The sequence below is a fragment of the Doryrhamphus excisus genome, chromosome 9 (genome assembly GCF_030265055.1).
Source record: "Doryrhamphus excisus isolate RoL2022-K1 chromosome 9, RoL_Dexc_1.0, whole genome shotgun sequence".
In the NCBI taxonomy this organism is placed as follows: domain Eukaryota; kingdom Metazoa; phylum Chordata; class Actinopteri; order Syngnathiformes; family Syngnathidae; genus Doryrhamphus; species Doryrhamphus excisus.
This window is the reverse complement of record NC_080474.1, coordinates 7,837,677-7,981,855: the sequence shown is the minus strand read 5'-3', so window position 1 is coordinate 7,981,855 and position 144,179 is coordinate 7,837,677. Positions and strand designations below refer to the sequence as shown.

General features: G+C 39.7%; 5 protein-coding genes across 7 annotated transcripts; 1 reads left to right on the top strand and 4 right to left on the bottom strand.

The window, feature by feature from the left end:
* Positions 1–46,741: 46,741 nt before the first annotated feature.
* Positions 46,742–58,414, bottom strand: gmppaa (GDP-mannose pyrophosphorylase Aa). 2 transcript variants are annotated; one of them, XM_058082852.1, is made up of 13 exons: positions 58,248–58,414; positions 57,285–57,382; positions 57,093–57,196; positions 55,841–56,033; positions 55,630–55,689; positions 55,415–55,545; positions 55,258–55,272; positions 52,119–52,253; positions 51,939–52,036; positions 51,813–51,859; positions 51,607–51,699; positions 49,267–49,435; positions 46,742–49,189 (listed from the first exon to the last, which is right to left on the bottom strand). In XM_058082852.1, the coding sequence occupies exons 1-13, from the start codon at positions 58,372–58,374 to the stop codon at positions 49,089–49,091; spliced, it is 1,371 nt and encodes a 456-aa protein (XP_057938835.1). In that variant the 5' UTR covers positions 58,375–58,414; the 3' UTR covers positions 46,742–49,088. The 2 variants fall into 2 exon arrangements, with proteins under 2 accessions (XP_057938835.1, XP_057938836.1); XM_058082853.1 differs by lacking the exon at positions 55,258–55,272 and having other exon boundaries at positions 46,745–49,189.
* Positions 58,415–59,990: 1,576 nt separating this feature from the next.
* On the bottom strand, positions 59,991–68,579 carry pnkd (PNKD metallo-beta-lactamase domain containing). Of its 2 annotated transcripts, none has more exons than XM_058082865.1 (9): positions 68,389–68,579; positions 67,889–68,004; positions 67,473–67,585; positions 66,159–66,217; positions 64,583–64,675; positions 64,233–64,396; positions 63,357–63,443; positions 62,252–62,367; positions 59,991–60,945 (listed from the first exon to the last, which is right to left on the bottom strand). In XM_058082865.1, the coding sequence occupies exons 1-9, from the start codon at positions 68,541–68,543 to the stop codon at positions 60,772–60,774; spliced, it is 1,077 nt and encodes a 358-aa protein (XP_057938848.1). In that variant the 5' UTR covers positions 68,544–68,579; the 3' UTR covers positions 59,991–60,771. The 2 variants fall into 2 exon arrangements, with proteins under 2 accessions (XP_057938848.1, XP_057938849.1); XM_058082866.1 differs by lacking the exon at positions 59,991–60,945 and adding an exon at positions 60,987–61,715.
* Positions 68,580–70,489: 1,910 nt separating this feature from the next.
* LOC131135942 (protein lifeguard 3-like) lies at positions 70,490–74,402 on the top strand. Its single transcript, XM_058082368.1, has 11 exons — positions 70,490–70,736; positions 70,807–70,874; positions 70,947–71,011; positions 71,098–71,151; positions 71,227–71,277; positions 71,357–71,396; positions 72,655–72,692; positions 72,771–72,858; positions 73,191–73,286; positions 73,382–73,435; positions 73,570–74,402. Exons 1-11 carry the CDS (start codon positions 70,490–70,492, stop codon positions 73,717–73,719), a joined length of 951 nt encoding a protein of 316 aa, XP_057938351.1. The 3' UTR covers positions 73,720–74,402.
* A 1,553-nt stretch (positions 74,403–75,955) lies between these two features.
* dars1 (aspartyl-tRNA synthetase 1) lies at positions 75,956–108,457 on the bottom strand. The gene is made up of 18 exons (XM_058082403.1): positions 108,312–108,457; positions 104,807–104,909; positions 102,570–102,599; positions 102,267–102,324; positions 100,916–101,008; positions 97,183–97,285; positions 90,495–90,597; positions 89,988–90,068; positions 87,198–87,257; positions 82,193–82,304; positions 80,494–80,628; positions 79,310–79,457; positions 78,797–78,943; positions 78,623–78,665; positions 77,114–77,194; positions 76,790–76,901; positions 76,583–76,654; positions 75,956–76,491 (listed from the first exon to the last, which is right to left on the bottom strand). The coding sequence occupies exons 1-18, from the start codon at positions 108,332–108,334 to the stop codon at positions 76,400–76,402; spliced, it is 1,596 nt and encodes a 531-aa protein (XP_057938386.1). The 5' UTR covers positions 108,335–108,457; the 3' UTR covers positions 75,956–76,399.
* A 4,681-nt stretch (positions 108,458–113,138) lies between these two features.
* LOC131135809 (C-X-C chemokine receptor type 4-like) lies at positions 113,139–114,978 on the bottom strand. Its single transcript, XM_058082105.1, has 2 exons — positions 114,921–114,978; positions 113,139–114,695 (listed from the first exon to the last, which is right to left on the bottom strand). The coding sequence occupies exon 2, from the start codon at positions 114,687–114,689 to the stop codon at positions 113,568–113,570; it is 1,122 nt and encodes a 373-aa protein (XP_057938088.1). The 5' UTR covers positions 114,690–114,695; positions 114,921–114,978; the 3' UTR covers positions 113,139–113,567.
* Positions 114,979–144,179: the final 29,201 nt, after the last annotated feature.

Below are 144,179 nucleotides of genomic sequence, written 5' to 3'. Positions count from 1 at the left end.
GTAGACATGACAAAACACGACTATAGTCACATTTATACTTTTTTTTATTTACAACATATTGCGCAACTGCAGGGTCTTGAGACACATGCTAACTCGCAAACTAGAGAGCTAGCGACATAAACGGTAGCCTTCAAGTTATTTCCTTAAAACTTAAATAGCCAAAAACTTACCACTTCCACACGGATAGGGAGGATAACTATTAACAGTTATTTAAACTTTAACATGAACATTAATCAAACGTAATCATTTTTTCTGGGTACATGATACCATACAGCATCCATATCAAACTTGCGCGGGCCGCACTAACATTAAACTTTCATATCAAGGCGGGGGCCTCAAACTAGTGTCCTGCGGGCCACATTTGGCCCGTGGGCGTATTAAAAACGGAAAAATGAATAAACTTTGCTTTGTTTCCGATTTTCTACAAGAAAAACTCTGATAAAACATTCCACTATTCTCAAATATCTTAATTTTTATTTTTCTACACAAAATAAGATAAAGAATAAAGAAAATCAATCAATCAGTAATAAATAAATATAATAATAATAAAACAGCAAAATATTAAAACTTAAGAAACCACATATAGTTGGTGGGTAGACAAATTATTTTTTTTTCAGATTAAAATTAACAAAGCATTATTAGAGCCCTGTAGACATGACAAAACACGGCTATAGTCACATTTATACTTTTTTTATTTACAACATATTGCGCAACTGCAGGGTCTTGAGACACATGCTAACTCGCAAACTAGAGAGCTAGCGACATAAACGGTAGCCTTCAAGTTATTTCCTTAAAACTTAAATAGCCAAAAACTTACCACTTCCACACGGATAGGGAGGATAACTATTAACAGTTACTTAACCTTTAACATGAACATTAATCAAACGTAATACAGCATCCATATCAAACTTGCGTGGGCCACACTAACATTAAACTTTCATATCAAGGCGGGGGCCTCAAACTAGTATCCTGCGGGCCACATTTGGCCCGCGGGCTGTGTGTTTGAGACCACTGGTTTAGGATCATTGTCCTTCTGCAGAACCCAAGTTGGTTTCACCTTGAGGTCACAAATAGACATCCTCCTTAGGATCTTTTTGGTAAACAGCAGAATTCATGGTTCCATTTATCACTGCAAGTCTTCCAATTCCTGAAGCAGCAAAACAGCCCGAGACCATCACACTACCACCACCATATTTTACTGTTGGTATGTTTTTTTTTTTTCTGAAATGCAGCGTTACTTTTACACCAGATGTGGAACACACACCTTTCAAAAAGTTAAACTTTTGTCTTATGGTGGAGTCATGGACATTGACCTTAACTGCAGCCTGTAGTTATTTGGATGTCTTTGTGGGGACTTTGGTGACCTCTTGGATACTGCGGTCACAGGGTCAATTTGGTCACCTCACCATCCCTGGGAAGGTTCACCACTGTTCCATATTCTCACCATTTTTGGTTAACTGGACTCCCAAAGCTTTAGAAATGGCTTCATACCCTTTTCCAAGTGTAAGTGCAAAAAATAAATAGAGTACTATGAAAAACTCCTCTAAATCTAAAACTACTGAAACATGTTTTGTGTTAATATTTTTGGTTCTCTGGCACCGATTAATTGGTTTTACATTATGTGTTATAGCCAAAATTGATTCAGTTAAAGTCCCTTTTGGTTACAGTCAGAACTTCTGGAACAAATTGACGCTTACCAAGGTTCCACTTGTATTTGTATTCATGCTTCACCAATAATCTTTTTTCAATAATCGTTGAGACGTTGCATTTTGTTTGGTGCTCCTTGAATGTACCATAGTTGCAGATTGAATGTACCATAGTTGCAGAGCAAAAGTGATACTAACTTTCTCTGAAACTGCCACCGCTTAACAAATCCACCTGTTCATCAATCATTTCACATTATTTATCATTCATTACTTGTGAGTGCCTATGCATTTTATCATTTCAAATGTGTTTAATAATTGTGGAATTACACATTATGAATGTGTCACAAGTGAATAACGGCATGGGGCTTTGTTGGTCGACAAAGTCGCCAACCTTGTATGTTAGTTTATGTGGGCAATGTTTAGTTATGATCACATGGTATACGGGACTTGTCTTTCAGCTGGTTCTGTGATATACTTAAAATGTAAAGACTATTTTAATATTGATATTAAATAGTGGCTGTGTATTAACTAATTAATGTCTGATGTATGCATACATATATACAATAATCCAAATGCAGTAAACAGAGGTATGCTAAAGTAGTTTATGGTCAGGCCTCTTGTCATCACATGTATCAGGAATGTTTGTGTGATTGCATTTTTTGGACAATATTTGTAATTTAGGACCTCTATTACAGGCCTCCATCTCATCCTTTTAGCAGGTCAGCAGATGTGGACAGGTGGGTATTTGCAGGCACACAAGAGGCTGAATTGCTTTTTTTCCCGATGGCAGCAGAATCACAGTTTATGCTTGGCTCAGAGTGACCCCACTCATGTACTGTAGCTGTGACCGCACAGAGTGTGCTTTATTAAGCATGCGGTCCCTGCCATGTGGGCCCTGAGCTGTGTATGGGATCACTGGGTGCACTGTTTCTACATTACAGCCTGCTGGGGAAGCTTTGATCACCACTTTTTGACTCCTGCTTACCACCACTGCTTCCATCATCACCTTATGTTGCTTTTACGTTGCGATGATAGCCACTCTACCCATCCAGTGCATATGCAATAATTAGAGAATTGTTATATTTCTATCTTTTTCAAGCCGTGCTGAATAAGTCAGACGAGTCGATGTATCTCAATGCAACCCTGCCCGCCGCCCTCCTGTCGCCATAGCAGCAGTAATGATGCCGACAGTTATAGCGCTCGCCATCCATAAAGATAAGCGTAGCAAATCACAAGCCAATGTCTTTCTGCGTAAATTAGTGTCCATCTTTTTGAATTGCACATCCTAACGTGTGGCTTATCTGCAATTATCAAACCACCGTGACCATGGCCTCTTACAAACAACAGCGTGTAATCAACCTGTCATGTGATAGGAGCGGAATCCAATACCAGATTACCATCCACTCAAGGGCTCCTTCGCCACTCCTGGAACAGGAACGGTCGTGTTGTCATGACCACAAAGTCAATTCATCCCCTGTAGTGACACGTTTACAGCAGTAATTAGACCACATTTTGAGTACTACTAAGATCTCATTTTGTTTCATTGAGGAAGTCAATTCAATTATAGACTACCGTAAATTCCGGACTAAAAGCCGCTACTTTTTTCCCCAAACTTTCAACCCTGCGGCCAATTTATGTAATTTTTCTAACGGCCGCCAGGGGCTCTTGAGTAGAAAAGGTAAGATTAAAAAAGATTAAAAAAAGATTAAAGACGCACCTTTTTAATCAGGCTTTTAACTAATATTTTTAAGCTTTTCTTATGTTTTTATCTTTTTAGTCCTATTTTATGCTCTTAGTCTTCAGCTTTTAACTCCAGTGTTTGTTTTTATCTTCTTAGTCCTATTTTATGCTCTTGGTCTTCAGCTTTTAACTCCAGTGTTTTGTTTTTATCTTTTTAGTCATATTTTTTGCTCTTAGTCTTCAGCTTTTAACTCCAGTGTTTTGTTTTTATCTTTTTAGTCATATTTTTTGCTCTTGGTCTTCAGCTTTTAACTCCAGTGTTATGTTTTTATCTTTTTAGTCCTATTTTATGCTCTTAGTCTTCAGCTTTTAACTCCAGTGTTTGTTTTATCTTGTTAGTCATATTTTATGCTCTTAGTCTTTAGCTTTTAACTCCAGTGTTTTGTTTTTATCTTTTTAGTCATATTTTACGCTCTTCGTCTTCAGCTTTTAACTCCAGTGTTTTGTTTTTATCTTTTTAGTCATATTTTTTGCTCTTGGTCTTCAGCTTTTAACTCCAGTGTTATGTTTTTATCTTTTTAGTCCCATTTTATGCTCTTGGTCTTCAGCTTTTAACTCCAGTGTTATGTTTTTATCTTTTTAGTCCTATTTTATGCTCTTAGTCTTCAGCTTTTAACTCCAGTGTTTGTTTTATCTTGTTAGTCATATTTTATGCTCTTAGTCTTCAGCTTTTAACTCCAGTGTTTTGTTTTTATCTTTTTAGTCATATTTTATTCTCTTCGTCTTCAGCTTTTAACTCCAGTGTTTTGTTTTTATCTTTTTAGTCATATTTTTTGCTCTTGGTCTTCAGCTTTTAACTCCAGTGTTATGTTTTTATCTTTTTAGTCCCATTTTATGCTCTTGGTCTTCAGCTTTTAACTCCAGTGTTATGTTTTTATCTTTTTAGTCCTATTTTATGCTCTTAGTCTTCAGCGTTTAACTCCAGTGTTATGTTTTTATCTTTTTAGTCCTATTTTATGGGGGGTCTTCCACACTGGGGGCTATTCGGGTCTGCTGAAGGGGTGCCATCCTTGGGTCCCTTCGACACGGGGGTTCCTCCCTTTAATGTGGGGGTCCGCCCGTCTATCGGAGTTGGGGGGCCCGGGTGCTGGTCCTCCGATGGCACGGCCTGCAGCTACTCCCAGTGTGGACAGCCCCAAAGGTGGCGCTTCCTTGTTCCTCAGTGCCATGTCATGTCTCCCTACTGTGGGTGATTGTGTGCTTGCGTGTGCGTGTGCGTGTGTGGGTTTAGTATGGAGGGTGGGAAGGAGGGGCTTTCTTTTGTTTCATTGTTTTTTCCTTTTAATTGTGGAAATTGTTTTAATTCTGTAAAGCACTTTGTGTTGCATTTCTTTGCAGGAAAAGTGCTATACAAATAAAGTTGATTTTGATTTGATTAAGACCGGTGGAATATATGCGTCGGGGAAGACTGCAACTTCTTGTCTTGTGCATGAATTAAATTAGCGTCAACATACCCTCATCATCTCAAAACCCACCTCTTTAAATCTGTTTTTAATGTCTAACTTATTATATCTGACTGCTGTGCCCCGCCCCTCCCCGCTTTTACTCATGTTTTAACTGTGTATAAACCAATGAATGCTGTATTTTGGTGTGTCTTCTATTCTGTTTACTTGCTTTATTCAACTTCATTTTTCTGTAAAGTGTCTTTGAGTATCTTGAAAGGTGCTATACAAATAAAATGTATTATTATTATCATTATTATTATTATCATGGAAAATGCAAAAAGAAAGGCATATGACGCAGCTTTCAAGCTAAAAGCAATCGAGCTGTCCGATAAAGAAGGAAACAGAGCTGCTGCACGTAAACTTGGCATAAACGAATCGATGGTGAGACAAAATCAGGAGTGGCTTTGTCTCAGGATGAGAGTGCCAGCGACAGTGACAGCGAGAGAGAGGCTGAGGGCGTGTGTGACGACGTCTATATGACACTGTTTCATTCCGACACTGAGGACGATGACTTTGATGGCTTCAGTTCAAAGGAGGAAGATGAAGACGGCTGTTGTTACCATGTTGCTACCGTTTTACTGCCGCGTCACAGGCACCGTTTGTGAAGAAAGTTATATTATTATTATTGTTAAGTTATATTATTAAAACTTTGAAAACTCTCTCTGTGTACCGTCTTTCTTTGTAAATATGTTTACATGTTTTAATGAGGGCACATGCGGCTTATATACAAGTGCGGCTTGTGTATGTATAAAATCGGTTTTCCTCTAAAAATGTAGTGGGTGAGGCTTATAATCAGGTGCGCTCTATAGTCCGGAAATTACGGTATATAAATAAAGGAGATCCCCAATTTTTGCGAGGGTGTTACCTTCATGGATTACCAACGAATAGCAAAAATCTGTGAGGAATTGAGACAGCTATAAAAATTTTATTTTAACGGCCCGCTCCCCCGACCTGTCCAAAACGCTTGTTAGGTCTTTGTTCGACGATATTACACAAACTAGTCGGTTAGCCGCTTTATTACATACTACAGTATTAATTGGCCCTGTACCCTAGAAACCGCCCATGAATGATACGGGAAAAGGCCGAAATGATACTGTGTCAAAGCCCAGGGCAGTGATACTGATAAAATATAGACTTTAACCATGTCCAGTATCAGCCCCCGTAGCTGTCCACTCAGAGCGGGCTGCTCTGGTATCGTGCCCGTGAAACAACCAATCAGAGAACAGCACACGAGTGCTTAGTGCCTAGTGCTTCTCCAGTCACCAAAAAACCCAAACTTGATTAATGGAACTTTAATTGTCAGACATTGATAAGATAAGACTGTTGATAAAATATTATTGTTGAAATATTTTTGCAATTGTTATGTTTACACTGTTTAGATATAATACATGTAATAAACTGAACATTTTCTGGAAACAAAATGGTCTTTTGATTAAATAGTACGTGATAATAAGCTCATGATTAAATAGTATGTGATAATAAGATCATCACATGGTTTGTCTGGTATCAGGCCCGGTGATACCAGGTGATACCAGGTCTTCGGTCTCGGGCTGATACTGACACTTGGGGGCATGATACCGGGCCTGATACCAGACAAACCATGTGATAACCTATAAGTATCACACAGAGGACTAGATCGCCCAAACCAAGAATCCCACATATTGGTGTCTCAATCTCACCGTGTTCATGATCACCCACTGGTCGGATGTGCCCTGAACACTTCCCGAGTGAGGTGTCCGGGAGGCACTGTCCGGCTCCAAATCCTTCCCTCCCAACTCATTTCAGACTAGTTTCCAGTCAGCTTTGGACTCTGCCAATGACAGAATTTCTAGGGATAGCCAAGACATCGAAGGGATCCATTTTGGCAGCTGCAGGATTGAGGGTCTGATTGTTGCGGTAATCTTAAACTGTGACCTTGGGCTCTTGCTGGGTTGGTTTGCTGCCGGGATAAGAATCATCACCTCCGAGTCCGATTCCACAGTTCATGTCCAGAGAAGGGTGCAGGGCCATCTCCGGGTCAGGGGAGTTCAAGTACCTTTTGGTGTTGTTCACTCATCCCCAATGTCATTTCACCATGCACTTCTGTGAGGTCATCCCCACTCTTTCATATGCACTGGTACCGACTAATTTTCCTTGTCTGGAAAATATAAGAACATCTTAAAAATAGTTTATATTCTGTCACAGTTTCACCTTCAGGGCACGCCTGCACAGAGATGAGCAGGACACAAAAGATTTAGTTTTGCTCGTAGGAGAGACCTATTTAATAATATAAATGTAGAGGTTGCTTTATAATAATTAGAGACATGACGGTTCAGTAGGTTTAATAATATTTTCCAAATCAATTCATGATGGTTATAAATGAAGCTGGCAGCGAGACAGACAATAAGTCATGCAAACCTCATTAGTCTTTCCCTTTGCCAGTGTGTGTCTGCAGTAGTTATTGCATTTAACTACAATACAGATTGTGCGATAATAGCTAATTAAATTCAAAGTTCACCGTGGTTGTTGAAATTGATTTCAAGCACGGAGGATACCTTTCTCTAACATTTAAGTATGCCAGACGCAAGCCTTAATTGCATGACAAACAGAATTTGCTTGAGAGATAAGTCAAAGGGAAGCAACAGCATTGTGGTGATTATATTTCAGTGCCTGATGAGTCTGGTCGATGAAGTGAGGTCTGTAGAGATGGTCTTTCCTGCAAGTGAGAAATGGATTTGAATTCATTGTCGCTATTTCTTTATCAGAAAGAAAATGAGGGTGGACACAAAATGATACCTGAGGCCTAACACGGTTGTGAATCATGGTTGTGGGCATGCAGTAAAATGTCACAGGTCCGTTATGTTTCATGTTTGCACTTCCTGCCTTCTTCTCCGTCTTCAGAGGTTCTTGCTCAGGCTGGAGGCAGAACACCTGGGCGCCCCTGTGAGGGTACTGGTTCTTCCTTTGGGCATGGAAGAAAGGACCGGCATCTCCTAGCTAACCCAGCAAACAATTGCTCACTTGGACTTTGTCTCGCTTTTGGATTTAATAGTTGTTGCATCTTCTAGAGGATCTCAACTGGTTTGGCTGTGGAACCAACCATCACCCGATTTCAATTGCTGTAAATGTAGTTATATGGCTGCCTAGAGGGCGCTAAATTTTCAATGCTTTGCAAGCATTATGTCCCGCCCTCATCGTTCCCTGAGCACGTAAGCTGCGCCCGGGTAACACATATACATGCACAGGAGTCGTTGCTAAGCACTTACCATTCGCAAACAGTGAATTTAATGAAAAAATATTATATTATTATAATAATATTAACATATACATTATCTAAGATATAATTTTGTTTGTACATTTTATTTTATTTATTTATTTATTTTTTTTTTATCTGCTTGCTTCTAATTTGTAATTTGGAAAATTCTGCTAGGAGTAATTTATATTTTTATAATATAAAAATATAAAGTACAGTTTGAATTTGCGGTCATGAAAAACATGTTTTCTGCCAGCACAAAACAAGTTTTATGATCATCCACAAATGTATACATTTTTGGAGAAAATCTTTTCACACTAAATTATCTGTACCCATATTTGTACTTAGACTGGACAGGGCATAAACCAGAAATTGGCAGGGTTTAACTGGAAATGGGTGGGGCTTACTTGTCTACATTATTTGAAGTCTGAAATTGACATGAATTGATCAGAAGTTGGTATATTTATTTGTTTTTATTCAGCTCTATATGTACTGTGTATGTGTGTAAGTGAGCCGTAAAAAGAAGTTGGTGGTCCATGCAAACATCCAATGATGGCAAACAGGGAAAGCTGTCAGTCTTGCTCACTGTATTTTTCTCAAAAGTACTACGCTAAGTACTCCTAGCAGAATTTTCCAAATTATTTTATATTATCAGCCAAATTAGAAGCAAGCAGATAAAAAAATAAAAAATAAAATGTACAAACTATATTTAAAAAAAATACTGACAGTTTGTAATATTAGATATGTGATCTATGTAAATTGCTGGTTTAATGCAAACTACTGTACATTTTGCAAATGAATATTACTTATAATGAGGCTTGTAACAGTTTTGAATGCAACCGCATCAAATTTTATATTGAAATCAACAACACTACTACTGTGTGCATTCATGTTAATTCAGAATAAATTAAAATGTATTATTTGTAAAAAAAAAAAAAAAAAGAAGCGAGCAGATGAAAACAAAACAAAAAAGAACACAGGCAGTGACACAATGAGCAACGTGTATACTGCAACGTATTGAGGGGTCTAATATTTTACCATGCGTCTGTATATAATGATATGATGATGTGATGGCCATATGGGCAGAATGTTTGATGTACCTACTACCATGCAGGTGTACCTAATGTACTCTGCATTTGGGGTCCAGACTCGGACAGCACGTAACAGACACCTTTATTCAAATGTAACCAAGCCCGTCTGCTTTAGAATGTTTTACCCTGTTGATGAAGGAAAGATCAAAATTGTATGTCGTTTTTACCGTTTAGTACTGGGAATACTCTTGGACAATGATTGGCTCTTTTATTATTATTTTTATTATTTTACGAAGCTAGCGCTAGTGTGGAGGAGAACGACACATTCCACATCATGTGTCAAACGTGGTGGAGGTGTAAGGTTGTAAATGGAACAGTCCACTGGTGGTTATTGATGCTGCGACTGCTGACATCTTCACAGTGTCGAATATCATCTCTTACCCTGACATAAGGAGACATGTGAGATGTGCAGTTGTGGCACTGACCTATACATTTAATACAATTTATACTGCTGCTGAGACAGAACATGCAATTATACTACACGTTGTCTTTTTGCCTGAGAAGGTACGTAGGTCAAAAAAAATGTTGCATGACTGTACATTGTAAATTTCTATCTAATGTGTTGTTGCAGTTTTAAAAGAAATGTAGATGCTTTGGACCTGGATTGTGTAAGGATGTAAAGAAACGCATTGCATCACTGAAGAGCCAAGACCAACGTTAGAATGACAACAGGTTGAGAAACATTGCAGTCTGACTACTAAACACCGCCCTCCATTTGATATGTCTGACCGTCTCTCTGATGAGAGGTTTACACAAGCACACCAACGTAAAGCTGTGCATACACAAACGCACACGACATCGACACGTATGCACGCAGCCTGAGGTTCCAGATGGGTCATGTCACATGGCCTTGCCCTACAAACAAGCTCAGGAGGCAAACATGATGGCAAAAACAGCTCATTAAACACTATTAGCCTGTCATTTCCTCTAAGTGAGCATTTTGTCGATGCCTCTGGTTAGTAAAAAGCTTTAGGGTCAGCCCCAAAGACGGGCCCCTCACCAATCTAATGACACCTATGGGCATGACACAGTGATAATGTGTGGTCCATGATCAGAAAACTGACTTTGAAATATCAGCAATTCCCACAGGTCAGCTGTGTAGTTGTGTAAATGTACCACTGATTTGCATAATTGGACCTAAGAAATGTGCAATGTTATCTTGTGTTTTTAAACCATTTTTAACAACAGAACAGTATTGCCTTACTGAGGTTGCTTTTGCGGTGTGTTTACTGACACTTTTATTTGGAAGGCATCATTTTGCAGAAAAAAAATGCATCTTTAATGCATTCATTCATTCATTCATTTTCTACCGCTTTTCCTCACGAGGGTCGCGAGGGGTGCTGGAGCCTATCCCAGCTGTCTTTGGGTGAGAGGCGGGGTACACCCTGGACTGGTCGCCAGCCAATCACAGGGCACATATAGACAAACAACCATTCACACTCACATTCATACCTATGGACAATTTGGAGTCGCCAATTAACCTAGCATGTTTTTGGAATGAGGGAGGAAACCGGAGTACCCGGAGAAAACCCACACATGCACGGGGAGAACATGCAAAGTCCACACAGAGATGGCTGAGGGGGGAATTGAACAGGGGTCTCCATGGGCACGCTAACCACTTGTCCGCCGTGCAGCCATCAGCATGTTTTTGGAATGGGGGAGGAAATCCACGCATGCACGGGGAGAACATGCAAACTCCACACAGAGATGCCTGAGCCGGGGAATCAAACCCAGGTCTCCAAGCTGTGTGACCTGCACGCTAAGACATGTTGTGATGATATTCAATATTCTACACTGGTCACTAGATGTCAGTAATGTTACGTTGATGAGACAATAGCCACAACAGAAATAGAAGTAAAAAAAGAACAACAATGAACTCTCCCAGTGCCAACAAGTCTGAGTCTATATTATAAATGTTTAATATGTCTTACTTACGATATTATGTCTACATTATTAGGTAATAGGAGTGTATAGGGGTGCTATTTCAGGTCTAGAGAGCTCTAAAATTGTCGCAAACAGGCTCTGAACTAGTGCTGCAGATTATTTGAACCTGATTATTTGAAAGTCATGTACCTCAATTACTAGAAATATATATTTTTTCCTGCTTCAAGAAATCACTTATGTCACCGACCAGCGTATGTCACCCACGCAAAGGACAAATGAGGGAGCGGAGGTTTGAATATGTGGGAAGATTGAAGAGTTCCAGAGAAAACGACAAGGCAATGAAAGAGAAGTAAAGCAAAATGTCAAAAGTCTGAGTCAGCAAATTGAGCAAAAGGTTTGCTTATTCAAGCAGCCATACGCTGAACTACAAAAACGTTTCCTTTATAAATAGGAATCCTACTTTGCGGAATTTGACTTAGCAAGGTCACGTCTTCAATCGATTAACCTCATTACTGTACCATCACAAAACAGCAATCCTGTTTTACTGATTGTTACATTTCATTATAGCCAAATAAATATATCTGCAGGCCAAATGCAGCGATTAATTTTTACTTTCAACATTAAAGTAAGCAAATGTATTTTTATAGGACCTTAGAAAGATAGATCGTTTGAATCCAGATTGCCTTTGATACATTTTGATTAAAAAAAACTATTTTCTGCTCAGGACGGCACGGCGGTCAACTGGTTAGCGCGCAGACCTCACAGCTAGGAGACCAGGGTTCAATTCCACCCTCGGCCATCTCTGTGTGGAGTTTGCATGTTCTTCCCGTGCATGCGTGGGTTTTCTCCGGGTACTCCGGTTTCCTCCTACATTCCAAAAACATGCTAGGTTAATTGGCCACTCCAAATTGTCCATAGGTATGAATGTGAGTGTGAATGGTTGTTTGTCTATATGTGCCCTGTGATTGGCTGGCAACCAGTCCGGGGTGTACCCCGCCTCTTGCCCGAAGACAGCTGGGATAGGCTCCAGCACCCCCGCGACCCTCGTGAGGAAAAAAGCGGTAGAAAATGAATAAATGAATGAATTTTCTGCTCACTTTTTTCACAATTATCATTATCTTGAATCCTGTTGAATCCTATGGAGTGTTTTGGGTATTTTACAAATATCACACTGATAAAATGATGAAATGTCTAGAGAAATAACCACTGTTCGAAGTCTGCGGTTTGATGCTGGTGTCACCTTGACCTACAGGATAAAATGGCAGCAATCAGCATTTCTTGTCTCGTCGCTGGTCGGCTCGCTTGATAAATCAATGGGACTCCACAGCGCCATGGCTACAAAGCAAACAGACTAAACAGATGATTATTATGGCCTAAGGTTGGGATAAAGGGCAACTTGGTCAAAGTATGGAAGGATTGGACGCAATTACTACTGCAACTCAGCCCTGAGTTGTCATGGTTACGTGCTGAGCAGGAGATTAATGTTAACGTCTTAAATGTATGCAATACATGGATCTCCATGCAGCAGTCGAGAAAAAAATAATTCCAAGCGTTTACACATTTAATTCTAATCACAGGACACAGAGTACGATTCCTTGCTTCTCGTTAATTTGTTCCAAAAGGTCAGCCGAAAACTGAAACTCAGTACACTACTGTACTGCCCATGACTGTACATACAGTACTATACAATTTAGCACATTTATGCGTCCATTCTATGCCTGCATGTACAGTTCAGGATGATAGCAATGCCAACTCTGGGCAACATAGACTGGTTGGTGGACATTTCCAGGGTGATTGTAAACAGGACACTGAGTGGCAGCTAAACCAGTGCCAGTTGCATTCAGGTCAGGGATTTGAACCATGCATGACAATACTAATGGACACCCAGAATTCAGCAGTGAAGTAAAAACAGGCCAGAGGTCACTGATTGAACAAAAAAATGTCAGTGAAAATTTAGTGGAAGGTTTTTGGTTGGTCAGGTTTCCACACAAAATTCATCCAAGTAGGTCTAATTCTGCCATATTGCTAATTTGTATGAGTTGAAGAGGACAAAGTAGGTTCAGTGTTATTGAAGTTATTGACAAGTGGCCACCGTTGCATGATGACTAAAATTAATTAAGCTGTATGTGCTATAATTTGCCACAATGTGTGTTAACATCCATAATTCAACTTCTATTTATAAAGTCAGGTACAAAAAAAGGTTTTATGCCAATTGAATGGACTCAAAATGACTCTAGTACGCATTCTGCAAAGTGAGATACCATAAGTCAGTCAGAATTTACAATCTCTCTTCCCCTCAGTTAGGTTCAGACATATCTGGGAGATGAAAGAGTTGGTTGATGTAGACATCACCACATTCTGAGTTTCCTCCCTGTGGATGCTTTACCAGGACTTTGCTTGCTGCCAGTCTGTGGATCTTCCTGTTATCACTTTTGGCCTGAGATAAGGCCACTGAAACACCGTGGTGCTAAATGTCCAGATATTGTTGAGTCCATGAAAAGGGAGGTAAGGAACACAAAATTTAGCAAGTAAGTAAATGCCATATTTTAAAAATGTCTTCGGGCAAGAGGCAGGGTACATCCTGGACTGGTGGCCAGCGAATCACAGGGCACATATAGACAAACAACCATTCACACTCACATTCATACCTATGGACAATTTGGAGTGGCCAATTAACCTAGCATGTTTTTGGAATGTGGGAGGAAACCGGAGTACCCGGAGAAAACCCACGCATACATGGGGGGAACATGCAAACTCCACACAGAGATGGCCGAGGGTGGAATCGAACCCTGGTCCTCCTAGCTGTGAGGTCTGCGTGCTAACCACTCGACCGCCATGCCACCTCAAAATATTCAATATATATTATTATTAAATATAATATATATTTAAAGATATTAAATATCTTTCAGATATTTAAATCTGAAAGTCTATACGTCACAACATATCTTCATGACTACCTCAGTTTTTGTTGTTCAATTGTTCCAAATAACAAAATGTATGAAAATCTATGCAATTGTTTACATTGGAAATCATGTCAATCCAGTTAATCCCAAAATATAGACAAAATATATTGACCAAAAATACATTTTAAAGAGAATAATTATAATAATGACACTTGTGATTATGGGCAAAAGGCAGGGTACACCGTGGACTGGTGGCCAGCCAATCACAGGGCACATTTTGACAAACAACCATTCCCATCCATCCATTCATTTTCCTTCGCTTATCCGAGTCGAAGGGGCAGCAGTCTCAGTAGGGAAGCCCACACTTCCCGGTCCCAACCAACAACCATTCCCACCCACATTCATACCTATGGACAATTTGGAGTGGTCAATTAACCTAGCATGTTTTTGGAATGGGGGTGGGGTACCCTAAGTACAATGCAAACTCCAGACAGAGAATATAAACAAAAAATATCATAGTGCACATACTTGTCAATTAAGGCCACATCAGTGTTTTTGGAAGTACGCCATTGATTGCAAGCAATATTGTCAAAATATGACTGCAGTGACTCCTAAATGGAGACAAATGTGACGGCACTTTTTGAAGACAAGTACACAGACATTCACTTGAATGGGCTTTTAATTAAACACCAAAACGTCAGCCCTATTGATAAAGCCTTCCTACTTAACGACTGTGACCATGCAGGGAAGAGGTTGGGGGAGTTATTTACACCACACAAGCCCAGTAAGTCTACTTTGATGCTGCTTGATCACTAACCAAATGAAAGGTTAGAATAATCCAGAATAATCCACTTGACCCAGGTGATAAGTAGTCTGATGACTTTTGTAGCTTATGCGAGGAAAAGAAAACATATATTATGATTAAATGTGTATTTGCAAGAATGCATGCTCAGTCTGGACCTATATGCCTATCTAACATAAAATATGACAAAAATAACATGTAGTATATACAGTAAACCTCGGATATATCGGACCCGGATATATCGGAAATTCGCTCACAACGGACAGATAAAAAAGAACCGTAATGCTGTAATGCATTTCCAATAAAAATTAATTGCATATATCGTATTTTTTATAACGGATTTCGCCTATGTCGGACAAAATCTCCAGTCCTGTTCCAATGCATTTCCATTAAATTTCCCTCGCATATATCGGATGGCCGCATCGTGGCGCTCCGATTCGCCGAATCGTGACAGACCGCTATACAACGTCATTTGCAGCATTTACAGCATTGCCTGCGCGTCCAGGTACATTGGAAACATAGTCAAGGAAGTGCCTTTTTATAACGGATAAAATCCGATTTACGCATATACCGGATATAAATCCGATATATGCGTAAAACGGACATTTTCCGGTATACGCATATAACAGATTTTGCTTATATCGGACAAAACCAGTGGGAACAATTGAATCCGATATATCCGAGGTTTACTGTACTGCATTTCCTAGAGTATACGGCAAGTCACACTTTTTTCATAGTTTAAATGTTCTTGAGACATGTATATCAAAATATAGAAAGTACATAATATAATTTTAGTCGAGGACCGCCTTGTGTCTTGACGGACAGCCAATTGGATCCTCAGGCTCAGTGCAGGTGTCATTTTTTGGGGTCTAACGCTTGACTTTTTTGTTCCGTGCTGCCGATCTTTCAAAATATTTAAAATGACTGTCTTACAGCGTCCAACATCAGCAGCAATGGCACGCCACATAATGTTGGGGGGAAAAAATTATCTGTTGACTTAGCATTGATAGTACTTCTTTGTTGGTGTTTCTTTCCTTCCTTGACACCGTCACTATTTTACGTACACACCGCATCGCAATAAATTCCAATCTTTCTGAAACTGATTTAGTTATTGTCCAAGTTTCATATGCATATAATAAAGTAGAGGTTATATTGCATTGTATTCTAAATCGATATCGATATTGGTCGATACTTGATGGTCGATAAAAACCATGTCCGCCATATTTGGACTTCCTGTCATTGTGAGAGTGATATAAGTTTTGCACCCTGCAAAATGTGCCTTAAAAAAAGTCTCACCGGGTTGGCCCTTTGAAAAGCATTAGATTGGTGCAGCATTTGGGACCGAACACTTAGCAGGGTCTGGCGAGTTTGAGGTGATCATCCGTCAGGCAGCGGCTAAAGCGCCGGGTTTGAACCCGCTGTACTTGCAAGTGTGGGCAAAATTTGGACATGAGTACCGTAAATTCCGGACTATAAGCCGCTACTTTTTTCCCAAACTTTCAACCCTGCGGCTTATTCAGTGATGCGGCCAATTTATGCAATTTTTCTAACGGCCGCCAGGGGCTCTCGAGTAGAAAAGGTAAGATTAAGACCAGTGGAATATATGCGTCGAGGAAGACTGCAACTTTTTGTCTTGTGCATAAATTAAATTAGCGTGAACATACCCTCATCATGGAAAATGCAAAAAGAAAGGCATATGACGCAGCTTTCAAGCTAAAAGCAATCGAGCTGTCCGATAAAGAAGGAAACAGAGCTGCTGCACGTAAACTTGGCATAAACGAATCGATGGTGAGACGCTGGAAACGGCAGCGGGAAGAACTGGAGCAATGTAAAAAGACGAAAAAAGCTTTCAGAGGTAATAAAAGCAGGTGGCCCGTTTGTGAAGAAAGTTATATTATTATTATTGTTAAGTTATATTATTAAAACTTTGAAAACTCTCTCTGTGTACCGTCTTTCTTTGTAAATATGTTTACATGTTTTAATGTGGGCACATGCGGCTTATATACAGGTGCGGCTTGTGTATCTACAAAATTGGTTTTCCTCTAAAAATGTAGTGGGTGAGGCTTATAATCAGGTGCGCTCTATAGTCCGGAAATTACTGTATTTGGGAGCATGCAGACACTATGTAGCACTTTGAGTGCAGCAGGAACTTTGGTTGTGTGCGGGGCTGCTTTGGGCTACAAATGGTATATAGAAACACCTTTTTGCTATACATCCTATATCTACAATTAATGTATTTCTCATATTATCTCCCAAATACAATAATCCCATGTTTATTGTGGTCAATTGTTTCCAGATCGACCACAATAAGTGAACTTCTGCAAAGTAGGATTTCTTTTTTTATAAATGGAATATTTCCGAAGAAGCATAGAAAACCTGTTTACGACCTTCTTTCTAACATTGTTAGAGCCACCCAGACTTAAAATAATACCCATATAATGGCCTACGTTCCTATTATCCAATACCTGCATAGTCCATCTAATCAGAGAAAATAAGGCATAAAGAAATTGTTGCAATAAATGTCTTCCGGTCATCTGGACAGGAAGTTATGTCAGGGGTTCAGAGTTGAGTTTTAGCTGGATTAAAGCACATTCATACCTATGGACAATTAACATAACATGTTTTTGGAATGTGAAACCGGAGTACCAGGAGAAAACCCATGAACGGGGGGAACATACAAACTCCATACAGAGATTTTTAAATATGTTTTCAGAATAAAAAAGTATTTAAAAGAGATGGGAACAGAGCACATGCTTCTTGCACATCTCTTTGAGATCCTTCAGCAAAAACTAAATTGTTGCGTTTATATGTTTGATGCGTGTGTGATCTGCTCCAGGAATACTTAACGCTTTGAACAGTTCTGTTGTTGTCCAGTAGTTTCTTTTTCCTTTCCATTTTTCATTCCCTTGACTAAATATTCAAGTTGTTCCTTTAAGAATTTTAAGTTTTCCTCATTTTCTTTTTCCATGCTCGGTGGTAATCCACTTTGATCGTCGTACAGCTCCTGGATGTACTCCATCCATCTTTCAACAATATCTTCATCTTCAAAGAGTGTTTTCCAATTTCTAGCGTCTGTACGCTTGCGACCGCATTTCTTTTTTATTTTACCCATCATAGCTTTGACTTTCTGGTGCAGCTCTTTGCTGCGATGTTCTACCTCTAGTTTCTTAGCAATTCTCATTTTTTTAGTTGATGGTATTTTTCCGGTTGTACATTCTTTGCTTTATGTCTCTTTTTTCATTTTACTTTGAATCTCTGCTATTATTCTTTCTTTCTCGGCTCGTGTTTCTTTTTTTGAAAGGCTTACAGCTGCTTCAGTCATTGACTATGTTTTATTCCATTCATATACAATTTCCTCTTCTTCAGTTTGTATGGGCTTTCCAACAGTCAATGAGTTATAGATAGTATCGACTTTAAATTCATATCTTTGTTTCAAGTCTTTATTCGTGACCACATCAGCTAGTGCAACTCATCTTTATTCAGGTAATTTTACTAATTACTGGTTGTGGACTAATCCACTGCCTGCCGATGCCGATATCATCATGTATTCTTCATAATATTTCTAAAGTGTTCATTCACCATAATGTGTCTGATTCCCCATGTATAGATTTGTCATTTTAGGTGTTGAAACCAAGTACTAGAGATGATTATGTTTCGAAAACTCCATAATCCTTTCACCTCTTTTGTTGGTTTTCCCAATGCTAAACTTGTCCTGCTGCTGCTCCAGTCCTGACTAGAACCAGGAAATATGACCAAGGTATTAGTCTGTTGCTCAGAGAATAGACTTCAAAACAGTTTTGCTTGTGTGTCTTTTCGTGGTTTTGCGTCAAAATACATATCTGACATATTAGAGCCACATGAATCATCTCCGGTTCTGAGAAGCTCAGATAGTAGTCTCCTTTGGGTTCCCAGATTGAGCACTAATCATGGGGAGGCAGGCAAAATCTGGAGCAGTCTTCCAGAAGACGTGCGACAATCCTCAACTTTGGCAATGTTCAAATCCAGGCTGAAAACATTTCTAGTCAACTGTGCATATGGAGTTGACATGGAAACATGGAAGGTTTGCTTTCACTCCGATCATTCTTTCTCATAGGGACCAAATTTGGAGAATTTGGATTTGGATTTGGAGAATTGTGTTTTTATCATATTTCTACCGATACGTGTTGATCACCTTCTGAGTAGTACAGTGTACTACAGTATACACTCATCAAGTTGGATTGTACCACTGTATTTCCATCTTCATTTATTTAATCCCATGATGTCAATGTTGTCATTACCTTGAATAGATTTTCCCAGTATTTCTTCCTATTAACCTAAAAGGCCCCTTCTTCCCTAACGCTATTTACAGAGGGTCTGCTGTGGGGGTCCCAGTATGGCCCTTTCTCATGTCTCCCTGTCCTTTTTATCCATATCTAAAACTTGTTCCGTTCACCTTTCCTGGTTGTACTCATGACTAGCTGCAGGAAATTGTTTAGTTGGGTCTCGGTCCTTTCTGAGGTGGCCAACCATTTGTCTTTTTCCGACAATGTGTGCTGCTCACTCTGGGCCATTGACTACGCTTGTTTCTCTGTCCAGTCTACTAGATCCAGTCTTCGTGCACTTGGCATCCTTCAATTCATCTCCATCGGAGGTAAATATCTTCACTTCGTTCAGCATGCTATTCAGGGGAAGGTCCTGTCGTATGGCCAAAGCATGGGTCTCAAACTCGGACCGCTGGAGGTAAAGTCTGAACTGACTGACTAACACCTCCGGAAGCTGTCACAAGCCCAAGCTATGATGGGCCATGGGTGACAGAAAATATAATACTGTAGCCCTTTTGTGTTGCCTGGAGGCACTTCAGCTTGCTTAATGCTCCCATTAAGCTTCCTCCCAGCATGCTTTGCCACACTTATTTAGTAAAAAGTTGGTAAACTTAAACATTAAGGTATGTAAACCACTTGGTTCAGCCGTGAGCTCAAAACCAAGGCCCTACGGAATGACAGTCGAGAGCGCTAGACATATCAAATCAAATCAACTTTATTTGTATAGCACTTTTCCTGCAAACACAAACACAACACAAAGTGCTTTACAGAATTAAAAGCAATTACCACAATTAAAAGGAAAACAAATACTAAGAAAGACCCTCCCTCCCACCCTCCATACTAGATACACACACACACACACACAGTAGGGAGACATGGCATGGCACTAAGGATCAAGGAAACGCCACCTTTGGGGCCGTCCACACTGGGAGGAGCCGCAGGTCGTGCCATCGGGGGGACCAGCACCCGGGCCCCCCGACCCTGACAGATGGGCGGACCCCCACATCAAAGGGAGGAACCCCCAGCCGGCCGGGTCAAAGGGACCCAAGGATGGCACCCCCTCAGCAGACCCGACACCGCCCCCAGTGTGGAGGACCCCCCTTGAGGAAATACTGTTTAAGTTTAAGTTTAAAAATATTAGTTAAAAGCCTGATTAAAAAGGTGTTTCTTTAATCATTTTTAAGACATTGCGCTAAAAGGTTGCCCTGTCAACTCAAAATCCATTGCAGCGCTTAAGATTCAGGGAGTGAGGTTTTTTAAATGAACAACACCGCAGCCACAGCGATCGGCCGCCATGACACATAGTTGTTTACATTGTGTTACATGTTGTGCTGGCATCTTTATGATATTAGTCAGTGTTCTGTCTCGGGCCCCCCTATTATTTCACTGTGTGACAAGCCCACTGTGAGTTCAGTGACAGCTATCGCTGCTGAATTAAAGAGTCTCTTCCTTTTGTAGAAATCCTCCCCCTGAGGACTCTAAGTGGGTTTCGAATAGAGGATAAGGCAATCTTAAAGAACCAAATCACAGAATGAGAACCAGATTATTTATTCCTGACAACAATACTTAATACAGACATCCGGGCTTATCTGCAGTGCCTGTATGCCTACAAGTAAGCAGGTCTTATTACAGCGCAGCTGCAAAAAGCACCCTTCCTTTCCCTGCCCGGTCTTTTATACATTCGAGGCTGGAGTCCTGATGCTGGAGTCCTGGACCAATCAGCTTTCGCCACTGCCCTAGCTTGAACCGCTTTCATGGTGTTTCTCCTCTTTTTTTGTATGTGGGTGCGTGTATCCTTTATATCCAAAGTATCCCTTGTATTTGTGAGACTATGTGTTTTGCTTTTATCTATAGCTAACAAAATTGAGCAAATACCTTCACTTTAAGGAAAAAAAAATCAAGGTACAGAGGCTGCACTTACACTAAAATTTGATGTCAAGTAGGGGGCCGCAAAATGTGGTCACGAGTTTGAGACTCCTGGCCAACAGTGCACACTACCTTACAGTCAGGGTCATTAAGGGATGCATTAGATTCCCTCATCAGAGATAAGCGAATGCATCTAATGGGAGGTAGTCCTGCTGAAAAACAGTCCTCATACCTCAGGTATTAATGAGTTTTCTAATATTTTAACTCACTAAAGTAACGGAATATAAGAAAGTGTAGTTTTACACTACTGCAACCACAATAATAAACTTTAATTCCATTGTTCATGTAATTCCTATGACAGGGTCTATCAATCACTGAACACTGTAATCTATTTAAGGTAGATTTTGTTTTTAAATCCACTCCGTTGAGGGCTCGTAGTCTTGTCGCTGTTTGAGACCACCAGCCAAAGTTAATTTAAGCAGATGGGGAAAATCTACAGTATGGTTTTGGGATCAAAAAGAGCTTCTCACTTTGATGTCCTGCTCCTGTCATGATCGATATAATAGTTCCAAGTGATGTTCTTTCAAAATGGTGTACACACATCTTTTATAGTGGGAGATACCCATCCGTATGGAAGTCTATTGTCAATCTTCTACGAATACCAATCACGCTCCAGAGTCAGGTGAAACAAAATTGGGGAGTCAGCCTTTGATTCTACAATATGCTGTTTTTATGCATATTTCTTGCTTTATTCATACATCCAATATAACCGTCAGAGCCTGAAGGCCAAAGCTGCTACTGAAAGGATTAAGTTCAAAGGCAAGTGAGAAAATGACTCACAGACTCAAAAGTCTTTAGCCGTGCAGTAGTGCTTCTCAAAGCAACGAAACTTCACCATGCCTCACGGGTGGCGAGTTGAACGCTTGACCAGCCTGTTCCACCTCCAACTGGCCGCGACATTAAAGTTGTCTTTCGGTGCATTGAGGTATTTCAAAGTTTCTCTATACATACAGTACATAGACATTTGTAGAGTCCAGTGTATGTGCCAGATCTGCATCTCCATCACAAGTAGGGTGCACAGACGTTTACGGAATGGAATGGTAGAAGGACTCATATCTATGGTTCAATTCCAAAGAAAAAAAGGCAAAGAAAATTGAAAAATCTTGCGTTTCCCACCAGGGGTCGCCACAGCAAGTCAATAAATGGCATTGTTTGGGGGCAGCCAGTGTGACTCTGCAGTAGTACGTGCGTAAACCTCACTCCCTGATGCCTAGAAGGGACCTATTATGCTCATTTTTCGGCCCTTTGTATAGAGTTGTGGACTCCTGTAGAGCACCTCCACACAATAACCCGTACAGAAAATGTTCTTGATCTTCCAGAATCTACACCTATTCCAGCTGTATTTCCAAAACGGTCTGTTTTAATTTCAGCTCGCTTCTGGGCACACCCACTCTGCTATGATTGGTACTTCCGAAATGCTGATGCACCACTTTCCAATTTTGTGTGTATAGGAGTGAAATGAAAAAAAAAAAACAGGGGAGAGCTAATCGAAAAGTGGTTAGGAGCTATTGGGAGCTAATGAGCTACTGGCTGGAGGTCCCTGGAGGTACCGTGTATGAACCCAAAGAGTGGTAACTTAAGTCCATCTGGACATTAAGTTGGTAGTCCGGGCTTTTAGCTGGATGGCTAGCGTTCGACTCTCATTCTGTGGAGCCTGGTTTGAGCCCAAGCAGAATGTGGGGCTGGCTGGACCATGTGGGTTAGATTGGAGAGTGAGGTTAATGGGTAAACTTCACTCCCTGTTGCCTTAAAGGGAAATGCACTTCGTTTGGAATTTTTCCCACCATTCACAATCCTAAAATGAAACAAACACATATTTCTTTCCCTTTTCTGTGCATTCTAGCGAAAGAAAATTTGTTTATATGAGCTAGCTAACAATGGCCGTCATGGGAAATACCTATTAGGACTGCTAAAGCCCTCACAAATAAACGGCAACAGTGTTCTATTTACATAACTGACTTGGTTATTAACCAAGTTACAGCGATATTATTATTGTAGCAGCTGAGATGAAAACATGAAAACACAATGCGTCGCTAATTGCTAGTCTTCGTGTCATTGACAGACAGAAGAGTGGATACCTAGCTCTCAATTTTCAAAAGACGCTCATTTAAGGACTGGATCACACGTCTTGTGCTGGAACACACAGCCAACCCAAGGAGAGCGGACATCATAAGTGTTGTCGCTGCTGTGTTGTTGACAGGAGCTAGCAATGGTTTGTGTATCAAATAAGTTTCAGTAGTGTTTTATATGATCAGAATACGGCAAGATACTGCAACTATTAAATATTATCATCACTGTACATGTTAATGCATGATCAGGCGAGAGGCGGGGTACACCCTGGACTGGTGGCCAGCCAATCACAGGGCACATATAGACAACCATTCACACTCACATTCATACCTATGGACAATTTGGAGTGGACATGGGGGAGGAAACCGGAGTACCCGGAGAAAACCCACGCATGCACGGGGAGAACATGCAAACTCCACACAGAGATGGCCGAGGGTGGGATTGAACTGGGGTGTCCGCGGGCACGTTAACCACTCATCCGCCGCCTAACCCTAATTACCGTATTTTCTGGACTATAAGTCACTCCGCAGTATAAGTTGCACAAGGCCAAAAATGCATAATTAGGTAGAAAAAAACATACATAAGTCGCACTGGAGTATAAGTCGCATTTTTTATTATTTATTTTCCAAACTACTTGACCAAAACAGACATTACGTCCTCTTGGGAGGCAATCTCTAACAATAAAAGAATAGAGAACAGGCTGAATAGGTGTAAGATATGCTAACACAATGGTTATTCAGCTACACAAACAGAAAAGGTGTCCAGTGTTTATGTAACATGAACAGGTTTTTTTTATTTATAAGTCGCTCATGAGTATAAGTCGCAGGTACAGCCAACCTATGAAAAAAAAGTGTGACTAAAGTCCGGAAAATACGGTACACACAATAAAGAACATATTGAAGCAAATTTGAAAAATCATGTCAGTGACCGTTTCAGAGTCAAGCTGGATGAGTTGACAGCTCACGTTTTTAGCTCAATAGTGAGCGCTCTCAAATCTCAATTGATGGATGCACACTTTGATATAATATTCCACAATCCCCTAGACACACTGTGAAGTGTCCAAGTATGTAGTTTACAAGTCCATGTTTTGACTTGATTGGCCGATCAAAGATGCGAATCACCGTCCATGTTTATCATGAAAACATCACGAGTTATTGACATGTAAGAAACTGTCTTGAATTACAGTGGGAGCAGAAATGGTAGATGTTATCTGAAGCTCTTGATTACAAAAACAAAACAGAAGTGGTAAGCTTTTAGAGGCAAGGTTGGACAAAAGGATGCTCAACAATAATCAAAATGCTCTTTCCTCAATCCATCACCCACAAACAAGAAGTCCATTAAAAATGCAAGGTTTATGCAAAGAAAGTTGAAGTAAGCTGCGATAAAATGTTTTCAGTCGTGTGAGAGGAATTTCTAATGAATCCCGCAGGTCTTGGAAACACGATAAAGGGTTTACTGATTGACAATTACAATACATTTCCGTGTCAGAGTAGTAATAAACCTGAGAGGATTCAGAATGTAGTTTTAACTTGAAAGCACATTGGCAAGACACATTTTGAAACACATTACAAAAAAAACTGCCACTACAAAAGCGACAATGCCAAATTGTGCTTTATGTACTGTACAAATATATACAGTATGTTTAATGTGGGGCTGCACGGCGGACGAGTGGTGAGCGCGCAGACCTCACAGCTAGGTGGTTCAATTCCCCCCTCGGCCATCTCTGTGTGGAGTTTGCATGTTCTCCCCGTGCATGCGTGGGTTTTCTCCGGGTACTCCGGTTTCCTCCCACATTCCAAAAACATGCTAGGTTAATTGGCCACAGGTATAGATATGTGGGTGGGAATGGTTGTTTGTCTATATGTGTCCTGTGATTGGCTGGCGACCAGTTCAGGGTGTACCCCGTCTCTTGCCCGACGACAGCTGGGATAGGCTCCAGCACCCCCGCGACCCTCGTGAGGATAAGCGGTAGAAAATGAATGAATGAATGTTTAATGTGTCTGCATGTTCATGCATGTTCAGGGTAGGATCTCATTCCCAATCCACCCTTTTCCAACGGAGAACCATGGCCTTGGATTTGGATGTGCCGCGTCTCATCCCAGAAGCTTTACACTCAGATTTAAACCTCCCCAGTATGAGGCCATCAGGACCACATCATCCATGGAAATTATGAACAGATGAACAGAATCGGTGACAAAGGCCAGCCTTAGCAGAGGCCAATGTTAAAAAAACAAAATACAACATAACATTTTTGATGGCGGGGAAAAGAAACCCAGGACGTTCAGAAAGGGATGCTTGGTCACCCTACTTTCATTTTTCGTTACTCTGATAATATGTGCTAACATCTTGCACCGCAACCAAGACCATCATCATCAATTACTGTAGGTGCTCACTCATATTCCCATAAATGACAGCAACGACACATCAATTATGCTGAATTTACACATTGTCATGTTCCTACAAACATCTAGCCGTCACAGCATCACTGATGTCACCAGATCATCACTCACTTTCACATGATTACTTTGTCTCGTCCCTCACATGAAAACCTATCCTGTGATGTTTTTCATCACGTATTTCAATCTGGATCTGACTCCTATGTCTAATTGACATGGACGGTAATTCAATCAGATGAGTAAATGAACAGAGACAAGCTGACAGAACGTCGGGGAGGTAAAATGAGGTGATGGTGTGTCACTTTCTCCGCCGCTTCCATTAGGTACGTCATCAGCCCAGTTGGTGTGTGGCTGCTGTGCAAGAAGTTATTTGGTGTCAATCTGTAGTTTTTATAAATACAATAAAGACTGGATAAATAGCAATGCCATCTTCCTGGTGCCATTCCTATCCAGTTGGCATGTACTGTATTACAAAAAAATGAGGCAAAACTTTGTCAATGAAAACCGAATCACACGAAATGCATCCAAAGAAAGTTGCAAATCCCAGTGTTTTGATAAAGAAAGTAAGAAATACTATTGAATTCAATAAATAACTTGTGGCAAAACAAGAAGGTGGCATCAATCAAGGATTAAAGCGAATTCAAGAAACAATACAAGCAGTTGATGTTTGCTAAATACAAGGATGAAGAGTCTTGAACCAGTCATGATGTGCTATATATATCACTATATTGACACTTACTATGGTACCCATTATGTCATTGGATGGTCATATCACCTCGTACTTCGGTACGAGGTACATTATTAAAAAAAAACAAAAAAACAAACCTTAAACTGTATTATGGAAAGCAGGAAGTGAACAAATGTAACAGTTACTGATTGTAAAAGTACCAGATGGAGGGGTAGGATTTAATAAGCTTTGCTTCTTCCTACTCCTTTTGGACATGTGGAACTGGGAACTGATTATGGGATGCATTCAATTGTAATCTGATGCATGTTCAAGTTAAATAAAACCATTACCAGAGTGACCATAAATGGTTCTTTATTACAGTCATTTATATACATGTAAGACTAACTAGCAAAGAACTATCGAGTCAACCGCTAATGACATCATAAATGGGCGACAGAGCTGACTTACGGCTAATGTTTCCACGTATGAGCAAAATACTAACTGTGTTACCCAAGGCTCCACTGTACTTGATATTTATTTCTTGCCAATCTGAATCTCTACATTCATCGTCTGTAGACTAACTTGGCTGTGGACTAAATGTAGGCCAGGTTACATTCAGTCCACAGCAATTTGATAAAAACACTTATATGTCCAGTAGATTTCCCTGTCAGAGAAAAAAAGGCTAACACCCTCTCCGACCGCATCTGGCAATTTTGGAAGTCATTATATGAATTTAACGTTGGGGTTTCAACGTGTTAATTTTGTCTTTAGAACTGCTTTGAAGGGTGAGGCGGCAGGAGAGGCTGAGGAGGATAATGATCACCGGGCGAGTTAAGTCAGAGAGCGCATGGGGAGCCAGAGTCAGAGGAGGTGGAGCAAAACGATTTAGAGAGAAGAGAAGACAGCAAGCAGGCAGCGAAAGTAGTAGAACGGGTTGAATTATGAGAGAGTATGTGTTTTTATACCGCTTATGCTTTGGACTCTGCTGCATGGATTTCAGCATCCTTCTGGTTGGGGATGGTCATTAGATTGAAAACAGTGGCCCTTGTCTGAAGATTTTTTTTTTTTTTGGGGGGGGGGGTGACCTCTGAGCAGGCCATGTGGTTAGTTAGCATGTTGGCCTCACAGACAGGAGCTTCAGAGTCCAAACTTCCCACATCACTCAACATCCACGCCTCATATACGTGATTCCCATACAATGTGATTGATTTTGAAGTTAGTTAGTCCATGCTACCCCGTCCTTCTGCTCGATTGCCGGTTGGATGGTGCCAGATCAGCCCTTTACCTCTGTAGCTTTAAACGCTAAGCTTTAAACCCTATAGAATTACTGAATTGACAACTTCATGTTTGTTAGAATTAATATTTATCCATCCGTCCATTTTCATCCTTAACTGGGGTCATGGGGAATTAATATTAATCCAACATATAATAATCATGATTAGAAAATACATTTGTGCGTAATTGTTACGGGTCCCAAGCAAGATAATTTACCTGAATTGGAATACAGGCAGGACAGTAGAGTGAGGACGATGCGTGGCATTCCCTTGCAAAATGCGTCTCTTTATTTGGCTTTATTTACACACACACAAACTTGTATACAAAATACACATCTTCAAATCACTCCAGTTATTAACATTCTCATTCTCAATTACTTATCATTTCACATTTCCAGGTAATTTAATTTCCTTGTGATTAATCACATGTGTTTTGGCACATGTCGCCATTAATTACATTTGTTTATTATAACAACCCTTTTAATGTATTTTACAATATGCTTACGTAGTGACATATGCGTCATCAAAATGTTCACATTTGTGCTAAAATATCTTTAAATCCCAAAGATTACTGGAGCAACTGTCAAAAATATGATAATGTATCCTAGTAGCCTACTGTAACCAACTTCTATACAAAATTAGACCATTTAATGGCCATTTAAATACCCTGCAATTCCACTAGGTGGCGATCTAACCACAGTTCAGTCGGAGCCGGAGTAGCGGTTATGTCTTTGATGTTTTTCAACGAACTTTCTCTATAACGTTTACTTGTTTTACTGAATCAAATCAGCGGTCAATTTCACATTATAGCTCCTAAACATGAATACAACTACTTATATGACCTTATCCTGTTGTTGAAGGACCATTTACCGACCTGAATTGGACTGATTGCATTCCCTTGCAAATTGCGTCTGACGCAACCCAGGAAGTGTCTCCGTATAAGCAGTCCGGCTGCAACTGGAGCGATAGAAAGGGTTCCACCTCGCACCGAACCACACAAACTGCAAATTCACGAATGTCAGTAATGAATAGTACAATAACATCTCAGAACTATTAATAATCTCCATACTTTCAAATAGTATATTATCTCAAACACAAAATTAAACCAATGTGGACAGTATATTTTCGAGTGTGCCACATAATGGTATTTATGATAAATTACAAGTGTCAAGTCAATCATGCCGTACCATTGCACACATTCTCATATCAGGTTGTGTTTTTGTGGAAAATGGCCTTTATTGACGATGCATCTTTTAGAAAGCCAAGCAGTCACATGTTTGGGAATCTATTCAGCGTTTAGATCTTGCTAAAAATGAAGCTGGCTGCCTTGGAGGAAGTGTCACTGCCCAGCATTTCTTAAAAAATGACTATCACATCACGTACATGCAAGTACTAATATGTTAGCCTTTTGTTTTGGTTATCAAACACAAGAAAGGAAACTGTGTATTGGGGGAAGATAGCAGCTCCTTTTTCACATTCCATTGTACGTTTAATCATGTCAGGCCATCGGTGGCCATGAGTCGCCGCTAGCACACATGGTCTGTTGGACAATGCCAATGCAGCAGCCGACTATAATCATCTGTAATCTGCTTATTATGTTTATTACAGCCGCATTGTGCAAATATTAACATTGCATCCCAACAATGGATGTTCATTTTACAGCGATAATGATTTTTCTTTTTTTAATCTCACTCATTTTGAGGGTATATAATAATAAACTCCAAAGTCACCGAGCCTGTAGAGCTGAAGGACTTATCATTCTAAATAAACAAGAACATGACAAATAATTATTCTATTTCTATACAATGGCTTTCTGAAAACTAAGACCCAGCTAATTAATATGTCCATGTCTGTAAACAGTAACAAAATGACAGATTAAATGAAGTTTATTGCCTTCCACTTCCTACTTCCTACAGACTTCAACTTGTAGCAGTTTTAGAAGTAATTTTAGCAGTTTCTTCAACTTGCGTTCATCGAAAGGACCAGTTGTGGCGCATCTGTAGCACAGGAGAACTGAACTGAACTTTTAATGGTTTACAACAGCCACACTTTAACAACAGTAGCCGAGACTTCATTCTTCCAGCGACCGGAAAAATCAGCGGAATTCTTCTTCTTCACCGTCCCCCTGCTGAAGTGACGCATGTGGCGGGGCAGAAGAGGGCAAAGGGGGTAAAAAGATAAACACTAACCGTTTAACTCAAACCGGCCATTCCAAATCTCCTTCTCACCATCTCCAGGTCACTCAACAAGAAGATGGATGATCCACAACTGCGGCTTATCATTCACCATCTGGATTACTATGTGATGGTAATAACAGAGACTTGGTTGGACTCTGCCATTTAACTAGCAAGCCATGCAAAAGCATCAGAGGGGACAAAACCACCTCGTCTGGTAAGAAATGTGAACAAAATCTGGTGCATTAACACCACAGCTAAGGACATTCGAGTATTTGATGCTGCAATATAGCTCGTTCAATCATCATAACTTGGGTCTATGCCACCGTAAGATAACACTAAGGTTGCCAGGGAAACACTCCTGGATTGCAAACAAATGTTGCACGCTGGGCCATGCGACAAAAAGGCTACGCAGGACGACAAACAGCATATAAAGGAACACTTGAACTGTGGAGACACCAGGGACGTGGCAGAGGAGCAAAGAACTCACTGGCTATGGGAAAGCAGCATCTCATCGGAGTTCCCAGGGAGCACCTTACCCGACACCCTGATTCAATTATTCGCCCGTTTTAACCAGCCAAGTACCAGGAACAGTATGAGCCACCCTACCGGAGTCAACATAATCTGGTTATGGTCTAGAAGACGCGATAAGAATGGTACTTAGGGCATGTGCAGACCAGGTAGCAGAGGTTTTCAACACCATCTTCAACCTCTCGCTCCCGCAGTCAGCCGCCGCTGCCCAAGAAGAACACAGTGAGTGCCTGCATGAGTACAGGCAAGAAGGTGGAACACCAGTAACCATCAATGTGAGGATTCTCTTTGTGGATTTCGGTTCTGGATTTATTTCTGGTTTGGTTTCAAAGCTGAGCAACCTGGGCATCAACAGCTCACTGGGCACCTGGATACTGGACTTCCTCAGAAACAGACCCAGAACATGTCCACTCTCATCCAGAACATGGGCGCACCTCAGGGATGTCTTCTCAGCCCCATTCTCTAATCCCTCTTCACATATCCCAGCACTACCGTTGTCAAAATTATTAAATCTGTTTTGTTTTTGCCCAAATTTAGTTTTCCGTTAGACTTCCATGTCTACCTTTTACACTTATTTTACCAGCATAGATGATGTGCTTTTGTTGTTAGTGAATAAAATGTCAATCAATTAAATGCAAAATTCTTTCTCTTTCGGCTTTTTCCCTTCAGGGCTAGCCACAGCAAACCAATCTCCTCCATCCAACCCCGTCTTCTGTATCCGTCTCTCTCACACCAACTACCCTCATGTCCTTTTTCCACTACATCCATAAACTTCCTCTTTGGTCTTCCTCTATGCCTCCTACCTGGCAGCATCCTTCTACCAATATATTCACTATCTCTCCTCAGGACATGTCCCAACCATCTCAGTCTGGCCTTTCTGACTTTATCTGCAAGACCTCTAACATGTAATATCCCTCTGATGTACTCCTTCCTGATCCTATCCATCCTGGTCACTCCCAACGAGAACCTCAGCATCCTCATCTCTGCTACCTCCAGTTCTGCTTCCTGTCTTTAATTCAGTGGCACTGTCTTAAACAACATCAAATAACATTGCTGGTCTCAACACAGTTTTGTGTACATTTCTTTCATTTTACTTAGTAGTGCAATTGAATGCAAAAATCCTTACAGGCAATACATCATTAGCCAAGTTTGCCCAATAATTGAGAAATGGCTGAAGCCTAGCTAACTTTTCTTCTGCACATACTGCTCCAAAATATTCAACAACTCTAATGCCTGTTCTTGTGATTAAGGAAGATGTAGTCCATTTGCATTATTAATGTAAGGTCTTTTTATGACACCCTTATTTTGTTGACACAATTAGACAAGTTGTGGCAAACGCTACTCTTATTATGAAAGCAAGAAGTGTGTGGTCTGTGTTGAGAATGTGTCGCACTCACAGCAGCACTAGCATGCTCTGCTAAACAAGGGGGCGAGTTACTGTTTGCAATGAGATTCTGCCATGATTGAGGAAATACTTCCTCACACGAGCGTTTCACACTACCTAAGATTCCGCGTTTCACAGTAAATTTGGTTTTTATTGGCCAATTCCACACTTGCGTTAACACGGAAATCAGAGGCCTCTACTAAACACAACCAAGACAGCTGCTGATAACCTGCCAAACATCCACCATGGAGAACCTCCTGAGTTACTCTTACTGTTCCTGCATAGGTTGGTTCGGCAGTTGACTGCAGCGGACAGGAGAGACCTGCAGCGGGTGGGTGATTGGATCCACACAAAAAGATACAAAGATGAATTCCACCTTGACAATGTAAATAATATAAAGCACAGGAGAAAATGGAAGTCCTTTTTTTTAGTTGTATAATTCCTAAAGATCCTATATTCCTAAGATGACTCTCTCCTGACTCAGTTGTGATCATTTGTAATTGATTATATTAAAGTTAAAAAAGTGATTTTGAAAGTGAATTTCCATTTTTAACAGTATCTTTGGGAATTAATTTCAAAGCTATCTACAGAGACTGTAAATATAATTCATCAGCATTTCCCCAACCAATAGCAGGCCCACTGACTAAGAATGTTAAAGCTAAAGAAACGTTGCAGGTATCGTATGCATTTTATATCATTTCCAGCTAAGCCTTGGGATAGCTTGTCTTCCGTATTTTTTTACAGTATTGTTCATTTTGATTCCTTATTAATAGCATCTTGCCAAGATTCATGCTGAACAAAGAATTACATAACCTCACAGGACATTGGAAAACTCTCACAGGTTATTAATATGCTCACGATTGAAGTCCCACTATTCAATATTCAACAGTGATATCTTTCAGCAGTCCCAACTGTTTCTTTTGCTGCTGGTTGGAAAACAATGTTTGATGAGGTTGTCCACTGGGCTTGTGCACAAAAAGGGTTGTTCTGCAGAAGCATGAACAAAGACGATCAAAAAAGGACTGATAAACTTAAAGTCAGACATACCGTCTTTGTGCATAACTAAGTTCTTTAAACAATCTGGGTAGTCAAATGTTCTCATCCAGTAGAAAGTAATGGCGACATATCCCTTGTTAGCCAGCATCACTCATGTAAGGAGATGCTGGAAGTCTGGAAAGTATGAATCTTATTATTATTATTGCATTGACCCCCCATTGTTTTTGTTTTTTTTCATCAAGCTGAGATGGTTTTTGCTGAATGTACCGAGCAAATTAGTGTTACTAAGGCTGTGCAAAGACTGTGCAAATGTAGCAAGGTTTAATTTGAGAATGGCCAGAGCGAATGTTGGGAGCAGTGAAGGACGTGGAGTCCAAGGTGGACCATCCACAGGATGTTTTGTTCTGCAGAACTGCCAAACTGGCAGCATGTAATCCTGCACCAGGCGAACAGATGCAAGTTCGGGCAGGAGGAAAAGCAAAGCAGACGGTTAAAACCGGGCACATAATCAAAAGAAAGTAGGGCACAAACAAAACATTTTGGAAATGCAATTGAGGTGGTCTGATGCAGTCAGGAGGCCGCTGGACGGCAAACAAGAGTGAAGGCAGAGGACGGTGGCCATGACAAGATAAGCAGATCAAACTTTACTGCGGTGGTCACCAACCTTTTTGAGCCCAAGATCTCTGGTCTTAGACGTGAACCTGTGGAAGATATTGAACTTTCTTCTCACATAATCTTTGTGTAGTTTCTTTATATTATATTATATTATAACACGTTACGCTCATATTTTGGCTTTATTCCCATAGTGATGACATAGTTTCCCCAACATCATTTAAAATGTTATTTTCCTTTGTTTCCCATAATATTATGACTTTTAGAAAACAAAATATTTTGATTGAATATTTTAACTTCACGCTAGTAAAATGAAAGGTACATTGTTTTTTTACTTTATTCCCATATATTTTTACTTTTTAACTTTTTCCATCACCTAACTTTATTGTTTTGTTTCTAATAATTTAATTACTTAAAAATATTTGTATTTAATATGTATGCTTAAGTTAACTTTTACTAGTTTACTTAAGTTAAGTAAAGTTGTTTTTTTCTCATATTACATTACCCTCATAAAATTACTAAATTTTTCTCCAAATATTTTGACTTTATTTCTGTAAAATTTGTGCTGATTTTGCCATTTCTGCTATTGTTTTTAGTTTTCTTGTTAAATTGTGTGTTTAGAATGCACTGCAAGCCAATAATATAAAAAAAAAAAAAAAAAAAACAGCCGTGGGCCACAAATGCCCCACATGCCACACTTTGGACACCCCTGCTTTAAATCATGACCTGTTCCTTATTTTCTGCATATCGTGGAACCTCTGCGTTCTTCATTCTGTTCCAAGCAGAAACAAATTTTAAATTAATGTAAATCCAATTAATCCATCCCAAACACCCAAAAACATATTTTATAGACATGAATCATAGTTTTACATGATTTGTGTTTTTCACTCTTTATCAAAGTTCCGGTACTTACAACTTTCAGAACAATGATGAATGATGAACAATGCATGGATGCTCTGTCTGGGCACTCGGTTCTGTGGCAAACAAACTAGTTTGTTGAGCACAATGTTCGCCTGTGTGATGGCAGAGACGATACTAAAACCGAGATTGAATGTTGGCAGTAGCTTTCATCAAAAACCGAGGCACCACCCATCATTCGAATATGAATTTTCTTTGGGTTCACCCGTCCAAGAGAACTTTACTCCAGGATATTGGAAGCTTTTTTAGATGTTTTATGGCTGGATTTTGTGTCTTTGTGACAAGTAGTCTATACCGAAACCCACCCACCAATGCTCAATAAAACAGATTTTCACTACCGTCCCATCCTACTCCTATGATTAAGTAAATATTTAATGAAATTAACATCCTGTGTTGTGTTTTTACCAATTAAAGTGAAAAGCATCGGATCACAACATGTCTACTGAAAATAAACTCAAAAATGACATTTTGTTTATTCCCAAGTAATGTTCATATCCACAAAAAGTTTAATTTTTATGAGAATCTATTGCTGGGTTAAATTAGATTAAATCCCTTCTAATGAAGTATTCAGTGGTATAATGTTGTACATTGAATCTATTTCCTGCATCAGTGAAGCCAGCAATGGCTCCCACAGCATTGTGGTTTGCCACACTTTCACCTCAACTACTTATGCAGCACTGCCCCCATAATAGTGCTAAACACACACACACACACACAGTCACAGATCAATGTTTCAAAGGCTTTCTGCATTTGGCAAAGTACTTAACACAACTCAACAAAGTTAAAGTCTTTTCAAAGAGCAAGGGTTTTTCATCAGTGCTTCGTATTAAAGCTTCTTTTTAAAAATGTGATGATGCAGGGAGGCCCAACCACATAAATGCTTTAAATTTGGGTTTGAAGAGATGCAACAATTAATTAGGGCCTGCAACAATTATTATTTTATTAACTCGAGGACCTCGATTACAAAAAAAAATTATGATTTTTTTTCTGCTTTGAGGACTCGCTTACGTCACTAACACACATTTTTTTTTACTGGCTGTTTAAATGCTATGTTGTTGTAGGTCGTTCCACTTCCCACTTTTCCAAAGCATTTGTAATATAGCATTGCATTTAAACTTTGTTTGCTTGCTTCATTCACACCAGAACCATTTCTTCCGCATGCAGTCAAATTCCATATAGTATATGTCGCCCTAAAAATAACAGCAGCTGTGGATGTAGTGTCACATGGGGGTCAAATGATCGTTAAATACAGTGGAAAGCAATGGAATCAGGGGTGGTTTTAAGCATGCAGGCCTCACAGCTAGGAGACCTGAGTTCGATTCTACCTTCGGCCATCTGCATGTTGCATGTTCTCCCCGTGGGTTTTCGCCGGGTACTGCGGCTTCCTCCCCCATTCCAAAAACATGCTAGGTTAATTGGCAGCTCCAAATTGCCCATAGGTATGAATGTGGGTGGGAATGGTTGTTTGTCTATATGTGCCCTGTGATTGGCTGGCCACCAGTCCAGGGTGTACCCCGCCTCTCGCCTGAAGACAGCTGGGATAGGCTCCAGTATGCCCGCGACCCTAATGAGGATAAGCGGTACAAAAAATGGATGGATGGATCACAACATATTTTTGTGTGCATCTTTTAAATGTCTTATATTTGTATTTTAGTTAATTAATAAATTATTTATTTTTTTAAGTTTGAAAATTTGGCCAAAAAATATGTAAAATTGCATTAAAGATGCATTTTTTTCTGCAAAATTATGCCTTCCAAATAAAGTAAAAGCAATCTCAGTAAGGCAATACTGTTCTGTTGTTAAATAAGGTTTAAAAACACAAGATAACATCACACATTTCTTGGGACACAAACCAAAACGCTTTGTTGAGGCCAATTATGCATATCAGTGGTACATTTACACAACTACACAGCTGACTTGTGGGAATTGCTGATATTTCAAAGTCAGCCCGAAAACAGCTGGGATAGGCTCCAGCCCCCCCGAATGAGATGGAATGACAGCATTGTACAGATGGAAGCTCCAGTATGTTTGTGTATAAGACAGGGAAATGCCCACAAACATAAACAAATACTAGTCTGACAGTGGACACAGACAAATAAACAAACAGTGAAAGAGCCGACCGTTAAGACAGAAAACAAAAGGTTGTACAACAGGTAGGCGCATCACGGGAAAGATGAGAGACACTGCAGGCAGGCAGGTAAGCCTGTGTGGATTGTCTGCCACTAATGAGTCATGAAGCAGGGGACCTAAGGCAGACAGCCTGGAGGCAAAGCTTAAAGGGGGACCGCACCAGTGCAAAAGAAAGAACAAGAGCTTACAATGAGTATGGAGATGGCCACAGGGCTGCAACAACACCTGACACCCCGACAAAATCTGCGACTGCATCTGGTAAACAAAGCTGGGTGTGTGATCCAAATGTCTGAATAAAAGAGCAAAGCTGGCAGTCGTCCTTCCACGTCTTTAATCAAACTACAAGACTCAGCGTACTAAGGGTGAATATAAAAGTTAATGTTGTTAACAATGTTAATAATCCAGGAGGTTCTTGAGCCACTACGTTGTTGCCTTCTCTGTATGTTTTGGTGATTGCCATGCTGGAAAAACCAACCACAACCTACCGTTAGTGTTTCTGCCGAGACCAGCTGGCTCTCATCCAACATTCTGGGGTTTAAAAAAAAACAAAAAAAAACGCATTTATTAAAAACAGAAAAATATACAAACTTTTTCAGTGCTTTGGTTCCGATTTTCTACAATAAAAGCTCAGATAAAACATTCCACTGTTTTCAAATATCTTAATTTTTATTGTTCTGCACAAAATAAGATGAAAAATAAATAAACAAATCAAGAATAAAGAAAATCAATCAGTAATAAATAAATATAATAATAATAATAATAAAACGGCAAATAATAAAAACTTAAGAAACCACATAGTTTGTTTTTTTTACAAATTATTTTTTTCAGATTAAAATGAACAAAGCATTATTAGAGCCCTGTAGACATGACAAAACATGACTATAGTCACATTTATACTCTTTTTATTTACAACATATTGCGCAACTGCAGGGTCTTGAGACACATGCTAACTCACAAACTAGAGAGCTAGCGACCTAAACGGTAGCCTTCAAGTTATTTCCTTTAAACTTAAATAGCCAAAAACTTACCACTTCCACACGGATAGGGAGGATAACTATTAACAGTTATTTAACCTTTAACATGAACATTAATCAAACGTAATAATTTTTTTCTGGGGACATGATACCATACAGCATCCATATCAAATTTGTGCGGGCCACACTAACATTAAACTTTCATAGCAATGCGGGGCCTCAAACTAGTGTCCTGCGGGCCACATTTGGCCCGCGGGCCACGTGTTTGAGACCCCTGCTGTATATTCATATTCAGATTGCAGATAGAATACCTTTTGAATGTGCGTCTTGTTCATTAACAAGACACACTCAAAGACGTCATGATATGTAGTATTCCACACTGGTCACTAGGTGTCAGTAATGTTACTAGAATTTTTGCTGAGACACACAAGCACCAGACTACATCACCGGAAAAACAGGCTTTTATTGCAGGTTTGAATGATCTCACAACAGGCACAGTTACACGACAGCTAGCATCGCGGCTGTAAACACAACTCTAAAACCCCGGCACCATCTCCTGCCCAACACACATTATGTATACTATATTGGGTAATACGACTGTAAATGTGCCTGTAGGGGTGTTATTTCATGTCTGCAGGGCTCTAATGTCATAGAGCAAATATAGACCTCCACCTAATATAGATTCAGATCTGTGGTTCCAAGGCTTTTTAATAAATGCTGTTTGTTTGTTTCATGAAAATGCTTTTTCACTGGTGAAAAAAGTGGAACGCAACATAGATGGTTATCATCAGACAGTGTCAATATGCTTCAGAGGGCACCAGAGAAGGCAGCAGCAGCTGCAGCAGTGTCAAGTCAGGAAGAAAATAGTCAGAATCGCAATAATGCAAGAAAAAGAAAGCATTTTAAAGCAATGCAGGTACTGCGGGTGATAAGGTTGTGCCAACACACATTCATATCATTGCGCAGGTGTCTTAAATATAAAGACTTCTGCACACTTTTATGGATTCATCTTTGGTTCTATTACTCACTTTGACTTTTGTGTACCTTCTCCAATGAAAACAAAATTCAACACACACATCTACAATTACTGATGCATGGTGAAACACAGTGGGACCCCAATCTTCTCAGCGGCAGCCTCAAAAGTTGTCCCAATCCAAAATAAATGTGGCATGCCCTCATAGTCAAAGGATAAAAGTCTAATATTATGCAGCAGATTATTTACAGAGTGCCGTAAAGTCAACCAGATGCAGCAACGCCGTGCTTAAACACCACCATCCAACAGGGTCACACACAGACAGGCCTCAAAGAGAACCACAGTGCCCTCTATTGGACACAAACAACTCACTTGGAAAACTCAACTTAAAAAAGGTATAAGATTACCGTATATCAATAAAAATCCAATTACATTTTACCTGCACTTGCACTTCACTGCGACCGCGCTTGAATATTTGATTGAATTATTAGTAACCTCTAGCGACGTCATACATCAAATGCCCTTCTTTTCCTTCCATAAACTTATTTTCTTCCCTTCTCTTATGATGAAACTGCATTCCTACTGCGTCGCCGCCAATTTGTGGAGTCAAGTAAAATATAACTAGGTTATGACAGGAATAATGTGCATTAAAGGCATACTCTTGCAAGGGAGCCTGCAAACACTTTAATAGCACACAAGCAGCTCGTGTAATGCTCGTGCTTACATATACTTTGACAAGATATCAATATAGATAAGTCTATGGTTTCTCCAACACAGCAGAAGCAAAATTCCACCAGGGAGGATGCTCTTCTATTCATGAACACTAATCTCAACATACCAAATGCAACCACAGCACATCATCACAAGATGCTTCGTTACTGTGTGCTGTCAACGGCCGTGCAAGTTGCTCTGTTGACTGACCGCTATTGATTTATATAAAATATCACATAAAATGATTATTGCACAAGGTTACTTTTGGACCGATAACACCTCCCACACACACACCCTAGAGCAGGGGTCTCAAACACGCGGCCCGCAGGCCAAATGTGGCCCGCAGGACACTAGTTTGAGGCCCCCGCCTTGATATGAAAGTTTAATGTTAGTGCGGCCCGCGCAAGTTTGATATGGATGCTGTATGGTATCATGTACCCAGAAAAAATTATTACGTTTTATTAATGTTCATGTTAAAGGTTAAATAACTGTTAATAGTTATCCTCCCTATCCGTGTGGAAGTGGTAAGTTTTGGGCTTTTTTAAGTTTAAAGGAAATAGCTTGAAGTCGCTAGCTCTCTAGTTTGCGAGTTAGCATGTGTCTCAAGACCCTGCAGTTGCACAATATGTTGTAAATAAAAAAAGTATAAATGTGACTATAGTCGTGTTTTGTCATGTCTACAGGGCTCTAATAATGCTTTGTTGAAAAAAAATAATTTGTCTACCCACCAACTATATGTGGTTTCTTAAGTTTTTATTATTTGCTGTTTTATTATTATTATATTTATTTATTACTGATTGATTGATTTTCTTTATTCTTGATTTGTTAATTTATTTTTCATCTTATTTTGTGCAGAAAAATAAAAAGTAAGATATTTGAATGAATATTTGAACAGTGGAATGTTTTATCAGCGCTTTTATTGTAGAAAACCGGAACCAAAGCACTGAAAAAGTTTGTATATTTTTTCATAGTTTTTAATAAATGCGTTTTTTTTGGAAAACCTGATGTGGCCCAGTCTCACCCAGACCCAAGCTCCAGTGGCCCCAAAGTAAATTGAGTTTGAGACCCCTGCCCTGGAGGAAAAAAACGAGCTTCACTGGTTTCAAACTGTTTTCGTCATTTCTATACATGAAAACAAATAGGGATTTTCTTTAACACGACTTTGCCATTACCAAAATATTATAACAAGCAAATTATATTAACAATCCATCCATCCATTTCTATACCGCTTGTCCTCATTAGGGTTGCGGGTATGCTGGAGCCTATCCCAGCTGTCTTCGGGCGAGAGGCAGGGTACATCCTGGACTGGTGGCCAGCCAATCACAGGGCACATATAGACAAACAACCATTCACACTCACATTCATACCTATGGACAATTTGGAGTGGCCAATTAACCTAGCATGTTTTTGGAATGTGGGAGGAAACCGGAGTACCCGGAGAAAACCCACGCATGCACGGGGAGAACATGCAAACTCCACACAGAGATGGCCGAGGGTGGAATCGAACCCTGGTCTCCTAGCTGTGAGGTCTGCGCGCTAACCACTAACCACGTGCCGCCCCCCCAAATGATATATCACATCAAATTATGCTGAATATGTATTTAACCAATTACTATTTGAACCATTTACATTTCCAGTATAAGGAGAAAGTGTTACTGCTTCAAAAATATATAATATCTATAACAACTAGTATGATAAACGCAGAGGCCGACAACCTTCAAAAGAGCCATTTGGGCCAGTTTCCACCAAATTAGAACCCACTTAGAGACACAAAACGTATTGGACACCAAATGGAAGGGAACACTAGTTCTGGTTCCTCCTGGCAGAGTGATGAGCCACACCTGTTGATCATCTGGCAATTAGTCATGCTTCTTATCAGTAAACAGTAAATAAACAGATAAATATTGATATCACAAATGTATCATGTGGAATATTGCCAACACACCAATACCATATGCAGTGTTGCCTTTTTTATTGCAGGATGGGTTCCCAAAATACGTCAAATCAGCGAAATAGCCAACTAATTATATACATTTTATATACGCACAACCGCTCACCATACACTTTATACACGTTCCTCAGACCAGACAGGCATGACATGCCCTCACATTTCTTGTTTAAGCCTCTCAAAAAAGTTCAAAACTTGTTCAAAACTGAATTTTAATCATCAACCTACAGCTTGGCAACAAGAAATGATTGAGTTACTCACGTGATCCTGTAACCATGCCGTTTGTCCTGGCGCTGTACCGCTGTATTGTAGTGTTTTTATATCCTTGTTACTGCAGTCCTCCTACAAACCCAAGATGCTTTCACAGTATTCCATAATGGAGCTGTATAGCCGTACCTTCTTCATTCATTCAGCTCTTCCAGAAGTCCAAACTCTTGTGATATGGTTAGCATCGTCCTCCTTTTCCTGCCTTTTGGGTGCACTTTTGTCAACAATGTGGATTTGTCTAAGAGAAAATTGCAAATATACAAAGACTGCAGACAGCAGTCTGCACGCCTGCTAGATTAATAATTGTCTACAGCCAATCAGGAAGCAGACAGACAGCCATTGAAGCGAGAGAGACTCAACTTCGCACAAAGCAACTCTTCTTCAAGGGAGACGGTCTGCCTCTACCAGCGTTCATACCTGTAAATGAAAAAAGCACTAAAAAAATTCCACAGTGCAGCATATTTACAGCAATGCACATCAGTATTACTCTTATTATGTCTACTGTATTGAGTAATAGAAGTGTAAAGGTGACTATAGGGGTGTTATTTAATGTCTAGAGGGCTCTAATAATGTTAACAACTACTATATTTAGAAGGTCCTAAACAGGTTTTCAATGCTCCAACCACAAATGTATTCCATTTTGAAATAAGGAATCTTACTTCACAGAAATTCAGTTATTATAAATGGAATATTTCCATAGTTAGAGCATAGAAATCCTGTTTAGGACTTTCTAAATACAGTTTTAACATTATTAGAGCCCTCAAGACATGAAATAACACCCCTATTGCCACCTTAACACGCGTATCACCCAATATAGTAGACATAAGAGAAAATAAGTCTTACAATGGTATGAATACGTGTTTAGCTTCCTTCTTGATTTTTATTTTGCATGTTTGTCACACTTAAATGTTTCAGATCGTCAAACAAAATTAAATATTAGAATAGCCCTATCGTGCAGGTTTGATTAAAAATTTACAGTAGAAGCGATGTCGCCTCCCATGTGTGATGCCCATAAAAGAGACACCGGGTAGAAAAAGTCCTGCATGGCAGAGTTCCAAGATGAAAACCACTACATAACAAAACAAACATTAAGGCGTGTCTCAATTTTGCCAGAAAAAATCTAGATGGTCCCCAAGACCTTTTGGAAAATGTTTGTTTGGAATGTGTGTGTCCCATTACATCTGGCATAAAAGTAACGTTGCATATAAGAAAAAGAACATTATACCAACAGTAAAATATGGTGGCGGTAGTGTGAAGTTTTGCTGCTTCAGGATCTGGAAGACTTGCGGATGTCTGCCACTGCACACATTGCTACTAAGTCTCCAACAAACTGTAATGCCTGTGCTTGTGATGAAGGAAGATGTAGTCACCCATGCAATTCCAACTGCATGTGGAAGATATTTTTCATGACATAGGGCAAACAGTGCTCTTATTTTGAAGGATGGTCACAGAAGTATGTTCCGTGAGTGGAGAATGTGTTTTTATCCCTAAAACGCGCAACGTGCTTCTTGTATTTTTTCCACTTAGAAACTGCACGTTGTTACCGGGCACAACAAATGGGAATTTCTTAAAAGGACTTAATGGCGAGACTTTTCCTAAATAATAGACAATTGCATTGGTCCACTTGCAAGGAGTTCTCTTGTTTCCATCCAATTCTTGCTTTAAATCCTGTGTTAAAAGGCACCGACCAAGGAAAAGCCAGGGATAGAGCCGCTAAAAAGTGTGATGGAAATTCAGTCTGCTGAGAAGTGGAACTAAGACGGTTTTCACTCTGAGGCTTCCGACTTGGCTTACACCCTCTGTCTTTTAAACAGTGCAAGAGACGCGGTGCAATGCATCATACATATTTCATCAAACTGCAAGGTACTAATGCAATCAAAGTTGCATGACAGCAATCACAATCAGACAACACAAAGCTGTCATTCAGCTCTGATTTTTATTGCTTTGCTATTCGTGTACAAAAGGCATTAAGCTGCCACAAATAAACAAATGCATGGAAACCACGATGCAACAAAGGGGTGTCCAAACCTTTTTCACCGGGGCCCACACTGAACAATGAAAAAATGCAAGGCCACTTTACGTAATTTTTTTTTTAGAGTAAAGAAAAAAAATGTTGCTACTATATCAAACTATGTTATTATTCTTGCAAAATTACTAATTCGCCTTGTTTGGTTACAATTTTTTTTCTTAATATTAAGACTTAACTTTTTATAAAATTATTGCAGATATTAACATTTTTGCAGCATTTTTCTAATACACAGTACACATGTGACAATAGGGATGTTATTTCATGTCTACACGACCCTAATAATGTGAAAAACTGTATTTAGAAGGTCCAAAACAGGTTTTCAATGCTCTAACCATAAATATATTCAATTTTTAAAAACAAAAACATTATAATTTATAAATAAGTTACACTACTTTGCACGGCCAGGTCCAATTAACTGTGATAAACGAGGGATTACTGTATTGTTGACTAATATGTTTGTTGATAAAAATATTTTATTTGCTTAAATCCTATGCAGGGCCCGCACGGCAGAGATTGGTTTGCGCACAGGCCACACAGCTAGGAGACCCGAGTTCGATTCCACACTCGGCCATCTCTGTGTGAAGTTTGCATGTTCTCCCCGTGCATGTGTGGGTTTTCTCCGGGTACTCCGGTTTCCTCCCACATTCCAAAAACATGCTAGGTTAATTGGCCACTCCAAATTGTCCATAGGTATGAATGTGGGTGGGAATGGTTGTTTGTCTATATGTGCCCTGTGATTGGCTGGCCACCAGCCCAGGGTGCCCAAAGACAGCTGGGATAAGCTCCAGCACCCCTGCCACCCTTATGTGGACAAGCGGTAGAAAATAGATGGATGAATGAATGAATTGCCCGGCGATGATGAATGGATGAAAAGATGAGTGAGATAAGTAATAGACTAAGATAAAAAGGAGGTTAAAAAAACATGTTTTGGAAGTGGACAAAATGAGGTGCACGGCTTGGATTCAGCGGCCCTGTTACTGCAGCTGGTCTGCTGGTGTGGTCTAAAAATAAAAACATGGCATTTGCTGTCATCTAAAAGAAATTGTTCAATTCAATGAATTGGCACATTTTCAAGAGGTTTTGTTAAATGTTCTAGTATGTAATTTAATTACCCTTTGTATCAGTTTTACATACTTCAATATACGATATATGCATAGTGATAAAACCTTTGCAGCAGTTTGTGTTTAACAGTGTTCTGCAATATTTAGCACATAAATGCAAATTAGACTCATTTATCTTTAGCGCTTTAATCCTTGGGGGGGCTTCACACATTGAATCTCCCTAAATCAGATACTCCATGGCGTAACATTTGGGAAACACGCCACATCCGCAGCGTGATGAACAAAACCACCTGCCTCGCACCTGTTGGGGGAATGAGGCAACTGGCGCGCTTGAGCGTTTTCAGTGCAGTTTAGCAAAACATTAGCATTCACCGGCAATGCCTCACAGCCAAATGCTATTTTTCCTCACCATGTGTGAGTTTGAGATGTCAGTTCCTGTTTGACAGCTCATTTGTCAGCCCTTTAGGCTTCTGTGAGGCATCTTCTTCTCACTTCACACGCATGCGGACCCTCCACCTGTCCTCTCAGGTGGAAACATCCCTGGACCTTCGCCCATAGTCCGACAAGCCTCCACCCCCAAACCGACACGTGCTTGCTCGCATACGCATGCAAACAAACTCAGCTGCTCGGAAACAACATCCACCGAGGCTTATTGTATTTTCTTTATTCCTTTCATTAGGATTTTCCACCGGGAATGCAGCCAATTATTCTTATCACTTAACAAGATGTGCTTGTTGCGTATCGCGTGTGATTACGCTATAATAAGGATAAGCAATATGCGATAAGAAGCAATAATCCACTATTCATTTTCTGCCTTTGTTAATATTAATGTTAGATGTTTCACGATGGTTTGGCACATTTGCTTCATGATGGAATTAAATTAGAGAGAGGAATGTGGGCAAAGTACAGTAAAAAAAATAAAAATAAATACGTAAACATGCTGATCTCCTTCCCATGTGACTTGTTCTGAAAACTTTCAATCTCCTTTAGAGAATGCCCGAGGCGGAGCAGCAGAGTCAGAAGAGTTCTTTATGCATTGCAAAAGTGGACTTTTGAAGCGCATTTAGCAGGTATTTATTCTTATCAGTCATGTGCGCTGCTTGATATGCAAACATATGCACACACAGCAGAGATGTGAGATATAGCAACTACTTTTAAGTCTACGCCTGTGGTAGGCACCTCAAAGAATGGAGACTCAAACTTATGCATTTAACATTTTTTTTTAGCGGATACATTATGGTAGTCAGTGCCTGACTTTGCCTTAATGTTACCATGACTTTGACTTATTTGTAAGAGGAATCAATTGAAAGGATGCAAGGGTCACTTGCAAGGGATATTTTGTAAAGCAACATATGTAGATATGCAAGAACTTTATTTATATAAAAGTTTATATACCGAATTTTCTGGACTATAAGTCGCTCCGGAGTACAAGTCGCACAAGGCCAAAAATGCATAATTAGGTAGAAAAAAAACTGGAGTATAAGTCGCATTTTTTTGCGGGTAATTTCTTTTCCAAACTACTTGACCAAAACAGACATTACGTCCTCTTAAAATAAAAGAATAGAGTACAGGCTGAATAGGTGTAAGATATGCTAACACAATGGTTATTCAGCTACTCAAAAAATAAACATGAACAGAAAAGGTGTCCAATGTTTATGTAACATAAATAGTTTTTTCATTTATAAGTCGCTCTGGAGTATAAGTCACAGGAACAGCCAACCTATGAAAAAAAATGTGACTTAAAATATGATATATATCACCTATGTACTATACAGCACGTAGGTGAAAAACTCATTAATTACTATCAACTTCACTCCCCCCACATTTTTCCTAAAAAAAAAAAACATTCAAAGTATTTAAATTTTCTTCTTCTTGATAAATTTTTATTATTTATTTTTTTTACTTATCCTCCCCAACTCATTTTCCCCCAAAATTACAACTTTATTTTGTTGGTTATTTCTCATACTATCAGGCGGATCTCTGGTCTTTCAATATGACCAGCGCCAAAAAACAAAAACAAAAACAGAATCTGCCGGACTCAGACAAACACAAACTCATTGTAGCCATGCGGTAGGGCTGTGAATGCAGCTATTGCCAAACTCCACCCCCCCAAAACGCTACTGTCCAATCCCATGATTATGCTGTGTTCAAGACAACTCGGGGAAAATTGTATGTTTTTGTGTGCTGTGCTCCAAGAAGCTAGTGTATGCTGTAGGGGTGGAGCCGAACCCGAATACGGTATTCGGCACGAATAAGGATTTTTTATGAATAATTAATTTGAGCAAATACTTTTTAAATGTTAAAATGTATTCGGGAACAATTAAAACTTATCAGAAGCTGTGTTTCTTGTAGAGACCGCAGTGCATGCCCGGATCAGCCAATGAGTGACTGGTGTTCAGCAGTCGGGGGTGGAGACAGAGCGGTCTGCCTGCGCCTCACAAGTCGCTGTGGCGGCGGAGGAGGAGGCTGAAGTTAGTTGCATCCGTATTTTTTTTTTTTATTACTTTAAGCCCTGTACTATGCCTTTTTTTTAAATAACTTTATTCTTGAATAACTCGATGCTACAATGCTTCAAATCAATGCTCCAAAAATGACATTAATGTTCCCCATAATATTACGAGTTTGTTCTCATAAAAATGTGACTTTTCTCGTTGAAGTATTTTGACTTTATTCTTGTGAAATTAACGCTGTTTATCCCATTTCTGCTGTTCTTTAAATTATTTAATTATTATTATAATTATTTCAATTTTCTTCTAAATGTACATATAACTTTTTCTGCAACCTAATTTTCCAAAAATTACAACTTTGTTTTTATGATTTTATTCTAATGTTTGATATTTATAGTACTAAAAAAATGTCTAAATTACAAAAATGTCCTAATATTCCAACTTTATTCTTGTAAAATTATTTTCTCTTGTGTATTTATCATTGCTCTTGAACCTAGCAAAGATGTTTTTTTCCAATTACCCGATTAATCAAAAAAATTGCTCATTAGAATACTTGATTACTAAAATAATCAACAGCTGCTGCCCCATTTCTCATACAACTTAAAAAAAATATTTCTTTGTTAATACTTCAGCATTTTGCTATAAAAACATGTCGCCTCATATTATTATTCTAGATTACAAGATTATATTAGGTTACGACTTTCTCTTAATATTTTGACTTTATTCTTGTAAAATATTGCTGATTAATATTTTGGTGTTAAATTATATTTTTTAAATGTGTCCCGGGGTTGTACTATGGACACCCCTGGCCTACACAGACTAAATCAACATGAACCAAACACTACATATCAAAAGAGGCTAAAATGTTGATTTTCCAACGTGAAACCTGAATGTGAATGTGTGTGTCAATAGCCTGTTTTGCCGGAAACACAAAAGATAATGGGTCTGTTTTAATGGACGACTCAGGAAATTTAAAATAAAAAAAATCACATTTGAGAGGCTGAAATCAAAGGATATTTAAATTCTTAAATGATTAATCAAAACACCAAAATAGTTGTTGATTAATTGGATAATCGATGAAATTGTTGTAGCTTTACAGGGAAATTCTTTAAGACTTTATGCAGCTGGAAGTCAACAGCACAACAATAACAAATAACAATTCCACAATAACAAACAAAGATTATGCCATATTAAACAATATTACAAAACAGATGTAAGTGATTATGACTAATAAGTCGATTTCCATGCAGAAATGACTTAACAATTGTGCGATTCAGTCATATTCATCTTCAATGCTATTGATTTACTTGTTTCTATTTACAATATTAACATTTTTATAACTTTATTTCATTACTTCTACTATTTTTTTTCTTTTACACTACAAAAAGTAACACCTTCCTTTTTCCTCCCCACACAGGAAGTGAACAAAATGTAACTTGTCAAGTATGTCTGAAACAAATACCATGCTGCAATTCCACATAAGGGAGCTGAGCCTTGGTGATTCCCCTCGGAGACATTTTTTTTTACCTGCAAGGTTCTGAAGTGCAAAGCTCCTGAACCATTTTACTGACATGATTGTGTTTGACAGCTTGTCCTTCCCTGAAATTACAGCTAGTGTTTCCATTGTCGAGTAAAAACAGCATTAACACCCTATATCCTTGAGGAAATTGCAGCACGGTACAGTACATTAACTCAAAGTGACTAACAAAAACAGTATTAAAACTACAATACACACAACGTGGAAACACTTGGTTTGTTTGTTTTTCCAAATAAATTAATCCTATTTGATGCAGTAAAGCAAGTGAATTTGCTTGTAGGAATGACGACAACTCCGGAATCCCAATTTCCATTTCTCCCTAATGTAGCAATAATTGAAACTAAAGTGCAGAAGTGAGTGCTGAGGTGCTTGTTAAGTAAATGCTAATGTGGCGTATCCGTCAATGGGCAGACCTTCTCCAGTAATTGCAAATGCTTAACTTAAACCACGTGCTGTTGATTTTATCAACACTGTCACTTATGCTCCCCTGCTAAGCACGTATACAAAGAAAACACAATGCTATTGATTGCAATGTAAATATCAAGTTGCTGATTTATTGTACCGGTAGGCAGTTTTTAGTGACACTTAGTGCTACAAATAGCAGCACAGTTTGTATTTGCGTACAATTACTGCTCTGCAGTGTCCTTGAGAAATATAGAATGGTCATCTACGTATATATATACACTAGTATATATTTTTTCACCATCATATTACTCTCCAACAAACATATTACTCTTGCACTGGCTGTAATTTAACACTTTGGTGAAGTTAACTTTTCAAGGTGAATCAACATGTATGATTGGTCTTTCTTGAATACTGCTGACACCCAATGATGCATAAAGCCCCGAGGGACAAATACATAAAAATCTATCTTTCAAAACGCTTTAATGAATGTCCCATATCTTCACACCTGACATCTTATATACAGTAACTCAAGCGGGCGTGCGCTTGTCTGCACGTGGCTGGCCATATCCCTCACCAATGACAGTGAGGAAATAATAAAGTGTGAAGAAGATTAACTAGAGAATAATTTGGTTTTTGAAGCTGCGGTTGAGGTCTTTGTGTGGGAGGACGATAGAGTTGAGTATTATTACCTCTCGGGGAATCGTCACATTACAACCTGGGGGTGAGAAAAAAACATGGATTGTCACCAAAAAGTCAAAAGAACTCTAAGAAAGTTCATGAACAAAACGTTACCGAGAATAGTAATCGATGGTGTGAGTTTTCCTTCTCTGAAGAGGGTCTCACTGTCAATCTTTGCGTATGGATCATTGGGGTTTGGGTCACTTGGGGTTCCTTCTACTCTTGCCCATTTACCAATAGTGCTATCCCAACCTACGATGCTGTTCAAAACACAGCAATGGTCCTACAGGGGAAAAAGAAATCATTCTAAATAATGAACCATCACGAGACTTGTAAGAAATTACATCAGCCTAAAAACAGTTTAAAAATATTTAAATCTACAATTGCAATATGTACAGCAATCCCTGGTATATCGTTGTTATTTGGTTCCATTAGAGCACTCTAGACATGAAATAACACCTCTATTGTCATCTTTACAATCTATATGGTTTACAATATAGTAAAAACAATAACAGAAAATAATAATAAGAAGAAGAATTTCTGAAGTGGTCCATAGTATCATCTCTGGAAGTCTTATGCAGCAATTGTGTTTTCATCTGACAAATCTTAGGTAGGTTTGATCACCTGTAGAAATACATCATTGTCTCATCAATGTTACTGACACCTAGTGAGCAGTGTAGAATACTACAGTATTATGCCTTTAAATGGGTCTTCTCAATGCACAACATTTGTATTTTTGTTCATTTAGACATTTTTGGGCTTGAAAGTGGGTAATTTATGCCAATAATATGTACAATTTTATGAAATATGCATATGTGTGTGAAGCCGCAAAATTCGATGTGCAAAGTGGCGAGTGACTACAGGTGGTCATCGGTTTACAGCGTTCCGAGTTTATGCATGCTCTCCAGAACGAGTTTGGGCGGAAAAATACCCTGATGCAACAGTCAACCGAAAACAATTCCCTGCAACTTCCTTCCTTTCGCTCTTTAATTCCAAGAATTGTCATTGAGAGTCAGGACTTGATTGACTTACTTTTTAATTTATCAGTTGACAATTCATATTTGTACCGAGGCTATTGCTTTTCATCATGTATGCTCCTTATTGTCAGTCTCTGTCTGCCTTGCACGTGGCCTCACCTGCCAATTTCTGTTGTGTCTTGGCCTGTGTTCTACCAGCTGTGTCTCATCTGTGACTGGATTTGTACGACACGGTTCAAGTGACACAATTCCATTTTTGTTTTGTTTTTTTTTGCTTCCTAGTCGTAGCGTGAAGAGGAAAACACATGAAATTCAATAATCCCAGATCGGAATCAGGCTTCTTCAGATATGTATCTGATGTCTGCCAATGTAACTGTGACTGTAAGAGATAGGATAGACCCTGCCAGTGCGATGGTGATGTATGCACACCACCGTGCCCAAACGACACAAATTAAAACACATCTGTACATATCTGTGTTCAGTGAATATAAACACAGTAATAATGCATATGTGTTACTTGTATTATCAGATTTGGGAACTCAGACCTGCAGTGCAAATGGAGCCTCTGTGATTTGTCTGGGTCTCTATCGCTTAATCCACTTATTTACAATTTCAAAACATTCCAACACCATTACCCACAGTGAAATGTGCCGCATTATTATGCACCGATATCTATATCAATGATCTGGACGTTGCTTTAGTCGCCATTGTTCACTACTACTACTACTACAAAAGCTAAATAGCTAGTCACCAAGTTGTGGTTGGTCTCTCTATGGAAAACAATGCCCGATAGCGTTTTGGTAGAGAATTGCAAGTGACAAGCTCAGCCCTTGGCCTCATGACGGCACACGCCACTACAAAGCAAAATCCAAATTCTTTCAAACATTTGATGGCTTTAACTAATTAACCAACTATATATATATATTTATATTTATATATCAGACTCATATACCGACATAATTCACATGTAAATTGACAATACAACCAGCAGAGATATCAGATCCATGAGCCACGGCTGTGCTTTAATGCTGTCAGCAAATGTAGCTAAAATAATATCAACAAATAAAGCTGTCAGGCCACACATACACACAAGCGCTCCACAAAACAGTCGGACATCTACATAACACAAAACTACTGGGTCGCTTCCTAATATACTTGCCTTTAGAGAGAGGTCAATGACCACTTCATATAGAATCAACAATAACGATAATGTCACAACCCGTTTTTCTGTGTTGACCAACTGTCCGTGAAAACGTGAACACCGAGCTCTTGTGTGCATTTATGGAGACAGCTACGTTTGCTGATATTCTTTTGGCGTGATTGAATATTAAAGTAAAGAAAGATCTGGTATCGGAATTCTATCAGTACCGGCAGACAGTGGAAACAATGTAGATCAGTGGATCCCTATTTAAGTCACCTCCCGGTATATTACAGTGACAATAATAGAAACCTTAACAAGCTTGCTTTGGGAGCTTACCTGTAAAGTTGCACCATGGAGGATGATAGATTCACGGACTCGAACCCCAGCACCAATAGTAACCCCAGTGCCAATAGAGACATTAGGACCCAACTGCATTACAAACAGATTACATGAAATCTAGTGTTTTGCATTTTGGGGTGGTTACCAGTTATACAAAGAAATAAGCAGTTCTAACAATACAGAGGAGGCTGAAAGAGGCTTACCACAGCTGTAGGGTCGATGTTGGCGGTAGGATGGATATAGACATTACCTTGATAAAGAAGATACATCAAAAACTGGATGGGTGCATTGTTTGTTTGTAGCGATGCTAAGAAGTGAATGAGAAGTACCGCTTATTTTAGGGCCTCCCTCTTTGTTCGTGGCTAGCCTTTCAGGATGAGTTTTGTGATACTGGTTCAAGTACAACCGACTTGCATAAATTGCAGACCTATGAAAAAAAAAAATAGCTACAGTGGCTAGAGGATGACACAAAACATAACTTCATGCCGTGTAGAATGTCTCACACTTACCCAGCAGATTTGATCTGGCTCCAGAAATGCAATGTCTTAAAAACATATAGCTTCCCCTGTCCAGCCAGGGCAGTGAAAATGTCCTGCTCCAGCCTGATGGCTTCGGCTCTGTGCCAACCGTTGGTTGTCTCCTCTCTGCCAGGGACACAACAGATCTCAGATCAGATGACAGAAAATAATCTAAAACTTAAAAATTAGATGGATGGATTGGGTTTTTGTCATTACTATATGGCTTATATCAATTTCCTGTGTTTTGCTGATAAAATTATCTGAAAAAAATTAAGCCGAAAGCATCTAATTACAATAATCTGTATTCATGATTAGGGCTGTCAAATGAAAACATAATTGCGATTAATTACAGTCATATTTAGTAATTTTTTATTATATTAATCTTGTTTTTAAAGGGAACCTATTATGCCCATTTTCAGCCTTTTGTTTTGAGTTGTGGATTCCTTTAGATCTTCCAGGATCTGTGCCTATTGAAGCTATATTTCTTTGGATTTCTCGTGATATGTATGGTCATATCACCTTGTACTTCGGTACATGGTGCATTATTAAAAAAACAAAACAAAAAAACCTAAACTGTATTATAGAAAGCAGGAAGTGAACAAATGTAACAGTTACTGATTGTAAAAGTACCAGATGGAGGGGTAGGATTTAATAAGCTTTGCTTCTTCCTACTCCTTTTGGACATGTGGAACTGTGAACTGATTATGTGATGCACTCAATTGTAATCTGATGCATGTTCAAATGAAATTAAACCATTACCATTACCAAAACGGCCTGTTTTAATTTATTCCACTCACGGCCCGACTCCAGGGATGCTGACTCTGCTGTGGTTGGTCATACTCCCAAGTGCTTAGGAGGACTTCCGGTGTTGGCCGCTAGGTGCGAACCCAATTTTATAGGAGTTGATGAACGGTATAGGCGTTGATAATAAACAGCGATGTATCTTTTTAAACTGTTCAATTTTAAAATACAGCCGTAAGTGTTGGATCCTGAATCCGATCTGGAAGTAGAGTTCCAAAGTTTCTCAAGAAAAGAGGTCCCTCAATGCTAAGTAGCTTGGGGGAAGTCAGAGAGCTTATCTGGTCTACAGCACACGCTCACATAAACAAGCCGGGCCATCTGTGACATCACAAACCGCCAGTTTTACAACTCCCTCTGAAACAGCGCGTTTAGAGCCATCCACGGTGAGGAGCAGTTAGTCGCGAGAGGTGACATGAAAATGGGAGATGCATATCAAAGTTATGGACACCACCATTGGTAAAGGTAGAGAGTCATATGCCTTCTGTGTCAGGAGTTTGCTTACCACTGAAGCAGATCAAGTTTAGCATCCAGTTGCATTATTTTATCTGTCACAAGACCCTAATTTCATTTCATTCAAAATTAGACCACTATGGATCATAATCAATTAATCTCTTGGCAATATGATTTATAATATTGTTATTTTGTCTTAAAAAATAGAGCCAATTCATTATTAATCTGTTGCTCTCCATGGCAGCGGTCATAATTGAATGCAAACCCGATTAGAGTTAAAATGCATCACTTGTGTCAGTGGAAGGTTCAAACCAAAGCCCATCTGTACAAGTGATCAAAACCTGAAGCGGATGGCTATCCATACTAATCACTATCTCTGTTCAAGTGTATTGTGAGAGCTAAGAGATGAAACAGTGTGTTAAATATTGATTAAAGGAATATTTTTAAGGATTCCACCCGTAATGGGAGACTTGCCGAAAAAAAAAGAGGGTGTGTGGTTAGAGGCAAAGCAGTCCCAGTGAGATTTTGCCGTGCAACTACCATTACTTTTAAGTTTCATGATGAGCCCAGAAATAGTGCTGATTCTGTGCTAATTTTCGTTGAGGTGGATTGTTGGCTGGTTTGGTATGCAGAGTGGGCTTGACCTTTACTGACATTCTTGAAGAAGTTGGGAGTGCCGTGTGCAACATTTAGCACAGGACTGAACAAAAGAAAAACTGAATTTTTTTAAAAATGTCAAAATGTGTTATTAAGTGAATATTTGGATATTTTGGAAAGCAAGAGGTTTTTTTTAACTGTACAATACAGAAATGAAGGACAAATTTCTCTTCATCAGGCTCATCAGCAGTGCAGTAGTTCAAGGTGCAGTTCCTTTGTAACAAGCGAACAATGGTAATTCTAGATCCAAGTGGAGTGTCCACCTGGAACTAATCAATGTGCTTCATTTTTATGCAGTGGAGTATACAAACAGGAAATAATGTTTGACAAGCTGACCAATCGCAACCATTTACGGTCAGCGTCACTGCAGCTCAAGGGTTTTTCGGAAGGTGTTCACCAGACCGGTCTCCTGCAACTAAAACCAGCAAAATGCAACAAAATGGAGAGCACTAAAGCGTGCAAGCGTATTTGTTACTTGGTCGTGTAAACTGAGCAAGTGGTAAGTAACAGTTTATCAGTGTCCTAACTGTGTTTATTCTGTGTAAGTCATGGAGCAAAAGTGCTTGCATACATGGAGCAGGGTTGCTAATAGCCGTTTCCCACCACAATTAGTGGCCACATTCAATTACGCTAAAATGCTAAAGCTACTTACCACTTAACCTCTTTTCTTGAGAAACTTGGGACTGTCCAGTCGCTACTTCCGGATCGAAACCGGAACTCCTTTTAAGTACTCACTAGTGTGACCAAACACAACGGAGTGGGCGTGTCTGCAGGTGGGCCGTGGGTTGAATACATTAAAACAGACGTGTGTAGCTGCCCTATAGGAGTCCACAACTCAATACAAAGGGCCGAGAAATGAAGGCGTCAAGGAGTGAGGTTGACTTGATCGTACTAATGCATAGCCACACCAGTTGGCATCCGTTACACAAGGTGCAATAATGGGATATCAAATGTTGTGGAACGAGTTTTCTAACTTTTAGCAGGTGTATGTGAACACATACAATATTTAGAAAATATTTTTAACTATGCCCGTGTGTCACCACTGCCTTGATACATAATCTACTTAAGCCCAGAAGACAAAGTGAGCGAAAGAACTGCAAGGGCAACATTCACAAAGCATGCTATGCTAGTTTAGCCCTAAAATGGGTGGCTGCAATGCATCTTAACACCAAACTATAAGTGCTCTATACCCACACCATGCAGCCAACATGGATCAACTTACCCATCATATGGATAACTGATGATAGTGAGAGCAAACAGAAATCATAGTGGGGAAGGAAGGGGAAAACAGACAAATGAAGAGAACCGAAAACATGGGACTATTTTGGCATGCATTATTCCCCACCCGCAGACCTCTGATGGGACGTTCTGCAACTTACAGCAGCATTTCCTGTTGATTCTTCTGGAAAACTGTGCCGATATGCTGGAAGATGTCAGGGTTGAAGAGGTAGATACCACAGTTGATGATGTCACTCACAAACGTGCTCGGCTTTTCCACGTAATGCAACACCTGAATAAGACACCGAATAAAATGCTATAGTTTCAAGTGGAAACGATGATGAATATCATATGTAGAAGAAAAGAAAATATATACCTCGTTTGTTTCTTCATTTTCAACAATACAGCCATAATTCAGAGATTGTTTTCTGTTTGCCTGTGGTAGGAAGATGAAATGGTGTTTTTAAAAATGGTACAAATTTTACAGAATACCAAGAAATGCCAAGTGTATATTATTACATTCAAACAGAGAAAAGGTGGCTCTATAGTATAAAAGACAGCAATAACTGCCAATCACACTAACTTACAGTTGTTCCAAGAATAACAAAGCTATTTGGTTCTCCGTGTTCTTTCTGGAAGCTGAGCATCTCTGCCAGGGGAAATGCCGAGCACACATCAGCATTAAGGACAAAGAACGCCTCGGGACCACCAGAGATGATCTGATCTCGGAAGTGATAGATGCCCCCTCCGGTGCCCAGGGCTGCGTATTCTTGCAAATACCTGTGGTGCACAGTCAAGTATTTCTGCTTATTTTAAAAGGAACATTATATAGTAAAATCGATTCCGGCTTTTCACAGGGTGTACACATTCCAAGCCTAGCGGCGATTGGTAAAAATCAGTGAGTCATTGATACATACATCAAAATGTGTTGTTTATTTTATTTACTTCCCCCTCCAAGCCCTCATGCTAGACCTGTGTGGACATTACCCTCAGATTTGGAATCAACATTTACAATAAACTTTCCTTTTGGAATTATTAGATTACAAATGTCTTCAATTGCCATTGTCAATACACAATCCAGACCTGGTGGAGACCTGGTGGTGGTTATGTCTGTCTTGGGGCTGCCTCCACATCATTAGTAGTACAATAGTACAGTAGTACAAAGCTCCAATGTTCTGTGTTTTTTAGACTTGTGAGCTAACTTTTAGCTTCATTGGCATAGTCAGTTCATTCAGAGCTCTTAATACATACAAATATATATCATCATGTATCTTTCTATTCATCAAATACAGTAAAATGGCTCAGTGTTGTGGAAGAGCATTGTTGGTTGAGGGGAGAGGGGCTGCAATCCTAAGGAGCCACGTTTTCTGGAGGTGCACATAAATGGGGTTATATTTGTGCCATAATTTTGAGTTAAAGACAGATTTTGAGCCACACTAAGGTGCAATAATTACTCTTGTGTGAGCAGGCACATTGCTGTGAACACAACTTGTGAACACTGCGGGACGAGGCGAGCCAAGATAAGCCTCCAGTTGGATTTTGGAGAATGGGCTCCTGGCTGGAGCTTGCTGGTTGCATGCCCGCAGAACGGCAAAGCATACGGACGGATGTTCAGCGGTCAAAATGTGTGCCTGTTGGTCAGTCCCTAGGAGGGGAGCGGCACTGATGTAATAGTAATTTTTTTTCTAATATTCTCGATCGACCGGCAAAGTTCCAAAAATGGACTGGTGGCTCACAGTCGACAGGTTGGTGACCCCTGTACTAGAAACTATAATGACAACAAAACACTTAATAAAGAGGTTACAAACACCAATATTTACATAATATGTTGTTCTTTACCTGATAGAAATTTTAAATTCCTGTTGAGCATTAAAAAGGAATCTGGTCAGTTCTTCATTTGGCTGGTAAAAACCGATGAGCAGGATCTCCTTCATATTTGGCACCTATTAAGAAACAAAAACACACATTTGATACAAATACCATGTGAGGTACAAATAAGTCCAGTAAAGTTGGCAAAGCATGCATACCCACCTTGGCACATGATTCAATATGATGCTGCAGCATCGGCACACCGGCTACTGGGAACAATGGTTTGGGAACTTCAAATGACAGCGGCCTAAACCTCGTTCCTGTCAAGGCATGTAGGTATCACACAGGATTGAATGAGAGTGATGTTTTGTTAGTGCATACTGACTTTGCATTCTCAACAATGATAAATTATGTAATACACCAGTTTGAGAAAAATAATTGGTGTTAATGCCAAGGTTTTCCGTTTAAAATGCGATACCAGCACAACCTGTACATACAGTAAATATAGCAATTAACGTGTGTGCGTCTCTTTTGCTGAATGCATCTCAAAATATCAGTAACAGGTGCAAATGTTGCACTGATAAAGGTATCATTATCACATAACCAACATATTACGTGTGTTATTCATTCATTCATTCATTTTCTACCGCTTTTTCCTCACGAGGGTCGCGGGGGGTGCTGGAGCCTATCCCAGCTGTCTTCGGGCGAGAGGCGGGGTACACCCTGGACTGGTCGCCAGCCAATCACAGGGCACATATAGACAAACAACCATTCACACTCGCATTCATACCTATGGACAATTTGGAGTGGCCAATTAACCTAGCATGTTTTTGGAATGTGGGAGGAAACCGGAGTACCCGGAGAAAACCCACGCATGCACGGGGAGAACATGCAAACTCCACACAGAGATGGCCGAGGGCGGGGACCGAACCCTGGTCTCCTAGCTGTGAGGTCTGTGCACTAACCACCAGACCGCCGTGCCGCCACGTGTGTTATTAAGTGTTGCTATGTATGTTCAATCTTAATACAACTCTCATTGAATCAAATGTTAACGCTGTAGTTATCCCCGCGTGTGTTACGCCACGTCATCGACATGTACACAAACTGATTAGCGTTATATGTTAGCATTTGCATTCTTACACACCGAAAACCAACAAACGGCGGAGGACAAAGCTTTGTTCTCACCTTTTTGAGGACCCCCAATTAAAATAACCGCCTTCAGCATATTGAAAAGATAACCGATGTTTTCCTTCTGTTTAAAAATAGGTACTGGGTGTACTTTACTGTTTTTCACTGATGTATACTTCCGCATACAAATGTGACGTCGCAGTCACGTGGAAAACGTGGAGCGGAAGTAGTGGATTGGGGTAATCAGGTTAAGCGCACCCTGGGGACATAAAGAAATAGAGCACTAATAATATTATTATTATAATAATTTTATAATAACAATTGCATACAAAAGCTGTCCGTTGTTTATACAAACAAGAGACAACTAACACATTAGACTGTCATGTTACTAATGCATATTATAACAATTTGAAGTTTGACACCCGAGTGATTAATATATTACTTCATGACTTCATGCTCTTGCTGTTTTATCGATGTATGTTTTGTTATTTGAGTTGAGAAAGGTTGAAGGAGTGGGGAAAAGAACTCAGCTGACAGGCTAGAACGCGCCAAATAAGACAACAACAAACAGCTTGCACACAGTTGGAGATGTTTACTTGAATATTTCCTCATTAAAACATAACCTAAAGTCAAACTGTTTCCCATGTGGTGGTATTCCTAACTGAAACATATGCAAATCAGATGCACAACAGCATCAAACAAACAAGAGTAACATTTTAGTCAACAAGTCACCAGGGCTTCGGTATACTGTAACTCTTCTACAGCAGAAACATAGCAATCTAAAGAGTTTTAACATATTCAGATATATTTTCTATCAACATTAGGAAAGCATTAAATGCATAATATGAGGATAATATTCCAAGTAGAAACCGGCACAGTCATTCCCAAAACCGTATATCAAAATACAGCTATGTATACAAACAAAGTTTCCCTAAAATGTCAAGTGTGAGTGCCACCATCAGCCACGGTCTTATCATTGAATAAAGTGTCCCATTTCATTCATTTTCTACCGCTTATCCTCACAAGGGTCGCGGGGGTGCTGGAGCCTATCCCAGCCGTCTTCAGGCGTGAGACGGGGTACACCCTGGACTGGTCGCCAGCCAATCACAGGAGTGTCCCATTTCCATTAGTGCAAATTACTCATTTCAAAGAAAAGTGCACCATATAAACTTAATAACTCGCACTAAAGCTGTATAATAAAGCAATAACCTACTCAGCTCAAACCTTATTGCTTACGTGAAATGTCAACAGGAAGCTACTGTTCTCATCAAATTAATGCATTCAGACACATTTAAAATTAAAAAAATGACTTCAGTATCATGTAAAAGTCTGTCCAAAACATGCATTTCATTCACTGATACTTTAAAATATGAATATTCAGTAGGACATACAAAAAAAAAACAACAATGTAAAGTAGGAATGGTGACGTGCCAGCAGATCTCATACAGTTTAACAGGCTTTTCAAGACACTGTACAGTTTTATTACTAACAATGGCTGTGACGTTAATAATATAACATTTATATTTAGTATTTAACACCTGTACACAAGGGAATGTGGTTGTACCTACTAGTGTGTAAATTAACATGAATAAATGCATTAAAATATGAACAAAATCAAAATGCTGTGCTTTGTAAACTTGATCACAATATACATGTGGAAATGTGAGAATTATTCATTAAAAATTGTGACTAGATGCTGCGTAGTCACTGACTAAAAAAACATGTAATGCCTCTGTAAATAAAAACATTTATTCGCAATTCAACATAATTGCAGATTTCTTATCCGCCCCCCCCCCCCCCCCCCAAATGATCTGTGGGAAAACCCCCATTTTGTGCTTTTCAGAAACCCACCTCATTCCCCGGTCAGTAATAATTTATATATATGGTATAATAAAGCATCAAATGTACAGCATAATAACATATCAAAAGATGGTGGTGGCCTGTGTGGCTAGCTTCTGACAGTTAACTTCGCTACAATCCGGCCCTGTGATAGTGAGGTAACACACGTGACCATAATGATAACAGGCAAGCAGTGTGGATTATGTAGACTCATCTTGGAGAAAACCAGGGCTCCAGACTGCGACTACATGGCCACATTCTATGACTAGAATATGAGACATTGCGAGCATATAATTCATCTGCTCATGCATGTGCCACCAGAAAAGTATACTGGTTGACACATTATGTCCCTTATTACCGTGAGAAAAACAGTATTGGAGTTAATAGTATTTATCAGTAACGCAGTGAAGATGGGAACGTTTACTTTGCAAGTCGATCTTGTGTATGGCCCTAGATTTTCTGCTTCCGCTCCTAAAATTTCAAGTTAGGGGCCACTGTGTTTAGTTAGTCTGGAGCCCCGAAATGCCTTTTCCGATAGCTAGCTATAACAGCTAGCTCCCAGCAGCATGCAGAGCGGCAGCACCCCTTTCAAGAGAGATCATTCATTAGTGGTGAGTACCTAATGTACAATATAAGGTTCAGTAGCGGGTTTTTCGTTATTCACCGGGGTCTGGGATCATAACCCTTGCAAATACCCACAGCAGTCTACAGTTAAAAGATTCACTTGGCATTTCCCAGTTTTTTATCTCCTGTTGTACTGGTCTTTGTGTTTGCGTAGCTCCTCCAGCACCCGAGCCCGGAACTGATTCCAGTCCTCCTCCTCCAGCTGCCGGAGACCCAGCGCCAAATGGAGCTCTACACAGTGGCTGCGCAGGAAAGGATTGTATGCCTTCTCTTCCCCGATAGTGGAGGGACTCTGCGAACGAAATGGGATGTTTTCACTGAGCAGACACCAATAGACACGTCAAATCTAAAAACAACTGATTGACTGTTTCAGTTTCAACAGAAGCAGATGTATCTGACAAGATTATGAAATATGTAAAGAAATGTATGGATGGACCAATACTTACTGAATAGCTGTAATTAATTCATTCTAAGCAGGCTTTGCCGGGGTTGGAGGGGGGGGATCACAGAAAGTACACACAATACTGCATACAAATAACTTGAGGGGCACTGATGATGAATAATAGTCCCCCAGTATGCAATGTGAATCATAAATGGGGCACCTACTCCAAGCCGCACCTTATCAAAAGTAATCATAGAGCTCAAAAGAAAACATGCTGTGTTGTCTCTTAATTCTTGGGTATTTTATGGAACTTAAGTGTGACATGTGTTACATGTAAACCATCACTATATTTCAAAAGATACCAACAATGGCACACTATTCAACTTTACGCTGTCATAATGTGTCAGTAGTGTTACCGTAAAGTGTCAGAGTTGATCGCCGGAACAACAGGCTTTTATTGCAGTTTTAATGATTTCACAAAGGTCGCAATAATCCGAAGCTGAAACTCAACACTGAACGTCAGTCCCTGTCCGCCTTCTCTTTCAGGTCCTCAAGTGAACACACTGATAGTGTATTTCTTTTGTATTGGGTATTACAAGCAAATCATTTCATTGGCCATGGCTGCTGGGGCGCTGCAATGATTCATTCATCTGCCTCTGTCCCCCAGAGCAAGCCAGATGCTGGGAAGAAATGCATGATGGGAAACCATTAAAATAATTTTTATTCTAAACTCGTATCGGTACTTCAATTGTATATTTCTTACCTGTGACAACTAAGCAGCATAGTATAATTTAGGTATAAGATTGGACTTTACAGCAAAATAGCATCCATAGTGCACTTTACCTATTTTCAAAACAACCACAAAGGTCCAAGCTGAGGCTGTAGTAAACGATACTCTGTATTAATTAGCTATAAATACATTAACAACTGAAATTTTACCAAACCTGTACATTGTATTCAGAAAAAAAATAAAAGCTGTGGACCAACATATGTGGGTGCAACCATCTCTTAGCTATGACCCTTCACACTGTACAGATTGTATCGTACCGAGCTGAGAAGATGTGTGAGGAGAACTAGCAGTCGCATACTGACAGCCTTGACACATTGTACTGTAGGGAGGCGATAAGGCCTCCTTTCCGAGTTCTACAAAATATGAATCCTTTCTGGCTTGACATCCTTGGGAGGCATGACTAGAGCTGCAATATATCATTCTCACCGTGCAAAGTTTCTGGCCTCGCTGCTGCAGCACCCACTGATATTTGTTTTCCCTGACAGCATTGTGTGGCTCCACCTCAGCAGCAAACAGCAGATTGTCCTCTGCATACTCATGACCTGAGGGGCAACCAGCATACACACATCCATGTGAACCCAAGAATAGAAGCACAGCCACCAGCAAAAATCTGTTTGAACTGTGAGGGCACCCCTCACATTTCTGCAAATATTTTATTCTATATTGATACAATGTAAGGGTTCCACACTAGGAGCACAGTGAGTCCTAACTTAAAATTTAGGGGTGAACAAGGGAATCAACTTGCAAATAAACACTCACATTTCCTGTCATTTTTACTGTATTAGTACTGATAAATGAAAGTGTGTACAACCCCAGGTTAAACTGTGCAAATTAGGCCTTATTAGCGTTTTTTCCTCCCTGGTGTCATGTGACTCAGTGTTACAAGGTCTCATGTGTGAATGGGGAGCATGCATGTTCAATTTGGTATTATTGCTCTCACACACGCTAAAAGTTCAACATGGCATCTCTTGGCTCTCAGAACTCAGAGGGTGTGGGAAAAAATGTTGCTCTACATAAATACGAAATTGGCTCTCCAGGGGAGTTAAGAGCACATGGCCAGCATCATATCCAGAGGATATGTTTGGAAATAGATGCATGAGTGCTGTCAGCATTGGTTCATAAGTTGAAGGTACAGTACATTAAAGGGAACATGATTACCAACATGTACCATGATATACTGAGGAGGGGCATGATGCAGCATTGCAACATATGGACCCCAAACACATTGCCAAGACAACCACTGCCTTGTTACAACGGGGTATTTGCAAACAGGAGGTAGAGGAGTACAAGGTGTCAAACATCCACCAGCTCCGTAATGTCGTCATGGAGGATATTATGGAGGCAACCTACCAAGTTCCAGTTAACTACATGCCCAAGAGAGTTAAGGCAGCATTGGAAAATAACGGCAGTCACATAAAATATTGAGGGGTGCGCTCACTTATGTTACATATGTAATGGCGTTAATTGAAGAATTAGCAATACAAATAGAGTCGGTGGAACTTCAAACACAACACATGTGGGAGGATCCTACCAGGCCAAAGAAGAGTGTCATCGTTTAAGGAGCCAACTGTATCCAGAGAAGACAGCATAGTGGTGGCACTGCCTTCAAACATCCTCCCTGTAAATGACAACAGACTTTACTCAAGTAGTTCTCAGCTCGAAACATAGTATAGTATAATGTATTGTAGTATACTACAATCAAGACATTTTTTCTAAAAGAAAACCTGTTTACAACCTTCTAAAAATGTTTAATTTAAGGCATATGTTATTTAAGACACAAGATTTGTGCGTGTTGGTATCAATGTGTTTCCTAGGGGAACTGCAAAAGCGGCGGACAGGAGCTAATGTCAGAGGTTCAGTGTTTAGTTACAGCTTCTGACTATTGTGCCCCTTGTGAGATAATTCAAAACTGACATAAAAGCCTGTTGATCCAGTGATCAACTCTGACCCTTGTGTCATTACAGTAACACTACTGACATATAGTGAGCAGTGTAAAATTTCATCAAAGTCTTTGAATGCATCTTCTGAATGCCTTATATTTGAATTTTAGTTTGTTTAGCTTTTTTTTTTTACAATTGATATTTTAAGTAAAATAGTACATAGTGAAACAATTTGAAGAAATTTGAATACTCCGATTTATTGCAAATAATGGTGAACAACATGGTCTTCTGGCTGAGTCTAGGTGGAAACTCCTATAAAGTTGGATTCGGCAGCTATCGGCCCAACATCCCCTTTTAAAGACTTGACCTTGGGAGTACACAATGAACCAAAAGAGAGAAATTACAAGTCACTGAACCATCAACCACTAGATGCAGCCATTTATGATACCTCTCGTTTAGTGTGTGTTTTATTATCACATTTAGTGTTTAAAAAAAAAGTCCCCTTGTCCCTTGTTTGTGCAACCTACCGCAACCTGACAGGAACACCAGGTCACCAGAGAAAAGACTAGAGGGCGCACCCATGGCCCGGCCATCCAGAAGGTAGATCATGTGGCCCACTGTGTGACCTGGCGTAAACAAGGCCTTAAAGTGCAAACAGCCGACTGTTACAGAGTCCTTGTGTGACAGAGGGCTGACAGCACAGAAAGAAAATATTGTTTATACAATAAATATAGTTCTTGTGCAGCATGGTAACATAGAAGCATAAAGTACATGAAGAATGGTAGGACATTTATCATGATGATAGAGAGATGATTTCATCTGGACAAGACTACAACCTGCACTCATGTACAGTTTATCAGAGCCAACTAGAACTTACTGTGTCAGACCAGGAATGTTATCAGCTGCATTTCCATAAATTCGACATGAGCTATAAAGCCTTTTCAGCCATTTGTTTCCTCCGCTGTGATCCCTGCAGATAAAACAGACAGGCTGTGGCGATTTGACGGGACAAAGCCCTTTTAGCTAGTACTTGATTTGTGGAAAGACATTAATATTGACCAACAACTTGTGATGAATTTAATAATAATTCAGCAGCCGTAAGACAACCTTTATACCCCCCCTCTTTGTTGCTGTATGTATTCCTTTCTGGACTTTATTATCCGTTTTTTCATGACTATACAGTAGTGGTGTCGCGAGACACTCTACAAAACGGTGCGGTACGGTACGCGAGATTGTGTCTACAAAAACACCACCAAAATGACAATATATTTCAATTTACTAATTTAATTTCTACTGCATTACACTCTGTGGGTATGCAACCAGCCCCGCCTCCACCCACCAAGATAAAGAGACACTATGACTGACAGAAGGGATTACTCCGTCCATGCAGGCAGTTGTTCTATTACTCTTTAATTTACTGTGTGATTAATTAATTAATTACTTGTTGTCCAAGGACTTTTTTGTCAATTAAACTTTTTTTTCTGAACGTGAAATCTTGTTTTAAAAAGTTTTAATCTCATAAGCTATTGCAACACCCCTATACAGTAATCAATTGGTTTCAGACCAGACCATTCATCTATTCTTTTCTATGCCGCTTATCCTCATTAGGGTCGCGGGGTATGCTGGAGCCTATCCCAGCTGTCTTTGGGCGAGAGGCGTGGTACACCCTGCACTGGTGGCCAACCAATCACAAGGCACACATAGAGAAACAACCATTCCCACCCACATTCATACCTATGGACAATTTGGAGTGGCCAATTAATCTAGTATGTTTTTGGAATGGGAGAGGAAACTGGGGTACCCGGAAAAAACCCACGCATGCACGGGGAGACATGCTTGTCTCCCCAAACAATTACCGACACCTAGTGACGGTTTGGTGTACTAGGAGAGTATGTGAATTTTATTCATGTATTGTCTGTATCTTTATATAGTAAAGTTCCCTTGAATGTCAAGAAAGGCGCTTATAAATGAAATTTATTATTAAGGCTTGCTCTTAAAAGCAAAGCCTTTGCGAACGACTGATTTTATGTTTGCATTTTTGGAGGCCTTAACATTAATTTCACCCAAGTTTGAAAAAGCATCAGGCCCCAAAAAACATGATATTTATGTCGCCTCAAACACAGACAACCAAAACTGGCCCATACACAGTCAAGTTTGCTACATGTGCTCCTACCATTTCATGGATCATCATGAAATGTGGTGGAGAAATCTGTCATGACAGGATTCTCCTAAAAAGGCACTCGCCCGAAGACAGCTGGGATAGGCTCCAGCATGCCCATGACCCTTGTGAGGACAAGTGATATATAAAATGGATGGATGATCAAAGGTCCAATGACACGTTACCTAAAATGTATCTGGATTTGACTTTCATAAATTATCGGTGCCGACTCCAGTATATGTCTCTCAGTTACTGTACTTACAATGCTATAATCAATACATGAAAACAAACTCACCAATGCTTATGTGTACAGAGTATGGCTTCTAGTTGCACTCCTTCCTCCTGGATGACTGCCTAAAAATGCATGAAAGTGGTTATAAATTTCACTGATGACAGTTATTTTGTTTAATAAGTCAATGGCATGAGGCGGCAGTAGCACAGTCTGTGAGGATATTGTTATGTTATCTTATGTTATGTTACGGAACATCTCAATTAGACCTGTCACAATCACATATTTTGCTGGTCGATAATTGTGTTACAAATTATTGTTGATAAAACAATATTGACATTTTTTAGACCATTTTTCATTAATGATTGTCATGAGGTGTAATTCAAATTTAAACTACTCGATGGTACTCAAGTATAGTGTACCTGTGTGAGCCACATTAGCTTGACTTAACTGTGGCATTCGGCTTATAAACGATCGCTCTTGTGCATTTTTTTAATAGCTTTTTAATTTACTTGCTAAGTGGGCGGCACGGCGGACGAGTGGTTAGCGTGCAGATCTCATAGCTAGGAAACCAGAGTTCAATCCCACCCTCAGCTATCTCTGTGTGGCGTTTGCATGTTCTCCCCGTGCATGCATGGGTTTTCTCCGGGGACTCCAGTTTCCTCCCCCATTCCAAAAACATGCTAGGTTAATTGGGGACTCCATTGTCCATAGGTATGAATGTGGGTGGGAATGGTTGTTTGTCTATATGTGCCCTGTGGTTGGCTGGCCACCAGTCGAGGGTGTACCCCACCTCTCGCCCGAAGATAGCTGGGATAGGCTCCAGCACCCCTGCGACCCTCGTGAGGATAAGCGGTAGAAAATGAATGAATACTTGCTAAGTTGCTAACTGCTAGTACTGTCAGTGTATCCACTCACTAGTAGCCGCGCCTCCATGTAGTGGGACAAAGGCTGACAGGAGGGCTCACTCTCTCCGTTCATTCCACTATAGAACCAATGTCCACAGACATACGCAGAGTGAACTCATCCAGCCTGTATGGTACAGCGAGGAAAAAAAACAGGAATATATGTACATGTGTACCCCGTTTTTTATCACTAGATTAATCGATTTAGCGATTATTGTGACAGGTCTAATCTCAATAAATGTATAAAAATCTTTGAAAAGTTCCATTCAAAATGTAAAACTCTTCGAATGTGTAGATTCAATGCAGAGTGAAATGTCTCATGAATGTATTTCGTAATAGTGCTGATGATATCTGGCACAATATTCTCCTTTACCGAGATGAACCTGTATGCAACACATTGTCCAACGCTGACATAAACCAAGCCTTCTTTGCTTGCAACAAAAAAATTTAAAATATGCATAACTGAAAAAAGCACCTGAACAGTCTGAGGGTCTGCAGGGTCTACAACCACTGCAACGCTGGAAGTCGCGTCAATTATTAGATAGCTGTAGTTGTCTGAGAGTACAGAGATGGGAATGATCTTCATACCTGTATGGAAGATCAAATATAAACAATGTGACACATCATCTTGATCGATGGATACATTCGACCCAAATTAAACATGAAAAATTGCAAAAGCCTTTCAAATTGAATATACACTACCTGGCCACAAAGGAGCAATTTCAGAACATTTTTTTGCTGCCCAGAGTTGCATTAATTTTTAAGCTTGTTTATTGATGGCTTGTATTGTCCCAGACCTGAGCTACTGCTGCACCCCCAACCCTATTTAGTTTTAGTACAGGTGGTGACATTTATTAATGGGCCAGGCAATGTGTATATTATGTTTCATACCACTGAATTCCATGGGCAGAACTGTGGAGTGTCCAGCAGGGTAGCGTTCCCTGGCTTTCCTCATTTGTCTCTTGTAGTACATGTAGCCGAGTCTGGTCCTGGTGTATAGTGTGTACCTGCGACATGAGGACACAAGGATTATTTAATCTGCAAGGTTATTTGATCTGCATGCCAAACAAGGCGTTAAAATGAATGATAATTAATTGGAAATTAGTCAACACCCCAGATTAAACAAAACAACACGAGGAGACTTCATCAATATGTTTCCAACGATTGTTTTAGAATGGACAATACAACCCGCTAACTGCAATATCAGAATATCTGAAGAAATATTGCACATTAATTGCTTTAACGGGTAAAATATAGTAATATGTATACAGGCAACCAGCATACAATTCTCACAATTATGAAGACCGTGTTAATTTAACGGCCTGGAAGCTAAAGCTAATGTTGCTACACTGTAAACCACAACAGTTTTTAGGAAAACAGGTTATACTAACGCGATTCTGAATAAGGGCTTTTCTGTGCGAGCCATGATGATGCTGAACAATTTCCTCCCAAGTATCTGCCCCGTGCGTCGGAAGCGAACGCATAAACATAAGGAGAAGAAAGATGCTGTGACGACCAACGTAACAATCCAGTCAGGAAGCGCCATAGCCTCTCAGAGGGGAGCGTAATGACGTCACAGCGACGAAGCGCCAAACACGGAAGTAAATAAACCAGAACGTGTCGGCATTTTTTCCCTACAGTTGTTGTTTGGATTGTTTCTTCTCCCTGAATAATAAAACGTTTTATAATTTTATGTTCAATGTTTTTTTCTATCATTGTTCTGAGCATTTTTGGGAATGGCATGAAGCTCTTTCTTATAGCAGATGACCCACTTTGCACTTTCTACTACCCCATTCTTTTCCATCAAGATCAACAGAATTAACTCTGTTATTTGTATTAGAGCTGTAACAATTAATCGATGATTAATGGGTCACCCAATTAATCGACAACTATTTTGGAAAATTAATAGTTTTTTCATTTAAATGTGAAAATATCCTCTGATTTCAGCCTCTCAAATGTGAATGTTTAATGTCCTTTGTCATCCATGAAAGCAGACTTATTGTGTTCTTGCCAAAACAAGACATTCACACACAACACACACAGTGATTCCAATTTTAGCCTCTTTTTCTGATATGTTGTGGACCCAACCCCTAACTGTAGGTGTTTGCCTTCATTTATTAAATAAATGTATTAATTTGGTCCATTACGCCATTGTTTAAAACAACAAGCTTCCGATTAATCGACTAAGTACATGATCATGATTGTATTTTTATGTATATTTATTGGTTTATTGCAGCTATTTCAACATTTACATGTTCTTCATTCATTCATTAATTTTCTATCGCTTTTCCTCACAAGGGTCATAGGGGGTGCTGGAGCCCATCCCAGCTGTCTTCGGGCGAGAGGCGGGGTACACCCTGGACCTGGTCGCCAGCCAATCACAGGGCACATTCAAGTACAACATTAGCACACTCACATTCATACCTATGGACAATTTGGAGTCGCCAATTAACGTTGCATGTTTTTGGAATGTAGGAGGAAACCGGAGAAAACCCACGCATGCACGGGGAGAACATGCAAACTCCACACAGAGATAGCCGAGGGTGGAATCAAACCCTGGTCTCCTAGCTGTGAGGTCTGCGCGCTAACCACTCGCCCGCCGTGCCGACCTTACATGTTCTTATTATTTAATATTATTTTAACAAAGGGCTGCACGGCGGACAAGTGGTTGGCACACAGGCCTCACAGCTAGGAGACCCGAGTTCAATTCCACCCTCTGCCATCTCTGTGTGGAGTTTGCATGCGTGGGTTTTCTCCGGGTACTCCGGTTTCCTCCCACATTCCAAAAACATGCTAGGTTAATTGGCGATAGATAGATATAGATATAGAATATAGAATAGATATGAATGTGAGTGTGAATGGTTGTTTGTCTATATGTGCCCTGTGATTGGCTGGCCACCAGTCCAGGGTGTACCCCGCCTCTCGCCCCAAGACAGCTGGGATAGGCTCCAGCTCCAGCACAGGATAAGCGGTAGAAAATGAATGAATGAATGAATATTCAAGTTTTTTTGGCACCTATTTACTTTTGTCAGTTCAAATCTTCTGATTCTAAATAATTGGAAAATAATCAGCTATTAATAATCAGCGTAATATTATTATTATTATTATTATGTGATACACACAGTGTCAGGGAAACATGACATATTGTTGTTTGAAAGAATTGTACGCAATAGGAGCATCCAGCCAATACCCCCGAAGAGAGTGTAAGTTACAGTGGCGAGATCCTATTACAGGGGGGACATTACACTCAGCTAAAACGTAGAAGGAAAGGACAAGAGGACACATTGCAGACAAAGCAGGTACGGAAAACCACCTTCTTTTTTCCTCTTTATGTGTTTGTTTGACTAAGATGTAGTGTGCAGGCAGGAAATTTCTGAATGTCATCGCAATTGTTCACTTTTGCTTTTAGTGTAGACAATGTATACACAAGCCTGAATAAGACGCAAGGATGACAAGAGTAATACCCGCTGAACCTGATCATGTGTTGAAGGTATGACATCTAAACTAGATCACCCTCCAACCTATGAAGACGCTCTACAACAGCCCAAATACGGAAACCAAGCCGACCAACAGCAACATGGCTCAGCTTATCCACCGCCTCCATCGTACAGTCCCGGTCCTGGCATGTACCCTGGCCCCCCCGGCTACTGGGGCCAGTCCGGCATGTGGGCAAGCCCTGGCTGTGGGATGCCCAGCACAATACCCACTCTGTCCGCCGGTGTGCCCGCACCAAACCCTGGTTAGGACAGAATATCACAATGTTTATCTTCATTTCAAAGTCTGGGTGGTATCTCATCCTAACTTTGCAGGAGACATGGAGGCTTTTCTGAACACGCAGTGGGAGAGTACGTCTGTTCGCCATGGTTTCATCAGAAAGGTGAGGCTAGTGACCTCGTGTGTGCAGTTGATTCAAAGATGAACAATTTGTGTGTGTGTTCTTGTTTGGCAGGTTTATTTAATCTTAGCAGCTCAGCTCACCGTCACCTTTTCCGTTGTTGCAGTCTTTACGTTTGTGTAAGTGGCAACACACTTCACGACATCTTGCAGTCATCTAGTACTACTATGACTACTGCTCTAATACTGCATGTGTACATTCATAGTGATCCAGTCAAGACGTTTGTTATCAGATATCCTGGCATCTACTGGGCATCTCTGTGAGTTACAAAAATATTTTTATTTTTTTAAATGCTACCACAGAATAACAATGGCATTGTTTTGTCTCTTTATAGTGTGGTTTATTTTGTGGTTTACTGCATTCTTATTTGCTGCAAAGAGCCAAGGTAAACATTGCCCTCAGTGATTATTATAAATGATTAGTTTACTACAGATATATATTGTATATTATTTTGATGTGTGTAGGAGGCGTTTTCCATGGAATCTTGTCCTGCTTGGAGTATTTGTGAGTATTGTTGTGTATAGATCAAAAGTAAAAATTACTTGTTAACATTAGTCTAATTAATGCATGCGACATTTTGACACAATTTGACATTTTTTAAAATTACTTTTTACACTTTTCCCATTTTTATGTTTAGAAATATGTATTGCCATTTTTTATTTAAACAAATTTAGAAATGTTTATTATGTCATTTATTTAAAGCAAACAAATTCATTCATTCATTTTCTACCACTTATCCTCACGAGGAGTGCTGGAGCCTATCCCAGCTGTCTTCGGGTGAGAGGCGGGGTACACCCTGGACTGGTGGCCAGCCAATCACAGGGCACATATAGACAAACAACCATTCCCACCCACATTCATACCTATGGACAATTTGGAGTGGCCAATTAACCTAGCATGTTTTTGGAATGTGGGAGGAAACCGGAGTACCCGAAGAAAACCCACACATGCACGGGGAGAACATGCAAACTCCACACAGAGATGGCAGAGGGTGGAATCGAACTCGGGTCTCCTAGCTGTGAGGCCTTATTTAAACCAATTTAAAATTATGTACTATGTCATGTATTTAAAACAACCAAATGTATTCAGGGTTTTTTTTTTATCATTTATGTCATATTTTGAAACATAATGCACATAATTACATCTTCAAGGAAATAAGAAAGTAAGGAAGAACAGCAATGAATATATACCAAAAAGGATGTTGCTCAATTTGACTTTTAAATAATAATAATAATATTTTTAAAGTCAGACATCAGATGCATATTGCACATTTTAATGTAATTTTTGACTCACCGGTTGAGAACCACTGGCTTAGATGTCCCAATATAATTTGTCTAGGATAAAAATGTGGTATCTCCATCCTTCCGTCCATCCTCTTCCGCCTATCTGAGGTTGGGTCATCGAAGCAGAGACTTCCCTGCATTGCCAGGCCAGTTGAGAGACATGGTCTCTCCAACGTCTCTCCACCAGACATCCTGACCAGATGCTCGAGCCCCAGTCATCACTTCATTTGGAGCTATTTAAATATAATAACCATGTCCTGTCATTTATATATCAGAAAATACAGTGGGTTTTTTTACACAATCGGAATTAATTAGTAAAATGTGATTAATCCAGTTTCAAATCAGCCCTAGCATGAATCAGATTCAGTCAGCAGACCTACGTATATCTCAAAAGAAAATATTGTAGTTGGATAACTGTATTAAAAAAAAAGCATAAAGAATAAAAAGCATGATTTCTTTTCACTTGCTTCCTTTTGCAGACTGTTGCCCTGTCGTACATGTCGGGAACAATTTCAAGGTTTGCTATGGATTTTTCTCTCCCACACACAGAACATTTTCATCATGATGTAATTGTTTTTGTCGCAATCTTTTCCAGTTATTATGAAACCAAAGCTGTCTTTCTTGCCATGGGAATAACAGCGTTAGTTTGTATCACTGTCACAGTCTTCTGCTTCCAAACCAAGGTACGACGGAGATAAAAAGGGCTTGGGTGTGTGTGTGGCTCAGTCGCCTGTAGTTGTCACAGAATGTCTTTGTTGTCGGTGTAAAAGAACGCCTTTGTCTCGCATTACAACTGTGAACAGTGTACCTTTTTAAATATTTATACCATTATTTTGGAGATGGGAATTCTTCTTTTTCTGTCTGATGCAAGCGAGATGAAAAAAAAGCTGTTGGGAACTCGACACCAATTTTTCATTTGAGTTTATACCTCATGATAATCCTCCTTAGAATGTTTCTTGCTGTCTCCCAGCACGCTGTATTTATGTTTACGCCGTCATTTGACTTCTCATCCCAGGTTGACTTCACTTCCTGCGGGGGATTTCTCAGCATTGCTGCCATTTTGCTCATGATTATTGGGATTGTGACAGCCGTCGTGCTCTCCTTCCAATACGTAAGCGCTCCCTTTTCAGAGTCCGACTACCTGTGGTCCTCCCATTCGTGTGAGCGATTTACCATTCAGAGACCTTTTCTCACGTCACTCAACAGGTGCCTTGGCTCCATATGCTCTATGCCGCCATTGGAGCCGTTGTTTACACCCTGGTGAGTTATACGTACATTAATATGAAATTTTGCAGTATTATTATATACTTCATATCATTAAGATGTATTTTTTTGTTGTTTTTACATTGTTTCTCTTTTAATGAGCGACCTCTGCTGTATTTCCTCCATGTTAGTTTTTAGTATACAACACCCAGCTTCTCATTGGGAACCGGGAGTTGGCGATAAGCCCGGAAGAGTACGTCTATGGAGCCCTGTCTCTCTACATTGACATCGTTCACATTTTCCTCTTCATACTCCAAATAAGTGGCGCCGCTACCGAATAAGCTTCCGGCAAAAGAGAGAGAGAGAGAGAGAGAGAGAGAGAGAGAGAGAGAGAGAGAGAGAGAGAGAGAGAGAGAGAGAGAGAGAGAGAGAGAGAGAGAGATTGGGCTGACATTATTTTCAGTGTTTATTGTAAAGTATGTTCTATTGCCACACTTAAATGGGATGTGATTCTTGCTGAAAATACATATTTTGCTGTCAACACTTACGCACTTTGGGTTGTTGCTGTGCTCCATATGAAGAGGCATGGCAGGCAATTGTTTGAGCAGCACTTTAAATCCCTCATTTAATTGGTTCCTGACTCAACCGTGATAAATTAATTCCCACAAAGTCCTTGAATTAATCCTTTTATTAATAGATTATTTTTGTTGTTAGGATAGAAAACCTGTTCACCACCTTCTAAATATAGTTTTTAACCTTATTTAGAGGCCTCTAGACATGAAATAGAACCCCTATAGTCACCTGTACACTTATATTACCCAATATAGTAGACAAATAAGAGAAAATACGCCATTTAAGACAAGACTTATGCTTGTGTGTGTTGCTGTAAATGTGCTCCGGTGGCACAGACAGGAAGTGACATTGAGGGTTCAGTGTTCAGTTTTATCGGGGTGTGGAATATGGCCCATGTTAGTGATTATTTTGCCTGTTGTGAGATAATTCTAAACTGCAATAAAAGCCTGTTGTTCCGGCTATCAAGTGTGATGTTTGTGTTTCACCAAATATTACACTAACATTACTGACACCTTGTGACACACATTGTGACACATTTTCACAATGTCTTTGAATGTGTCTTCTGAATGCCTGAATTGTATTTTTATGCTGAAAATGCACAATTCAGGTCGAACTTAATGTTTAAACATGTATTTTCTGACTGATAGGTCTTAGTCAATCATAAAACATAACGATGTGTTGATATTTTAAAAAAACATAAAAGTGGCAAGGTATAACTTTAAATTTACACTAGGGAAAAACTGCAATTTATTGCTCATCCGGGTCGTCAATGAGATAAAATATACTCGACAAACACTTGTGTTTTTACTCCCATTTTCCATAAACTGAACTCAAAAAGATGCAAAACTTTTCAAATCACATTTCCATGAAATGTTCACAAATCTGTGTTGGGGAGTATTTATAATTCAGTCACCTCACAGGTATATCAGGATGCTGAATATTATTGCACAAGTGCCTCTGCCTGGCCACAACAAAAGGCCGCTCCAAAATGCTCAACTTCCAGGAATCGTGTGATAGCCATGCAACACAGGGCAGTGTATTTTCATGGCGCATCATGAGGCGACAGCTGTGGATAAATGGCACGGCGGGCCTCCTCACGATATATCGCCTTAAATTGAAAATACCATCACGACCATGGTGGAGGTTGGGTCAAGGTTTGGGCAGGTGTATGTTAAAGACAATGAACACAGCCGCATTCTATGAACTTAGCCCATTACTGTTTAGTAATTTAGTTTAGCCCATTACCATTCATTCACGACCATCAACTCAAAATGTTGCAGCATAATGCACGGCCCCATGTTGCAAGGATCTCTACACAATTCGTGGAAGCTGGACATTTTGGAGTGGCGTATAAAAAACATTCCTGCATACATACGTGTTTGGGACGCTCTGGTTCATGGAATATATTTTGGCCTTTTATTGTGGCCAAACTAATAATCATGCCGTCTAAACAGTATCCTGTTATGCCACGGCTATAAGGTGGATGAATTATAAGGAAATTATAAGAATACTATAAGAGATTTAGCGAGATTTGTGAATGAGAGAAATAGGGGCGGCACGGCGGTCTAGTGGTTAACGCGCAGACCTCACAGCTAGGAGACCAGGGTTCAATTCCACTCTCGGCCATCTCTGTGTGGAGTTTGCATGTTCTCCCTGTGCATGCGTGGGTTTTCTCCGGGTACTCCGGTTTCCTCCCACATTCCAAAAACATGCTAGGTTAATTGGCCACTCCAAATTGTCCATAGGTATGAATGTGAGTGTGAATGGTTGTTTGTCTATATGTGCCCTGTGATTGGCTGGCCACCAGTCCAGGGTGGACCCCGCCTCTCGCTCAAAGACAGATGGGATAGGCTCCAGCACCCCCCGCGACCCTCGTGAGGAAAAGCGGTAGAAAATGAATGAATGAATGAATGAGAGAAATTGACCTTTGTGTAGTAGAAGTTTAACATCCTTGAAAAATGGGGGTAAAAAGAAATTAAATGAACAAACCAGATCTCAGCTTCATGGGTTGAAAAATATTTTTATGAGCCATGATTTTTCCATTCAAGTGGGTTAAAAAAGATGCAATTACATACTGTACTGCAGGAGGCCATGATGATTAGTTGGAGGTAGTTAGGACTTAGATGAGACCTTCTAGTTGTTACCAATGCTGTTACTTACTAGTTGACCAAAAGAAGTACTGTGAGTGCATCTTAACAACCTAACATAAGTGTCCTCTCTTCCTCTCTCTCGACTCTTCCTTGTTGTAAGATAACGCGCAATAAAGTTCCCTACCTCAGCAATGACTTCAATCCCTCATAGAAATGAATCACAGTTGCACGTTAGTGTCTAGGCGGCACTAACTGCTTAACCCTTTCTCTTTCAGTGTTGTAAATTAGTAGATTCCCATCACCCATGTGCGTCCCGTGGACAGGTAATATAGCAAGTTGGCTTCACAAGGCCAGACGTTCAAGGTGTCAGGCGCTTGGGGTCGCGAGGGAACATGGAGGTCTGGCGCACATTGTGGAGCCCCAGGTACAGCATGCAGACTCTCTCTAGGCCTGGAATGGGGGACGGGTCACTCGATAAGCCAAGCAACTTGTATTGCTGTTGTTAAAAAGGACAACTGTATTTCTCTCAGGGATTCCTTACCAATGCCGCCACCGCCATGTGGGGGGGCACCATAGCGGAAGGAGTCGATGTAAGCCTTGATTTTCTCCAGATCTATGAAATTAAAGAAATGTCTCATACAGAGAGTATTTGCTAGTATGGCTCAAAACAATCTGCACCCATTTTCTGGTGTGATGTCTAATTGTCACCTGCAGAGGGAGACAAATCCTAAGTTACTGCAGGTCTTACCAATCTGGTGATGCTTGGCCCGTTCTGTCAGCATCTCAGCATCATGGATTCTCTGGGCTCCAGATAGGATTTCCTCCCCACGCATGAACATGTCATACGAGTTGGAGCATTTCTGGCCAAAAAAAGGTGACATTAACAATACTGATTCTCATGCAAAACAGGATAAAATGACACAATTCATCACTCAACAGCTTTCGCTCAGAAATATGTTTGCAACAGTTTTTAATGGAATACACCATCATCATGTATCTGAGCTACCAATATTGCTGCTCCGCTTTCTGCATAGCTGGGGGCGCTTCCGTGTGGAGTTGATGGGAGACTTACCGGGTTGTTGGGATCGGGCATGGTGTAGAAAGGTCTCACAGCCAGAGGGTACTTGTCCAGCACGTAGAAGTCGGTATCATACTGAACGCAAAGGGGAAAATAATGATGTATAAAAGATGGCAGCAATACAGGTAGGGAACAAGCTGATGTGTCCAAAGTTTTTCCACAAAGGGCTGCATAAAAAATACAAAATCAAAGGACCCAGGCGGGCACTTCGATATTTGTAGATATTTTCAAGTATAAAAAGTCCCCAAAGACTATTTACATATGTATAAAGCCAAAGATTTGTGTTGATTTGTGTTGTTATTAGTATAAACATAACTTTTTTTTTTTTTACATTGTACCATTTTGCTCTATTTTTCATATTGTTGCTGTTTAAGGGTCTAATTTTCTTTCTATAATGAGCTGGGGGCCTAAAATAACAAATGAGTGGTGGGCTGCACTTTGGACACCTGCCTGATGTAAATACAACCTGATGTCAACTTTCAACAACATATATGTATATTTCTCTACAGTTACAGTCATCCTTTGCCACCTCACGCTTTGAAAACACAACTATGAATCTTTAAAAATCATTGCTGTTTCGTGGTTGACTATGGCCTATTATTAGTTTTAAAGGATGCATATTTAAGCACATGTTGTCTAATTTTGTTTAATGAAACATTTTCCACCAGAAAAATGGGTAAGTGAACTAAAGCGCTGTGATGGTATGTAGTATTCTACACTGGGCACCAGGAGTCAGTAATATTACATTGATAAGCACTTGTATTCAATTTGCGTCTGATTTCTTCTTTACTATATTGGGTAATGATGAGTGCTGGAGTGCTTATAGGGGTGTTGTTCCATGTCCAGAGGGCTCTAATGATGTTAAAAGCTCATATTTAGAAGGTTGTTAACAGGTTTTGTCTGCTTTTAACTCCGAAAAGACTCAATTTATGAATAAAGAATTCTATGCTGTGAAAGTTCTCTTATCACGGTCGGGTCTGGAACCAATTATCCGCAATAAATGTGAGATTACTGTATACTGAAAAAACGTTATTCCTTTTAAATCACGATTTTTGGAATTGTCAGTAAAGGGGCAGTATCATCCATCAATTCATACATCCTCTAAACCAGGGATCCCCATCTACTGACCCGCGGCATGAGGGGGCGACAGATCGTGCTTTTCAGATACCATTAAGCAGCTACACATTGCCCCAAACAGGAAGCAGAATTGAAGTCTGATTAGGTAAGGGGGCAGTAAGGCGTCTTCCATCGATACTTTTAATCTAATACCACACTCACTTCAGGAAGTACCTCACTCTGAGTCGCAGGCAGCGTTTTGGCATCTTTTCTATAACTTAAATATTGCATATTGTAGTATTTGTCTCATTTTGCACAAACCGTGTTTATTTGCGGAATGCATCCAGTAAAGCATAATTCATTCATTACACAACATTATTGGACGAAGAGCTGCTGCCTGTCGGTTGATATCGGTAATGAAGTCAATCGGCCATCTCTAGTACCTACCTTTTCCTTAACAAGGCGACCAAGAAGCTTTTCATTTGGTGTGCTGAAGAACAAAACCAATTTTCTATCAGTAACGTGTCATGTAGCAGCATTTTCTTCAAAACTTTGAGCAAAACTTTTCTATTTCTGATTATGTTTTCATTTCATTTTGTCTGAGGTGTGGCAATATCTGACCTCAGGTCTTCCTCATCGCCCATCTCCACCCCGGCTGCACGCAACATGGCCAAGGCCTCTGTGTACTCAAGCCTCAGAGTGGGCTCCAGGAATTTGAAAGGCTCGCTGAGGAACTGCTTGTTGACCGTCTGGATCTCAGTCTGGAAGCTGATGCAAACAGGCACAAAAGGTTACCACAAACAAGGAATTAGTCGCTCCGCTCATCCATCAATTCGTCCTAAACTGGACAAAATGAACCAAGATGAGCAAGTAATGCTGTCTATTTCTATGTTACTGAATCCCACCACTGGAAGGCAGTGTAACCCCATGAACATCCTCTTTCTGGCAATTACTCCTGCAGGAACAAAACTGACAGCAATATCTGCCAGAGCATACTCTGAAATGCTGAAATGGTTTTGTCAGGAACCAACAAAACCAATTCACATAATGATCCCGTCACAAACCCAAAACTTTCCTCATATTCATTCATGGTTGACATTACAACTCAAAATCACAACAGACAGTCATACTCACTTGTCTCTCAGCCCCTTGAAGATCTGGACCATGGTGTCTGTGATGGAGTCAATCACCTCATGGTAATGGTAATTGAAGGCCATCTCGATATCCAGACCCACAAACTCTGTGAGGTGACGGTGGGTGTTGGAGTCCTCTGCCCTGAAAACTGCAATGAAACAAGAGTAGAAGCTTCATAAATGTTTGTTGTTGATGATGCCGTTGCAAGTACGGCTTTACTTTGAAGTATATCTAGACATCCGTGGATCCAATTCATATGCGAATGAGGACCCAAAGTAAAGGTGTTGTTTGGGTGAGCTCCCTCGTTCCCTCCGGATGACTGGCAGGTCCATTTATGATGAATGACATGACTGTGACCATAACAGCAATAATTAGCTGCCAAACATAATTAGCCATCTAATTGCTGCTGAACATCAGGAGGACAGTACATGTATGCACCCCACGTACATGACCAGCAATTTTAAAAAGCTGCATCAACAACCACATCATGGTTGCATAATTGACAGCGTGTCTAAGGAATATATATACCACATATATTTCTACCAAGGCTGTCAAATGATCCTTAATCAAATTAATTGTGATTAGTCATTTGCTAGTATGTGTGAAATATGGCCATTTATACAGTATTTTTGTTGTGAACAGAAAGAGATAAATGATGTATTAACAACGCCGAATGAACTGAACAAATCGGATCCGACTCAGGATGTTGCATTGTGCCGTAAATTGTGTGCATTGGCACAAAACAACCACGGTCCCACACAACCTAATACCTTGACCACATGATTATTAATTGTCAAGTCATTTTTACGTGTACTGCAAGGCAATAGTACGTGCATTGTTGGTATGAGTATGGTATTGTTAGATGGGTGTGCAAGTCCTGGCTTTGGTGCTGCATGACATGATGTGACAGCAGGCATTACCCTGATATGTTCTTTAATTCCTGTATTTGCAAGGAACAAGATAAGACAAGATACTGTACTCTAAAGAGCAGGAAGGAGGCTAAAAAACTAGAAAAAAACAGACCTCAGATCATGATCACTTAACAGAAAATCACAAGAAGACATTACAGAAATGGACACATCTAGAGAAGCTTTTGGTATAAATCCCATTTCTATGTAGAGATCACAACAGTTAATATTCTACATGTTTCATCACGCTGGTGTTGCTTGCTGTTTAAAGTTTACCTGGACCCACACAGAAGACCTTGTCAAAGTCAGCGCAGATGCACATCTGTTTGTACAGCTGTGGAGACTGGGCCAGGTAGGCGCTGGTCTTAAAGTAAGACACAGTGAAGACGTTGGCACCACCTTCGCTGGCAGCTGGAGGTAAACAAAGACAGCTTTAGCGAGGGGAAGAAGGCTTGGCTCGCTCACAGTTCAATTTGTTTGAATAGACCCATGTTAGATACAGTATTTATCACAAAATATGACAAGCAATGCGAACAAACACATTTTGTGGTTGAAAATAACATATTGTGCCCCATACTGTTGCAAAGTGTCGACTGTACGTGTCATGGGTGTTGGCAAACAGGAAGATGTGGTTTTTGCAACAAGTACACTGTGTGGCTTCCCGGTCAAATAAAAGCGGCAGTTTTAAATTTTTAGGCGGCAAGCACAGTCGCTTTCATTGGCTGTTGAAGAAAGAAAGTCTTTCCTGTTTCGTTACCGTTCTTTTTTTTAATCATTGCCCAAGAATTGACAGATTGTAGGCAATGTGTTGTGCAATTTTTTAATATTTTTTAGAATGGGGGTGAATACTGTGCAGGATTTCATCTTCCCAGGCCAGATATGGTTTCATGTTTTCTATGGTAGTTCACCGTAGTACGTTATGTTGTATTGGGATGGAGTACAGTAGCAGGAAGGCATATTTTATATTAGAATAAGCTGTATTCGCCTTATATGTTACCACACTATGAATGTGACTGTTACAAAGAAAAATTATAATTATGTTATCGAAATAAGCATAAAAAAGAGAAGACAAACTAACCATACATGATAATATTAGTTACTTCCAGAACAGGATGGCAAAAGCTTTCTTTTTTTTTGGAATCGGTTCTAACATTCTGATTCTCCTGGAACCATTTCTTTTTTTTTAAACTTCTGGTGCCTCCATTTGGTGAACATAAAACGAAAAGAGGCGGCGAGTGAGCATTTGTGTTTATCCATTGCAACCACAGACAGTGTCCCTAAAATTGTGTATAGCTATGTTGGTCTTTCAACCAATCAGGTAAGCAAAACAATAAATGATGTGGATCTTATGCCAGCATTAAAGCAGCAAACATATGATAATTTATACTGTCAATACATACAGTAGCCAATTAAAATATCCAGCTAACTAATACGGTGTACTTCATTCGTAAAAAGGTTATATCATTTACAAAAAAACAAAAAAAATACATGGTGACAGACATTTCATCCAAGAACTTAATTTCTCTTCATTTCCTACCTCCTTTCAACCATGCTAACTTTTTATGACCCTCCCTCTCAAAAGAATCGGAATCGAGAATCATTAAGAACCAGAATCGAAACAAGGAATCTGAACCGGAATCACTCAAATTCAAACGATGCCCAACTCTATACCTGACTTACTTCGGCAATATCGTCATGTAATACCAGAATGTCAAAATAGTCGACACTCTGAGGTATAGTACAGGACAGTTTTGTAAAAAAGTGGATTGTCTTTTTGTTGTGTTCTTTTTTCTTTCTTTTTTTTATAACTGACAACAGTTTAGCTTCACCTTTTGACTGGAAACATCAAAAAATGGACAGTTCCTACTACAAATCAAGCTGTTAAACTGTCAAGTGACGACTCAGTTTAGTGGGTAATGATATAGAAAGGATTGATGTCAAAGATTTCCCACGTGTGTGTGTGTGTGTTTGGCACCTGATATGATTTTAGGTGTCTGGATCTCCACAAAACCCTTTTTGGTGAGGGTATCTCTGAAGAGCTGGCACACTCCCGACTGCAGACGAAAGATGGCCTGGCTCGTGGTGGTCTTTGGGAGAGACAAGCAACAATGACCACAATTCGCTGTCATGAATTTGCTATGTGAGTTACTCATAAACGGAAAGCAAACACAGGAGTAAGAATTGAACAGTAAAAGTAAAACAAACAATTAACCAAGATTACTGTAAAATGGTCTTGTAAAATCCCCCACAGTGCGACAGTTAAACGGTGCGTCAAAACATAACTAAACACTGCCCTACTGGCTTTCAAACGGCAGACACTCATGAAGGAAGGACCTCACCCTTTCGGTGTGTGTTCAATTTAAAACTTTCATTTTGCTCGAACATTTGTGACCAAAATAAGTCTCGGATTTCATATGGCTCAACGGCGCACCAAACAAACTAGTGCATTAGCCCACACTAAGCATCCACGTGTTGCTGACTCATGTGATGGATCATGGCTCTATTAAAATTGGGACACTAGAGACAGATTCAAGTCGGGGAATCCTGTAATCTTGTGTACGGCTGCAAAGAAAGTTTCAAATGCCAGAACTCTGATTAAACAAAAGGGGAGGAACACTACTGAATTCAAGATTTCATTACTACCAGCCACCAGCAGGGGAAGGTCTTGTGTAAAGGAGACATGGTATGCTACTAAACCTCGTTTCTCCTCCTTCAGACCCTCCCGTCACACTCCAAAAATATGTAATGTCATAGCGACATGGACTGTAAATGCTGTGACTTTAAATTATGATTCAAGTTAGCCACAAATGTGTTGTGCAGTGAAATCTGGAGTAGTAATAGTTGTTCTTATCAATGAACTTTAATGCACTGAAACCTTGCCGTTTCATGCTGTACTGAGAAGAAAACAAGGTGAAAAATAATTTAGTCTAATTATAGTGTCATTTTATTGACTAAATGCATTCACGGTCATTTTGGTCACCCGACCCTTTGCCAGAGTCACCCTTTGCAGAGAAGTTGCCCATCCGTTGTTTGGATTAACCTTTAATAAAAAATGCATGCATCCATGAAAGTTAATTCACAAGGAATAATGTGTCACTAATGTAAGTGATAGTTTGTTGACGAAAAACAATCTTATCATAATAGAGAGCAAACAAGTGGAAAGTGCATCTTAAGTGTATTTAAGGTTTTAAAATGGAAAATAAGCACATATTGTTTATAGTTTATGCAGACTTGTCCATGTAAATATGTAAGTTTGCAGCCAGTGGATAGTCTATGTTTCGTCCATTGAGAGGTGGATGGGTAGATGCACAAACTATGAAAATGATAATGGTTTAATTTTATTTGAACATACATACAAGTTACATTGGACTATATCACATAGTACAAATCGCAGTTTCACATGTGCAAAAGGAGGACGAACCAAAGCACATACTGAAATGTTGTGGGCTTTTTGCGTTGTTTGTGCGTGTAAGAGTTGTTTTTTCCTCTCTTGTAGAAAAGTATTGTATGACATGTTGACATGACATTGTTTTAATTATGCACGATAACTAAGTATTCAAATTTTAATATCTGCGGTATTAGAAATAAAATACTTGTATGTTCTCTATACACGGCATTATGTATTATCCCCCTGTATTATCTTTTTTGCTGTACATTTAGCAAATTAAGATTACTTTTATAGTCAAAAATAACGGCGGTAACTAATTTATTTCGTTAATTACGTAAACTTTTTAGTGTAATTCACGCATGCACATCACTGCAAGCCACCCCGCTCTCTTATGAGGACAGAAGGGGGCATAGTGTAGCTCCCCACAGACTCTGTTGCCTCTTCATAACTTTATTCTGAGCTGAACACATCAACAACAGTATAATCCAAACACCATTTATGTATCTCAACTCTAAAACAAACATTGTATCTACTCCGTTGATCATCGCAACACTTGCTCACAAAACAGATCCCGAGATGCTTTCACTGACACCCCGAACATTACAACGTCTTTATTATGCGTGCATGTGTGGTGTGAATCAGGCGCCACCGACATGGCCACCGACAAATAGTCGAAATTGCACCAGACATTACATGTAAACTGGAAATGACAATATTTTTAAAAAATACTTTAAACATTAGTACAAAGACTGTTTTACTAGTGTCCGTTCTCTTTTGCTACTTTAAGTTAACATGTGATTAAACGCAGCTCCCATTTACGACACACCATGGGGACCAGAATGCACCAGGGCAGCCGCACAAGTTTCAGAGTAGTCTTAACATTTGATGTTCAACTAACAGTGAGCGCTTATAAACGTGAGTGACCTGGTTATTTCTCATTCCTTCAATGCTAGACGCTGGTTGCACCGTCATATTGGAGCGTGTTGGGATTCGGGCGCCAAGCTGGTCGCAAACTGCTGAGCGAAGTTAGCCATTGGCACTAATTGATATTGTTAGCATGCTATTTCAGTGTGTTTAGTGTACTGCCTATAGCTGAGATGTTACGTTATTGTTCATTTGGGTTTATGTTGCTAACTGCTGGCTTTATAAGCATTGCAATCGGGTAGATGAATATTAATTATTCATAATAACATATAGTTAAAGCCAAATTGAACCAATTGACTATTTGAGAAGTATGTATCAAACTGGTAGCCCTTCGCATTCATCATCAGGACCCAAGAAGTAACTCTGGGTTTCAATAATAAAAAAAAGAAATGCAAAACAATAAGTGTATATTATTGTCTCTAACTTTGCAACCCTAAAACTAGCCTGTTTGCCTGTGTATCATTCCGCAGAACTGAGTAGACCAACTGTTAAGAATGGACAGTGGTTCTATTACTTTGCGGAATGAGGACAATATAGACAGATTCCACCAGGGAGTCCTTTAATTATGTGTATTACTTGTGTAACTCTGGGTCTGTTGCCTTTCTTCGTGTCTTACCAAGTACTGTGCTTTCTGAACATGATGTGCGCTCAAGTTAAGCCAATTGCCATAAACGATACTGTGACATGGTGACACTTGCAAACTTGACCATTATACTATTATCTATCAATTACTTCAGTCATTATTTAACCCAGACAAAGTACGTACGTAATGAGGTGCCCAAACCTCAGAACTTGAGCAAACCGATACGACTCATTAGGAACATTATGACCTATGCTACCTGTTGAATACAGGAAAACAACCGTAAAAGCGTCGTTCGTGCGCCTCAAGTATGTATGAAATGAGTGGGTGTCTGCATACTTTGTACAGTGTCTATGCCTAACTGACGTTTTTTTTTTTTGTTTTGTTTCCCTTCTTTAAAGCAACAGAAAATGAACCCAAACCAAAAGACGGTACTGTCTGTACTGCGGTGGTAATTTACCACAGACAAGTTTCATGTTTCAACATTGACTGAATATTTCTCCTGGCTTGCAACCTTTCCTTCATTTTATTAACTTATCTGGTGACTGTTTTCTAAAAGATCAGTTGTGTGTTATTGGATGTGGCAGGCACTGCTGCATATTGAAGTATACAAAGCTGTGCGTGTGTGACACACAAGAAAAAAAAAAGATTGAACACTCGCTGCTTATATGCATACAATCAAAAAGTCAAAGTAATGCTTGGGACGAACAAGCACAGATTTGGCCACTCAACAAGAAAACAGCAGCTCTGTCTAGCTAATTTGCACAATCTAAATTAAATCAAGGAACCTTTTTCCACCGTGCTCAAACAAAGCGCATTGTGTTTAAAGATGGTTGCAGCAACATCACTGGGGAGGGTTTTATGGTCCCCTTTCCGAGTGTCAGTCTGCCAGTGTGGGAACCACTTTATAGCTTCACTGAACTCAAAGTGCTACAGGAACAGGTGGTGTTGTGAGACGCAGTATTTGTGGTTGTGGTGTTAGTGCTTTACTCCATGGTGTGTGTGCATGTGCATCTGTGTGTAGGAGGCACAGATTACAACAAACATCTTTCCATCTAAAGTTGCTCACCTAAACACAACATCCCTCCCACATAGATTTATTGCAGAAGTGATTTACAAGGCATTGATAGAAACTTGTGTGCTTCCCTTTTCTAAGCATAGGGAATATTTAACATCTGTGGAAACTTTTCTTCTTCAACTGAGAAATGGTTGCATTAATAGAAATTTAGGAATTTATTTAAAAGCGCACTATTTTCATGGACAATTTCTATACTGTGTAAAACAATGAAGACTGAACCTATCCCTAACATCACACCCACTATTAGCAGTTACATTATTTCCAAAGCAGTAATGAATACAATAAAAAAGGATTGTATGCGACTTGCATAGAGTAAAAAGTACATTTTTTAAAACAAAAACTGTAAGAACACCACCATCGGTTAGCATATGGTACCAACAAAACAGACTGCACAAGTAAATGTCTGACAATTACAAATTAAACTGCATAAAAATTGGGAGGGGAAAAAACATTGAGCACTAAGTATGATCGGGTTATCATTTGTTTTTGTTTTTTTAGGAGCATCATGGCACCGCTCTTAACTACATTAAATTCACAAGAGAAGACAAAGCCAGAGCCAGATGCAATCCCGAACTGTAGAAACATATCAAACAACCTTAATTCAAATAGGTGGAAAATTATACATGTGTATTTAGTCAGCTACAATCTCCAAGATAGTCATAATTACTGTCCTTATTAAACAACACATGTCTCAGTGCCCACAGGCATCATATAATTATAGTTGTATATTACTTACACAGTCAACGGCAGAGGCGTACTGCATAACACTGCATAACAAAAAGCATCGGTATGATCAATTTGTTTGCCTAATTGCATCACAAGCTGAACTCAATGAATATTGTCACCATTTGTGAAAGTAAATCTCTAACTAAGCCAAGTGTCTAGTCTTTCTAAGAGGCCTTTTGGCAGCCTGGGAATGATTTGTGATGATGCGACTTTTAAGGCACTGAAGTTCTTTCGCTAAGATACACATCTCTCTTCATAGAAGAGGTCCCTTGACAACAACTTACCCTGAGATCAATCACTCTGTTGTCCAGTTTGGTGTCCTGGTTGACAGTGGCTCTGCCTTCCTGTGGGAAGACATAAAAGCTGATGAGGTGTGTATGTTCTTTTTGGAAAAATCTTTGCGGCCACTGATGCACTGATGCACAAGAGATGCTTGTCATGAAAACCTTTACTTCAAATATCAGCTTACAGGCTGCTAAACGGTAAATTCTAAGAAGGGTAATGGATCCATGTAGCATCGCACTGAAACAAAAGACACCTGAAACTGGAGAAGAAAATGCAAAAACAACCCCCCCCCCCCAAAAAAAAATAAATTGTAAATTTTTCATCGCAAGGAACCAGAGTTTCCAGGGTCATGCATGTCTGGCTTCCTGAGAGGACCCGCTGGGGTTTGAGCTAATAGCCTGTGTAGTCACATCCTGCTCCCAACAGCCCAATGCAGAGGGACAAAGGGTTAGACAGGCGGGCAAACAGGCCAGAGTCTCTGAGGGCATCATGTGCTTCAAGTATGCCAATGCCATGTTAGCTCCCAGCAGAAAACACTTGCTGCAACTGCGGATGTTAGCCTGGTGATTGCACAAAAAACAGCCACTGGGCTGTTGAAAGGGGTTTAATTATAATATATCAACAGCTATTGGGTATAAAGAAAAGCTTATTGTGGTGCTGAAACAAATAGGTTAAATTTAGTTCAAAGTCAACAAGGTTTTTTTTGTTTGTTTTAAAACTTTAGGCTTATAAATACCAGTAATTCTGTATTTGTAGAGTGTGCATGGTAAAAAAAAAAAAGGCAACATTTAGTGTCCGTTGCAAATCAAAGACCAAGAGCGTTGGTGTGAACGGGCATGTATAAGCAATACATCGCTCTCAAAAATATATCCAAACATGAACATTGAGAGGCTTCAGTGATACCTTGAAAGGTCATGATGGAAATGTGACTGCTGTTGCTGTGACATCATTTTCCAGCATAAGTGTGTTTGGCCACAATAACAAAAGGAAATGGAGCTATATCACTTGTTCCATTTTTGAAAATGAAGCACTATCAGTATGTCCAAATATTATTTTGAATGCTGTCATCAGCCACAGACGTGTGCACTGAACAGAATCTTGGTTAATGTGCGACAAGCTCATACCATTATCTACAAATAGCAACTCAAATTGAATTCACTACTGCATGCATAAAAGCATCTAATGATGCTGCATTAGAGCACAAAGCACTCTAATTAGATTTCTTCGTGCTCTTCAAGGATAAATGCATTTCAAATCACCATCTGAATGCTAGAGAAAAATCAAGAGGTGCCTGAACATGACGGATTTAATTTTCTTGAATTACCAATGTATCATTAAAAGCACCTTCTTTATTCTAAACTAATAATGTTTCATATTAAGACAAATTAAGCTTTAAATGTTTGCACATTAATTTTCTATTTCTACCGCTTATTCTCACGAGGGTCATGGGGCTGCACTGGAGCCTACCCCAGCTGATTCCAGGTGAGAGGCGGGTCCACCCTGGACTGGTCCACCAGCTGATCGCAAGGCATATATAGACAACCATTCACACTCACATTCATACCAATTTAGGAGAGAGGTTTAAATGATTGTATTACTGCTAATTCATCCACCACACAGTTGTGGCATAAAAAACATGCTGATTAAACAGCATGATCATTGCACAGGTGTGCCTTCGGCTGGCCACAATAAAAGGCCACTTCAGAATGTGCAGTTTTATTGTAGGGGTGGGGGTGGGGGTGCGGGAGGTATCTGGTGAGACCACTATTTGCCTCAAATATCGTAATTCCTAATTTTTCCCATGTTAACACTGTCAGGTTGGGAACCAATTAAGTGAATTTCCACAAAGTAGTCTTCCTTATTTAATCAAGTACTTTTGTCATTGGAGCACCTGTTTACAACCTTCTAAATACAGTTTTTAATATTGGTAGAACCATCTAAACATGAAATAACACCACCGTAGTTACCTTTACACTCTTATTACCCAATATAATAGACATAAAACAAGAAAATAAGGCATATTGTATAAGGCACAAGTAACACATAATTAATTTCCTGTTCTGCACAGAACTTCCTGCGGTGGCAATTGTCTCTTCAATTCAACATAAATGACACCTAGTGATCAGTGTAGAATACTCCAAGTCATCACAGTGTTTGAATGCGTGATCTGAATGCCTTCTATTTGTATTTTAGTTCATTTAGGTAAGTTCTTGCATGAAGTATCGCTTTTTACGGTCAAAAAATGACACTCTAGTGAGGTATTTTTGTTGTCACCGTTATATTTGTCAAAACAAAAGTACCTTTACTTGTACCAGGCATTAAAAAGAACAAGAAACTGAAGAAATGGGGATGGTCTATTTTTTTTTTTTCCCATGACTGTATGTTTGTTCATCAATAGGCCATATTCAACCACAAAACAGATCATTTATTAATATATTTTGGGAAAAACATGACAGAGACTGCGAAATGTGAAGCACAAGTGGCAAGAGTTGGCCAATCCAGAGCACTCCAGATATACTCAGTGGGTAACATGTCAGGTGAATATGCTGTCCATGCAAGAATCGTGATGTTTCCAGTTTCAGGAACTGTGTACATACTCATAGCCTTGCAACATGGGGCCGTGCATTATCATGCTGCAAAATGGGGTGTTGGTCATGGATTAATTGCAATGAGCCTCATGATCTTGCCACAGTATCTTGTGTACATTCAAAATTCCAACAATATCTTTGCCCATACCACAACCCCACTGCCGCCACAAGCCACTGATCTATCACTGCACTGATCCTTACCTCATCCCCCTCTCCATCAGGCCTAACAGCATCCTCCAACTGCAGGGGAAGACGGGCCTCTGCATGGCTGATAACGAAAATCTGAAAGAGCAAAAGTTCACCTTAATGAGCAAAAACCTCACTAAATGCAATATTCTGTGGGCATTTACAAAGTTGTCCACATCCGTGGAACACATTTTAATACAGGAAGGTAACTTTTATCCTGTGTTCACGAGTTGATAGATGAAAAAAGGCTTTGTTTCATATGAATGCAGCATTTCCCACTGTCGTCAACGGCTGAAAAAGCGATGAAATGCTTCTCACCTCCTTAGGTATTTGCATGTGTGTTGTGTGAATTTGGGTAGAAAATCCAAGAGCTCACACAGGAGTGATACTTGATACTGTACTGTGTAGGTGTATCAGAGATTGCTGTGCTCAAGAGCCAAGTCATTTGCCAACATATTGGATGACAACATAGTGATGTGCAAGACTGATTGACACTGAATGATAAATTGTCCATTAGTCTACCTTCTCAATGTGAAGCTCCACATCCTGTTGGGAACAGCTCTCGATCTTCTGATCCACCTTCCTCACTAAAGCCTCCACATCCACAATACTTTCCTTCGTGATGCTGGTGGGCAGAGATGGAAAAAATACAAATAATTAAATAAATGACATAGCACAAAGAAAAAAAAGATCTGGTGGGAGGCTATCTGCATGAGAACATTTTTTCCATTAAGTGGAACATTTGTTTTGTTTGCGTGTGATGTGCTGCACATTCAAGAGATGGCGGGGGCTGAGACCACAGCTGACAGTATTTGCCAAGTGTCAAGACATATCTACTTTCATTAGGTATAATTAAAGATTGCAGCAGGATAGAAGGCTGTTAAACTGTTCCCACACATCTTAATCAGGCTATGGGAGAAAAAAAATAAAAGACATGTGCACACTCGATATAAAACCTCCCATCTAAAATGTTGGTGCGCGTTAAAAGCTTTGATAAAAGTATGCTGGCATCAGCCAAGAACTACAAATGGCCGTGCTTATTTACACTGATAGTTTATATAATGGTTGCTGCCCTTACAATTATAACAGCTAATCTTTAAGATGTTTTTTACAAACCTACATTCATTTTCATTGGTCAACCTGAAGCTCATCTCAAATAATTTGTTGAATTTGAAAAGGGCGAAGTCCACTCAGACTGTCTAGTTCTACCAGCTGTGAAATCATGGTAACAAGCCTCAACAGAGAACGATAAGCCCACCCAGACTTTGGGGTCTAACAAGGTACAAGGGATCTCTAAAGTGAGACCATAAACTGTTGGTGTGAAATGAAACTGTGCGTGTGTGTTTAATGAAAAAAACAGGGTGCCTTTTGTTCCAAGTGAAAGGTCTTGGTGAATGTGTTTTCTCAATAACCACATATGTGTTACAGAATCCAGAACAGAGTGGAAAATATTCCATTCCTAACAATATCAAAGCAGATACTACACGGTTCATGTCTGTATTGTCAAGGCCAGGAGCCTGAACAACGTGATTTCTTGCCATTCTGAGCAAATATGAAACAAAAATTAATAAAACAGTTTTGTGGTTGAACACAGCCTATTATTAGTAAATAAGTAAACAAAGGCCTATTTCAGCACATTTTACATATTTATTGCCTAAATTATCACAACAACAGGCTTTATTGTAGGTCTGAATTATCTAAAAACTGACACAATAATCCCTAATAATCCCTGTAACATGCTAAAACTCAAATCTGAAGTCCTGACGTCACTTCCTGTTCAAGCCCCCCTACCACAAGGACACATTTACAGCACAACACAACATGAGTCTTAGTTACATCATGGAAAAATGATTAGACCAGCCTTGTTTCCTCTGTTTATTTGCTCACTTTTAATGCCTGGTAAAGCTAATGGTACATTTGTTTTTACAAATATAATGACAACAAAAATAGCTTGTATGATTGTAACCTAAGAGTGTATATCCATGCCCATGGTTTTCTTGATAATAACCATACTGTAAGTTCTTGCGTCAATAGCTGTGGCTTTGTACTGCAAAAAAGTGATTTTAGCCATAACAAGTGACCACGAGGAGATACGACGGCAGAGAAATTAACACTGAGCAATTTGTGAGGTCTGATTTTTTTCTAATTAAAAAAATAACAATTGTGCACAGATTCCTTCATCCTCTGCATGGGTGACGTACGCGCATTGGTGACGTAAGCGATTCGTCGAAACAGGAAAAAAAATCCTTGACTATTTTTTTTGTAATCGAGGTATTCGTATGCTCTGAATAATTGCTGCAGCCCTAGACGTATTCATACGTGTTTTGGCACGATAGGCAAAAAGAGGTAATGACTGTTTACTGCAGCTTTAAGCCGTGGGCCACAAGGCAGCAGAAGTGTTAGAAAAGTTTTATAAGAGCTTGGCATGTATCTTTCCCATAAAGCACTCGACAGGAAGGAGGAAGTGGACAAGCGGAGTGTAAATTTGTGTCAAAGTGAAAGTTATGTGGGTGGTTAGCATGTTGGCCACACAGCCAGGAGATCGGGAAGATATGGGTTCGAATCTCTGCTTAGACATGTGGAGTTCTCCGGTTACTCCGGTTTCCTCCCCCATTCCAAAAACATGCTAGGTTAATTGGCCACTACAAATTGTCCATAGGTATGAATGTGAGTGTGAATGGTTGTTTGTCTATATGTGCCCTGTGATTGGCTGGCCACCATTCCAGGGTGTACCCCGCCTCTCGCCTCACCTAGAGGGTAAATGGCATAGAAAATGAATGAATGAAGTGTATCTTTTCACAAAAAGCTGTTTTTCTCTCTTTTTGTTGGGAACTGATATTGTCCTAAAACTACTCTATCCATATTCCATGTTTATATAGCCCTAGAACACAACATTATATGTGCCTTGAAAGATCTAAAATAGTCTAAAATGGCCGGGTACTGGAGGGGGTGTCTTTTGAAAAATATCTGGTCATGAATGAGTTCATATATTGGGGTCTCGTTTGGCCCCAAAACAGCTGCTACAATAATCCTTTTCCCTCTGTTAGTCAAGTTAGATAAATACATCCAATATTAATGACTTCCACTGAAAGGCCCTGAGGTAGAAGACAATTGCGGACATATGGAGGTAAACACTGATTAACACAGGCCTGGCAGCTGGAAAATATCCTGACCATAGAACATATGTTTGATTTCTTTAGACTTAGAAGTGGCATTGACCACTGCTTAAGAGCTTGAACGAAACTGAGCCTGCAGCGTGTGACGATCATCTAATTAAACTGCATGTGAGAAGAGGAGACATTCAATCGACAAAAGAAGATTTGCCCAGTAATATAATCACCGCCTTCAACAGTGAGGATTTAGTTGTAATCCTGAGTATTAGCTTGTCAATCATCAAACGAAAGTTTGCAAAGTTGGACATGACACGAAAGCCCGGAGGAGTGATAGCCACACCTGTTTTAAGATCTAGATAAAGCACAAAAAGGAAGGAAATTTGTGTTTAACAATTAAGTCTTTGTTGTAACAGTGCTTCTTGGCAATAAATCATACCACTGGAAAGCCTTTTTATTACGCTTTCAAATGCCGCCACATTTGTAAGAACCATGCATATGTGGGATGAGCTGCTGAGCCGAGTGAGTGGGTAGCGCCCATGAAAAATGTGCCAAATATTCTCTGCCAAAGCCAAACAGATTATTATGCTATTGACTCTTGTTTGCTGCTTGATGGATTGGATGATTGCAGTTTGAAGAAAAAAGCCTTATTGGCAATTTAACAATTTATTCATCTAACAAGCAGGAGCCTTAGTAGCGTGCGGAAGAACCATACACAGCCACAACAGCCTGGCAGCTCCTCCTTCTGCTGGGCACCGGCCCGGCCTCATACTGCTGTGGGATGGGATCCCATTCTTCAACCAGCATTTGTTGCAAGTCGGCCCACGTGGCCCTCAGCTGATCCCACAAGTGTTTAATGGCATTGAGGTCAGGACTGCTGGCAGGTCATTCCATTCTCTACATTCACAAATTCTGGAGGTCATCTCTGATGGTTTCAATTTTCTGAACGTTTTGAAGGTGCACATACGTAATACTTTCTGCTTGATTGTGTTGCGTGCACTGGCACCTCCAAGGTTTTGGGGGGTGGGCTCAGGACTAAGTGCATGTCTGGAGAGTGACGAGGCTGTGTCTACGGCTGTATTCAGTGTGCCAGGTGATATGTCTGTTGGTCACTCTCCGAGAGGGGATGGAAGGACATTCATTTTTCCTAATATTTCCCAGAATTAACTGGCAAAGTCCCAAAGATGGTCTGGTTGATTGTGATTGATGGGTTGGCGACCCCTGTGCTCGAGGATAGAAATGGGTTTGCCAATGGTTGCATTTGGATCTCTCTATACATTGAGACAGGAAGGGAAATTCCACACTACACCATCACGCTATCTCCACCATCGGCATAGCATTCTCTGCATTGACACCACACTTTGATCCAACTGCCAGTGGCAGAATCTGTACTCATCTCTGAACCTAACGTTCCTCTACTGCGCAAACGAGCCTGACGGTTAAAGGGATAGTTTGGGATTTTTTGACATGAAGTTGTCCGACATCCCCATCAACAGTGTAGTGCATCAACAGTGACTTAGACGAGTTCCGGTTGGATTTTGGTGATGAGGAACATTGTTCTGGTTAGTTGGTGAGGCCTCTTAAATAAAAAGCATATCATAGAAACGGCTTTTCCAAAAAAAATCAGACCTCACAATCACTCTGCATTACTTTCCCTCCCATTGAGAGAGTCTCTTTTTTTACACATATTGTTTTAAGAAGTCAAACTCTTGACTTCAATAGCACACACCAACTGCCCAGAACTACGTTACTCTTCATTGCTCGCGAGACAAAGTGAGGGGTAAGTCACCGCCGATGCCCTATACTGCTGATGGGGATGACATGAAACTTCATGTCTGTTCCCTTAAGTGCAAACACGTCACGCCTCCTGGAAACCATATGAGACCAGAGACTGGCTTGTTGATTGGATTGTCTTGGAGGCCTTGACTGCAAATCTGTAGAAGACACCCAACGGTACATGAGTTCTGACAGGGTGAAGAAGCGCGGTCTGTCACCGACATCCACCCATTTTCTGGAACTTCCCTTTGGACATGGCACTCCAAACATTGCCGCAATTTTGGCTCAGCGGAACGCCAGCTTCAAATCTCCCTAACCAAGGTCAGTCAAACGTGGCATGCCAGTTCTTGAAGCAGACACCGACTGTAGGATGGACATACCTGACTGCCAGCAGCTCAGGGTACCAGAAGCTCAAAACAAGAGCCAAGAGCAACAGCAATAGAAGATGTTTGGCCCTAACAGAGATGATTTGACACATTTTTAATGGGTGCAAGTCACTGCTCATCTCACAAATGCGTACTGGATGCCTTACGAAAGCAGCACCATCTAAAAGGGTAATAAACAGGCTCTCGACAGTGTACAATTTATTGCCAAGAAGCACTGTTACGACAAAGACATAACTGAGCAAACACACATTTCCTTACATTTTGTACTGTGTTTATATCATGTGATTAACATTTGGATTGCCATGGCTCGAGGTGACTGGCTTTGGTGAGTTGCAACTTTGTCCTAACTTTCAATCATGGTATGTTTTGCAAAACAACCTAACTGACCAACCACAATGTTGCACAACCAGATAGAGGAAGTACTTTAAAGAATGTTTTGTACAAATATTGACAACTGTATTGGAGGAGGGGGCGGCTAGCAGCTATAACTGATTATACAGTGTACACAAGGAAAGTCTGATGAAAGGAAATATGAGGGAACCGAGCAGTTATTACTGATTATGAAGGCATTATGAGAGGGTCTGTCTTCCAATCTGTGTTTTCAAAATTGGAAAGGCAACCTGTCAAAAGATGAACAATCAAGGTGGATGGGTAATTAAGGCGAGTCTAAAGGCGATCTAGTTTACTTCCCAATAGCTGGATTAATTTATTACAGGCTGTCCAAAGGCTGTTTGTCCATCATACATCGGAGAAAGGAGCACACAACATGTTTTCTTCTTCGATCATCGGTGTATGAATAGAAAGTGGAGCTGTTTTATAATGATTGCATGGAGTGGGTCAAGTAAGTGAGAGGAACTATCAATCGCAAGGTCAGGGGAGTCTGACACAAACATACGCAGGTCACTGTGCTCAGACAACTTAACACGTTCTCCGAAACTGCTGGCTAAAACCGAACATGGTACATATATTATTATATTATGGTAATATTAAGTTAATAAAAAACAGCGGCAAATACCATTCCATTCCACTCATAAAACATGTCAATGATAACAATTATGAGGATGCGGATACCACATTATTTTTAAATACCAACTTAGTAACATTTTATTAATGTGGACACAAAAGGTAACCATTGTGAGTGGACATTGTTCAGCCCCATGTAATGCAGAGAGGCTTACCTGGTGATCACAACAGTCTGCAACCTAAATGTGACCATTGTCACTGCTTTTCATGCACCGTTTCAATGATTTTGACAAACGAGACTGCACAGTTTTCATCTGAGCCCCGAGGGGGCACTGTCAGGTGTCGGGGGAGTGAGAGGCGGGCTGTCTATACAATAAAATTTCCTGTTAGTGTCTTTTTTCATGTTTGTACAATGCTGGTGCCAGCAACTCAAACAATGGTTTGGACTGAAAAATAATTATTGCAGATCGTCAATAGTATTTAAAATCGGGAGTTGAGGATATAATAAATGATCGAGCAGATTTTGATCTCGCAGATTAAAGGCAGTTTTGCATTTGTATATGATTATTTATCCCTTTTGAAACAACAACCCATCATTTATTTAAACAACTGGACATTTTAAGCACAATATGTGAAAAAGGTGTGTGTGTGGCTTTGTACAGTTTCGAGAAATTCATGAATGAGACCTCCTGTAAGCAAAGTAACTGCTAACAAGACAAATGGCGTTTGGCACTTGTGCATTTCTGGTATGGCGTTGCTGTATCTGCCATCTCGACAGGAACCACTCCATTAAAACGCTGCCGTATCCCCACCCTGTTAAAAGGCAGCTTTTGTGTTAAGTGAAAAAATGATTGATTTCCTCAGCCCACGCCTCTCTTAGAATGTGTGAAAATGGAGCGCCGGACAATTAGGATTCAGGATTTTCCCACCATTGTTTTCCCCTTCTCTGACAGGAAGTACGGTCTATGTACTTACTTTGCAGCAAACTTGACCATCTGCTTGCTGGCACGATCACCCACTGCAACCAGTGCCTGCACGTTAAACTGCTGCTGGCGCAGCACCAAGAAACACTGCTTCCCTGAAAACAAAACCAAGTGATAAAGCTGGAATGCAAACATTTATGGCGATTATGCAGGTGCTGCGTTCGTTCTTAAACAATGCAGGTTTTAACCTGACCGAAGGTGTGGCTTGAGGAGTACTGACTCCCTCACCAGGTGGGAGAGTCGTCCTCATCCTCAACAGGTAAAGTGTCAAACATTTGTGAAGGCAAAATTCTCTTTGAAGGGTAATGAGTGAAGAATGGGTGATTGTTACCTTCCTAACAAACAGACACCTAGCAGGAGAGCAAACACTGTAGCCAACAAATCCTGTGGTAGGAGACAGTCAGACCACCCAGGTACTTTGATGTTTGTTCCCTCTGAGGAGGACGTGTGCTTGGGATAATAGCAATGCCATAATCCCACCACAGCAGATGCACCTCATCCTAGACTGAATCAGGATGTTATTCTGTTCGCACGGACATCCTTACAATGATGAGAAAGAAAGGGGACATGACTTTTGGGAAGAGACCCTTGACTTTGGAAGTTATCTTGAGAGGATATGCCTAAGAGGTCATCATTGAGATGTCATTTTTTGACATTATGGATTGTTAACAGCCTGCCAGCCCAGATCAGCAGCTGGCTAACTAGCTTTTTGAATGACTCATGTATTAACCTGTTTATTATTAAACTTTACTAAAACAATTATCCCTAAATATTATAATGATGATAAGAGTGTGTCCAAACAAACAAACTACCCACTCACATGACAAACATGATTAAAGGATTCCCTGGTCGGCATCTGCCTATAGTGTATCAACTCTAAAAGAACGACTAGCTATTTTTCATCAACGCATGGGTGCTTTGTTTGGCTATATGATGACGGACACAGAATCAAACTTGACTTTTTTTGACAACAAAAAACACACGCAAGCATTTCTGAATGCACCCTGATCCGATGAGATTTAAAGTGCTCATGATGAGGTCTGGACGATAGACGATGACGACAGACGATGAATTGGGCAGTTTTACCTTGATAATGAGAAATACATGTTAAATCCCGGCCACTATACACCTTTGCCATATGAAAATAATTGCAGAAAATTTAAATTAACTGCTTTTGTTGATTTATTGACCAACTGCCACACATTACTTTCATTGAAATATAACACACGTAATGGGATGCACCTATTCCACCGATAAAGTCTTCTGAAAAAAAAAATCCAAAAAGTGACAACAACGCTCCATTGACTTAATGTGCTTATCATAGTCACTTTGCATTTCGCATTTTGCTCAACATCATCTTTTGGGAACCCGAATTATCACACCACTTATGACTTAGCAATACACACAACTACACAAAAAGAATGGCGTTGATATCAACCCAAACTACCACAACCAAGTCAGTTAATATTTTACAACAATAATAATAATAATACCATTTATAAATATAACGACTTCCTTATTTCTATTCAATGACAGACATTCCATTGGCATGTTATTTGTGTGTGCCATGTTGGCTTTAGAAACTGGATAGATAACCAGCATCAAAATTATCATTTAGTCAAAAAAAAAAAAAGATCAATGAAAAGACTCATTCATTCATTCATTCATTTTCTACCGCCTATCCTCACAAGGGTCGCAGGGGTGCTGGAGCCTATCCCAGCTGTCTTCAGGCGAGAGGTGGGGTACACCCTGGGCTGGTCGACAGCCAATCACAGGGCACATATAGACAAACAACCATTCCCACCCACATTCATACCTATGGACAATTTGGAGTGGCCAATTAACCTGTTGATTAAGCATGTTTTTGGAATGTGGGAGCAAACCGGAGTACCCGGAGAAAACCCATGCATGCACAGGGAGAACATGCAAACTTCACACAGACATGGCCGAGGGTGGAAATTAACTCCGGTCTCCTAGCTGTGAGGCCTGCATGCTAACCATTTGGTCGCCGTGCAACCCAAATAAAGCATAGAATCCTTAAAAAGTGCTACCATGGTTTCCCATAGAGATGCTTTTATAATGTTTTATTATCTTGCTCTTTAATTATCAATTGCCATCCATCCATTTTTCATACCGCTTATTCTCACGAGTGTCGTGGGTATACTGGGGCCTATCCTAGGCGAGAGGCAGGCTACACCCTGGACTGGTGGCCAGCCAATCACAGAGCACATATAGACCTATGGAGAATTTGGAGTGGCCAATTAACCTAGCATGTTTTTGGAATGGGAGAGGACACCGTAGTACCCGGAGAAAACCCACAAATGCACGGGAGAACATGAATCAAATTAAGGTCTTCCCGATCTCCTGATTTTCTGGCCTATGTACATGCTAACCACTCGTCCACTGTGTGCTCCCTTTTTATTTTTTCTACTTGCACAATCTATTTGTAGGCGCATATGCAAGTGAAATACTGGCACTGTATAGCCGCTTTTTCATTTGAACCACCAGCTGTTTCCTCATCGTCGGTTTCCCTTTTTGTTCAGACTGGATGGTTGGAGTCATGTGACTACAGAGGCTGTACTGTACTGTACCTTGTCTTAAAGAGGAATGACACACACACACAAACATACCATACCAGCACACACAGTCCAAGACTTTTGCTTTTGTTTAAAAAAGAGAATTTACCAATTTGGGCAAAATTACGTCGGTTATCGTGGTAAATTTCAGTTTATCGCCCAGAACTACTCATGACACCAAAGCACCTCTTAACAGTCCTAACCTACTACATGAGTCCTAACTGACATGCTATTACTGACGCGCCAGTAAAACATGTATGTCTCACAACACAATATTTGTGGTATATGCTACTGTTGTGAATATGTCACTTTCTTTGTGTGCATTCATGACTGCTTGTTTGCACCTGGTTGTCGATGCCACCCATAAGTGACCTGAATTGCTCTCAGTCCCTTGTCTCTCCAGCCTCTTGCGGTTGGCCTGTCAGTTTCGGTAGGTATTTTTTTTATGAATCTTAGAATAATAATGTAGGGTTTCCTCCCATGGCTTACAAGTCTTTCATTTCCCAGTATTTTGTGTTACCCATTGACACATTTTAAGGTGGTGAAAATGATGTTTTAATGCTCTGGGTTCGAAATACCTACATATTACCGAGTTACTGCTTATTCTTCTACTTCTTCCACTGCAAACGCGGTTGCCGGTTAGCTTCTGCTCCGCCCCTAGTCCCTCTATCGTGCAGGCATGAGGGAGATACAGCTCAAATCCAGTCTAAATCACCAATACGGGTGATTTTGATATCGTGCATAGAGCTAATATCAATAAATCGGCCAGCCCTACTTTGACGTGATATAAACTTAAATAGTCTTTAAATTAAAATCAGATGTTGGGAAAATACCTAGCATCCCAAAATAAATCTAAGGTGATGAATTGAAAACAGATCAAATAAAACATTAATAACAATGTAACTTCCTTAGCCGGCATAATAATATTTCTTTTAGACCTTTTAGTGTTTCTCAAACTGAAGCGAGTGCCAAGAAGGAAACAAAGGACTAAATCCATTCCGCTCGAAGGATTGGCAGAGAGGGCCTACATTTACAAACCAATTGTCTATCTAAAGATTATCAGAGGTAATTGACCATGGCTTTTGTCTTTGTCTCGCTAAGGAAAGGCTGTTTAAGGTGCGGTGGGGGAAATGTGAAGGATGATCTCACCTTTGGCCCTGCTGGTGTGTACACGGGCACGCAACCAAATCAACTTGTCAGCCTTCTCAGGAGTCATGTCTTTGACCAGCACCAGAGCCCTGTCTGACTCACAAAGGCAGACACACACACACACAAAGAATTACTTCAAAACATGTCATCATAATCCATTTTCCCTCCTCAAGAGTGCAGAATTTTACCCAACCCCTGCATGACCTCACATTAAAGGAAAAAAATGGATATCCATCCTTAAGCTTGTGTATAATTGAAAATAACATTTTCAAAATTACAGAGTTGCCTAATAAGTAAGATGTGCCGGGTAGGTTTGCTCAGAAGCTGCCTGACAGCCCTCCACTGAGACGTTTATGACAAATTGGATTCACGTGTGTCACTGAAAGGCATGTTGTGTCCTTATTATCAGCACGTAGCAGACAGAGAGACTGCACCACAGGAAAAAAATACAGCAGCTGAGAAGTATGTGTCAAACCAAATGAAAGCCTCCCTGCCGGCCACCGTCTACATGGACATGGCCAGGGTCAGCACGCAGGTCAGCAAGAACCCACTTTGGTGACAGCTGAACAGATGCATGGTTGGCATTGGACAGGTCTGACTGTTAGCTTTGTATGAGTTTAGTATCAGCATGCAGAGAACCTTTTTTTTTTAATAGTAGTCAGTTTGAGCCCTATTAATTAGTAAACCAACTAAACTGTGAGAATCTTGATAAATGGTTCGCAATTGTTTTTGTCCCAGCTAGGCACACTATGCAATGGTTTAAGGTGCTCAATGCACCACCAACAGGGCTTCCTCTCTTCTGTTTATGGCTTATGACTTTTTGCCCGCTCATGGGAGTTTCCTGTGTGATGCTGCTTCATATTCATGATGATGTTGGTTTCCACTTCCCAGTTCTGTGCCACCGACAAGTATTGCATTCAGCTGCAACGTCTTTGTACTGCCACATGATGAAAGCTAGCAAACAATGTTTGTGGATATCATAGACGTGTTGGGGCGGAGTCTGGAATCGAATGCTTGTCACCAGAGTGCAAATATCGGAGCTTGAGATGCAGGCCAATACAATCAGATACTGTTTTGTTTTGTTTTTTTTGCTGATATCAACCCGGTGACAAGTATTAACATAGGATCAGGACATCCTTAAAAATGGACGACTATTGCTGTTTGTTTGATGAGTAACATCACTTTACAGTAATATCACCTTTTCTACCATACCAAACAACAAAATAATTAATACAAAATTGTGCTGATATCGGATCAGATGGATATTGGTAACAGATAGGAAGTGAAAAAGTTTGAGTTAATGGTGCTTGAGGCAAATTGTGGTCACACCAGATATTGACTGGTTACTGACCCAGTTTTTCTTGAGACTGCACCATTGCTGTCACGCCATAACGATCCTTGGCGAAGTCCTGAAACATTTGAAGCAGAGACATCCAAAAGGTTAATTGTCATATCCATCGCTTTTCACCAAAACAAGCTTCCACTCTGCTTTCACGTCAGTGTGGCAAGTACATGCAAGATAACAGATAATGAAGGTCATCTACAGAGAAGTGACAGGTGGGGTGCATGCGGGCGTTAAGACGAGAAGTGCAGGAAAGGTGTGAATCAACAGGTGAGTCAGAGAAGCTGTATGTCAACTTTGGAGGGCACTTACATCTTCCTCCACAGTTTTCTGATCGCCAGCCTGAAACACAAAAGACGTGGTGGTGTGAGCTCAAGTGAATTTACATACGAATAAGCCAGGAGGGTTTTAAAGTACAGTTTGGATCTTCTACGTACTTATTGCGCCACCAAATAGTCAATGAGGAATGGCAGCTGGAGATATTGCTTTGTAATAGGAACATATTCATATATTCTCCACATCTGCGACATCTTGACAGGAAGGCAAATGTGCCTCAGTGTGTGTGGAGAGATGGCGTCGGGGTGAATGTACACTTTCATTTCCTATGCAAATGAGCATGGGTGTATGGAACTGCCTGATGCTGCTCGACTGAATTGGAATCACCTGTCCTTGATATTATAATCCAATCGCATGATGGATGATATTATAATCCAATCGCATGATGGATGATATTAGGGCATCGGCTCAATATAACCTTGCTGAAGCAACCTGTACAATGGTAGTTGACAAAAAAAAGTATGCTCTCAGATGAACCATCAGAATAATGTTCTCCCCCAAGTCCATGCATACATGTAACAGTAGGTTACATGACTGGGTCAACCTGTAAAAAGAAAAGGTGCCTTGCTGCTTTCAAGTATTAATTTTGTGGATTATTTCCAGCCATTCTGAATAGTTCTACAGACTGTTGTACCTCGTGCGCAGTGTGCTGACTATGTGAGCGTGCACCATCCGTCTAGGCACTTCCCCAGTTCGTCTGTCCAATGACCCGTGCTGAGTGAGTGCGTGCTCTGCGCTTGCAACTATGCACTGATTTCTGCATTGGGGCCAAATTGATGGACATTTGGTCTACAGGATGCCAGGGATACAGAAGACTGCCACAGCCATCTGAGCTGCCTCAGAAGAAGATGGGCCATGGAAGATGAGAGGAGGATCGAAGAAGAGTCAGATGGTGTCACTTGAAGCTGTTGCAGCTTCGGAAACCAGGGTCTCTGTTGTTTAATTGGCATCTTAAGGCAGCAGAGACTTGTGGAGAACCTCGGACGGTTGGAAAAACTCAAGTTCACCGCACTTGCACATACTCGCAACGTACTTGTGAGTGAGTAAGGACAACCTACGTGACCAGCACGTGTAAGTCTAAGTACGTGGCATATGGGGCAGTACTATGTGAGTGACGTGCATTGAGGTACCCCCTGCCCGTTCTTGCCACTCCCTCCCCGTTTTCAGAGAAATGTGGCGACCGTTGCCTCCCCAAAAATGTCTTCTTTCTCTTTGGGCTTTTCCCTTCAGGGGTCCCACAGCAAATCAATCTCATCCATCCAACCCCGTCTTCTGCATCTGTCTCTCTCACACCAACTACCCTCATGTCCTCCTCCACTACATCCATAAACCTCCTCTTTGGTCTTCCTCTACGCCTCCTACCTGGCAGCATCCTTCTACCAATATATTCACTATCTCTCCTCTGGACATGTCCCAACCATCTCAGTCTGGCCTCTCTGACTTTATCTCCAAGACCTCTAACATGTAATGTCCCTCTGATGTACTCCTTCATGATCCTATCCATCCTGGTCACTCCCAATGAGAACCTCAGCATCCTTATCTCTGCTACCTCCAGTTCTACTTCCTGTCTTTTCCTCAGTGGCACTGTCTCTAGACCAAACAACATGGCTGGTCTCCAACAGTTTTGTATACCTTTCCTTTTAGCTGAAACTCTTCTGTCACCCCTCCCCAAGAATGTACAGACTCAAAATATGCACTGTGGATTGTGACTGAGGCCTTAATGGCTATGCAAGGCAACCTACCCCAAGGAAGCCACCAAAGATTTGACAGTATCTGCTCCCACAAAATCGACAGTAATAACTTTTTTACTGTTTCATTTAATTATTGTGTTTAATTTGTTTATTACTGTTTTATACGTCCTTTGTGTACTCTGTGTAAATGCATCTACATTTTGGTGGTGATAATAAGTACTTACAGGATACTGGGATAGGAGTTATTGTCTAGAGCTACCAGAGTAAGATATGTGCGTGTTGATAGTGGGCTAACGTGTCATTCTCTCAGTGCAGAGGAAAATAACACTTTGTTTGAGCAGACGTAAACAAAGCTAAAATGGCAGGAATACTTTAACAATGGATAGTCTTGCCCTCCCCCGCTGACTAACAACCTTGGTGGACCCACAATGCCCAGCAATACGGCACGACATCTAACCAGCTGTGAGGAGGCAACGGATGTGAAAAATACACACACACACACCAAAAAAATACACTACTGACCTGCTTTGCCTGTTTCTCAGCCTTCTTTGCAGCTTTCTCTGCTTCCTTCTGCTGTTTCTTCTGGGCTTTCTTTGACTGGGCCTGCTGTTCCTCCTCCGCCACCCTGAGACAGGAAGAAACACACAACATAAACACTGAAGTCAACTTCCACCTTCTATTTCTCCTGTATGCCACAGGAAGTTGTTGACCACCCGGGAACAACACTCTCTGGGCAGTCGTCATGTCCAACTTCTGGCCTTTAATCCCATTGTTATATATGTTCAATCGGTGATGAAAGATGACGGGCTGATTCAAACGCACGTCTCGCCAGTCTGGCTTTTGTCCACCTTTCCATTTGCTGACATACACAATTCCATATGGCTGGGTTGAGACAAGGGTGTCCAAAGTTTCTCTACAGACTGCTCCATACAACAAAGTCTGTTCATTCTTTTTTACTAACATTTCAGCATTTATTTCTCATAATAATATGGATTCATTCATCATCTTTATTATTGTAGTACTAAAACTTTTTACCAATCTAAGTTTCCAGAAATTGTAACTTCTCACATTACAACTTTATGCTATTTTTTTCCACTTAATATGATGACTTTATTCTCCTAATATTTAGTCTTTATTCTTGTAAAATTACTGCCCCCCACCTTTTTTGACATTTTTTTTGCCTTGTTTAATTATATTTCAGAGTATGCCAATACATTTTTATTTACATTTTATCTTGTAAAAAATTGACTTTTTCCTCATTATACTAACTCATAATATATTGACTTTATAATCCTAATGGAACTTTTTACCTCCTTTTCCAAAAATTACAACTTCATTCTTTGTTTCTCAATTCAAATTGTTTCCTAACAATTTTAGACTTTATGCTATTTTTTTCTCTATTATTGTAATATGTATTGTATATCCTCATAAAACTACTTCTAGTAACAGAAAGGCTCTGAAAGGTTTCTGTGACAGCATGACTGCACAAAGAAGAGGAAAGTGTGGTCACGTCCGTGGCTGAAAAAAAAGTGGCCAAAGTGTTTCAAAGAGCTGGAGTTGCAGTGTTTCCCATTCCCATAAATTTATTTTTTAACTGCCACAGATCAGTATGGCACTAACGATTGAGAATTTGTCATGTTTTTGCACGTGTATCCTCTGATTTCAGTCACTCAAATTTAAATTTCCTTCATCATCCATGAAAACGAGACATACACACACACACACACACACTGGCACATCAGCTTTCACTTTGGAAAACAATCGTCTACATGTTTGCCTATTTTCAGTTGCATTGCGGACCAAACCATTAATTCTTTGTCTTTGAATTGCATCGATTTGGTTCATCTCTGGTCTAACCGATTAGTCAAAACAAAAAGCCTCCAATTAATCGACCAAGAGAACAATTGCTAGTTGCAGCTCTAATCAGATGTCATAAAAACATTGAACATTGTACTTTGTGAAATGACTTTTATTATGTGCATGAATGACGCCCAGTCCAGGTGTCCTGACATAAAGGAAGCTTACAAGCCATTTGGTAACAGTGCCTCTTTAGTCATAGGAAATAACAAGGATCAAAGTCCCACTATAAATAGCAATCAAGCCTCAACTAGAAGCTAAAGTCATAAAAAAAATATACATATACACCACAATGTCCTTCAGAGAGCAAACATCTAACTGGGTAACCTTTATAATTTCTCTTCCAAAACTGGTCTAGAATGGTTTTATAAAATTAAGCTGGCCACGGTCGGGTTTTAAATGACAGCAATGTATCCGAGCAGCAGGCAAGTGTATCAATCAGCAACATCGAATTAGATTTCTCAAAATGTTTGCAACACAAGTTGACTTAGTTAAACCGGAATAACAACCTCATGAGACAATTAGTAATTACTGTGTGGAGAAGCTGCACCCCATAGCCCCATAACACACCCAATCTTTAAAGTACAATGCATACAGACAACTAGAGAACAAACAGTATGTTACAAGACCAAATTCCTCAGCAACTCAATACAACATGATTGTAATCTTATAATTGCAAGACATTTGCTGGTAAGAACATTTAAAGGGGATCTATTATGCTTTTTCCACTTTTCTGACCTATAAATGTAGTCAGAAAGTTGTATTCTCGTGTTAACCGATACCAAAGTTTCAGATAATCAGGTTTGGAAGTGTGCCCTGAAAGAAGTTTGGGATGACTCTGAACACTCTGTTTCAGAGAGTTTTATTCTAACGCTGGCCCTCTGTGACGTCACAGATGGCCAGGCTTCCTTATTTGGGCATGTGGTGTAGGCCAGATACGGTCTCTGCCCTCCCCCAAACTCTACCGCTCTGTCTTGGCAATGTTTCTCAGAAAGTGTTTCTTTGGGTGCAAAGGAAAGCTAAACTTGTTTACAATTCATAATGAGGCAAACATCAGGCAGAAGTGGTTGGAGTTCCTGATTCCCTACCAGCAAAAAAAATATTTCCAGGTGATAAGAGCAAGCAATAAGTAACAATTTGTCAGTGTTGTCCGTGTAGCATTACAATAGTGTGCATACAGGGAGCAAGGTTGCTAACAGCCATTTCCCATCACAACCAGTGGTCTACAAGAGTTTTTAAAACACTGATAGTCCAGAAAATGTTTTATTTATTAATAATGACTCCTATTTTGCGGAAATTGACTTAACACTGAGGGTCGGGTCTGGAAACAACAGTGATCAACAAGGGATCACTGTAATACTTTTTTTTTTAACGTTTATTACAGTTTTGTTGTCCATGATTGAATGATGCTGTATTGTATTTCTAAGCAGCATGCAGAGCTACTACAGCAAGGAGGATGACCTGAGGGTAAGTTCGTTCTAGGCTTACAACAGCTGAGGAATGTGGATGATCACAAACGTGGCTTTGCAGGGCGACTTCAAAAAGCCAAGTTAAACTATCAGTTAGCTATGAATAAGATAAACATATGTGTGCATCAAATGCAAAACTTCACCTGCAATAGCAAAGATTGGGCACTTTGGTCATGTATCAAATGAAAATTTAGGCCTGGTTTTAAAAGCTTGTTTGACTTGGTATCAACTGTGGTTTTATGATGGTTATTTAATAAACAGAATGAGTGGGTGGTGCAGCTTACTTGCACTAACACACTCTTGATGTGAGCTTTAAACAAGAATGAGGATGTATTGCCAACAACAGCGACATTCTTGGGCAAATATCTCCAAACATGACAGAAACTGTTTCTTGAAGTAACAAGAGGTTGCTGATATGCTATTAGATTAGGTTTATATGCGGTTAAACGTGCGTGAGAACATGTAAGTTAGCCTAAACTTTTAAATGCACCCCAATGGTCAGTTATTAAATTACTGATGACTACCACATAAGATTTGGGGTGGCAACGGATTTGTTGTCTTCAAGTGACAGATGATGCAATCTGATGCATGTGGAGGCAAGAGCCAGCTAAAGCTAACTAGCGTTCCTGGAAACACTTTACACTTTTGTATTTTTTTTTTTGCCAGCGTGGCTGTGTGATTTATTTAGAGGCGCTTCTTACCCTTTAGCTTCCTCTTTAATCATGACGAATTATAGTCGCGGAGAAAGTTTTTCACTGCAGGAGACAGGCGTGCACCGCGTCAGCTGTTACAGCATGCGCAGGAACCGGAAGTGCGGACTTGTTTTGTGGGAACACCAAATCCCGACTGCTTTCTGTTCCGATTAGAAACAACAATGGGGATAAGTTCCCACGCAATCTTTTAATATTATATTATATTTAAAACATGGAAGAGTAATAATAAAACCATGGAACACGCTCATTGTCAGTGACTCTTGATGTGTGGCGTTAGATCGCAAATCCTCTGTATTATCTCTCTATTTCAGGCGTAAATGTATCTGTACTGAATACAAATATGGTGTGTGAATTCAAATGTAGAATCAATGGACTAACGGAGATGTTCATCGCAAAAGCAAAGCAAATACGTGTCTTTTTAAAAGTGGATGAAAATGTTTACCCCACAAAAAAATCTTTCTCATGTACCTTTGTTATGTTTTTGTGTGAGGTTTTTCTTGTAGATAATTAAACTAAAATTTGGTCAGAGGCTAACTGTGACATATAAAAGGCAGGTTATTTTTTTCATTTTTTCAGGTTCATATTTCAACAGTTGTTTTGCATATACCTCAGTATTATGACAGACCAACTAAAAAAATGTGAATAAATAAGTTGAATTTCACTGGGGTTTTTTCAATAATGCACCTAGAATATACAGTACAGGATTTAATTTATGTAATTTCAATGATTAACTATAAAACATTGAACAACATAAACATGAGAGTTTTTTTGGTACTTGAAATCAATTTATATTTCATCAATTATAACATGATTCATGACCTGCAGTAATGTATACTAATAACATGTATTGACCACATGGGAGCAATTTTATCATTACATTTAAGTGTCAATTATTTTTTTTGCCTTTGCTCAAGTGTGCTTCGCAGGGTTGGCTTTCTGTGTAAGTGATGGTAGTTTGAATACAGTAGGGGGTCATCAAAGCTTTTCACAATGGCTACATGAGATATTGCTGCAGGAAGCGGTCTTCCTGCTGCTTACTCTGAAGCGGGTCGCTGCCCAAAAGGAACTAGTGGTATTTATGTTCCTTTCATCCTGCACTTGTAAGACCCCTTTCAAATAATCACACTCGGCCTCATGTGGATTTTGCGCCGTTTCTGGATTTTTCTGTGGTACAGCATCACTGCAAAACACCCGAGACATGAAACTCAACTCATGGATTCACACTGGTGGTCCAAATGATCTCATTTCAACAACTTTGGCCTTTCACCCAGTAAATTGAAATGTTTCTATAACATGTATACACATTATACACATCTGCTCAATTATGCATGAGTGGGCACACATGTGGCCCAAGGGTTGAGGGCCTTTGAGGATTTTAAATGTGTGCACAGCAGGCAGCTGACGTCATTTGCATGTAAGTGTTGTCAATATGTGCTTTTTTTCATTGCCACTTTAAAGTTATGCAAACGGTTGCGGTTATGATAGGTTTTACGAATGTAATGCATGACAGCAAGAGCTGTTCCATATCGTCCAGCACATAAAAACTGTACTAAATAAGCTCACAAATAATATATTTGCACTTATAACTGTAATGCTTAATTGTAGTCATTTTTAATAACAAATACCTAGACAGACATCAGTGGTATATTACGTGTTTCAATGTCATTCTTGACTCGCTGTGGATTCACAACCCACCACTTGAGAATCACTGAACTCAACTAACACATTCTCCTGCTATCAACATTATAAGTCAGGTTTTTATTTTAAAAACAAATTCACAAGTAAAAATCCAATTCAATAAGCCAACACAATTTGGAGAGTTTCACATTTCTATGTTGCACAAACATCCATATAAGAACAATGCAAAGTTTAAAATACCAAACTCCAGACTACTACAATCCAATTAATGTCAATTAAGTTACAAATAAAAATCCAGTTAAATAATGCGAGTGATGACACAATTTGAAATGCTGCACAATTCTATGTGGAACTAATATCCATATAAGAACAAAGTAAAGTGCAAAGTACAAAACTCTGGACTACTACAATCCTGTTAGTCTTAAAAAAAAATCACAAATATGAATCCAATTAAATAAAGCTTGCGATAACACAACTTGAAAAGCTGCACATTTATATGTTGCACAAACATCCATATATGAACAATGCAAAGTTTAAAATATGAAACTCCAGACTACTACAATCCAATTAATGTCAATTAAGCTACAAATAAAAATCCAGTTAAATAATGCGAGTGACGACACAATTTGAAATGCTGCACAATTCTATGTGGCACTAATATCCATATAAGAACAAAGTAAAGTGCAAAGTACAAAACTCTGGACTACTACAATCCTGTTAGTCTTCAAAAAAAATCACAAATATGAATCCAATTAAATAAAGCTTGCGATGATGCAACTTGAAAAGCTGCACATTTATATGTTGCACAAACATCCATATAAGAACGATGCAAAGTTTAAAATAGGATAAAAAATAAGATAGCAAGCTTTGTCATTATTGCCAGAAAAACCCATACCGATATATGATTTATAAAATTGGTCGGCAAAGCTGCACATTTATATGCTGCACAAACATCCATATAAGAACGATGCAAAGTTTAAAATAGGATAAAAAATAAGATAGCAAGCATTGTCATTATTGCCAGAATAAAAATCGGTTATATAATATTATAAAATCGGTCGGCCGATATTATCAGAGACCACTACAATCAAGCATATAGCATTTTGTGCACATATATATTAAATCAAATGATTTTTCAATCAGATGCTAAACAGATGAAAAGGCTTCGGCTGAACAAAGTGAAGCCTTCACCTGAGCTCTCTTCCTACGCTGCAAGGCAGTCAAGGTCTTATGCTAATCCCAAACCATTTGGGATCATTTCCAACTGAAGAACCTCCTCTGGTTTTATCCTGTTCCATTAACCATCTGACTCGATGGAGGCACTTCACACTATTTTTTTTTACATGTAAAGATATGGAAATGCACCTCCATTGGATGGCTGAAAGGGCAGACAACTCTGCATTGCACAGCAGCCCATTTGACGGCTCCATTCTTCTTCAAGTCTTTTGTTGTCAGCTTCCTTTAGTCTCCAACTTGAACATCACTCTTGTCACCAGTCCAAAAGGAGCCTGCAGACGTGCTAATTTGTGTGTCAATTTGGTTTTGTCTCCACACTGAGCAATTTCTGTGCAATTTATTGCACATAACAGCGTGCCAAGTGAACAAAGAATTTATCCACCCATTTTGCATCCTCTCAAGGTGTTGAGGGAATAAATGAAATTACGCGTTGACCCTTCCTATGAATCAAATGGTAAAACGCTTGTTTACAATGTCAAGAAAGGTGCATATTCACTTTAAAATGAAACGTGTCAAAGTCAAACCTTACACAGAATAAAAAAACTTGAATAATGATAACATAAAATAACTGTATTATGTATTATTATTATTGTACGATTCAATTCATTTTCAATTCATTCAATTCATTATTATTATTATTATTATTTTTGACACTTTGCCAAGTAAAAATGTTCGGAATTTGCAAATTTCCTGATAAAACACAGGGCAGAAACAAAAAGATAAGGCTGCCGGGAGCGTCTCTTCTCGGTTTTGTGTGCAAACCCTCCCTAGAGTGAGTGCACTGAGTTGTTTGTTAGCATGTCTTCTGCAGCCTGTGTCATATTCAATGTAAATGCTAATCTGAGCCGAAATTGTCAATTTAAATTGTCATATAAAATAAATGTTGTGTAAAATTTCATATAATGGAGATGCAGCAATATGCGCATCATCCTGAAGGGATGGGGGAGTGGTGAGCTGGAATGCTTGTCACTGCTGTCCTTCCATCAAGAAGATAGAAAGACCAGAAAGTAAAAGTAGAAAGTGCAAATAGCTACTGCGTGGTGGGTGAGTGGTTAGCATACTGGCCACACAGTCTGGAGATGGGGAAGACATGGGTTCAATTCTCTGCTTGTGCATCTCTGTTTGGAGTTTACATGTTCTCCCTGTTTTTTTTTCTGGGAACTCCGGTTTACCGTATTGTACCGTATTGTACCGTATTGTCCATACGTATGAATGTGGGTGGGGATGGTTGTTTGTCTATATGTCCCCACCTCTGTCCCTGTGATTATTGATGTGAGCACAATATGGCAGCAAGACACAAAACAAACGTCACCTTCCAGTTTTGTGAGTTATTTCTTAAATTGAGTTCAAATTAATGGCATTTTTTGTTATGGTGCTGAAACTTGAAACTCCATATTAGATTATTGAGGTGTGAAACACTGTTGAATTCAAGAAAGATGGTGTCCAATGTCTTTGGGAACACTCATAATCTAGAGTCACATACTCAGTGAAGGTGAAAGTACCGTAAAATGTTCATTCATTCTTTTCATTTCTTGTTTTATATGCATGTAAAACTATAATTGTAAACTATAAACTTGTTTTGTGTTCACATTTTTGGCTTTCTGGAACAGAAGAATTGGATTTACATGATTTCTTAGTGTCTATTAGCATCTGTTTCAGTTGGAGTCATACCTTCTGGGACAGATGAATGACGCTAAGAAAGGTTCCACCCTGAATGGGACCAATTCTTAACATTTGTGGCATGACTGCTTAAGATGTAAAAGCGCACAGATGTTCTTGCAATTACAGGGTCTGGGCAGACCTCCTTCTGCTTTCTAGTCAGATCAGGTGGGGACATTTGTGTTTGGAGACCCCTAGTCTCCACCCATCAACACACACATGCCCCATCCCCCAACCCCCGGGGCGACAAGCAGGCTTGAGTGAAAACACACACAATCAATATAAGAAGCACTGAATTTGTTTATTTTCACATTTAAAAAAAAAAACAAGCGTATAAAAGGTTGAAAAAGCAGCATGCAATTTGTTTCTATTACAAAACTTCCAGTGTGAACGACAACAATAAATAAAAGCTTTCAACGTAAGTGCGAACACACAAACAACTCTTTTAAACTATTTACAGTCCCAAGGAGCAGCTACTATCCCTCACAGTAAAGACCTGACCCACATGACAACATCACAGTTTTTGCAAAGACAAAACTGACTAAAACACAAGGATATGTAGTATAAAAAAACACCCCATAGTGTACATAATTACAATGCAATCAAATGAATGTCCTTTTATTTCACATTTGTACATTACTGTACAAATTGTAGTATTGTCTGGATAATTAAAGCTTACAGTTGTTCCAAGTCTCACATTTTGAAGTCTTGTTAACTCGACAAAACACTGGAGGATTCTGACTCGGTCGACACGGATGAAATGGGCCCGCGCTTTTTCGTCATGAGAGTCGCTTTCTGACTGGATCGGCTATTCACAGTCAACGCGCTCCTGGCGGACTTTTTGAATTTGACTCCCAGGAACGCGTAGAGGATGGGGTTGAGGCAGCAGTGGAAATACGCCAAGGCTTCTGTGACGGAGATCCACTTCTCCACCGCTTGTTCCAGTTCACAAGAAGGGCTGACCACGTCCAGCATCATGAGGGTGTCCAGGAAGTTACCCAAGCAGTACGGCAGCCAGCAGGAGAAGAAGCACAAAATGAGGATGACCGTGGTTTTGAGGGCTTTCTTCTTCAGCACCTGGCCCTTGGCGCCTCGGGACAGCTTAGCGATGATGATGCAGTAGCAAATAAGAATGACCAAGCCGGGCAGCACAAAGCCCACGAGGATGTGCTGGAAGCGAAACACCACCGTCCATATCAGGCTGCTTTCCTGAGGGTAAATGCGCTGGCAAATGATCCTGGAGTCGGCTGTCTCCATGCTCTCATCATTCAAGAAAAGAAAGTTGGAGGAACCCGTGTCTTGTATCCTGGCGAACACAAGGTCGGGTACGGTCAGAACGGTCGCTGGCAGCCACACGCCCACGTAGATGACTTTGCTGGCCAGAAGCTTGCGCGTGGCTTGGCTGTTGGTGGCCCTCACGACAGCTAGGTATCTATCCAAGCTGATGAAGGCCAGGATGAGCACGCTGCTGTATAGATTGACAGTGTAGATCATGTGCACAAACACACACATGAAACTACCAAAGTACCAGTTCCTGGCCGCATCCACGGCCCAGAAGGGCAGCGTGAGGACAAACAGGAGGTCAGCCACGGAGAGATGAAGCCGGTACTTATCTGTCATTGTTTTGACCTTCCTTTGGTAGCCCATCACAATGACTACTAATCCATTGCCGATGATGCCGAGAACAATGATTATTCCATACACTGTTGGGAGGAAAATCTTCTTGAAGTCGTTACTGAGCGCTCGGCCACACGGCTCCTGAATGTCCAAGTCGAAGTCCCCAGACTCCTCTGAGATGTTGTCAGAACTGTTGTCAAATATGTAAAAGGCCATATTCACCTAAAAAGCCAAAAACAAAGTTTTACATGCAACACTCTACACAAGCATGCAAAATACTTGATATCAAAAACAGTTTTTTATTAAATATGTGGAAAAATAAAGTAAATCATTTACTCCTGATTCTTTATTCATTAAACCCGCCATTTAAAAGATTTAAGCCGAGATATAAACACCAGGGAGAAACACAGTGTTGAACACTTTACATAATGGATGGGAAAAACTCACCTTGAAGAAAAGGAAAGAAGATAATGAAATGTTAGCACTGGCATGCGTGCATCTGAAGAGCGTGTTGTGAGTGGTTGCTCCAAGCACCTCAATAAATGCTCTAGGTCTCCCTCGGAGACCCCACCCCCGGAGGAGGAGGGGCTTCCTGTTCCCAAAATGGGTGGACTTTATAAAGTGCAACTTCTGTCTCAAGTGAAGGTGAAGGCACTGAGCATACTTGTAAAACATGCAAAAGTTAAAATTAAAGAAGAAGTTACAAGAAGAGGGAACAGACTGAAGATGTTGGTATTGATCTCATACCATATATCTTGTAGTTTTGCTAGAAAGATGATTGAATTTGATTTTCCGTCATCATGATGATAATCACAATAAACACAGTTGTGTTTTTGCCCTTTGGACATGAAATAACACCCCTATAGTCACCTTCACTGTCTTATTACCCAACATAGTAGACATAATAAGAGACATTAAGCCATGACATGAATTTGACTTGTTTTAGTTTGGAGTCGATTATGGCTGCAACAATAGCCCACAACAATGCCCGAGCATCTCCCGAGCAGTAACATTACGGCCACATAGTAACCCTATATTTCTATTTTAATTCATTTGCCAATTTTTAAGCTTGAAAGTGCTTAATTTGAGCCAATAAATACATAAAATTTGAATAATTGTGCATATTTTGTGACTGCAACAACCACAAAACTACATGACTTATTCATATTTTTTCGACAGAACGTGAGAGGGACGACTGTAAGACATATATTGCGACTCCGCATTCAAATTTGCAGGTGAAAATAAAATATACCTAATACATGTCATACACAATTTTTACATGTTTATATGACTTTATGCTTCATAAATGCATATCATTTTTGTCAATAATTGAGATTTTGCATTTTGTTTGGCAGTCCTTGAATGCACCATAGTTATTGTGAGATGCAAAAGTGAAACATATACAACAAATTGGCCGCAAAAATTGATAGTAACCTTATATTTCTATTTTAGTTCATTTGCCAATTTTTAAGCTTGAAAGTGCTTAATTTGGGCCAAAAAATACATACAATTTGAATAGTTGTGCATATTTTGTGACTGCAACAACCACAAAACTGCATGACTTATTCATTTTTTTTTTTGACAAAACGTGAGAGGGACGACTGTAAGACATTGTAAGAATATATTGCGACTCAGCATTCAAATTTGCAGGTGAAAATAAAATATACCTAATACATGTCAAGTACTGCTGGTAAAAAGGACACAATTTTTGCATGTTTATGCTTCATAAAGGCATATCATTTTTGTCAATGATTGAGATTTTGCACTTTGTTCGGCAGTCCTTGAATGCACCATAGTTGTTGTGAGATGCAAAAGTCAAACATACACAACAAATTGGCCTCAAAACTTGCAACAAGGTGAATTTATGGTAATATATTATAGTAAGTCATGACTGGAATTACAACAGGCAAGCAATGTGGATTATGTAGACACGGTTTCGAGAAGAGCCTGATTGATACCCCTGTGGTTCGCCCATCTAGTCCAGATGCCTCGCCGACACCTCCCTGTCTCTGGTGAGGTGTTCTGGGAGTTCCCAGCCATGCAGGGGAGGACCAGGGGGCAGACCTAGAACACGCTGGAGGGATTATGTCTCGCAACTTGCCTGGGAACGCCTTGGTGTCTTTTCGGTGGAGCTGGAGGAGGTGGCCGGGGACCGGGAAGTCTGGGATTTTGTACTGAGACTCCTGTTTGTATTGTTTTCATGAAATAAAGCAAAAACTACTACTGATTCTCATTCAAATCATTTTTGCTATTTGCCTCTAACCTATTCCCTGAGTTGGTAAACAAAATACAAGAATATGAAGAAGACAACAAAACACTCTATTTTTGATAATCCCTTATGGAAAAAAATATATTGCAGTATATTGGCAAATATAATGCAATGTATTAGGAAATATATTTCCATATATGGGATCTTATGTTTATATTTTCCAATATATTGCAATATAAGCATAGATCATATATGTGTATATATTGATACATATAAAAAATATCTTGCGATCAAGACCAAAAAAGGACTATATTTTTACATATATAAAATTGCATATAATTTGGGATATATAAACTTATATATTATATATTTGGATTTAATATATTTCAATATATTGAAAGCGGCAATCATTTATATATTCTGCAATATATTGCCATATATTACATGAATATATAATATAGTATTGTATAATATATGTACAAAAATATATTATTCCATGTATTTATAATATATAATGTATTGGAAAATATAATAGAAAAATAATATATTATAATATAATACAATATATTTAAAGTAATATATTGATAAATATATTTTCTTTTCGTAAGGGATAAACATAGAAGAGAACTGGATAGTAGCGATTCCATCGGGCTAGTTTTGCACCGATACTAATACCAAGCTTGGTATCAACCAAGGTATCCAGTATTGTCCTACATGAATAAATTGTTGCCTCCCTCCTTATCCTTCATAATGCAGAATGAGGCATTGCATTTCCGTGGACAAATCTCTATCTTGTGAGTAGGAAGTCAGTCTTACTCCTTCATGCTCTCCTCAAGTCGTGTTAAAATGGCACAGCTTAATAACCACCAGAGGATCTTTAAAGTACCTTACATGCCATAATGAGGGATTTCAATCAAAGAGCCCGCAGCCTTGGGGAGTACCACTCTTACTCTCTCAAGGCTTTGCCAATCCTCTCTGATTTCACTTAAGTTTGTGATGACAGGTCCCGGGCCCTCACCAAACGCACCTCCCTTCGCGGAGCAGGCTGGCGAGTGTCTGAAACTTAATCTTCCACACTAAGACATGCAAGGGCCGACCTCGTGTCTTTGAAATATGAGAGCAGTGATAGATTTTATAAATTGATGTGTGTCATTGATTTTATTTTGCTTGTAAGGTAGATCTTTTTTTTTTTTTTAAAAAAGCATCAGAATGCTACAGTACAGTGTATTTCTAACAACTCTTTTTTTCTAACATTCAATTACACTTCATCTAAAACCTCACCACAATTTACAGCTGTGTTTCAAAACAACAGCAGTGAGGTGTTACGCAACTGTGGGAGGGAAGCTGTTGCACACACTGCAGTCATGCCTGAATAATAACAACTCCAACCATTATCAAAAAGGCATTTTTTGTGGTGGGTTGCTGTGTGATGCGATGTCCAGAGGCTTAAACATCCCTGACTGGTGTTCTTTTATTTCATGTTTTATTATTCAACAAAAAAAGTGATGGAGCCTTGTGCCACTACTCGCCGCCTGCTTTCTTTTGCGTGGTTAAAAAAATCCCCTGATGTGAGGAGACACATTGTTTAAAATGAGGATTGATCAATTTAAAAAGGCACAAGACAATCAATAGTGATCGTTCTAACTATAGCAAAGCATGCTGGGAAATGTGTAATCTGCCCATTCCACAGATGCAAACTCTTGCAGTTTTTTGTGTTGATATAAAATACTGTAGCTTTTACTGGACATTGAGAGAATGACAAAAAGGTGGTGGATGTGGGTGGGGTGGGGTGGGGGGGCAATATCCAGTTTGGCCCACAACCTAAAGTAGGCTTTGAATTTTGGCCCCCTTTGCAATTGAGTTTGACACACCTGCTCTAAAAAAAGGAGATAATTTTGCCTTGTTTTTAGCTCTGAATGAATGTATGGATATTGTATTTCAATGCATCGTTTACTCTGTTTTTCACTCAACTCTATTTTTTATTTCTTTTTTCTTCACTGTAACGCATCTTTGAGTACTCTGAAAAGCACTATAAAAATAAAATGTATTGTTATTATTATTTAAAAAAGCATATTTTTGCATGTTTAAAAACATCCCCTGCTTTGAGGAGATACCCTTTGATTTGTTTGTTTATAATATAAGAAAACTCAACTTGGGAAAAACCTTATATACAATTATGACTGTGGACATGAAGTCGACAAAATGAAAATAAAACACTCCATTGTAACTCACAATAAAAATAATAAAATGCTTTTTCAGAGGCTTATCAAAGTGGATTTGGACTAATCTTTTGTGTTTGGTGTCCTCAGTTGGACTCCTGAGGAGCAGAACAGGGAGAATCTGCAGCTCAGAGAAAGGCCTTTGTATTGGCATGCAGCTGTTATCAACGCTATCCACATGCAGACATTATTTACGTTATCAGTCTGGAAGCTCCTGGATTTCATCTGTAGGCTTGGTTATTCACACTATTTTATCTTTTACACTCCGCATGCCGCTCTTACTTTTAGGTTTTGGATGAGTGCCCTCAAATTCTTCAAATGTTCAGACAAAAAACAAAAATGTAGAGGAGGAAAAAATATAAATCCAATTAAATCATTCCAGAAACCCCAAATATTACTCAAAAAATTACAAAAAAAAATCCAAACCAGAAGAAAAAAAAAATTCTCAGTCAGACTCAGTAATGACCTCCACCGATCTTATTAATCACTTCAAATATTGTTTTAGGCATGCTTGATGCCAGTGTTTCCATGGCAACTGGGAACATTGCTCCAAGTGGTGACGATGGCTTCACCAAGGGCATCAACTGTCTGGAAGTGATGGCCATTTTTATAAACTCCCCTTGCCATCCATCCCCAAATGTGCTCTACGGGATTTAAATCAGGGGAACATGCAAGAGGGACGCTATTCTGCCTGAAGATGTCCTTGCTGAAGCGAGCATTGTGAACTGCAGCATTGTCCAGTTGAAAAACCCAACCGTTTGACGATCCTGCACCACCTGAAGTTGCAGTGTTCCACTAAATGAAAAAGCACCCCAGATCATGAGTGTAAATTATTAGTGTACTATTATTAGTACTATTATTAGTGAGTATTATTAGTGAGAACCTGCACTCAGATCCCACAGGTTGCAAAGAAGTCTGATTTTATAGAAGTTGTGAAAAGAATGTATTTTTATTGCCAGTGCACTTGTATCTGTGATGACCTCCTGACTGGCAAAGACAAATTAAATATCTTGGCCTGACTCTCAGCAGTTTAGAGCATATGACTGTATCTATGTGCTGTGAAGACCTGACTTGTATTTACCCCAGATTTCCAGATACTCCTTTAACTTAGGACTGTTCAATTTCTCTATGTGATGGACTGTGTATATTCAGCACTGTGCTGCCTGTGATTGTACCTTCACATAGATGGATCAGTCCTTGCTGTCAGACTGGAAATTGACTTTTATCCATCCATTTTCGATGTTGCTCGTCCTCACTAGGCTGGAGCCTATCCCAGCTGACTTTGGGCAAAAGGCAGAGAACACCGTGGACTGGTTGCCAGCTATTCATACTCACATTCATACCTATGGACAATTTAGAGTCACCTATTAACCTACCGTATGCTTTTGGAATGTGTGTGACAACATGCAAACGCCACACAGAAGTGCCTAAATAAAGATTCAAACCCATATTTGAATTGAGTTATATAATATATTGTATTAAACTAAACTACAAAATACAATCAAACATCGTTTTTCAAAAGGACTACTAGTAGTACTGTAAATATGTACTACTACTGCATGATTCGTACATTGTCCTGATTTTCATACAGTATTGCACGTAACCAACGAGTCCATTTGTCCTGTGTTGTATCATTCCTTGGAACCAATTGCCCAAACAAAGCCCCTTATGCATTGTCAAACCACCGTCCAATCACTTTTATTGAGTGTGACTGCTAAATCACCCACCATGGGGCTAAAGAAAGTCTTCAATCAAGGCAAATTACCTTGGCTTTCATGCATTTGGGTTTTTGTTTTTGGAACAAAACCTGAGGTACCAAATGTCCCATTTTCCCAGTGCATGCCTTCCTTTCCAGGAAATGTTCTATTATTACACGTTGTTTTAACTGTCATGTGTTTTTTTTATTTGACAGTGGCAAAAAATGTTCTGTTTTCTTTTGGATCATTAAAATGACTGGCACTAGGGGTGGATGTGCTAATACAGCTAAGTTGTTTTCTTATAGGACAATTTTTACAATTTTTACACAAGAAATACTATTTTCTATTATAACAGTGGAACCTCGGTTAGCGTCCGCCCTGGTTAGCATGTTTTTTGGTTAATGTAAACAATTTATTGTTGCAGGTTAACATTCCAATGTATTTAATTCCAGAGATTCTAAAGTTATTTTAGGCATAATAAAACATGTTAAGTAACTTCTGAGAAACCAATCTGAATTTGCGTCTTTAATCATACATTTTTTTTTATCACATGTGAACAATCTTCCATCCACACAAAGGAAACATACTTCAAATGTATTGAAGTATCTTTGAGTAAACTTTCAGTATTGTTTGAGTATTTCATTATCAGGCCATTCTGGTTCTCGGTAATCCAAATACTGTCACCTTATATTAATGTTTGTTAAAAATCTGTTCATTGAGAGTCTCAGGAAAAGAAAATTCTATGCAAAATGGTGTCTTCCAAAGGCAGTGCGATGTCAAGGTTTTTCACAAGAGCCATGATAGTAACTGCCAAAAAAGAAAAAATCACAGTTAAGCTCCAAAATGATCTGCTGGATGGTGAGAAATCATCAAAATTCTACTTCTATCTCTTTAAAGTCATATTCAGTCATTTTTCATTGACTTTAATGCTTTAATCGCAGCAAAAAAATGGAGCATCTTTTTAGCAATTCTAATACGTTTAATCAGTACACTCAATGCGCCGCCATGGAGTCAATATGTACATGGAGATTATTGCCTTGTATGATTTGAGCTCAAGAGATTCCCTTCCTTAAAATAAACAACACGCCCCTCCCTTCCAGTTGTGGCAGGATAGCTGCTGTCTCCACTGTCAGCATGAGGATTCAGATTGCTATCGGCCTCGGAATACAAAAGATCTGTGAGCTATTTAGAATACAAATCACCTCAAGTGTGAACGGCAGTGGCGGAGGCTCCTGGCTGAAGAATGGCTATTGAAATGAGACAGAAGAATGCCAGTAAGATAAAGGAAAGAAAGAGCAGCAGCGTTCAGTTGACGGCAGCTCTCCAGTTGCAACTCATCCCTGCGCAGGATCATTTGTCGTAATCGTACCTCTGGTTAAATATCACCTTCACTTTTTCACACGCTTTGTAGGAAATGAAAGTTTCCTCCCTACATATGCACCCTTTATTAGAAAACTTTAAAAATACTCTCTCATGTCAGGAGACCTTTCAAACTATACATTACAACGGAACCTCAGTTAGCGTACGCGAACTGGCATAGTTTTTTTTTTCCTTATTTATTTCAAACATCATCTAAAACACAACAAACCAAACATAAATCAACACAAATAAAAATACCTATGTATATATAAACGTACACATGTTCGAAAGGGAATGGGAAGAAGTCAAGACTTATCTAGTCCCAGTTTTTCAGTCCAAATGTCTTGGTTTGTGTACAATTTCTGGTTAGCGTACAATATGGTGCTATTATGTTGTTGTGTTATTAATATCCTGCTTGAGGACAACTGTGTTTGTAACTTATTTTTTGTATCACAAAGTGTCCCTTTCAGCAGCTTATTAGCATGCTAACAAAATGGAATCAGCAGTTGATTGTGTAGTTCTTCACCACAAATCTCTGCTTTTGTTATTGTCATCGGTCACAGTTGCAAATGCAAGCATTTTGACAGTGAGAAACACTATGACTACTATTTATGATTACTGCTACTACTATTTATTACTATTTTTTACTGTTTTTTTGGGTGTCCGGAACAGATTAATTGGGTTATTTTTCATGGGAAAAACTGATTTGGTTAGCGTATGTTTTGGTTTAAGTCGGACCTTTAGGAATGAATGATTGATGCTACTATTTATTACAGTGTGAGTTTTTGTACAATTTGTGTTTTGATAAAAGGCATTGCAAAAATATGTCTAGTTTATTGTACTGTATGATGGAATATTGTGCTTAGCAAACTACAGTGGAACCAGTGGTTAGCGTATTTTTCAGTTGATGTTAAAAATGTATGCAAAAATGTTTCCTCGGTTTGTATGCAAAATAACCCATTATGGGGCCAAAAAAAGTTACAAGTGTTTAACTTTAATTCAAGAAATAACTTTTAGCAAACACAAAGGCGTAGCCATCCTCGTCAACAATCAAGTCTCCAATCACGATGAAAGTGATGTTAAATGTTCATTTATTCCTTTCATTTGCATTTTAAATAGTTTTCCTGATATAAAACTATAATTGTAAAATTTATGTTATTTCTTATGGGAAAAATCACGTGTTTCAGTTTGACTTGGACATTATAGAACGGACTAAAGGAACTGAAGACTTACTTATTCCTACATCGGTATTCGTCAGGAAGGGCATCAGGAATATAAAAGGCTCAAGCCAAAAATCAAAAAAAGATCCGATATGGCGACTCCATAAGGAAAAAAGCCGAAAGAAACAAACAAACAGTAGTACATTGGTTTTCATTTTGTTAAGAAAATTACTGCCAAAATATGTCTTGGTTATCGTATAACCAAACACAGTGCCCAACAAAATACAGATTGGCGGGCGGATTGTTGCAGTGTCTGCAGTGATGCTGACTCTGCATCGGTCCGTTGTGGTGAAAAGGGAGCAGACCTGAAAGGCAAACCCAATGCTTTCTTTCCAAGTACAGTAAACCTCGGATATATCAGACTCGGATATATCGGAAATTTGCTCACAACGGACAGATAAAAAAGAACCGATTTTTCTGTAATGCATTTCCAATAAAAATTCATTGCATATATCGGATTTTTTATAACGGATTTCGCCTATTTTGGACAAAATCTCCCGTCCCGTTCCAATGCATTTCCATTAAATTTCCCTCGCATATATCGGATGGCCGCATCGTTATGCTAATCTTGTTGATGTCACTGGCTATTGTCTTTCTCCTGGCTTCAGATTTAGGACAAATATAAAAGTGAGTGACGTCAATAATACTAGCTCAGCAGTGAATGAGATCTTAACCTCACTATTGGAAATAACGTAGGCCTGACGGGCGTAACAGGGCCTAGCTTAATTAACAATTTGTTATGCTCAGAGTCCAATAAAGTTAAATTCTCATTACCTTACGTCTCTTTTCATTGTCCAGTCCAGGTACATTGGAAACATAGTCAAGGAAGTGCCTTTTTATAACGGATACAATCCGACAAACGGACATTTTCCGGTATACGCATATAACGGATTTCGCTTATATCGGACAAAACCAGTGGGAACAATTGAATCCGATATATCCGAGGTTTACTGAATATCGATCCATCTCTCAATTTAGTTCATTTTATTCTTCCAATAAGAGAATGTGGCCTCTGTTATGTAGCGTCATGTAAAGTGTGTTGTCTTATTTTGACATGAATGTCCTTGCATGCTTATGCACCAACATAATGCGCACTATTCCACCCTGGAATGCAAAACGTCTTTATCTATGAATCATGCAAGGCTCACCCAAGAACATATTTAATGCCACCTGGCTTTTTGTTTATTTTTGTCTGTCAATAACAGACCCATCAAATTGCCTCACCAGGGGATGCGCACAGACAAAATATCTCAATCGTTTCTCACCAAAAGTTGAATGCGAGTGGAAATACCTCAGTTTTGGCGGAAACAAATATGAAGGATTACTGTATATTTCCACACAATGGGAAATATTTGTAAAAGCATCCTGTTTGCTTGCATGTAAGTTTGTATTTAAAGAGAAAGCTTGAACAATAGAGCCTCTTTAAAAGCTCACTTCTTATCTCTGGAAGGCACACTCTTCCTACTTTTCACCAAGGTTTCATGAGTTGTTAGCCCTTTAAAGCACTTTCCTTGACCTCCATCAAGGTCAGCATACTCAACTAAAATCAGAATGCACTGCAAGGGCAGCACAGAAAGATATTCACCCAGAATACAAAATCTTTCTCAGGGTCCATATTCCGGGATGAAATGTATTCATACTTTCCTACATTTGTAGCAACTGTGCATGACCAAACTATTTCAGGGTCACAGCGAGACATCAACAAAAACACATAAACAAATGTCCCGCCTCTTCAGTTGTAGTGGTTGACCCAGAGGATTTATTTTCATTTTTCACACGTTGGAATACTAACAAGGTAATTTCTTGGCACTCGACAATGTTGGCATGCACAGGTGGAAGCGCGTAATCTTTTCATGCTGGCTGCCCACAATTCCCCTGCTGCCATGGAGTATATTTCAGAAACAGGCCAAAAACCAATAAGTGGCACTCCCTTAGGCAAAGTGGCGCCCTAGGCAAGATTTTATATGACCCCCCCAACCCCCGCCTTCACCGCCTCCAATTTACATGTGCTTACAAAAGAAATTGAATGCATTTTTTAAATGCATTTAAGTCTTTAATTTGTAACACAATGTGTCACCCAATTTACCTGCTTAAAAGTTATACAAGTTTTTTTTAAATACAATATACACTACCTTTGCCACAAAATAAAGCCCCACAAATAAAGCAATAAATAATTACCACAAAAAACATGTAAATAAGAAAATAAATAATAATATTCAGGAAATTATAAATACAGTACCCTTACCAGTAAATAAAAATGTAATAATTATGTAATTAAGAAAAAAATAATAGTATTAATAAATATTCAGTATTCAATTCTGTATTCAAGATTGTATTCAATAAGTATACAATATTATTTATTAATTCAAGGAAATAAATAATAATAGAAAAAAATACCAAATGCAATACCCTGACCAGAAAATACAAATCCTGTAAATAAGGTAAATAATAATAATAATGATGATGATGATGATGATAATAATAATAAATTATATCTACAACAGCCACCACAAGTAGCAATCAAATAAGGTAATAATAATAATAACAACAACAACAATAATAATAATAATAATAATAATCCCATAAATAAGACAATAATTAATAATGTTAATAAATTAAACAAACAAATATCCGATAAATAAAGGAATAATTCATAATAGTAACACATCATAAATACATTTGTAAATTCATATAACTAACATAACCACATAATGGGACAATTTGCAATTACAATGTCTATGTTAAAGAGTTCATAGTAATAACTAGTTTTGATATAATTAAATTGTATGTGACATTTTTTCGTTGATTTTTCCAGTCCCCCCTGGGGGTCACGGGGCCCCGCCTATAAATGTAACTCTACATGCTGCTTAGATGCAAATAAAGCCACAAGAATGGTTGAGAAATCCAACGTGTAGGAAGGGTGTTTTTTATACAGTATGACTCCATGTTAAATGCAATCGGGGTTCCCTTTCCTTTTTCACCAACGTCTCCATTGTGGTTTTGCCTCACACATATCATTTCACATAAACTTTCCTGTTAATATGCAATGATTGACACATTTGCAGGTTTAATGAATTACTTGCTCTTTTTAGGTTTTTCCTACATATGTCGCAGGAAGAACTTCATTGTGAATGGCTTGTGTAAGTTTCAACAAGATCCTTCTGCTGCTTTTGTATGCGTCTTAAGATCCCAGCAAGTGTTCTTTCAGACTCCCTGCAGGTGGAGGTCCTCCATCTGGCCTGCAAAGACGGCAGAGGGGCCATGAACAGGGGCTCAGCTCAGCCTTGATCACCTCAGATAACAGAAACAATGGGCCAGATGACGGCAGATAAGCTTTCCAGCGTCGGGTGACCAAGGAGAAAAAGGGAATCAACCAGCTGCCATACTGACATATATCATTAACTCCTACGGGAGAACATTTCAAGTGCTTGTGCACATTTAAATAGAAAATAACACTGGTTGATTCGCTGGTTTAAGACCTCAACTGCTGTTGCCCGGCTTGTTCACTTCAAAGAGCCGACTCTCTCGGTTTTGTTTGCTTCTGACACATCACTAAACGACAGTTATGACTTTATCAGCTTCAGTTGTTTGGCAGTTGTATTACATTAGCCCCTATGCCTGTATAGGGAGGAATCCACTTGCCTTTGGCATTGTTGGCCAAAGGGGGGGCGATACTTGACTGAGTAAAGAAAATATCATACTATTCTGGCTTGGATTTCAGCTTTTTGCATTGTGCAACTTCAGCAAAACATTGTGGAGGCGTGAGATACAGGCCAAGGTGAAACTAACTACACTTTGCATCAGTGATGGGAAGTTCCGGTCTTTTAAGGGACCCCTCTTTCCCTTCTGTTAGTGTGATCATGACTGTCTAGTGTGTGTCTAACCCCTCCCTTACCCTTCTGCTCAGTATCAACTTGTACGGAATGACACATTTAACTCATCACATGTGGCTGCAACATAAAACCGCATTCATTCATTCATTTTCTACCGCTTTTTCCTCACGAGGGTCCCGGGGGTGCTGGAGCCTATCCCAGCTGTCTTCCGGCGAGAGGCGGGGTACACCCTGGACTGGTCGCCAGCCAATCACAGGGCACATATAGACAAACAACCATTCACACTCACATTCATACCTACATATGGACAATTTGGAGTCGCCAATTAACCTAGCATGTTTTTGGAATGTGGGAGGAAACCGGAGTACCCGGAGAAAACCCACGCATGCACATGGAGAACATGCAAGCTCCACACAGAGATGGCCGAGGGTGGAATTGAACCCTGGTCTCCTAGCTGTAAGTCTGCGCGCTAACCACTAGACCGCCGTGCAGCCCCAGAAAACCGCATGTTTGAAATAATTTAAACCATTGCTACAATTTCTACTATGTTACACTCTTCTGCACTCTGTGTGTATGATGCCGGCCCCGCCTCCACCCATAGAGAGAAACAGACTGTATGACTGACAAAAGTGCTCACTCCATTCATGCCAAAGTGCTCAAACCAACGCACAGTGAACTTCCTTCCTGCCTGTTTGGAGGTGGCAGATGAGGCAAAATTATTTACTTTTGTTAGAAATAAAAAATTACACCTTTAGATGCAGTCTATTAGCTGAGCACATTTTCAGTCTGATAGCTTCTTATAGAAGGCCTTCCTGACACACACACTCTCACATAGCACGATCAGAGTTGTATATTACAGTTACATATGACTGATGGAGGTGTTGGCCATGCAGTCAGGAGATGGGGAAGAATATCTGCTTGGCTTGCATGTTCTCCCCGTGCATGCGTGGGTTTTCTCCGGGTAGTCCGGTTTCCTACCACATTCCAAAAACATGCTAGGTTAATTGGCCACTCCAAATTGTCCATAGGTATGAGTGTGAGTGTGCCCTGTGATTGGCTGGCCACCAGTCCAGGGTGCACCCCTCCTCTCGCCCGGAGTTAGCTGGGATAGGCTCCAGTATATGGCATAGAAAATGGATGACTGATGGAAAAGTACTGTAAGAGGCAGACAAACAGGAGATGCATGGTTGTCACTCTATCACACCAACTTAACTTTCACTTTCTCATGGAAACTGACTCTGTGTACTTTCGTTCAACTATCTTGTTGATGTTAGAGTCTAGAGTTGTAACCAAATATATCGGTCTTATTTTTTAATGCAATTTGATAGCCTTGAAGAAAAGAAGAGACGAGAAATAGCCTTTATAGTTTCATGTTCTGTTATTCAGTCTTATGTTTTGTTGGAGGAATCTATCACAACCGGCTATAGACGTGTACCTGGAAAAAGATTCATAACCGTAGTCATCTTGTCACCTTGTCCTTTTGGACTAGCCTGCAAAATGTTCTCATGTAACAAACACTAAAAAGCATCCTCGGGGTGATGAGTGGGTCAGGTCTGACGTGCACATTTCCCAGACAGCACTGACACTCCAATTTGCTCTTTTTCAACTAGAGGTGAGAGGCCAGGAAGAAAGGTGCGTGTAATCTTTCAAAACAGAGGGTAATCTTGTGAAACTGTCGCAGCCACCCGCCCACTGCTTGAGGTGAAAGTTTGTTCACGTTCGCTGTCATGTGTTTAATCCTGTCACTAAGTACTCTTACATGTACTGTGAAGTAGGATAAACAAAAGCGACACAGCACTGGTACACACGGGTATGCTGGAGCCTATACCAGGCACCACCTATCCAGGTACACCCTGGACTGGTGGCCAGCCAATCACAGGGCACATATAGACAAACAACCATTCCCACCCACATTCATGCCTATGGACAATTTGGAGTGGCCAATTAACCTAGCATGTTTTTGGAATGTGGGAGGAAACCGGAGTACCCGGAGAAAACCCATGCATGCACGGGAAGAACATTTAAACTCTACATAGAGATGCCTGATCGGGGAATCAAACCGAGGTCTCCTAGCTCTGTGGCCTGTGACTTGCGTGCTACTCTTTCTTAGAAAACTTACAAAATGCCCTTGTAGTCAGGACTCCATGAGAACATTACAATGTAACCTCAATTAGCGTGTTTTTCGATTGGCGTTGAAAATTTACACCAAAGTTTTGTCTCATGTGCGCATCTATTTGCTAGGTAATCAATGGTTGATTCTGTGCTTCTTTGCCAACCAATACAGTTCCGCCACAAGTCTCTGTTTTTCTTGTTGATCCCGGCTATGAAACAACCCACAATGGGGCCAAATCATTGACAAAGAAGGCGAGAACCACTATTCATTCATTCATTTTCTGCCGCTTTTCCTCACGAGGGTCGCGGGGGTGCTGGAGCCTATCCCAGCCGTCTTTGGGCAAGAGGCGGGATACACCCTGGACTGGTGGCCAGCCAATCACACGGCACATATAGACAAACAACCATTCACACTCACATTCATACCTATGGACAATTTAGAGTCGTCAATTAACCTAGCATGTTTTTGGAATGTGGGAGGAAATTGGAGTACCTGGAGAAAACCCACGCATGCACGGGGAGAACATGCAAACTCCACACACAGAGATGGCCGAGGGTGGAATTGAACCCTGGTCTCCTAGCTGTGAGGTCTGCGTGCTAACCACTAGACCACCGTGCCGCCTGCGAGAACCACTATTGAACTCAGAAATCAAGTTTTCAAGTGATGTTAAATGTTTATTTATACCTATTTATATGCAGTTTTAATTGTTTGCTATATTGTAAAACTATAGTACATTTTTGGGTGTCCTGAACGGATTAATTTCTTCTGGGAACAATGGATTTGGTTATGTTTCAGTTTGAGTTGTACCTTCCACTGCATTTGTACTTTGTTAAGTTGTACTGCTGAGTACCAATGTAAGAATCAGACATGCAAGTGTGTCACGGGATACTACTGTATGTTACACAAAACTCTTTCACTGGAGGAGCACCATGCACCCCTCCTAAGTCCTCCAAAAAATCTACTTTCAAGTCATTTGTTTTTGTTAGCACTGATTTATAGCGCCACTTAGCGCAAAAGGGTACGCTTCATTCATTATTAAAACACCATGATGGAAAAGTAACGACGTAGATGTTTACATATGAGCATGTTTGTCAATGAAGAGAAGGGTCATAAAGTGATGACATGGTCAGGGGATGAATGTTCACCACCAGACCAGAACAAAGTGCCAAAGGGAGGACCATCTATCAGCCTGTGCCAAAGGGAGGTTTCACTGCTCCTGCGGTGCCTCCTTGTCTGAAAGATGACACCGTCTTCGTCAACTGCCTCCAGCCAGCACAGAACTTTTTATTTGCTACTTCCTACAGTCTTCAGGAAGAGGCTGTGGGCAGTAAAACCTGCCATTGATGTGGCGTTCAAATGTTTGTCTTTAGTCAGTTCACATGCTCACTTTAATTGGGTGACTCACAGTGACTTTGCATAGTCATTATATTCATCACTTGTGATTATGCCAATGGAAGTGCAGGTGCATTCTTGTTTTTCAGGGTTTTTTTTATCCTATTGGATAGGATCCTGCACTCGAAAAAGTAATTTAGAGTATCTCTTGACACCACTTGATTTTATACATGAATGCAATGAAAAAATGTAATTAATTGATTTAGATAAACTTTCTAAGTTGCTAACTTTATTTTTAAAGTTATGTTCAAATAATAATGTTGGCTATTACATGAACTTAATTTAGAATGTCATATACACTCAAATTTTATTGTTGGTAAGCTTAAAACAAAATTCAAGTTGCCATGACTTAATAAAATTAGCTTGGTAACATAATATATACACACACACAAACATATATATAGTATATATATTTATTAAGTTACTGCTACTTAAAAAGTGTGCATTGTTATTATAATTAAGTAGACAACAAATTAAACTACTTTGAATAAAATGATTAAGTCAGTTGACTTAACATATTTCTTTGAGTTACGAACTTAAAAACTTGTCCCTATGACAACAATTATTCAGTAAGCATTACTTAAAATAAGCTTTGGGTGAAGAGGAAAAGCTAATTTGTGCAATGCAATATTGTTTGTTGGTTCAAAGCAATTTCAAATTAAGTTGTCATAACTAAGAAAGACTAATGGAAACTGTTGCGTTGATTTTTTTTGTTGAGGCTAAATGTTTATTTTTTGAGTGTGCCGGGTTGGATAGGATCCTGCCGGGTGTCCAAATTTTTATTAACCTGTAGCACATGCTAAAAATAGAACTTGACAAGGAAAAACAAGCAAAAATAAAAAAAAATCTGCAATAATTTTACAAGGATAAAGTTGTAATCTAAGGAGAAAATGTCATGACTTTACGACAATACATTGTAACATCACGAAAAAAATAAAGTAAACATTTTGTCAGGAAGCACAAATCAAAAGAAATACAGCTGGAATAGGTGCAGATTCTGCTAAATCTAAAAAGGTTTTCTGTGTGGGTGATTGTGTGTAGCTGCTCTATAGGAGTCTGCAATTTAATACAAAGTGTCAAAAAATAAGCAAAATAGGTCCCCTTTAAGAAAACTATGTTGTGTTTCAAATACTGTAATATTACACAAACAACAAAGGTGTCATTGCTGGAAAATAATACAAATACTATGGGATTAAAGTAAAAATATAATGGAAATAAATTCAGAATATTTATTATGATTATGTACGAAAAGATATTTGGAAAATACCAAAAAACAGCAAAACGGGGAAAAAGAGCCAATACCATACTAATACTAGTTTTAATCATTCTAATACATGTTTTTTTTATTGAAATAAATATAACTTCCTAGCATATCTACAAAATTGTTTCTTTACAAAATAAAATTTTTCAGTATGTGGCGCTCAAAAAGTGGCCCTGGAAAAGATTTGGACACCCCTGTCTTATTGTATAGCAGCTGATGTTTGTTGTGGGAGGTTCCCCTTGCGTATCAATTTTAAGAACAAAAAAGCAAAGCAGCAAGCAGTGTTTCTCCACCATCCAACATCCTCCTCAAGTCAAACTGGTCAAATCCTAAACAGACTCCTTTGTGCTCATGCCTCTGGGTTTATTTTCCTAGAGCAACTCAATTCTACGCAAAGACTCACAGATCAGGGTTGCTGATACAGTGTTGCCCTCACAGAACCCCGCCGCTTCAAATCTGCTAGGATTATTGTGTTTTTGTGTAAACAAAGATGTGGAGTCAATAATGCATGCGGATTTACAGGGCAAGGACCAACATCCGGTCTTCTAACTTTTGGATTATTTAGGACACTCCATGCCTTCAGGTTGTTGACATGAGAGCTGGCTGCTCTGTCGGCACTGTAGTTGGCCGTGTTCCCACAGGAAAACTATTGATCAGTATATGGCAGGTGCTTCTGCGCTGCTGTTTTTCTAGCCAGCAATGTGGGGAAAACACATTTTCAGGAGCAGAAATACAATGTTTAGTGGTGAAAATGCACTTCCAGAAATGACTAATACCATATAAAAAGAAAAAGAGAATTACTTACATGACTTTCTGGTCTATCAAGTTAACGTTTGTCTTCAAGATGTCTCCATAGCATGATGCAGACTCATCTGATTTTTCAAAGAAAGTGAAAAGAGAAACTCGACATGTGCAAAAATACCTGGTTGCATGCTTGCTTTACGTCGCTCGACTTTTGCGACATCACCAAGTTTGAATATCAAAAATTCGACTGTAGTCTACGTGTCATTCACAGGGATGGCCCTGGCCAAATTGGGGTATAAACTAAGAATTCATCCATCCATTTTCTATACCGCTTATCCTCACGAGAGTCGCGGGTATGCTGGAGCCTATCCCAGGCGAGAGGCGGGGTACACCCTGGACTGGTGGCCAGCCAATCACAGAGCACATATAGACAAACAACCATTCACACTCACATTCATACCTATGGACAATTTGGAGTGGCCAATTAACCTAGCATGTTTTTGGAATGTGGGAGGAAACCGGAGTACCCGGAGAAAACCCACACATGCACGAGGAGAACATACAAACTCCACACAGAGATGGCCAAAGGGGGAATCGAACTCGGGTCTCCAAGCTGTGAGGCCTGTGCGCTAACCACTCGCCCCAATCTACGCATTTTTTTAATACAAATACATGCTCGATTGTTCAATAAATAGTTTTCAGTACATATTAACAATAAACAGAATTTTTAAAGAGTATGGAGCTGAGACCGAACTCTGACTCAATGCCTTTAAGAGCAGCAGCTGTACCATTACACCACCAATCATATGTGAGCAGGTAAATTCTGGAATTTTATTCTGTCATTCTACTGAGCCTGGTGTCAGATTCTGGGTGTTCTTTGTAGGGAGGAGTGAGTGTCTTAGGTGTTGAACTTTATAGATAAAGAGCATTTTCTGGCCTCAAGTGTGAGTAAACCACTATGAACTTACCTTATTTCAGACTGATTATTATCTGTCACGCAGTGAGACACTTGGATATTTGCTTTGAGCCGCAGCAGCCAAAAGGGGAACCTCTAAGGTATATCTGACAGAAAGAGTCATTATCAGCAGAGTCAACAAAGCTGGGTTATCATCAATAACATCAGTATGACAGTGAGAGCACTGTGTGTGTGCTTCAGTTGGCTTCATGCTGTCACTCACTGTTTATTTTGGTCTTGTACCGAGATAAAAACGTGTGTATTTACGTGTTTATTCCTTGTCCACCGGTAACCTTCGAAAACACCTTTGCTTTGTGTAAGCAGTACCATGAATAGATATTTCTTGTATGGTATATAGTTCTATGTACATACAGTGTTTTGGTTCTACCATCCATCTATTGTCTGTTCTGTTTGTCCCCATTAGTGACTTTGTGCTGGTGTGGCTGTGCAAAAGTAAGTATAGTTGGTAAACCTCACTCCCTGATGCGCTGGACAGCGATTTAACAGCTGCCTAACTCTCCAGGATACAGGGTAGGATACCAATGCAGGATAGCAACTCTACAGTACATGGTGATGCATAAAATGTAGGTTTCAACCCTTGATCTCATGACTGTGTGGCAAAGATGCTAACCGCTGGAACACCGTGCAGTCACATTTTGGTTCTCATTCATGATTATTTTTTAACGTGTCTGTGTATTTGTGATATAAAAACAATATAGTCAATCATTAAGGCCATTACCTTTAAAATAGTTAAGTAACATGATAACAGATTATATGAATGAAATAACTACATATACGTAATATCTGAGACTTGGTGGTCGAGTGGTTAGTGCGAAGACCTCACGGCTAGGACACCAGGGTTCAATTCCACCCTTCTGCCATCTCTGTGTGGAGTTTGCATGTTCTCCCCGTGCATGCGTGGGTTTTCTCCGGGTATTCCGGTTTCCTCCCCCATTCCAAAAACATGCTAGGTTAATTGGCCACTCCAAATTGTCCATAGGTATGAATGTGAGTGTGAATGGTTGTTTGTCTATATGTGCCCTGTGATTGGCTGGCGACCAGTCCAGGGTGTACCCCGCCTCTCGCCCAAAGACAGCTGGGATAGGCTCCAGCACCCCCGCGACCCTCGTGAGGAAAAAGCAGTAGAAAATGAATGAATGAATGAATAATATATATTATATATATATATATAATATGACAATAATGCCTCACATAATGTACTTTTAGGTGTCACAATGGGTTTATTTATGAATAATAGATGACTAAATAGACTGAAAGGAATTGAATGTATTCCACATGCATGCATCCAGATGGTCATCGGACAGCTTTATGATCAATAATCATCTATAATCAATGTGCAAAGAGCAAATACAAAATGGAATGTTGAGCAACAGAAAAAATGAGGAAAACAGCACAAAAAAATGTAGTTTTATATCTGGTATATGAATTGGATCCATTGAAGAAAATATTGTTGATACCAAAGAGTTGCATTTAGTTCAATAAATGACCTGGATGTCCCCACTGGATGTGATTATAAAGGGTAAACTGAACAATGTTATGTAGCATCACTGGGGTACCCTTCCATAAAGTCAAATGCTTTTGCCAACAGAAACACTATATTCTGAATAAATGTATTTTCTCTGTGTGTATGTATTGAAGAAACACCATCTGGGGCTTATTTTGGACTCACTTTCAAGCAACAATTCATTTCCAGACAATTTGTACAAAAAGCTGATTGTTCACAGCAGGTCCAGCTTGTCCATTTACAGTTTCCTGAGCCAAGCCTCCAGACAGTCATTGCTCAATCCCGCTTCACCTCTCTGGCAGAGGGCACGGACGGAAGCTTTCACACTCACTTCAAATCAAATCAATGCCTGATCCATCATGGGCCTCTTGCCTGCGGGCAGTTTTGGACTCGTAAGGACTGCTGTCTGTTGGACCCAATGGCTACTTATGTCTTCCGCTAATATATGTGTGTGTTTGTGTGAGTGAGCGTGTGTGCACACACTAATTGAATTATAGGGGGGCCCCCTGGGAGCTTTCCATCTGCTTTTATAAGTCATCTGACAAATGTAAGACGCTTTGACATATACATTAGCAGATGTTGAGGCAGGATGCTATGGTCATGGCTGGCTGGCTGTTTGGAGTACCCTAAGTGTCTTTGGCCAGCAGGAGTGAAGATGTGATAAGATTCAGACCTTCTGAGTGGATGGGGGTTGGAGAGCACTTTGTGTGGATTGAAGGTGGCACGTTCAAGTCCTGCTATAATTCCGTTTTGCATGTGCAGTGCTGTAAAAGCGTTTGTCCCTTTCTTGAGTTCTTATTTTTTTGCATGTTTGTCACACTTAAATGTTTCAGATCCTCAAACTGATTTAAATATGATTCATTATAAATATTAATTTGCCCTGTGATTTGCTGGCGACCAGTCCAGGGTGTATATAGTATAGTATATACTATATATATAGTATACAGTATATAGCAGGGGTGCTCATTAAGTCGATCGCGATCTACCGGTCGATCGCAGAGGTGGTACTGGTCGATCGCTGGTCGATCGCGGCGTGACATTAAAAAAATATCATCCTAGCATCAATGCCGTCACTTGATTGATATACAGGGCAGCCATTCAGATGACAACTGAATGTTGCCCTTCGGATGACCAATCAAATCAAACAACGTCTCTAAGTGCAGCAGAACTTACGATGTCAGCCTATCATCCATCCCCGTTACTTGATTGACATACAGGACAACCAGTCAGATGACAACTGAATTTTGACCTTTAAGTCACCGCTCATGCGTAAACAGCGATGCAAAGTGCTAAGCTAGTCGGCGAATTGCGTCAGATTTTAAGCCCTCGCTAAAGTTTATGGTCACTAAAATGAGTGAAGGAGCTGGACCAAGTAAAAAGGCAAAAACATATCACTTCCATACGGAATGGGAGGTGGACTTTTTTTTCACAATGGCTTTTTCGAAGTGCGTTTGCCTCTACCATTGCAGTACCAAAGAAGGGAAATGTGGAGTAATGTGGAGGTAATTACAAAAAATGTGAATTGTTAATTATGTGTGTTTTGCAATATTGGCTCATTTGGTTATGTAAGGTACATCAACATACATTGTACGTACAAATAATTAATAATAACATTTGAAACATTTGAACATTTGAAAATTAGTAGATGTTTAGCATTTTTGTAGTGGGTAGATCATTTTGACTCGGTCATTTTAAAAGTAGCTCGCATGCTGAAAAAGTGTGAGCACCCCTGGTATATAGTATATTTTTTGGACGCGTGATTAACGTGCGCACCTCCTGTTTGACTGCAACTGGAACAAATATTGATAGGAAATGGAGAAAGAAAAGAGTATTTATATTTAAAGTTAGCTTCAAAGCCCTGGCAGATGGCTCTTGTAGCCAGACCAAAGCTATTTGTATCTACTGTCGCTGTTTGACTTATCACGGACTCCATGGCCTGCCAGAGACTGGAGCAGTGCAGGTATTGTTTTTATTGTCATATACAGTGCTACCTTGGCATAAGAGTGTCCCAACTAACCAGTACTTTTCACATTTTTACATCTATCTGATGATTTTGGCATTGAACTGCCAGCTAAATTGGTTTTCCAGCTGCTATTGACGTGTTGTCAATGTGATGTCCAGTGTTTTGCTAGCGTTAGCCATTTAGCATGGAACTACCACAATGATGCACAATAGCGCTCAAAGTCATCAAATCTTACCTTTATGCATTCCCACATAGTATCAGCATTCGGGAGCAAGTATGAGGTGAAAGAAAAAGGGGGAAAATACATCCATACAGCCCTCTTTGCATCGGAGAACGGTGCATCGGTGCGTTCAATGACCGTCGAAAAAGTAGGACAAATCGCATTAAACATTCAAAAACTGTGGAAATAGTTGGAGTGTTGTAATAAAATAATATTTACTGCAATATTATGATAAATTTCTATGTATTTCAATGTGTTTTAAAAGATAAATGAAAATTGAATTGTGATGAAATGTCTAATGACTAGATGTGATGATTTCATGAAGGAAAGGTGCATTGAGGCAAATCTTTAATAATAATAATAATTTCTGAATGTTCATAAATTATGGAGGACCAAAACTGCCAAAATAATAAATAAATAAATATATAAAATATAAAAGCAAAAATAAATACAAAAATAAAAACAAGATTCAAAAATTTAAAATAAATACAAAAATAAATGTAGAAATAAATACAAAAATAAATATATAAATAGAATTACATATCAATAAATAAATAAAAGCACTCTGCTCTCATATGTATTTATTTCATGCTGCAGACAATGTCAGCTTGAAATGCAGAAGGAAAAACTATTCAAATGAGGGGGCGGTCCTAAGTGTGTCTTGGGTTGAACAGTTCGCCTATTGGTTGATCGACATGTGAGTGCGAAAATCGACTAGGTATGCCTGCAAACAGCCACAGCAAGAGGAAGTCACCACACCACTCTCAATGGCGGTAAATATGGCTGCAATCTCCAGCTCGGACACCGACTTCCTGGTGGACCCCGCCATTATTGTCCCGGTAAATGTATACTTTTCTCCCTGTATACTTCCTCTTGCTGTGGCCGTTTGCAGGCATACCTAGTCGATTTTCGCACTCACATGTCGATCAACCAATAGGCGAACAGTTCAACCCAAGACACACTTAGGACCGCCCCCTCATTTGAATAGTTTTTCCTTCTGCATTTCAAGCTGACATTGTCTGCTGCATTAAATAAATACATATGAGAGCAGAGTGCTTTTATTTATTTATTGATATGTAATTCTATTTATATATTTATTTTTGTATTTATTTTTAATTTTTGAATCTTGTTTTTTATTTTTGTATTTAGTTTTGCTTTTATTTATTTATTTATGTATATATTTTTTTATTTTTGTTTTTATTTCCATTTATATTAATTTTCTGTATTTAAGTTTTTGATTTTTTTCATTTTTGTTTTTATTTCCACTTTTATTTATTTATTATTTTGGCAGTTTTGGTCCTCCATAATAAATAGGCATTTTTAACATTTAAAATTTGAAACCAGTATCAAAAATAAACAAATCTTATTTTGAGCTGACACTGTCAAAAAAAACATGTTTTGTCTGTATATGAGGTCTCACTCGCTCACATTTTGAATGTTCATGGGTGAGTTTAAGAGCTAATATGCTCATAATAAAGAAAAAACAGCAATACACAAATATACTTGCTGACTGTATTGTTTTAAATAATGGCCCATAGTTTTGAAATTGATATCCTTTTACATAAAATTTTATGCAATTATCGTTGTAGTTGCACATTGAATCATTTACCACAAAGACATTTGCCCTACTTATTATAGCTAAAAACATATTTCTATCTGCGATTAAATGGGATTAATTCTGAATTAATGTGGACAAAAATATGATTAATCACGATCAAATATTTTAATCCATTGACAAAAAAATAATAAAAGCAAATATTTGTGGCAATAACTTTCAGTAAAAACTGAACACTACGTAAAACAGGACATACCAAATCAAGGTTCGACTGTATAAGAACAAACTGTTCCTATGAGCAATTGAGAATCAGTTGTTATTGTTCACTTTATATTCTTTGAAATATCTGAACATAGACCCATTTGGGTTTCCTTGAAAGCACCGTTAAGAAAGAGTGACTGAATGACCTTCAGAGATGATCTTGTTTGCATGCAGAGCAGTACTCATGTGACAGTCAGTTGTTTATTGCCGTGCATGGTACGACACTTGCAGGTCAGCCACACCCATCTCTGAAATTTGGCCCAAATCAACAAAAGGATTTGTTCCCTTTTTCCTCCGCCTGGTCACTTTTCCATGGCCTCAGTAGAGAAAGTCATGAGATGAGGTGCCATGTGACACCATGCAGTCATGGAACAGAACGGCTTGCAGTCAGGCTATATTTCTTTGATTCCTATTTCAACACCAATCACTTATTATTGAGCATTCTCTGTTGATGTTTAATGTTATTTCATTTTGGGGTTTCTTCCTATGCCTAAGCACACCATTTAAGTGAAAATGCCAAAGGGGTTTATGGGGCTGTTGATTGCTGGAGTCATTTGAGAAGGCAATACCTCCTCTATCATAAAAGGGTATCTTTATGTTTTCTTGGCTAACAGAGATAGCAAAGAAAGTCCCAAATCTTAATCTCTATTTTTAACTTTTTATGGCAGCTGATGAGGTGAAGAAAGATTGATCACAAAATGTCCTAATTTATTAACTAGGGCTATCAAATGGTTACCATTTTTAATCACATTAATCCCACTGTATGAATGAATTAATCATGATTAATCATCATTTACAACTACGACTGAAATGTGCCCATTTTTGCAGCATTTTATTAACAGAACGATGCATTAAATGCACAAATTTTTAACAATGTATTAAAAAACTGAAATTGCAATGTGTTTTGTATCTCTCTCTGCTATTCCTCTAAGCTAGGCAGTACCACAATTTTCAAATGCAGTACACTGAGACTAGCAAAACTAAGATACCACATTTCATCCTCCATGATTAAATTGGCTCTTTTCTTTTCAATGGTATTTTTCTACGACTAAGTGTTGCGCAACTCTAGTTGTGCTATGTGAGTGTGTGTGTCAACAAAGGAATCTCTTAGGCAAAATAATACAAAATAATAATAAGTCATAACTAGGGGCTATACGGTGGATGAGTGGTTAGCGCGCAGGCCACACAGCTAGGAGACCTGAGTTTGATTCCACCCTTGGGCATTTCTGTGTGGAGTTTGCATGTTCTCCCTGTGCATGCGTGGGTTTTTTCCGGGTACTCCGGTTTCCTCCCACATTCCAAAAACATGCTAGGTTAATTGGCCGCCATTAACACGTTATTTTTAATGTTCATTATTTCTGATATTTGAACCCTCCAAAAGTCTCTGAAGCGCCTCTTAAAAATATGATGAACGTGTCCAAAGATGTTTAGACATTTAATAGAGAGTCCATCCTTACGCCTACACTGCTTCTGTCACTATTAAACTGACATAACCGTCTACTCGTTTTTACAGAGGTTAATAAAAAGTGTCCTCCACAACATGAAAATAACTTGTTCTGATCCTTCTTACCATAGCGTAGAGAATTTCCTTGTCTAAGTGCGCAGAAAGAAACGTGGCAGGAGTTAACATGACATTCAATCATACTTTGTCATGTTTGAACAGGATGTTATTCAGCTACGGTATAGATTTCCCATGTGAATATAAGCACCCGGTCACAGTTTCATGACATAAAGTTGAAGCATCCTCCATTTGCACACACAGAAAGCTTTGCTTTGTACAGTAATGCTCAGTGGCAACTTAAAAGTCTTAATCCACTTCTTAACCCTTAGATGCACGAGTGACTGGACCCTACACTCTTCCATAAGTGGGTCAAAAATGACCTATACTATACTAGAATCCATAGAAAATACATGCGGGTCATTTTTGACCCACTTATGGAAGGTTAGGGTAGTAACACAAAAACTAAAATTTCTTAACATTTATGAAAGGTAAGTTAAAATGTGAATGGCATGATATTAAAAACATGTTTTTTTTAGGAATACCTGGAATATGAAATGATAAAAAATTTTCATTACGAAGATATTTCAAGAAAACAACCTGACCGGGTCATTTTCGACCCACTTATGGAAGGTTGGGGTAGTAACACAAAAACTAAAATTTCTTAAAATTTCTAAAAGGTAAGTTAAAAACGTCAATGGTATGATAGCAAAAACACGTTTTTTTTTAGGACTACCTGGAATATGAAATGATGAAAAAAATTTCATTATGAAGATATTTCAAGAAAACAACCTGACCGGGTCATTTTTGACCCACTTTTGCATCTAAGGGTTAATACCACCACTGTCATGTTGCTATTGTGGAACCCATCAATGGCATACAGAAAGAGATATTTTATTATTATGAAAGCATAAAACCCAATTAGCCTTTTATCTTCAAATGCCTGACTAATATATTTCTGCTAGTAACATCCATCCATTTTTGGGATTTTCGTGTATGCTGGAGCCTATCCCAGCTGACTTCGGGTGAGAGGTGGGGTACACCTCGGACTGGTCGCCAGCCAATCTCGGAGCACATTTCAAGCATACTTCCTTGGGCCAAATGTAACAAGCATCAACTTCCGACCTTTACACTACAGCATCATCTGGAGCAGTTTAAAATCAATATTTATCTAATAACTTGACAAAAACATCAAAACATACCAGACTTATACTCCAGAAAATATGGTAGATCCTGTTAATTAATTTAAGATATAACTTACACGGTGGTCGAGTGGTTAGCGCGCAGACCTCACAGCTAGAAGACCAGGGTTCAATTCCACCCTCGGCCATCTCTGTGTGGAGTTTGCATGTTCTCCCCGTGCATGCGTGGGTTTTCTCCGGGTACTCCGGTTTCCTCCCACATTCCAAAAACATGCTAGGTTAATTGGCCACTCCAAATTGTCCATAGGTATGAATGTGGGTGTGAATGGTTGTTTGTCTATATGTGCCCTGTGATTGGCTGGCCACCAGTCCAGGGTGTACCCCGCCTCTCACCCGAAGACAGCTGGGATAGGCTCCAGCACCCCCGCAAACCTTGTGAGGATAAGCTGTAGAAAATGAATGAATGAATGAATAATAATGATACCAGCGCTTGAAATTATAAATAGTCCATGGTGTTATATTTGTAAATATATATGGCTACATTTGTGTCAAAGTGAAAGTCATGCTTGACGTGTATCTTTCCACAAGGAGCCTGTCTTCGCCCCCTTTTTTTTGTTGTTGAGAACTGATATTTTGATGAAACTTACCTATGTTACCTATGTAGATATGAATGTGGGTGTGAATGGTTGTTTGTCTGTATGAGCCCAAGGTGTACCCCGCCACTCACCCGAAGACAGCTGGGATAGGCTCCACCCTCGTGAGGATAAGCAGTAGAAAATGAATGAAATGTAATATACCTGAATGAATGAATGAATAATAACTTACACCAAAACATAGCAAACTGTGCTCCTTTGAGGCTGGTTGCCAGTTGTACCGCTTGTAAGCACTGGTCCTGAAGTGTTGACCAAGACACTTCGGGGTTGGACCAAGTCCAAAGTTGCCTTGAAATGTGTTCAAACTGGGCTTGTTTTGCTCTGCTGAACCAATCAAAGGACAGGAAAATGCTGCTGTTACCGTAGGCCAGTGAGCTGGCCAATTGAGGTCAATCTCATATCTGATTGGTTAAAAACAGCCCAGTTGCCCATAGTGTTTAAGTGACCTGAAACCGCACGCCTGATTCTGAGGGCTCTGGGCAGATTTGATTGACATGGCAACACATAGAAGCTGAAATTTGATTGGACAAAAAAATGTAACTGGAAACAGTATGGCCAAGACACAGGCTACAAAATGACTGTTGGGAATAAATGAATACATTTTCATGAATCAAACACTAGAATTTCAATCATTTCTCTTGTACCAGTAACCCGATCTCAATCACCTTTCTGTTGCGTTGTCTTTTTATCAGTCGTCCTCGTCTTACATTGTCTGGCGCCACTGACAAGGCTCCAGCAATGATGACTCACTCAACACCAACTGCTTTTAAAACTTTTTTACCCATCTTTTTATCATCCCCGCATCATGCACACATACCATTTCTTATGTTATCCTTGTCACATCCCCCGTGATTCATTAGATTTTCAGGTTTGGGAAGCCCGGGGGTTGGCTGCCATCATAATAGGCAGAGAAAGATCGTTTCTTCCATCATCAAGTTTCTGAATCATCTGGAGGGCTTTTATATTTCTTTTTCTTACATAATGACAGCACCTGGGTTTGTGCCACAGAAGCAGCAGATGTCATAAATCAAGTTAAAAAAAAATCCCTTTGCTTGCCGTTATAGGAGTCATTTCTCCTACAAGCACTTCAATCCATCGCCAAGCTGTCGCCGTTCTTTTCTTTAATAATAGGCTGTGGTGTCATAGATGTGTTATATTTCCATCTTTAAAACACCTCATATAAACATGCACAGAGTAAAGGTAAAGTATTTACAGTAAAGTGTTGGTTGCCATATTTTGCTTGCAAAGATAATAAGTGGACCGCGGAAGTTCATTTTCAACAGATGCACCACTTATCTCTTTTATTGTGTGGATTATTGGGGATTAGAATGTTTTTAAAATGTCAAAACAGCTCAAGCAGCTTATCCTCACCTGTATCCTCCTGTATGCTGGAGCCTATCCCAGCTGTCTTCAGGAGAGAGGCAGGGTACACTCTGGACTGGTGGCCAGCCAATCACAGGGCACGAGGAGAACATATGCAAACTCCACACAGAGATGGCTGAGTGGGGAAGTGAACCCACATATACTGTATCATAATTGTACAAAATATAGTTGAGTGGACGAGTGGTTAGTGCGCAGACCTCACAGCTAGGAGACGAGGGTTCAATTCCACCCTCGGCCATCTCTGTGTGGAGTTTGCATGTTCTCCCCGTGCATGCGTGGGTTTTCTCCGGGTACTCCGGTTTCCTCCCACATTCCAAAAACATGCTAGGTTAATTGGCGACTCCAAATTGTCCATAGGTATGAATGTGAGTGTGAATGGTTGTTTGTCTATATGTGCCCTGTCATTAGCTGGCGACTCCCTTGTGAGGACAAGCGGGAGAAAATGAATGAATGAATGATTTCACTTATAGTGGGCTACTTTGGGAACCTATCCCTGACCCTAAA

Bases quoted from the DNA above. Each gene is read 5' to 3' on its own strand.
- dars1 (XM_058082403.1), bottom strand. From the start codon at position 108,334: ATGATTAAAGAGGAAGCTAAAGG. The intron at 90,598-97,182 runs GTAAGTACATAG...TCTGCCCACCAG, and splicing joins ATGGTCAAGTTTGCTGCAAA to CATCACGAAGGAAAGTATTG. The intron at 82,305-87,197 runs GTAAGTTGTTGT...TCTCTCCCAAAG, and splicing joins ACAGAGTGATTGATCTCAGG to ACCACCACGAGCCAGGCCAT.
- LOC131135942 (XM_058082368.1), top strand. From the start codon at position 70,490: ATGACATCTAAACTAGATCACCCTCCAACCTATGAAGACGCTCTACAA. The intron at 71,152-71,226 runs GTGAGTTACAAA...GTCTCTTTATAG, and splicing joins GGCATCTACTGGGCATCTCT to TGTGGTTTATTTTGTGGTTT. The intron at 71,278-71,356 runs GTAAACATTGCC...TGATGTGTGTAG, and splicing joins ATTTGCTGCAAAGAGCCAAG to GAGGCGTTTTCCATGGAATC.
- LOC131135809 (XM_058082105.1), bottom strand. From the start codon at position 114,689: ATGGCCTTTTACATATTTGACAACAGTTCTGACAACATCTCAGAGGAG.
- gmppaa (XM_058082852.1), bottom strand. From the start codon at position 58,374: ATGCGGAAGTATACATCAGTGAAAAACAGTAAAGTACACCCAGTACCT. The intron at 55,546-55,629 runs GTATATATTTTC...TGTCTTATTCAG, and splicing joins AAAATGAAGAAACAAACGAG to GTGTTGCATTACGTGGAAAA. The intron at 51,860-51,938 runs GTACTTCTCATT...TTCTTTATCAAG, and splicing joins GGGAGGCCCTAAAATAAGCG to GTAATGTCTATATCCATCCT.
- pnkd (XM_058082865.1), bottom strand. From the start codon at position 68,543: ATGGCGCTTCCTGACTGGATTGTTACGTTGGTCGTCACAGCATCTTTC. The intron at 64,676-66,158 runs GTGAGTTTGTTT...TTTTATCTGCAG, and splicing joins CTCTGTACACATAAGCATTG to GGATCACAGCGGAGGAAACA. The intron at 60,946-62,251 runs GTGAGAATGATA...TTTCGTTCGCAG, and splicing joins GAGGCCAGAAACTTTGCACG to AGTCCCTCCACTATCGGGGA.